The 144179-nt window shown below is 35.5% G+C and overlaps 1 protein-coding gene across 1 annotated transcript; it reads right to left on the bottom strand.

Annotated features, from left to right (window-relative positions):
• Window positions 1-29344: 29344 nt before the first annotated feature.
• Window positions 29345-133197, bottom strand: GUCY2C (guanylate cyclase 2C). The gene is made up of 27 exons (XM_052000837.1): window positions 132935-133197; window positions 128358-128464; window positions 125156-125220; window positions 121204-121419; window positions 113876-113997; window positions 105124-105220; window positions 96882-96990; window positions 95776-95902; window positions 90482-90567; window positions 88335-88446; window positions 86247-86328; window positions 80574-80679; window positions 74833-74895; window positions 74271-74342; window positions 69996-70100; window positions 68746-68832; window positions 64984-65116; window positions 62670-62807; window positions 61369-61457; window positions 53775-53866; window positions 52105-52263; window positions 46297-46489; window positions 43574-43748; window positions 39055-39153; window positions 35660-35754; window positions 32458-32534; window positions 29345-29988 (listed from the first exon to the last, which is right to left on the bottom strand). Exons 1-27 carry the CDS (start codon window positions 133140-133142, stop codon window positions 29814-29816), a joined length of 3189 nt encoding a protein of 1062 aa, XP_051856797.1. The 5' UTR covers window positions 133143-133197; the 3' UTR covers window positions 29345-29813.
• Window positions 133198-144179: the final 10982 nt, after the last annotated feature.

Genomic DNA, 144179 nt, shown 5'->3' with positions numbered 1-144179 from the left:
AAATTACTATGTGCCAGACCTTATGATTAAGCACTGATGATACACAGAAAAGCAAAAAGACAGTTTCTGATTCTCAAGAAATTCAAAGTCTATTGGGAAATAACAAAAACAAGATTTCACCTTAGATCTTCTGACCCCTGATAAGTACTCTTATCTTGGGCATTTAGGGGTTTGAGCTCTATTCTTAATTGGGTTCATGCCCTGGAGGAAGTATTTCTTACTCACCCTCCACCTACTTTCTTAGGTCCCTTGCAGCTCTGTCTCCTTTCTAACTTTGAGGTTCTCTTATCTTCTATTTTGCATTTTCTTGGGATGGGAGGAAAGTGATTTGATCTATTCTTTCACTGAGATTCTAGATATGCAATTTGCTTTTTAAAAAGGAAAAGACATCTGAGAAATGATTGTAAAATAAATTCGCAACATAGCTCTTAGGAAAAATTTCAGATCAAGTATGTACCTCTATGGTGAAAGTCAGAGGACGTTCTTATATCAAAGTCAGGAGGTTGGGGTCGGGGAAAGGGTGAGTGGTGAAAGAAAAAAAATCTGGAGTCATTAGAGTAATCCTACCTGCTCTCCCACCAACAGGAAACTAAAATTGTTTTAGCCTTGTTCTCACCTGCCTGAATGCTTTCCCAAATACTGACCACTCTACTTTTTATCCATTTTCTGTGATCCAGAGGCAGAGAGAGCTTTTGCATTCTGACCACCAGGAAGTGGTGACAAATGGGGAGTGGGGAAGGTATGGGGTGGGGAATGAAGGTAAAGCCATCCAAAATGGTGTATGTTTAAGAAAACACTGGCAAGAAATTGAGTCTGGATCTACTCTAACTGCTATTTGAAACAGTGAGGCTGTAGGGCCAGTCCCATCCTGATTGAGTGGTTTTTGAATACTCAAGACAAACTAATAATAATCAAACTTTTCACCGTCAGCAAGTTGTTATAGAAGAAGGGAAAACAAATAACATTTCTGACATGTCCTGCCTACCCTCCCATTTGAAAACACCAAATATACAGTTGGAGACATATTTCATCAAACAAGAATTACATTTTAAAGTTTATTTGCCTAAAGTATTTGGTATTTTTCCCTTCCCTTTGGGGCGCACTCTCTGCTTGTTAACTCCAAATCACTGCCTCTTCATCAAATTCTTAAATTTGCCCATACTTCTCTCTGAAATGGTGGCCACATACCTGAGTAGAAAGTATGTATCCATTTTCCATATCTGTGCCTTTGCACAGGTTCTCCTGGAAGGCTAATCTATACCTGGAACAATTGCCTTCCTTATTTCTAGTCTCAGAACCCCGGGTTTTCTTCAAAACTCTGCACTTGCACCATCTTTTACATAAGGCTTTTCTGATTGCCCTCTACTCCCCTATTAGTATCTCTTTTATTTAGTGTGAAGATTATATATATAATACATATGTATGTATTATATACTTATTTTCTATGTATGTCTAATTAAGTGTACATATTATACATAAACCGTACCTACAGCTGTTAACTCCTTCAGGGCTAGACTCAGTTTGGTCTTTGAATCCTCAGACACTGGCCCACAGTAGCTTCTTAACAAATGCTTGTTGATTGATTGATCTCTTAAGGTTCTGCCCCACAAAGACTAGGCTACTACATCCCCTAGAGTCTTCTTTCCTACAGCACAATAAGAACACTAAATAGGAAATAAATCATAAAACACCATTTTTAAAATAGCTAACATTTTTGATATCCACAGCTATCTATCTACTCACATATGACTACCTTGAGAGCTTTTCCTTTAAATTATAAAATTAACTTCCATAGCACAAGATGTACAAAACAAGTTTAACAATTATGAAATGGTAACCATGAATCTTGAGCTAAAGAGATTATTCATAAAGAAGGAAGAAGATATCTAGCCTTTGGAATACATAATATCATACATTTAAAACTGAAAATGACCTTCGAGACCATCAAGTCCAGGATCTCTTGTTTTACAGATCAGGAAAGTTGGACCCAGAGAAGTCCTAAACCAAAGTCACGAAGTTGACTGAGACAGGATATGAACTCAGGTCTTCACAAACTTGAGCAGGACCTCCTGCAATAAAACAGGCAGCTCCTGAGTCCCTTATTTTTGTCCTGAGTCCCTCCATTTCACTTTTGGACAGTTAGAAACTATTTCCTTAGAGAGAACTAAAATCTGCCTGTCTTCCACCATATTAATCCTAGTCATGATCTTTGAGTTCAAGAACATCAAGTTTAATCTATCTAACGACAGCTATCTAAATATATGAATACTCATGACTCCTTTAATCTTTCCTTATCCAGACTTAATAGCTTCCTGTGCCTTCTCCCAATTCCTTCATGGCATTGTTTCCAGTCATCTAGATATCACTGTTACTGTCCTTTGGACCCAAATGATTATAAATGGGGTAAGTGCTGAACAAAGTTGGAAAGGAAAATAATATGTGAGAGGTATATGTGGTTACCTGAAGGGTACGTTGATAGATGTCAGAAGATGTGAAAGGTGAAGGTACCTTTGAGATTTCTGGAATTTCTTTGCTATACTACTCACAATCCCTCAGGCTTCAGTTTTCCCATCTGTAAAATGAGGAGTTTGGACCTTATGGTCCCTTCCAGCTCTAAATTTATGATCCTGGTTTCTTTCTTTAAATGTCTATTATCCTTCAAATTATATTAAAGAATAGTTTAATGAGAAGCCCTAGGAAAAAACTTAGAAAACAGTTGTTCAAAATCCTACTTCTTTTACTAACTCTTAGAGATGTTATTCTTTTTCAGTCCATATCAGAATACTAAAATGTGAAAACCTTTGACCTTTGAAAAAGACAAAATCAAAATACATTACAGACTCTTAGCATCGGTTGGTTTCTTTTTTCAACAGAATGAAAGTAAGAAGCAAAAGCTCCAGATGCCATCTCCTGATAGAAACTTATGCTAAATAAAGAAGTGGATGAAAATTATTAATGGCATTTTATTTTGAGAAAAACAAAACAAAAATCTGAATAACTTTCAGAATATTTCTATGGAGATGATTGGACCCATTTTTTTGATGGGAGGTGATGTATTAACTCATGTGGATACGGAGCATCAAAATGATCCATTGTACCCTCCAAATTAGGAAATCCAAATCAGGTTAGCCAAATTATACATGACTATCAAATGAATCTTCCTAAATCATTGTTTTTATTTTTTATCTCATCTGGTAAACAAACAAACAAACAACAACGATTACTTATTACCTGCTCTCTAATTCAGTTTTCAAGGGCCTTCATTCTCTAATTCCATCTATACAAATTTATTTTCTATCACTTGTCAAACTGACTGTTTCATTTACTATCTTCCAGGGAACACCCTGACCATTCCTGCAATTATTTCATTCTCTCTGCTCTCCCCACTCCTCTTTCCCTATCCAAGTCCTACCCATCCTTCAAGACTCAACTCAAGTCCCTAACCATTGTATCCATTGATCTGCGCCTTTTGTGTACTCATAGAATCATGGAACTGAAGAATCTTAGAATGTTAGAGCTGGAAGAGATTGTGGGTTTCTCCCACGGTTCTGTCCTGGATCCTCCTCCCTATATCCTCTTGGTGATTTTATCTGCTCCTATAAATAACTGATAGCTGACAGTACATTGATGTTTTTTGCCTTGCTTCATTTGTTTAGTTTGCATCCTGAAATGCATTACTCTTCAGGGATAAGAAACATAATAATATAATATGTGATGACAGAAGAGGTCAGGTTTGGTGACGAATCTGGTAGCTTAGGTTTGAGATTGGAATGAAATGAGACATTTGTAGTATATCTGCCTGTGAATATAAGGAGTTTTACTTAGCCAGAGCCAGGAAAAGCTCTTTAGAGAAAAAGAAGGATATAACACATTGATTCAGTTGGGTGACTTCTTTGACTATATTGCCCATAATGGCCTGTGGTCTGAGCCTGAGAGAGAGGAGCCAGGTCTTTCCATGTCCTTGTACTTAGGATACCCGGAAACTATATCAATGTCTTGAGCTTTTGATTCCCTGAGCCAATTAAGTCTTTTTTTTTTTTTTTTTTTTTTTTGAGGAAAAACTAAAACTAAACTAGCCTAGCCTTTGTGGGGCAGAGCCTTAGGATATTGCCATCCTAGGTGATGATGTAGTCAGAGAACTCAAAACAAAATATTCAGAAAGTGAAAGAATGGCCTCCTTGCTGATACTAGTTTTGTTACAGGCTGCAGCCACTTGGATACAGCCTGGAGCCTTTTTGCCAGTACTTAAGGAGGTTATAGGCATAGGGCCAGCAGAGTTTCAGATCCTAGGCAAGCCGCTTGAGCATATTACATTCAGTGAGGCAGTGGAGACTAAAGCAAGCAAAATAAAACATGAAGAAATGAGAGCCAATATTGCAATGTAGGTGTAAATATGTACACCTCATTCATTAGAAACAGGATAAATAAATTAAGTAGCGGGATAGCATTGCAAATTAAGAAAGCAAACGACATAGTCAATAAATATTATTTATTTTGTAATTGATGATGGGCTAATATAGGTAACAGTGCATAAAAATTCAACATGATCAGCTAGGTGGTACAGTGAATAGAGTATCAGGCTTAGAGTCAGAATTTTCTTCATATAGCCTCAGACACTTGCCAGCTATGTGACTCTGGGCAAGTCCCTTAACTTTGTTTGCCTCAGTTTCCTTATCTGTAAAATGAGCTGGAGAAGAAAATGGCAAATCACTTAGTGTCTTTACCAAGAAAATTCCTAATGAGGTCATGAAGAGTTAGACAACTGAAAAAGATTTTAAAACAACAAAAAGGCCTTCAGCCATACAAAACCTTTTTTCAAAAAAACTGATCTGTAAAGTCACAACTTGCTTACATATACCAGGCACTGTGTTAAGTGCTTAGGATGAAAAAAAAAAAAAAAAGGACAAAAGACAGTACCTTCAAAATGTTCACATTCTAATGGGGAAGAGCCTACTTCTATCTCTCCCTGTATTGGGGTCCTAGTATCAAAATGAGGAGTCCTAGTCCTGATTTGTTATGCAACTGTATGCATTGCTTAATAAATCACTATGTTTAGAAGCTCAAAAAAAAAAAAAGTGTTAGGTGAAATCCTAAAACTAGTCTATTTTATCACAACTCTTATAAAGTCTAAGGGTTCTTATCTCAATTCTTATTTTTATTGACAAGTCCCAGAGTGAAAATTTTTCTTCTTAGAATTCTACAGGTATCTCTGAAGAGCAGTGGATTATTTCTAATGATGATGGCTCAAGCCCCCATTCTGGTGTGTTTCTCCAATACAAATTATCAGTGATCTAATCTAATCAGATTAAAAAACTCCTCAATGTTATAATACCACCCCCAGCTGATAACTGGTCAAAAGATATGAACAGACAATTTTCAGATGAAGAAATTAAAACCATCTGTAATCATGCAAAAATACTTTAAATTACTATTGATTGGAGAAATGCAAATTAAAACAACTCTGAGGTACCATCTCACACTTCTCAGATTGGCTAAGGTGACGGGAAATGATGACGGATAAATGTAGGAGGGAATGTGGGAGTTGGTGGAGTTGTGAAATGATCCAACCATTTTGAAGAGCAATTTGGATCTATGCCCTAAAGGTTATAAAACTATGATACAGCAGGGAAAAGGCCCACATTTGTGAAAAGGTTTGTAGTAGCTCTTTTTGTGGTGGCAAAGAATTGGAAAATGAGTAAATGTCCATTAATTAGGGAATGCCTAAATAAGTTATGGTATATGAAAGTAATAGAACATTATCGTTCTATAAAATTGTTCTAAAAAGTAGGCTGAATTTATAAAGGCCTGGAAAGATTTAAATTTGAAACAAGCAGAACCAGGAAAACGTTATACACAGCAACAGCAAAATTATGTGATGATCAACTATGACAGACTTAATTCTTCTCAATGGTTCTGTGATCCAAGGCAATCCCAATAAACTTTGGATGGAAAACACCATCTTCAAACAGAGAGAGAACTATGGAGGCAATGTAAATCAACACATACTATTTTCACTTTTTTTCTCTCTCATGGTTTTCCCTTTTGTCTGATTTTTCTGTCCCAATATGATTCAGAAAGAAATATGTGAAAAAGATAAATGTCCATGTATAACCAAAAAAAGTGTTGTTTTTACATATAACTAGGGAAAATTAAAATTAAACAATATATATAAATAATATGTATATAAAACAAAGACAAGTAGATCTGGCAGGGTAATTGTGATTAAAGTGACTTGCCTAGGATCATACAGCTAGTAGGTGTTAAATGTCTGAGGACAAATTTGAACTCAGATTCTCCTGACTCCAGGACTAGTACTCTATCCACTGCACCATCTAGCTGCCCCTAAGTTCCTTAATATTATCAATACCATTGATCACTACCCAAATATCATCTAACAAATCAATCAGAGAGGTTTATAAAGTAGTATTTACTAAAAAAGACAAAGCAAGAAAAGAAATCTAATTCTCCCTCCCCACAAAACAAGCCAGAGGCATCTTTTCCCCTATATTACTTAAGTCCTTGGAATAGGGGGATTAAATTTAAAGTGATTACTTAAAGCCTGAATGCCTCCTAAATTCACCTCTGAATGTGATCTAGCCAATGGACACATCTGTTGCCAAAGACTGTCTATTTTATCTCCATAACATTTCTCACATACATCCCTTTTTTTCCCTATGGCAATGTGACCACACTGATGTGTACTCTTAATACCGTCTACTTGGACTATTGCAGTAGCTTTCTGGTGGATCTTCCTGTCTCAAGGTTTTCCCCTTTCCAGTCAATTCTCCACTCAGTCATCAAAGTGATCTTCCTGAAGCACAGCTCTGATCATGTCATCCTCCTATACACTAAACTCCTGTGGTTCCCTATTATCACCTATAAGGTCAAATAAAAAAATCCTCTGGGCATTCAAAGCTTATCATAACACAGTTTCCTCCATCCCTCTACCTTTACTGTTTTTTTTATACCTCTTAAATCTTCTCCCAGGCCATGTTCAGTGGCTCTAATGACCTCCTGATATTCTGATATGGATAGTATAAGAGGAGAGAATTGGAGACCCCCCCCCCATCCAGTTGATAAAATCACAGAAAGTAAGGGACACAGCAGAGAAAAGGGACTAATATATAAAAGCTTACTTGATATAATAGGACTCTGTGACCCCCTGATCTTTGGGGGGGGGGAGTGGGTCTGGGTTGGAAAAATCCTGAATCTTAACCACTCTGGGCTTCTGGGAGCATCCCCACCCTCTTACCAGTTCTCATGGGAAACTCCTGCCTCCAAATGATCTGGGAATAACTTTGGTCATGATTTGGAAATTAGCCCTTCAATTGCTTCCTAACCCCAAACCATATAAGGCTAAATAAAATCAAGACTCTGTATCCCAATCTTTGCTATCTTCCTAATCAGAAAGTGGCCCACTGAGTAGCTGCTCAGTGAAAAAAAAAAACTCATTTTTGCCAAACTGTAAAGTACGGGCTAGCTCCCTGGAAGACCTCAGGGTCAGCCAGAGTCAGGATTCATTAAAGTCTGGAATTTAGGGGGAGAAGTGAAGGAGGCAGGCAAGCTGCCACTTGGCTTGCCAAGAATGTATCCTGGATTCTGGAGTCCAGACTCACCAGCCTCTCTCCTCCTCCTCCTGCCGCCAAGTGCCTCTACTCTCTCTTCCTGTGCCTCCAATCTTTGTCCCTCATTATCTTAAGACCAAACATTCAGCAAGCACCAGGAGTGAGAAGAGCTATTTATCCAAATATATGCTAATAGAGTCAATTGTCTCACATTGAATAGATAATTAGCCTTAAGTGCTCAATTGTCTGATTCAAGCACACCTTTTTGGAGTTTCAGCCCTACATCAAACCTCACTTGGAGCCTGGGATTGCGAATTCTTTCAAAAAATCTGAGACACTGGCCTGGGGATCCCCATAGCTGTTAGGGTAACTCACCCCTCAACATTCCTATGTCCTGTTTTCCCTTTATAAAATTTGACAAATATTTTTCTGATGGAACTGGAAGAGCATTTTACCTTTAGATGTCAAAAGATTGGCCATGATGACCAAAAGGTGGCAGTGATGGAATTACCTGATGTTTCTTGGGTCTTCTCCTTCATTTCAAGCATCTTCTCCATCTCTCTCTAATGGACAAGGTGAATACGGCTCATTGGCACCCATCTGATTTCTTCTCTATCTATAGAGGTACAAGCAAACCCTCTCCCCCAAGCAGTTAACCTATCTGGCCCCTTCCATTCACCACTTTCTGGGTCTCTCCACATCACCTGGCGATTATCTAATGATAGTGGAGCTGCTCACACTGGACACTGCCCTTCCAGTGGGTTATAAAACCTGTCTGCCAGAGTCAGTGCATCTTTGTCAAAAATCAAGAAGTTAATTGTATAAAGAGCTAAATTTATATGTTCTCTAGGGTTACCTGTGGCTTCCCCTTTCTTTTGTTTTTGGAGGAGTGTCTTGATGTCTCTGTTTCTCCTCTCTACTATTGCCTGTCCTTGAGGATTAAAGGGTCTGCCAGTGGTATGTAAAATCTTATACTATGCACAAACGTGTGCAAACTGTTTAGAAGTATATGCAGGTCCATTATCTGTTTTTACTGCTTGTGGCACACCCATAATTGCAAATGCTTGTATAAGGAATTCAATGACCATTCAGGCTGACTCTTTTGCTGCTGGTATTGCAAAAGTGAATCCTGAAAAGGTGCCTACCACAACATGGATAAAAGACAGACGACCAAAAGATTTATAATGGGCCACATCCATTTGCCAAATTTCATTGGGTCTCAAAACATGAAGGTTCTTCCCTGGAGGGAACATAGGAGCGTGGAAAAGAAGACAAAGCTGTACAGGCTTTTACTATGCTCCTAGCTTCCTTTCTTGTTATCCCAAATTGGAAACATAAAGCTCGAGCAGCCTGATGATATTTAGAATGAGATTCTTGGGCTTCCTGAAATAAAGGATCCAACATAGTTAAAAGGCTATCTGCCTTTGAATTACCATCAAAAATAGGACCTGGAAGTCCACTATGAGAGTGGACATGCAAGATATAAATCTTACCTGGATGCTTTCTCACTTGCTCTTGAAGTTCCTTAAAGAGCTGATATATATTAGAGGCTACAAATTTTATTTGGGCTGTGGCAATTCATTGTACCACACCTACTGAATAGGCCACATCAGATATTATATTTATATCTCCTGGATAATAAGTAAGAGCTAGAATGATTGCAAACAATTCATTCTGCTGAGTGGATTGAAAAGGAGTTTTGACTACTCTCTTTTTAGTTAAGTCACGAGAGTATACAGCACAAATGTTATGTTCACATCTTTAAAGATAATTGGTCCTTTAAGAAGAATCTTAGAAACCTTTTCTTCAAGAATCCCTTGCCAATTATGTAATAGTCCAGGTTATATTTAGTGGAGACGCGTGTGTAAAATTTGGAGCTGTGGCCAATAAAATTTGCCACTCTGGGTTTCACAGCACACATTATTTTGTGCATTTTATGCAGATAAAACATGTATATCTTGTCAGGTCTTATCCCAGATAATTGTACTGCTTGCTTAATGGCGTTTAATAAAATTCTAGCCATAAGCACTGGATAAGGAGTAAAGCTTTATTCTGGTTGTGCTGGGAGGTTCACCCACTCTATCAAGGTTCTCCTTGATGAAGGATTGCTGTGGGTGCCTCTTTTGTAGCAAAAACTGATATTTCCAAAAGTTTTCGAGTAACTCTTTCAACCCTATTGGATAAAGCCAGTTTAACTTCTCTCAAAGCCTCTTGAGCTTCTTTTGTAAGCTGGTGTGGTGAGTTTAAAGCCCTGTCTCCTCTTAAAATGTCATATAATAGTTGCAATTGATAGGTAGTCAAGCCTAACACTGGATGTATCCATTGGATATCTCCTAACAATTTCTGAAAGTCATTTAAGGTGTTTAACTTCTCTGTTCTTGAGGAAAGTTTTTATACTGTAAGCAAGCACCTTAGGGTATACTTCATATCCTATATATTGAAAAGGAGCATGCCTTTGAATTTTTTCTGGAGCTATGTGTAATTTGTAGTTCCTTAGTGGTTCCATGGTCTTTTATAGACATGCTTCTAACATTTGTTCCTCAGGTGCACATCCCAATATGTCATCCATGTAATGTAACAACATAACTTTTGGAAATGCTTTTCTTACTGGATTAAGAGCAGCAGCCACCTACATTTGACACATAGTAGAGCTATTTTTCATTCCCTGTGGCAAAACTGTCCATTCATATCTTTTATAAGGCTCAGCTAAATTAATGCTGGGCACTGAAAAAGCAAATCTTTTCATATCCTTCTTATCTAGAGGGATATTATTAATCTTTATTAATTTTTAATGTCTATAACCCAAAGAGGCCATTCTTTATGCAGTTAAGTAGGAGGTGGAAATCCAGGCTGAAGAGTTCCCATAGTTTCCATCTGTTCATTTACTTTTCTCAGATCAGTCAACATCGTCCATTTTCCAGATTTCTTTTTAACAATAAATATAGGATTTACAAGGACTTAGAGAAGGTTGTAAGTGTCCTTGGTCAAGTTGCTCCTGTACTATATATAATAAGGCCTGATTTTTTTCACTAGCCAAGGGCTACTCTTCTACCCACATTGGTGTATCAGTTTTCCATTGAATGAAAACAGGTGAGAGTGTTAGCAGGTCTTCAAGAGCACCCCTACCTAAAAAACCAAAGTACTCATTTGTAATTCTAACTGTTATAAGATGTCTCTTCCCCATAGATTGATGGGGATTTTTTTTTACAACAAAAGGAGTAAAAACTCCTGTTTTACCTTCAAATTTCCATCTCAAAGGGATAGCACTAACTTTAATTGCTATTGATCCTCCTACTCCAGACATGTAGGTGTCTGCCTTAACCTTTGGCCAGTGACTGGGCCAGCTGGCACCTCTAATGACTATATAATCTGCACCAGTGGCAACTAATCCTTCTAATAGTATGCCATTTATATAGATAGTGAGCATAGGTTGGTCAGCTGTAACTGCTGCAGTCCAGAATATTCCTGGACTCTGTTGCTTGGAGTTAGAATCTGGGCAACTATCACCAGATTGCTTATTAAGAATCTGTATCAGTAAACCTGACACTACTACTTGTTCTGGATGATAAGTCATACATTGTCTACTTGTATAAGTACTGGGATATTAGCTACACATCCCCTAGTTTCCTATATCAGTATATGGATGAACACTGTTTTGTACGTATTCTCAGGAGGTGAAATGGTCAAGCCTACTGTGCCTGGAGGCAAGGGATCCATAGGCTGGAGAGGAACAGATTTCACCTCTCCTGGGGATATCTCAGTAGTCCCAGCTGCATATAATTCTATTTTCCCCAATTGTAATCCCTTTCTCCCATCAGGTTGCTTCTCAGCTGATTGACCATGTCGGAATACTGAACTTCTAAAGATTCTCTGGGTGTAACTTGGCTGCCATCATGCACCAAGTGTTTTTTGCCTGGGGTCCTGGAGCTGGGCCCTGCTTCCCATTTCTCTGAGTCGGTCTACATTCTACATTGCCCAGTGAAAGCCTTTGTTGCATTTTGGACCTGGGATTTTGAGTCTTATTTTCCCACCCCGTCTTCTCACTCTTCAGATACCCTACTTTACCACATTGAAAGCATTGAGTCTCTCTGGAAGTTTCTTGCCAAAAGAGACCCTGTCTTCCCATATTCAGATCTTGGGAAGTCTGCATTATAGCCTGGCTATAGAATACATTTGTGCCCACTGTGGCACAGTGTCTTATGATCCCCTCTAAAGGAGCATCCTCATGTAATGCTAGTATAATTCTTCTACAAACTTCATTAGCATTTTCTTTAGCAAGTTGTCTTATCATAATTTCTGTTGCTTCATTTTCGCCAATAGTTCATATGACAGCTATCTGCAGACGTCCCGCAAAATCAGCAAAAGGTTCATTTGGACTTTGCTCTATTTTCATGAAAGCTTCCCCTCCATCTTGTCTTACTGGGAGGGTACCCCATGCTTTGGTAGCAGCAGAAGGAATTTGCTCATATGCTGTTACAGGATAATTAATCTGCTCTAAAGATTTTGCATAAGGATCTACACCTGTTAGTTATTCAGCAATGACTGATATATTAACTCCAGGTTGTCTATTTCATTGAGCTTATATTCTACAGAGTTTATTATATTCAGAAAGCCATTTTGTCCAGGTTGTAAACATGTCCTTGCTATAGATTTCCAATCATTAGGGGTTAAAATTTCATAAGCCAAATTCTCTAATAATATCTTAACATAAGATGATGTAGACCCATAAAGAGTGCACAGATTATCTTTGATAATTTCCAGATTAAAAGGAGTGTATCTTCTTCTTTCTTGACCTGAAGAGTCAAACTCTTCAATCACAGGGTATGCGTCTATTCTCAAATCAGATGTATCCTGTCCTTCATCTTTAGCTTTAACTAATATCTTTTGTAATCATGTCATAGCAGGTGGACAAAGCTGATGCATGGGTAGTGCTTATGGTGTTACTGCCCTTCCCCTCCTCCTCCTTCCACCCACAAAGGTGAAATTGAGGAGGAAGGGTCAGGAGATGGGGAATGCCCTAAGAGTGCTTGCTGAGAAGCATCACACTCCTTAAGTTCATCAGCACTGTACTTAATTCCTTTTTTCCAACTCTCCATGTTTTTCAGCTGCTTTGTCAGTACCATATCCATCCTGCTCTTTCTCCTCATACTTCCTTGTCTGGCTGTTCACATTAAAATTTTCCCTTGTTTTAGAACTTGTAGGCTTCTTTAAAGCCAATTGTATTATATGTACATAAGGAATTGAATCAGGACCCATAGCTTCATAATATTCAATTAGTTGCTCTCCCACTATTTTCCACATATCTAGCTCTAATGTTTCTTCCTTAGATAGCCAAGGGGATGTGCATTATAATATATTTAAGAGTCCAGTGATCTGCTCCCAAGTTACTAACAAACCTTGCTTCTTAATTAACCTAACTATGCATGCTACACACTCCCCTTAGGGTTGGGGAGGCTCTTTTCTTAGTATTTGTCCCATTTCAGCTGAAAGTGACTAGTTTAGCCCTTACCAAAGTTTCCCACTTGTCTATTTTTGGACTCAGCCTATTTCTAGGTCACAGGGACATCTCCATTGAGCTTACAATCATGTCAGTTGATGATTAAGCTGCTGAGTGTTGGTCCTTACATACAGAGCCTCACATCTACAGCCTCACATTTAGTGCCCCACATTCAGACACCAAAATGTAATGTCCGGGTTAGCTTTCTCTGGATGGGCCTTGGTCTTAGTGGAGAAGTGATGAAGGCAGGAGAGCCACCAGGCAGATGGTCAAGGATAGAGTCTGGAGTCTACAGTCTGGAGTCTGGAGTCTGGAGTCTGAGCTTGAGCTCACACACTCTCACTCACTCTCTCTCACTCTCACACTGTCTCCAGTCCTCTTAGCCCTTAAATACCTTAGTACAATTATATCACTACAGCATACTGAGCATGTGCCAGCTGTAGAACCATTACATTACCATATCACACTGAGTATATGCCAACTAGAATGATTACATCATTACATCACAGTAAGTATATGTTAACTAGAGAACCATTATATCATCATTCACATTGAGTAAACACCCTGTGTAAGTATCCTTGTTTCAAGTATATTTTTCCAGAGTTCCAGCCCTCTACATCTCCTGCTTTCTTTTGTTTTAGAACACAAGTGGTCACACCCTCCCTGACTTCTCAAGAAGGGAGATGAAAACACCAAAAAAGATAGGCTGCTTTGATTCATTCTCTTCTAGGCATGAGAAAAGTATGTTTCTTAGAAGTATATTTACCTTTATTCTATATTTACTTAATATTTTTTGGTTAACAGTTGCAATAAAACATGTTAAATGCAGACATTTCTTAAGTTGGGTATATTTCTTAGGTATAGAGGTGGGGGAACATGATTTTGGAAAGTATGAGGAAAGGAGAGAGAGATGACTTTAAAATGAGGGAGAGAGAATGGTAGAGAGAATGTGGATAAAACTCAATGTATGGAGAAATAAAAACAATTCTTCATTAGAGCATATCATAGATCATCTGAACATACAAAGGAAAAATTGAGTTCAGGAAATGACACAAACCTGCCTCAGAGTTATGATATATTAGGGTAAAAGGACTTTACTTATCCAATAATCTTTTGGAGTTCTTTCTGCCAAAACCAGAGCAACTAATAACTTTTTGAATTATTTTAATAATAATTGCATCCTTCAACAGGTGAATGAACAAACTAAGGGGAAAGAATTCTTTTCTTAATATGACTCTATTATGAAGAAAAAGCCTAATAGACAAAGTTTCTGGGTGATTAATAATTAATAGCAAATAATCAATAAATTCATGGTCAGTGGTCTTTCTTAGTAACCAAAATTGCCTGAATATTTAAATACTTTTAGAAAATAGAGTGCCTCTGACAGGTAAAAAGTCAGTACTGATTGGTAAGCAATTAAGGAGAGGTAGGCCAAAAATATTCAGGTCATCCCATGAAGAATATGGTTTTATCATGAGACTCAACTGCCTCCAGCAATTTGGACCAAAAAAATCTTCGTCCAAATCACTCTGGTTTTTTTCTCCTTCGTAAGCTGGGTCCCCCAGACTCTAATGGAGTAATACAATCACAAAAGATCAATTCTTTAGGACTGGAATGTAACGAATCCAAGTTCTAATTGGATTGGATCTGCCCAAACATGTACCCTGAAGCTTAGGCCAATCTTATTTATCAGTCCTTCAGAGATTGGCTGAATAACCTGCAAGGTTGGTTCCTGAACCAAGAAATACAAAGGAAAAAACCCTAATTTTAATTGGTTATTAAAATAATAAAAATAATCATTTCTCTCCATTTTTATCATTAGGAAGGAACTCATTTCTAGGATGGAAATTATGGTTATCCTGGGAGAAGAATCAGCTACAGTACTCCTTCTTAGAGTTTGTAATAGAAAAATAGGGGAAAGCTGAGTACAGTCTTCAAGTCCTAGATTTTTAGAGAACAAATTTTAAAAGATTCAGAGGAAGACTAAACATAATAACATTCTTTCTATCTGCAAAGTGACTAGTACATAGTAGGAGTTTAATAACCGTGTGTCAATTGATTGGACTAAAATTTTACAAGGGAAGTCAGCTCAAGGGGATAGGAAATTCTGGAGACTAGAAGGGAAATAGTTCAGGAAAAAAATGAGGAATGAGATAAAGTAGAAAAATTCTCTTAAGAATTAAACATGAATAATGAAGAAGATTCACTAACCAATTTAAATTTCCAAAAGATATTTGCAGAAGATAAAAAGAAGTAATGACAAGCATCTGAGGATAAATAAAAAATATTCATGTCATAATCCTATAAGAATAGTCCCACAAGTGCTCAATAAATAAGTATTGTTTCTAAAGCTCATCATGGGCAGCTAGGTGGCGCAGTAGATAGTACCCCAGCCCTGAAGTCAGGGGGACATGAGTTCAAATTTGACCTCAGACACTTAACACTTCCTAGCTGTGTGACCCTGGGCAAGTTACTTAACTCCAATTGCCTCAGGGGGAAAAAAAAGAAAGAAAGAAAAGTTCAGAATGAGCTGAATTTACATGAAGAGGCTAAGGACCACAAAAGAGTTGTTTCGTTTTTAATGATGTGGGTGAAAAAGGAGAATCCAAAAAATAAGAATAGAAATATTGGTTGACCAAGACAACACTGATAACAGAGAAGGAACAAAGCTGCTAAATTTTTAATTTGCTCCTGTTTGGTCTATATGAAGAATGATGATATAGTTTCAGAAAAGGAAATTGAACTAACTCTAATGGAACTAGAAAATGGGAAGAAACACTAGTTCAACTGGACTTACAGATGAATTCTATGAAATTTTCAAAGAACAATTAATATCTGTACTATTTATACAAAGAGTGAGAAAGAAAACATTTTACCAAACTTTTTATGTGCCAAGTAAAGTTTTAATACTTGACCAGAGAAAAACAAAGTGAAGAAAGCCCTATTGACTAGTATCATTAATGAATATTGATTTTAAAAATTTAAATAAACACCTGTTAAAAAGATGATAGCATTTAAAAAATTATTTACTGTGATCAAGTTGGATTTATGCTGTGAATGCAAGGATGACTATTAGAAAAATAATAATTAATATAATTATTTATAAAAACCCCAAAATACCTAAAACCATAATGTCAATGGATTCAAGAAAATCCTTTGGCAAAGTATTAGTCATTTATGCTTAAATCACTTCAAAACATGGCAAAGAAGGACTCTTTTTTAAGATGATAAAAAATTTATATTGAAAAACAAAAGCTAACAATGTATGCAATAAGGAAACACTAGGAGCTTTTGCAATGAATGCCAAAATGAACCAAGGATGCACTGTTTCTCTGATGTTATTTGACATAATTGTGGAAATTCTAGCAATAAAAAAAGACAAAATAAAATTAAAAGCATATACATAGACAAAGTGGAGACAAAACTATCCTTATTGTTGCTACCACTTCTATAAGCTCCTAATGGGTGATTGATTCAGTGATCCAAACTAAACCACAAAAAATAAGCAATAGCATTTCTACATAGCAGTTACATGCTTCAGTTACAAATAGTAGACATTCCATTCAGAATAACTATAGAAAGCATACAATATCTACAAGTTACTCTACTAAGGCATACTTATAACCCATATAGATGCAATTACAAAACACTCTTTAAAGACATAAAGAACAATTTAAAAACTGAAATTGTTCAATTAGTGTTAACAGGATCATTCTAACATAATTTAAAAGTTGATAAAATAGATTGCAGATTTAATGTAATACCACATAAACTACCAAAGGGATACTTTATAAAGCTAGTTAGAATAACTAAAGTCATTTGGAGAGGCAAAAGATATAAGATTTCAAGGAGAAAAAAAAATTTTAAGGAGGAATTAAGGGATAGAAACACATCCAAACTTCAAATTATGCTATAGAATAGTAATTCTCAATATTGGTACTGAATAAAGAAAATAGAAATGCAAGTCAAATTAGCTAAGGAAAATTCACAATTAAACTCAATAACCCAGTGTTTGATAAACCTAAAAACATAAATTACTTGAATAAGAATTCTATGTTTGACAAGAACTACTGCGAAAATGGGAAAAATGTTTGGCACAAATTAGATTTAAACCAACAGCTTACACCATAAGTTACAATAGGCTCAAAAAGAAAGTGGTCTGAAAATTAAGGATCAACCTTTAAAAAACAACAATAGAGTTCAGGGATCCTTGGCTGTTCATCCAGATCACAGCACAATTTAGACTCTAGAAGATGTGGCCAATCTGAAGTAAATCAGAAAAAACCATTGGGCTGATAATGTATTTTTGAGATTTTAAGGTTAGAGAACCCAAGGGGAGCTTCTCTTCCTGTCTCTGAGAGATCATTGCTGAATGTGTGTGGGACTCAATATCTCAGTCTTTTCCAGGCTGTGCTTTAGAGATGTAGGGGGAAAAAATAGAACACTGTATCTGCTGTGCCCTGAGAACTTTTGAGCCATTTGAGATACCCTTACTGACCTCAGAGGGGCTTGCCTGGACTGTGAACCATAGGGATCATTGTGAATTGGTCCCTGATCCTCTGCTAATGGGGCTTTTCTTTGTGGGAATAGGGTGAGGTTTAAGGTTTTAAAATTATTAACTTTTTCCTTTACTTTCTTAAGTCCAGACAATCAACAAAACAATAAAATAAGCCCTAAATTGTAGAGCTTGCTATTTTCTGAGGTGTAAATGCTCACTGAAAAGCCAGTTTGAGCTTGCACCAGCACGTGCTAGATGTGGGATCATTACCCGAATTCCACCAAGAGTCTTCAAGGGGGAGCAAAATAGAAAATGGGAGCAAGAGAAAAGAAGGTGGGGGGAAATGAATGAAGGCTATGCTTATAGGCAAATTTTTGAAGAATTTAACATCCCAGTAGTGATGTTGAGGTTAAGGGGTTCAGACATTTCCTGTAAATGATAGCCCCCAAATGATGAGATATGGGGTGATACCCCAAAAAGATATTGTGATTATGGGCCAGTGTTATGAGATGTCTCAAAATAAGTTGTAGGCAAAGACTTCCAAATCAAGGGACAAAGATTTTATTACACTGCTAAATTCATAGAGAAATTAACAAGGAAAAGGGTTTTAGCAATTAACACGGGAAAGACAAGTTTCCTAGTAAAACTCATAATCAATCAAGAGGAAGACACCATTAAGTGAGGGATTATGGAGCTATTCCTAAAAGGAGTTTAAGTTCCTAATAGGTGCAAGCTATTGTTAAATTTAGCAAGTTATACTTAGCAAGCTGACTAACTTGAAAGAGATGTCAGCTATAAAAAGGAGAAAGGATATACCACTGAGGGGTGGGCTAACCCTAAAAAAAAAGTTAGTGAATTGGTTAGGATCTTTTATTGGGGAAATATAACTTGGGAATTTGATATCATAACTTGGCTTTCTGATTGAATACAGTAAAGAAAGGGTTTCCAGAGACCTCTACCTGGGGTGGGATTGTAATCCAAAATCTACCTGAACAACAGGTTCAAAGACCTCTTGAGAATAAAAGACGGAAATGATCCTATTAGTGCTCCTCCCTCTGCCTCAAGGGGTAGCTTGGCTTCCAGAGTATTTATGTGATTCAGGCTTTCTCTACAGTTTGTCAGTGGGAAGGGTTGGGGGAAATCAATAAATATATATTAAGTATTTAAAATTTACCATGTACTCTGTTAAATGTTTTACAAATATTATCTCATTTGATCCTCACAACAACCCTGGGATATAGATGTTATTATTAACCCCATTTTATAGTTGAGGAAATTGAGGCAGGCAGAGGTTATGTGACTTGTTTAGGATCACTAAGCTAGGAACAATAAAAATAACAATAATAAAAAGAATAACTAACATTTATATAGTACCTACTATATACCAGCCATTTACAAATATTATATCATGCTGATCTTCAAAATCACCTCAGGAAAGAGGTATCATTATTATTCCTGTTTTACAGAATTCTTTGAGGCTGTACTTGAAGTCAGATCTTTCTACAAAGACCAGTGTCCCATCCACCTTTCCAATTGGCTGACTAGGGATTATCTGTGACCAGTCTTCTCACCCTCACTGACATTTTGTCTCTTACTTGGTCCTGTGATATCAACCACATGACTTTCTATCATATCCTTTCTTTCTTATTGCAAAGATATTTTAAAATGGCAAATTGACATTCCACCAGCCTAAACCTGAAATCCATTTTAAAGGCCCCACCTCATTCCTCCCTATAGGACCAAAATTATCTCTTCCCTTTATCTATGCCATAGAAAACCCTCCAGGCAACAGAATATTTGATAGAGCCTTTGATAGAGCCTAAAACATTCCTGAGCTATGAATTAATTCTTTCTAGGGTTCAATGGATTCAGTTTTTAGCTATTATTATGTTTGGGTTTCTGGACCATTTGGGAATAAAGTGAAGAATAACATATAAAGACAAAGAAGAGACTTTTGGATTGTTATCTGCTATAAATGGAATTGAGCAGAATTGTATTGCATTGCATGTGATTCCTTTTGGCTTAATCTGAAAAACTGGTACTAAAGTTTTCAGATCAGGTACTTAGGGGAATGACAATTCCTTGGATCAAAGAAAGAAATTCTGGGGTGGGGGTGAGGGTGTGAAGCCAAGATGGCGGAGATGACACACATTTCTCTCTGATCTTCTCTACATCCCTCAGACTAATTAAGCAAATTCAGCCTCTGAATTAGCTCTGGATCAGCAGAACCCACGGATATTAGAAGTACCACAAATTACCAGCAGAAGATACTTTTGAAAATCCCCAGAAAAAGTCTGTTTTAATCAGAAATGGGAGGGAAGCAGCAAAACACAAGCAGTTGAGTACAAACGCCAGTGCAGCCAATGCAGAGTCCCAGGTTAGTGAGGACTCCACAAGCAGTGTGGACTCTGTGGGGTGCTGTGGACTCCATGTGGTGGAGAATCTATAGGGAGGAATTCACAAGAATCTACAGCAGTGTTGGCTACTCTGCCCTGATTGCAAGCCACTAAATCAGCAGAGAAGTTATAAAATATCCAACACAAACACAAAAGGCAAATTGTGAATCCCGAAACACCAGAATCTCTTGGGACCTGAACATGCCCACCCAGCACCGGGAGCAAGTCAGCACTGACCCAGTGCAGCAACAGCTGCTTCTAGAGGAAACTGCTGCTTGTAGAGGAAGCTTGGAAAACCTCTCCCACCCTAAAGGCAGACTTTAACTTAAAAAAAAAATGAGTAAAAAAGTAAAGGAAACTCAGACCATAGACAGCTTTTATAGTGAAAAAGGACAATTATCAAACCTGGAGGAGACTAAAGGTAGATTGTCTCCAGATGAAGCCCCAAAAGGTGATATATAAATTAGTCTCCATAACACAAGGCTCTCATAGAAGAACTTAAAAAGGATCTTAAAAGAGAGCTAGAAGAAAAAATGGGGAAAGGAAATAAAAACTTTGCAAGAGAGTTTGGAAAAGGCATATAACTCATTAAAAGAAAGATTTGATAAAATGGAAAAAGAAAACCATTCCCAGAAAGACAGACTTTGTGAAACAGAAAAAGGAAATAACTCCTTAAAAAACAATTTTTGAAATAGAAAAAAATTCCATAGAACAAAACACCTCGTTTAAAAATTAAATTGGACAAATACAAAAAGAAGTAAAAAGAGTAAAAAAAGAAAATAATTCACTAAAATTCAGAACTGAACAAATGGAAATGAATGACTCAATGAGACAATAAGAATCAGTCAAATAAAACAACAAAAAAAATGAAAAATAGAAAAAAATGTAAAATACCTAATTGGGAAAACAGCTGACATGGAAAACAGATGTAGAAGAGACAATCTAAGGATTATTGAACTCCCTGAAATCCATTATGAAAAAAGAGCCTAGACATTATTTTTCAGGAAATCGTCAAAGAGAACTGTCCAGATGTCATAGAAGGTAAAATGACCATTGAAAGAATTCACTAAACACCTCCTGAAAGAGACCCCAAAATTAAAAGTCCAAGGAATATCATGGTTAAATTTGAGAACTATCAGACCAAGGAAAAAATATTATAAACAGCCAGAAAGAAGCAATTCAAATACTGAGAAGCCACAATAAGGATTACTCAGGATCTAGCAGCTTCCACTTTAAAGGACTGAAGGGCCTGGAATCTGATATTCCAAAAAGTGAGGGAACTTGGAATGCAGACAAGAATAAATTACCCTGCTAAACTGAGAATTTTCTTTCAGAGAAGAAGATGGACATTCAATGAAACTGGTGAATTCCATTTATTTTTGGTAAACACCAGAGCTAAACAAAAAATTTGACCTCCAAATATAAAACCCAAGAGAAGCATAGAAAGAGAAAAAGAAAAAAAAGACTCTTGAGAACTATTTCTGTTATGGGTACACATAGAGAATATATATATATATATATTAAAATCTGATTTTACTGTTATAATATAAAAAAGAAACTAGAGGTGGAAAGGGGATTGTAACAGGAAAAAAGGGGAAAGTGGAAGCAAAATGAGGGAAATTACATCTCAGGAAGAGGCAAAGAAAACCTATAACAATTAAGGGAAAGAAGGGAAGTGATGTATATTGTATGAATCTTACTCTCGTCAGATTTGGCTAAAAGAAAGAATAATAGATAAATTTGGTTTTACTGAGAAACTTCTTTCACCTTATAGGAAAATGGGAGGGAAAAGAGGAAAAGTAAAGGAGTAAGCTAAATAGAAGGGAAAATAGAAATAGTAGGGGAAAGGTATAAGAAAGGGGGAGGGTCTCTAAAGGGGGAGGACTGCTTGAGGCAAGTTGTGCTCATCAGTAAAATACTAGAGAGGAGGAAAGGGGAAAAGGAAAGAGAAAAGAAAAATACTCTGTGCATCCACTGTCCTAAAACTTCATAACTCACAAGCCCTCATCAGTGACCTTAGCTTTAACAGTTCATTCAGTAAACACATATAGCTTTTCTACAAGTATGGCCAACAAATTAATCAGCAAGAATTTATAGAGCACTTACTATAGTCCTAGGGAATAAAAAGAAAAATTAAGAATAGCCACTGATCTTTAGAGGTGGGACAATATAGACATACATGGTAACATATGATAAAAAAAAAATGTTAAGTTTCCCTTGGAGGAGAAGGCAGTAAAAGTTGTAGTGACCAAGAAGACTCAATCTCAGCTTCCTATTGTTCTTTCTAAATTTCAGGCTGCTGTAATTTTCCTTAATCTATTCAAAGTCCTTAAACCTTAGATCTCCATGGTCAAGCGGGGGCTACACAAAAAGTTAGCTAATTAAAATTAAAATAACATCTTAGTAGATTCTCAAAAATTTGAAAGCAATGATTAAGAAATTTAGCAATTAGTCATTTTAAAATTGCAAGATAAATTCCTGAAATATTGGGGATAATCTGGGAATTTACCCCATTCTGGAAAAAAAGAAAAAGGAAAAACAAATCAGGTAAAGAGTAACTTTTTGCTAACCCTTTTTTGACTCTTAGCTTGTCTGGAGTCTCCTTTCTGTTTCTTTGGGAAAGTATTAAGGGAACCTCTCCATTCTGCTCCCCAGAGTGGTGTTAAGTGTATCTCAGCTGTGGGGATTGCTAACAAGATCAATACACTCCAAGTCCCTCTGTTTGCTGGTTAGCAAACCTCTTATCTCAGATCAGATTAAAACTCAAATTTTGCCTCTCCTGTAGAAATAGGGGAAGCAACCATGTGGATCCCACACAACCTTGCTCAAATACCTCCCAACCCAGCTTGGGGGAAATAAGATTGTGTACAAAGTAATTTGAAAATTTGTCTGAGATATGATCGTAAAAGCCTTTCCTTGTAAGAATGAAAAGGCTCAGAGGTTTTTGCTAAAGTAGATCAAACCCATTTAAGATTATTATCTCCATTCTGCATGTCATCCTCTCTGCCCATTCTTAATACCTTTTAAACATTATGGAGCTATGGAAGACATCCCTTCAAGGAGATAAAAGTGGGGATTTGGGAGAAAACATTCTTTGGTATTTATCCTAAGGAAAGCTGTTTGGATAAGAGGCATTCATGATAGCCTCACCTCCCCCCAAGCCTTCTTCTGGGTGGGGTTCCTGGCTATTGTCCCTACTAATCCCTATACTGATTCCACTTTTATTTTTTGCTTATATTTGGCCCCTGAATTTTTAATCTACTTTTGAGATTTGTTCCCTCCGGGATCCAAGCTACAAACTTCCAATATTTGTTCATCCTGAATATCACTGGCTAACTGACTCTGACCCCCAGTACCCCTCTGAATGCTGCTGCCACCATCTTGCCTCTCCTCCCCAGTCTGGACCCCACTAGGCAGGGACAGCTCTATGCTGTTTATCTGCCTGAAGCAGCTCCAGAAGATGAGATCTCTATCCTTTTGTCCCAAATGAATCTGGGGATGACTGCTTGAGAGGGAAAATGATGTAACATGATTTTGTGGTCCCCGATTTTAAGGATGCTTCTGTTAAGTCAATAATCCTAAATCTTCTGCCTTTGGAGTCTGCCTCAGGAAACTCCCACACCCAATCTGACTGACTCTGAATAGACCATTCCTCCACAGATAGTCTCAGAATAGTCCCACAAAGTCTATGGGACAAAGAGGAGTTTGCCTCAAACTCCTGAAACAATTGTTATAAACCACTTCTCAGTCAAATAGCTTCTGGGCTCAGGATAGTCCCACAGACTAAACTCCTGAGACTATAGTGAACAGATCACTCTTCAGTTCATTGTGACTGTCAGATAGATAATTTGTTGGTCAGTGATAACCAAATTCTGGAGATCATTCTTCTGGGCCATAGAATTAGCATGTCAGTGATAGAAAGCTGGATAAAGGGGTCTCCTCTCTTTTAGGACTTGGCTAGATTCTTTTGGAACTTAGCCCTTTTGTAATTGTGTTACAATTATAAATTAAATTATTACCAAAAATTTTGTCCCATTGACTATGAAATGGGTTCAAGCCTGTAAATTCTTTTGAGACAGTTTGTGACATCAGTCTGTGACTCCAAACTTTTGGGGTCCCTTCCCAACCTCTACCAATAGTTCATGAACATACCTAGTTCTTCACAATTCTTCCAGAATTTGTCATTTAAAAAAAAAAAAAGCTTGTCAATAATATGAATGTGAGAGAGACCTCAGAGTTGTTTTAATTTGCATTCTTTTAAATATTTCTGATTTAAAGCATTTTTCATATGATTACTGACAGTTTTGATTTCTTCCTCTAAAAAGTATCTATTCATATTCTTTGACCATTATCAGTTAGGCAATAACTCTTATTTTTATAAACTTGAATAAGTTCCTTATATATCTGAGAAATGAGGAATTGCTGTAAAGTGGTTTTTCCCAATTTATTTCTCTTTCTTCTCATTTTAACTGCCTTGGTTTTGTGTGTACAAATACTTTTTAATCATATGTAATCAAAATTTTCCATTTTTATCTTCTATGTTCTTTTCCACCTTTTGTTTTATTATGAACTTATTACCTAGTGATAGTTTTGCTTGCTCCTCTCTTCCTTGCTCCTCTATTCTGCTTATGATGTCACCTTTTATGTCTAAATTTTTAGTCAAATACTGAATCTTGCCAAAAGAATTAAGATCATTGCATTTATCAAACCTAACTACTATACTTCTTTGATTCTGTATATTGTATATCTAATTTGTTTTACTAGTCCATTTTTTTAAACTAGTACCAATTGTTCTGATGATTACTTTGAGATCTGCTATTGCTAGTTTCCTTCCTTTCTATATTTTCATTAATTCCCTTGAGACTCTTGAACTTCTGTTCCTCCCAGATGAATTTTTTTATAGTTCTATAAGGCAATTCTTTGGGATTTGTATGTCAGTGAATAAATTAATTTAGACAGTCATTTTCATTATGGATTGACCTACCCAAGAGCAGATAATATTTCTTCACAATTCACAAGATCTGAATTTACTTGTGAAGAAAGTTGTGACTGTATTCATATAATTTCTGTGTATGTCTTGTTAGGTAGATTTCCAAGTATTTTATACTTTTTAAAATGGAATTTCTCTATCTCATGTCCCACAACTTTGCTGAAGTTAATTGTTTTGATTAGTTTTTTTTAGTTAATTTTCTAAAATTCTCTAAATACTTTATCACATACAAAAAGTGAAGCTTTTTTTTCCTCCTGTGATAATTCTTTCAATTTCTTTTTTTAATCTTATTTGATATAGCTAGCATTTCTAGTAAAATATTGAAAGTAATTATGGTAATGAATATCCTTGCTTTACCCAATCTTATTGGAAAGGTTTCTAGCTTATTCCCATTACAAATACAGCTTGCTCTTTGTTTTAAAGATATACTATTTATCATTTTAAGGAAAGCTCCAAATATTCTTATGCTTTCTGTTGTTTTTTAACAAGAACAGGTATTTTATTTTGTTAAGTATTTTTTTCCAAACCTATTAAAATATTTATATGACTTTTTTTATTTTGTTATTTAAAATGGTCAGTTATTTTTCCAGTTTTACTCAAACTGAACCAACCCTGCATTCCTAGCATAAATCCATCCTGATCATATTATGTGAACTTTCTAATATCTAGTTCTATAATCTTTTTGCCATTATTTTATTTAATTTTTTGCATTAATATTCATGATAGAAATTGGCCTATAGTTTTCTTTTTAGGTTTTGACTCTCTTTGGTTTAGTTATCAAGATCATATTGTATAACAGAAGGAATATGGTAGGACACCTTCTTAATCAATTTTTTCAGAAAGTTTATATAGCATTACAAATTAAATTTTCTCTAAATGTTTGGTGGAATTAACTTACAAATCCATCTAATCCTAGTTTTATTGCTACTGCTTGTTGTTGTTAGGGAGTTTATAATTTGTTCAAGTTAGATATTATTTAAATATTCTATTTCCTATTTTATTAATCAGCACAATTTGCATTTTTTGTAAATATTCACCCATTTCATCTAGATTGTCAATTTATTGGCATGTAACTAGGTGAAATAGCTCATAATAATTACTTTTATTTCTTGCTCATTATTTATGGAAGGAAGGAAGGAAGGAAGGAAGGAAGGAAGGAAGGAAGGAAGGAAGGAAGGAAGGAAGGAAGGAAGGAAGGAAGAAAGGAAGGAAGGAAAGAAGGAAGAAAGGAAGGAAGGAAGGAAGGAAGGAAGGAAGGAAGGAAAGAAGGAAGGAAGGAAGAAAAGTGTAGTATTCTGGTTGGTTTTCTGAAAGTCTCTGGAACAGCCTTCGTTTCAGTTGAGTAATCATCACAAGTATAGCCAGGGATAAAGTCCAAATTCTTTATTGTCTCCTTGCCTGAGGCCCAGTTAGTTTTCTTGAGTCCCTTCAGATAGGCCTTGGTCTCAGTTGGGGGAGCAGGAGGACAGGCCAGCCACCATGAGGCTGATGAAGATAGAATGAATCTGGCTGAGTTTGTCCCAGTTTATATGCTCTATTACAGTTAAATCCATTCATCACACTGAGTATAAGCCAATCATTATATCACTAGGGAACCATTATTTGTTGTAGGATTAAATCAATCATACTGAACTTAGAGAACTATTAATCACCATGCTAAACTAGATAACCATTGTCTCATCAATTCCACTTAGCACATTGTAAGAATCCTTGTTTCAAATACAGAATTCTGGCCTATAACAGAAAAAAGAAAGAAAGAAAAAGAAAGAGGAAGGGAAGAGTAGAGGGAGGGAAAGAAGAAAGAAAGGAAGAACGAAGGAGGAAAGAATGGAGAGAGAAATGGAAGGAGAAAGAAAGAAAGAAAAAGAAAGAAAGAAAGAAAGAAAGAAAGAAAGAAGAAAGAAAGAAAGAAAGAAAGAAAGAAAGAAAGAAAGAAAGAGAAGAAAGAAAGAAAGAGAAGAAAGAAAGAGAAGAAAGAAAGAAAGAAGAAAGAAAGAGAAAGAGATCAAGAAAGAAAAAGAAAAAGAAAGAAAGTAATGGAGAGAGGGACAAAGGAAGGAAGAAAAGATGGAGGAAGGGAGAGAGAGAGGGATGGAGGAAGCAGCTGGGTAGCCCAATTTGTACTTTAAGAAGATGAATTTGACAGCTGAGTAGATGCCAAACTCCGATAAGGAGAGAATTAAAGCAGAGAGACCAACTATCAGGTTATTGCAAAAGCACAGATGAAAGAGGTAATGAGGGCCTTCAACAAAGCGTTGGCAAGAGCAGAGTGTGAAAAGTGGGATATATGAAATAAAATTGAAAAGATTTGGCAACAGATTAGATACGAGGGCTGGAAGAAGGTGGGGAATTAAGGCTTATGCCTAGGTTGCATAAGTCACCGAGAAGGATGGTGGTCCTCTCAATAATAATGAAATTCAGAAGAGAAGAGGGTTTGGGGGGAAAGAGAAAGGCTTCAGTTTGTAATCTGTGTGATCACCAAAGAAGAGAGTATAGAAAAAGAAGTGAGGAGGCACCAGGATGGAATCCTTGGTAATAGTCCATTTGAAGGGAGAATCATCAAAGAAGACAGAGACAGAATGGTCAGAGAGGTAGGAGGAGAAGTAAAAAGGAGTAACATGAAAACCAGGAGAAAAAATAGACAATAGTATTTTTGCACTGGATTTGAGGTTCTAGTTTAAGTGGAACTAACAGTAATGCATTTATGTTTCTGTCCCCAAAGTAAAACAGAGATTGTTGAGCATTACTGCACATTCATAGTATTGAGATGACAGTGACTTCTTTCCCTAGATCCTCCATCCTGGGACTTTGTTCCCAAATCTGTTACCTATGTACTAGGTAACTCTTCTCTCACAAATGACTCCAATTCTGGATATAAATGGACTAGGGAATTCCAACCCCAAAGAGAGTGGATTAGGAAACTGAGGCAACCACAGGTTAAGTGGTTGCACAGCTAATGAGCGTTTTAGTCCATATTGGCACTGGGGCTCCAACTATGACTTAGTGCTCTATCCAATGAGCCATCTAATTGCCTAATATTTACATCCTAAATTTCTAGCCTCACTAATTACTACTTTTCCTCCCATATTCCACTAGCCAGCCAAATTGGTCTTCTTTATTCCTCCTATTATATTTTATCTCCCATAGTCATGGGAATATTATATATTCCCTACCTTCTCACTTCTGCCTCATAGATGTCCTCTTGTCCTTCAAGAGGCAGGTCCAATGCCACTTTCTACATGAAGCCTTTCCTTATCTCCCTCCTTCCCTAATTAACCTGAATTTAATTTGTGTTTATTTCCCATCTTTATATTTACTCTATATATGTAGTTGCTATCTTTCCCATTTTTCTGTCTATTCTTTGTGAGTAGAGATTGTTTCATTCTTTTTCTTTGTCCTTGGTGCTTAGGAGAGTGTCCAAAAGGTGCATAATAAATGCTGGTTAATTTATTAATAGATAGATGGTCACTCAGCTCCAGATCTGTGAGCTTTTGATCTGTAAAATCAGGCAACTAATGTTTTGAATGTAACTTGGGCAAAATAGTAAATAAAAAAATAAAATATATCTAAAACAAAAAAAAGAGAGACAGCCAGGTGACTCAGTGGATAGAAAGATTATGCTATTTTTATCCCCATTTTACAGATGAGGAAATTAGGTTCAGAAAAATTAATTCACTTGACCCTATTAATTTACACAGCTAAGAGGCTGAGAGCTAAGGTTAAAATTCATATCTTTTGTGGTCAAAAGTGTTTCCAATACAGATACCAAGTCTCCATCTATACCAAAATTAAGCAAATAAATAAATAAATAAAATTCTGACAGCGTGGTAGTTAGAAGCAAATGTTTAGTCATCATTATGATGAATGAGTTTTCCACTCCAACTATAATTATGTGTTTGTTTTTTCTCTGTTGTTATCGTCAATTTTATGTGTCCAATAAAGGTAATATATAAATGTGTAACTTCTGGGATGCTAATTTTATAGCCAACTAGATTTTGTTTGACAAAGTCAGCCTCAAATAGAGTCAGTGATGTGGTGCAGTGGTTAGCACTGGATTTGGAGTCAAGAAGATTTGGGGTTCAAATTAGCCTCAAACAATTAATTACTACCTCTGTGTGACCACAGACAAGTCATTTTGTTAGCTGTTCCATGACCTGCCTCATTTCATAGCAACATGGAACTTGAACTAATAGGGTGTTAACCTGAGGAACCTGTCCCGACAAGGAACCCACAAATCATCTCCTCAAATCCCCTCACTTTATAAATGACAAGATCAAGACCCGGAGACTTGAAATGACTTGCTTGAAGGTCATACATTTCAACATCAGTTTTGAGTTGCTGAGGATAATTGAATTGGTTCTTTTAGGAAAATGGATCAAATATATGGAAGCCCATACATAGAACCAAAAAAGTTCTTTATTTCATTCCTATCAAAAAGAATAAAACATTTCTTCCAAAAATTACAAGTCAAAGATAATCTTACAGAGATAACATATTTAAAATAAAATCATGACAATTAAAAAAAAATATCAAAATGGAAACAGTAAGAAAAAGAGCCAGTAAACAAAGAAGCCTGGAATTTCCTTGAGTTCAAGAATAAAGTTATCTTTTCTTCCTATCAGGATATAAATCAGTGAGAAACTGTTAAGATAAGGCCAGATAGCAACATATAGTTATGTCAACTAAGGAAATGAATCTCACCTATAGAAGAAAACATGTTCCAAGAGGATGACCAAAAAGATATAGAAAGGTTCTACGTCTTTTCTATTTCTTTAAAGTCTTCCTGATAAGACAGACTTCTAAGATAAACAAGATCTCCTGCACACGTGGATTCTAATTTGATAGTGGTCTTAGCACCTGCTTAGATTTAAAAATAGGTGTTGTTATCATCTGTGGTGTTCAGCTGTAAGTACTCCAGGGTGCCTTTTTTATAGCTGGCCACACGCCTTGGTTTCTGGTTTGATAAACCTTGGGCCTGCCTCTTCTGCAAAGCTTCAGTGATCATATTGGAAAATTCTGCTTGTAAATGCTGCTGATTCTCCCTGGAAAGAAGAAAAAGATTGAAATATTAAAGGGCACTCAGCTGCTTTCCATCATATGTAGTAGTAGTTGCTGTTCTTGTGAGGGTTTTTTAATTATGTCTGACTCTGTGACCTCAGGTATTTCTTGGCCAAAATACGAGAGTGGTTTACTATTTCCTTCTCCAATACATTTTAGAGATGAGAAAACTGAGGCAATCTTCATACAGAAAATTATTCCACTCCAGGGTTGTCTTAAGTGGTTCTGCCTCTAACTCTTGTAAAATAAATTTTACAGTCAATAAGAGTGACCACCCTTGAGTGTAAAATATAAATTACTTTATGTTTCTATAGTATTTTGCTATTTATAAGGAACTTCCCCAGACATTGTTTCATTTGAATAGAATCAACTCCAGGTAGAAATCGGTTTGATTTGCAGAAACAAAACAAAGCAAAAACTATCGATTTTTACCAGGAATAAAAAACAAACTGAACTATTTTTGTATATGCTGAAAGGGGAAGGGCTAAAACCCTAACCTTTCCTAACTCTGCTCCTCACTCTGTGGAATTCTCCACTATTCCCAATAACCTTTTCACCTTGGAAGTGTCCTCTACTATAAGAACCCCCTCTTCCATCTGACTAGTTCTTCCTTGAACCTCCATTCTGAGAAGGTGCCATTTCTCAACATTCACCTTTCACTCCCCTCTCAGCTCTACTCTTGAATTTTCTGATTTCTCTATCATACCCCCACCACACTGGTACCTTATCATCCTTGATTTGTTTGTTCGTTTTTATTTCTATTCCCAGTGCTTGACATATGGTAAACACTCAATAAATGCTTATTTGCTTGGAAAAAGGTAAATAAATATCAAGGACTCTCATTAAAAACCTGGCCCCCTTACTACCTTTTCAGTCTTCCTATATATTTCTCGCTGTCACAGCACTCTATCTCCTGACTCTGGGACTTTTCATTGGCTGTTCTCTATGCTTGAGATTTTTATTTTCTTCACTCCTGACTTCTGGACTCTCTGGCTTTCTCCAAGTCCCATAAAATCTAATCTTTCATAGGAAGTCTCTCCCATCCTCTTTTATAGTTACCACTTTGTTTATCCCCATGAGTTTGAACCGGTCCTATGGCTATCTTGTTCACAGATCACATAGATATTCTCAGAAGAACAAAAGTCTGACTTAATTTGAGGCTTTTGGTCACTCTCCTAGATTTGACTGGGTGTTCAGAAGTTTAGAAATTAATTTCTTGTCTTTGTCAAAAGCCAAGGAAAAGGCTATAACCTCTGCCACTATCCAAACTGTTAAGAAAATGGCCTTGGTTACTGTGTATTTGAATTATAGAAATTGTCATCTCAATTCTGGACATATTTGAAAATAATTCCTGAAACCTTGATGTCTAGGATCTGCTCACAATTACTAGAGGGATGGGCTCTCTAAGTAACTTAGAAAGTCCCCAGTGTATCCAAGGCCTGAAAACCTGCTGCTCTCCCAAGTAATCTTATTGTATTGTAGTTATAAAAATGTATTACCATAAATGATCCCAGCCTAGGGTCGATTGGACCTGAACATTCAAGAATGGAAATGATGGGATCAGAGCTTAATCCTTAATTAGTTGGATTTTTCTCCAGAAAGAAAAATAGTTAACTAGTCTCATGACTCTCATGGCAAGCCAGAAATTGTCATCTTTCTCTCTCTCTTTTGCTTTTAAGTTTTCTTAGGAAGAAATACAGTACACTTTTAAAATTTTAAACAGGTCACCAAGAAGCCCCAGAAGTGAAATTTCATAATCTATTCATTTCTGATATATTATTTCCATGCACACAAAATCTGTAAAAGATTAAATTTCTTATACAAAGTAAAGTCTAGAAGAATACTTCTCAAAGTGTGATTGAAGGCCCCTTGAAGGTCTCCAAGAACCTTGTACTTGTGACTTGTAAGGGCACAACTTTTTTTTCATAATAATACTAAGATATTATTTGTTTTTTAAAATATTCCTCCACTTTCTAACTACTTATATGTGTGAAGCTAGACTTTCTTCAATCAAAATAACATGTAGCAAAAGATTGACTGCAGAAGCAGATAGGAGTATTCAATTATCTTCTATGAAGCCAGACATTAAGGAAATTTGCAAAAATATGTTAAACAGTACCACTCTTCTCATAAATATTTTTCCTATTTTGGAAAATATAGATATTTTTCATTTAAAAGTTATTTATTAATGTACAGCAGGATTTATTATTACTATTTTTAATGATTTAAGAAATCTTTTTCAAATTTATTAGTTTTAGTTTCTAATATCATAAATATTGTTAGATACAACTTTCATAAATAAAAGATCTTTGGGATCTTCAATAACTTTAAAGATTGTAAATGGTTTCTGAAACCAAAAAGTTTGAGTATTTGAAAACTGCTACTCTAGACAACAGAACTAAGACAACTAATTTCCCTTTCTTTCTGTCTTTACTCCCCATTCTATAACTTACGCAGAAGGAGGTGTTGGTAACGTATACTCTTGGTCCTTAACTCCTGTGAGCCAATAGGTGGTCTCTGTCCCCTTGCCCTAATGAGACAGAAAAGAGACACATTGCTAGTGGTGAAATAATGCAATTCATATGCCTCCCTAGATTTCTCTGAACCTGTCCCTTTGGTCATTTCTTATAGCACAATAGCTCTTATCCAACAATTGCTCATTTGATTCCTACCCCTCTTAATTTCTATTTCTTGGAAATTACAAAAAGAACTGCTATAAATATCTTTTGTACACAGGAATCCTTTTCCTCTTTGGGTTTTAGGTATAGTAGAGGGATATGCACAGTTGAATGACTTTGAGGTCAGATTTCCAAACTACTTTCTAGGATGGCTAGTCCAATTCCCGGCTCCATCAACCATGTTTTAATGTGCTCCAAAGATTACTTTTTAAAAGTAAACAATAACAAAATTTATTTAGAAGAACAATAAATAGAATTTCAAGGGAAATAATGAAAAAAAGAGGAAGGAAGGGACAGCAACACTTATAGAACTCAAACTATATCAAAACACAGTAATCATTAAAATTATCTGGTACTGACAAACAAAAAGATCAGTGGAACAGACTAGATAAGTAAGAACTAAAAATGAGTAGGTCAGTGTTTGATAAACCCACTGGGGAAGAAGCTCCCTGTTTAATGGGAACTTCTGAAAAGACTAGAAAACGGATTGCCAATAATAAGCTCATTGATTGGTAGATTTAAAGTTGGACAAGATTTTAGTGATTGTTGAATACAACCTTCCCCCACCACCCAATTTACAGATAATAAAACTGGAGCCCAGAGCAGCAAAGTAAAATTCCTAAAATTACACAAAGCGTAGGTAGCAGAGCTGGGATTTGAATTCATATCCCTTAACTCTGAATTCAATTCTCTTTCCACTGTACTATATTGCCCATTTGTTATCATCTTAGAATAGCATTTTACACTATACAAGGAATCCCAAAAGTCCTAGTCCTGTTTTAAGTTTTAATAGTTTAAATCCATTAGAGCAAATAATAAAATATTATTGGTTAGCACCTCAAGGAGGTTAAAAACCGAAGAAAAAGGAATTTTCTCTCTGTCTCTTTGTCTTGTCTTTGTCTCTGTCTCTCTGTCTCTCTCTGTCTTTATCTCCCCCTTATCACCTCCTCTCACATCTATCACAATATTCATAAAAGCACTTTTTGTGGAAAGAAATGGAAACAGGGAGATATATATCAATTGAGCTGCATTAAGAATCTGGAATTTGCTAGAGTCAATTCATGCCCTTGGGAAAGCCAGTTGTTAAATTTTCAGTATATATATTTACACATCAGAAACCTATAAACATTACAAATCAGGGATCGAATTGTTTTGATGATTGTCTAGAATTATGAAAGTAATGGAGAAAATGTTAATAATACATCTACACTTTAAAGTGTGTCATGTATACTTTTTTTTTGAGAGCTGATTGTGAAACATTTACCAGCACATCCCTGAGTAACTTTCAGGAATAAAGTGGGAGCTCTTCAGTATGCTATCCTGGTAAAATCATTTCTGAAGTAGTGTGTTTAGTTTGGGGCATCATGTTTTTTTTTTAAAAAAAATTGATAAGCTAGAGAATAACCAGAAAAAAAAGTGATTAGGCTGATAGAGGGTGAAAAATGTCTTGAGTCCATAATATATTATTGTTTGTCCTTTGATCTCGAAGATAGAGATGTAAAATCAGGAAGATTGATTTGCAAGTAAATTAGATTTAAGTGAGGCAAGGCTATGCAAAATTATTAACCATATTTTCTCTTTCAACAACAATATTGCTGTTACTGTATACAGTGTTCTATTGGTCTTTCTCATTTTTCTTTTCATTATTTCATACAAATCTTTCCATGTTTTTTTAAGATCACTGAGCTCATCATTTCTTATAGCACATTCCATCATAATCATACACAACAACTTGTACAAAATTCTAAAATTCTATGGTTCTAATTCTGTAATTGATGATTTATGTGCACATTATAGTACATAAATGAAATAGAATATTATTGTACCCCAAGAAATGATAAATGTGAGAAATGCAGAGAAATTTAGGAAAACATAAATCAATGAAGAATAAAATAAATGCAACAGGGAAAACAATAAGCACAATAGCTACTACAACATAAAAGGAAAAAATGAAATGAAGTAGAACATTGTGTGATTCTAATAACCAAGTCTGAATCCTGAGAAGCAATAAGAAAAGATACCTTCTCTCCTTTGGTTGGAATGTTGTATATGTATTTTATATTGTATATGTATTTTATATGTACAGATATGCTGTCAAATGTATTGATTGGTTTTATAAAATTATTTTCTTTTTAAAGATCTTTTTTTATTGGGAAAGAATCACTGACTGAGTGTCAAGGAGAAAAGGATGTTCAGAAATTAATGTAATATAAAAACATAAGGTATCAATTTAATTTTTTAGAAGATAGATAATATCAACAGCAAAATACTGACATAATTTTATGTAAAAGGCAGGAAGAGAGGAAATAAGAGTGTATAACTAAGGTGAATCACTAACCACACTAATGTAACCCCCCTCCCTTATCCTAGGAAATCTTCCAGGCATGTGCTGGAGATAATATATTATGAGAACAGGCTGTTAAGTTTTCAGTGTGAACATTTACACCTTACAAATCCACAAACAAATCAGGATTTTATTTATGTGGTGTTGATTATTTAGACTTTAAAAAAAATGATGGATAAAATGTTAATAATGAACATTAAACAATTTTTGGACAGCTGGTTGTTAAATATTTATCAGTATATTCCTATATCTCTCTCATTCCTATATGGGAAGGAGATATCTCTTCTGGTTGAAAAGGTTTTAAAGAAAAAGGTATCATACATATGTGAAGGAAATAATAGAACCTTTTCATCAGCTTCTGAATATAGACCAAACAAACAAATAAAAAAAGGAACCACGTGGTATCAAGACCAAATCTGAGACCACTTAATTCAAACAAAAGTAAAATGTTGATATTTCTCATATTGATCACTAATCTGTGAGGAGAAGATAGAAAAGATAATTGGGAGAAAGTTGTAAGAGTCTATCTTTATCTTTCTCAACTCTGGGGCTTGAAAGGTGTCTGATGAAAATATTTCAAAATATATTTAAGATAACTAAAAGTAGTGGCCAGGCTTTCTATAGATCTGTTACCTTTAAATAAGTTTCTCCTCTCACTTCATATAAGAACTGACATTCAGTCCTCTTCAGAATAGCTATAGTAGATCCACTCACATGAATCCTCAAAGCTGAAAAGGAAAAAAGCAAAATTAAATTACTTCCATTCAGAATCCAGTTTCATAGCCACATGTGTTCTCACTTATTCTAGCAATCTGTTTCAACTGTTCTTATTATCTTAGATATCCTCTTAAAAAGAGACTTTGTGACCTACTTAAAGCATATCCTTTCACATGGGATTGCAAATGATTTTCAATATTCTGCAGAATGTTTCCTAATCACTGTTTCATAGGTTCATGCACGTCTTTCCACAGTTGCAATAAATGTGTCCTAGCTTGGGGCAGGGAACTTGGGATTTTGGCTTGTTTGCATTATGATGCAATGTCAAGAAACAACATTAAGGTAGTGGCCATGTGAGTGAAGAGGACAAGTATGAGAAATATAATGGATGTAAGATTTAGTGATTATTGGCTATGTGGGATGAGAGAAAAGGAAGCGTCAAGGGTGATTCTAAATTTACAAACTTAAGTGACTGGGATGATGATGAACAGCAAATACACAATAAAAAAGGGACATTTGAAATAAAAGCAAGTGCAGGAAAAAAAGATAAACATTTCAGTTTTAGACATTATTTGAGATGTTTATAGGACATACATGAGGAAATACTTGGCAGTCAATTAATAATGCGGGATTAGGGGAAGGTCAGTTCTCTCTAGTGCTGCTTTCTTGCTCTTACCCAGATGAAAAACTAACAATGAGAAGCCATTGTCCCAAATGAATTGGAAACCATTGCTATATAATTACCACTTCCTTTACAAATCTCAGCAAAAGCTTAAAATCAATATCTCCCAAACCAACCTTATAAGTAATTCACAAAAAAATTGTTGGCAGAAGTCTAACCTGGCATATCCAATTTTAGAAGTCCCATCTACATTCATCAATATAATTTAACCCTTTTATTTTACAGATAAAACAATTGAAACCCAGACAAAATTAAGGGATTTAATCAAAGTTACCTCCACATTAAATAGCAGACTTGTATTTTAAATGTAGGTCCTCTGATTTCAAACTCAGTCATTTTACTATACCATGACTTTCTCTCATAATCATCAATAACAAATATTTGTTGGGTCTCTACCCTGTATAAGTGACAGATCCAAAACTTTTCTCATTACTAGTTGTTCAGAGGGTTCTGACTCTTTGTGATATCATTTGGGGTTCTTGATAAATATACTAAAGTAATTTTCCATTTCCTTCTCCAGCACATTTTACAGATGAAGAAATTGAAGCAAACGGGATTAACAGGGATACACAGCTAGTAAGTGTCTGAGGCTAGAATTTAACTCAGGAGGGTAAATCTTCCTGGTTCCAGCCCCAGTGCTCTATCCACTGGGCCACTTAGCTGCCCCACTTCTCATTATCTGCCTAAAACAAGATAGACTCCTTCAGTATGAAGGATACTTGACTTGTAAATTCTAGGTTGTATATCCAAGTCACTATTCCTAGCTCCTATTAACACCGATGTTCCACAAATCCAGAGTCCTGCAGCCAGTGGCTGCTATGAAAGCTTCCTGGAGGCACTATGCCCTCATAGCCCCTTCTCCTTCAGTTAAGGAGACCTTGGTCTTTTTGGGGACCATACTAGCTAGAGGATCAAGTGTTCAGCTGGAGACTTATTTGTGAGAGTCGGTTTTTCAGTGTGAGCATATAACCTCAGAAATAGACAAACATTCTCATTCAGGACTTGACTTATTTTGTTTATTGATTTAATTAATTAAGGCTTAAGAAAGTGATGGAAAAAAATTCAATAATGTAACTTAAAAGTATGTCATGCATATATATTTTTTTTTCAGGAGAATTAATGGTTTACCAATTAACATTTACCACCTATGCAACACTGGGAGGATCCCACATACTCCTTCTTCCTAAATTTTTACTTCATCTCTATCAGATTCCCTGAGAAAAACTGATACCAAAGCTTCAATTCTCTTACTCCCTTTGCCCCTGGAGCACCACCTTCCTTCCCAAGAAACCTCTAGAACTCTCACGCCTATCCACAGCTTCCAGATAGCCATGTATCCTTCATGACCAAGCATCTCTATGACTCCAAAAGGCCATCTCTTATCCACAAAGGTCTTGAAAAACCAAGATCAATGAAAATAGGGGAGAAGAGTAGGATTATTATGAAAGGTGTATGTATGGGAAAGGGAAAGAGAGAATGGGAGCAGTATGTGTCTTTGGGAGTGGGAAACAGTAGATATGTTCCTTGTATTCCTAGTGGTAATCTGGAAAATGTTTCTCCTTAACAACAAAGTTATAAATAGCAGAATAATTCCACAGAACTATTGGTTCTGCATAGTTCAGGAACTTCATCAGCTTCAAAGATCTATCATTTCATCCTGGAATACTCCCTACTTGATATTATTGTGGTTGGAAAAAGTTTCAGCCTACACGTAGGCAACCCAGTAATGAGCCTTGCTCGTAAGACAGACATCCCAACAGTCCTTCACTAGGTCTATATTATAAGCCTGTCTAGCTTGTTAGAGTCTATGCTCTTGTGACATTCATTGCCTTAAAGAACCTAGGGTTACTTCCGTAACACAAAGAGGCATCAGAGTAGGACTTCAGCACAATATTTCCTATAAGTGTGTGTAAAATACTTTGTGGCCACAAAGTGATGTAGTAGATAGTGTCAGGCTTACAGTTAGGAAGATTCAAGTTCAAATCTGGCCTTGACAGTTACTAGCTGTGTGATCCTGGGCAAGCCCTTAACCTTGTTTGCCTCAGTTTCCTTATCTGCAAAATGAGCTGGAGTAAGAAATGGGAAACCACTCCAGAATCTGCCAAGAAAACTTAAAATGGGGTCACAAAGAGTCAGACAACACTGATAGGTTTAGGGAATCTTTATAACATCATTTCTAGAAGAAAATGTTTCCCAAATTGCAAGCAATTGAATTTTTGGAACACAGTGTGTTTATGAGTTAGGGATTCCTATATAAGCACCTGCCTATAGTAAATAGACTTATATTTCCCTCACTAGTGTGAATTTCCATGATAATCAAACAAAATGGAGATAGGAAGACAAGATGGAACACATTCTGTTTCTCTTTGGGCCTCCTTACCATCAAGCTTTCTCTGATCCTATGGATCATGCTCATTTTCATGGCTATCTCATTACACATGGGCCAGGATGAAAATCATGACTCATGTCCGGGGGAAAAATCCTTACATATAATAGTACAATTTCAGTCCAAGAAAAGGATACTCGTCTCACTGTCTTATTTATCTCTACTGATATTTTTCAGCTCTTTCCACTATGCTACTCTGTAGGTGAATTCTCAACCACGAAGAAAGCCTGTTTCTTTTCTTACGGAGGCCTGTGGATTCCATCCTAGAGGCTGTGTTCACGGAATCTCCAAACAGACAGTAACGAGGCATTTTGATTCCAACAACTCCAGCAGCACATGGGCCTGAAAAGGGAGAGGAGAAAGAAGAGAACTTGTAGCTTTTAACATGGTGCAACTTAAATCTGGATGTAATACATTGATTACAGGGCTAGATACTCTATCACTGGAAAGTGGCAAAGGAGTTTGCAGAATGCTAAATAGGCTTGCATCCAATGGGTGTTTAGCAAGGGAAAAATAATTAGCAAATCTATGTGTTAGGTTTCTGCTAAGATTTTGTCCTGAAAGTTTATATCTATATCTATATCTATGTATATGTATACACACACACACACACACACACACACACACACACACACACACATTTTTTTTTTCCCTGAGGCAATTGGGATTAAGTGACTTGCCCAGGGTCATACAGCAAGGAAGTATTAAGTGTCTGAGACTAGGTTTGAACTCAGGTCCTCCTGACTTCTAGTGCTTTACCCACTGTATCATCTAGCTGCCTTTATATTTTTCCAATGAGGGAAGTTAGAGTGCATAACGGATAGAATACTAGTTTTAAGAGTAAGAAAATATGAGTTCAAATCCTGCTTTAGACTCTTTTTTAACTGTTTGATCCTGAGCAAATCACTTAATCTCTCTCAAACTCAGTCTTCTCATTTATAAAAAGAATTGGACTTGGTAGTCTTGTAGTTTCTTACAGATATGAATTCTATCCTTGAATTACCTATCATGCAGACATTTTTATCCTTTAGAAGTCTTACATTCTGTACCAGGGTCAAGGATTTCAAGCCCATTCTCATGTGTCCATTGCTCATGTGTCCAACCTCAACTTTAACAATTAACTTGGAAAATACAAGGTTACATGAAAGCCTAAATCCATGATTTTTTGTTTTCCTCTCTGTAGATATGAACCAGCATTTGGTTTTTAGCAATATTTAGCATACATTTTTGTATCTTTGAAAGTAAGACCTCACACTTAAGTCAGCATTCTAAACTTGAGAAGCAAAAAAGAAGCTTTTGCAATGAAGGATTCACAATTGTTATGATACAGTGGTACCCTCAGGAGGTCACCTAAGCATCTGACCCCATGTCCTCTGAATCCAGCGCCCTTTCCTTTGTACCATGTTGAAAGCCTACATTCCTCCCGCCATCTTTCTTCTGTCTCTGTATTGCCCTTCTAGGATGACCATATGGGGAGGATTTAAGGACAGACGTCATTCCTGTATGGGAAGATAGGACTCCTCTGTGCATGGGTCTCTGTTTAGGAGCATTAGACCATAAGATCAATAGGGATGGGATGAGGTACTTCTGACCTAAGTCATTGGGGTTTGGGAGTTACATCTATAGCAACTACCCCCACTCTCTGTTTCCAAAGTCTAAATGCTCCATTCCAGTTGCCAAAGACAAAAATATTCAGTCAGAGAGCCAGATGGAGGAAAAACAGTGGCTCAGTCAAATATTTGGTTGGAATATTTGAGGGTAAGGAGTTTTAAAAGTTAAAAATTAACTCAGGAATAGCAAAATCAGGTATTCATTAAGCAATAACAGTTGAAAAAAATACCAAATCCAATTAACTTTGTGGGTTTCTCATGTTTCTATTTTCTATTTTCTGGTTGATTTTCTCAGTGGTTTTGGATTTTAATGTTGTTTGCATAGTCTTATCCTGGAAAGAATATGCTCTTATGTAGATTAAAAAAAAACAACAATCACCAGCATCCCCTACCAAGAAAAAAAAATCTACCCTCAAACACCAGGCAAATTCTTTCTTCCATTGGTAAGGAACTTTATTTCAGAATAAAATTTAATTTCACCTAAGTAAGATGCTGCTTTTTAAAGAAGATAATTTTAGGTTTCTTCTCATCTTGCCTTCTTTTCCAGAAACTGCATCTGTTCCTAGGTATATACAAAGGTCAAATCTCTCTCAATTGAAAAATGGGGCAAACAAACTTGAAGCTAGAATAAAGTGGAAAGTTCCCAGCACAGCAACCAGTAGATATGGAGCCTCTAGTCTCCGTCCTGCCCATAATTATCTGTGTAACCAGTGTCCCAGAGTCCTTGGATATAAAATGGGTATAATAATACCAGTCACATATACCTCATAGGGTTGTTTCGAGATTCAGAGGAGCTCACATATATGAAAAAGCTTTGAAAAAAATGTTATACAAATGCAAATTCTTGTTACTAATAATAATAGCAGTGATTAAGATAAATAATGCCCATAAGGAAAATCCCACTTCTGTGAAAGTGTGGATATGAAGTAATTCATATTTTCACTTTCACTGTGGGATAGATATGGAGAAATAAAAGCAGGATACTATGTCCCCATCGCATCCCAAATGAGAACTCTCAGCATGGTCAAGGCTGGAGGGATGTCACTTCTGATCTACAAATCAAGAGCTCCCATTGGGACACATGTTCTGCTGGCCAAGTGTTCCTGTGATCCATATTCATGTGATCTAAAGCAGGGTTTCTTAAATTTTTGCACTTGATCACAACATAATATTTTCACTCTTTTTGTTATTTACTTTCTTATTTTTTCCCTTTTTGATCTGATTTTCCTTGTGCAACAAGATAATTGTATAAATATGTATATTTATTGGATTTAACACATATTTTAACATGTTTAACATACATTATATATATGGATTACTTGCCATCTAGGGGAGGGAGTAGGGGGAAAGGGAGGAAAATTTGAAACATAAGGTTTTGCAAGTGTCAATGTTGAAAAATTATTCATGCACATGTTTTGAAAATAAAAAGCTTTAATAAAAAAATTTTCCCACTCATGACTCCTTTTTGCCTGAGAAATTTTATGCAACTCCAAGTGTATAGGTATGTAAAATGGAAATATAAATGAAACATTTACTGATAATAAATCATCATTTCATGACCCTTATATTCAGTTATGAAACCCTATATGGGATTATGACCCACAGTTGAAGAAGCTTTAATCTAAAGCATCCCATCATTCTACACAGACACACACACACACACACACACACACACACACACACAAAAACTTTTTTTTAACAAGTATAATGTAGTTAAAATGAATACCAAAAGCACCCTTAATCAAAATAACAGTGGGGTAAACAATTAGTAATAGGTAAGTAGGTAAAAATATTGCGAGGCAAAATAGCAACCAAAGTGGGAAAGACCTTAGAGTAGCAATTTGCAGACTGAATTGTGTGTTTATGCAAGTGAAGAAAAGGAAAGGTATTTTCCCCAGAAACCTGGTCTTGTCCCTTCTCTGGGCTGCACTGATATCGGAGGAAGGATGAAGGCAGCATTTTCACGATGATTGTGCACCTGGGATACGGTCTGTGTTAGCCCTGTCTAGAAGTCCCTCCTTCTTCCTTTCTCCTTCTTACAGCCTCCCTCAGCTCCAGCTGCTGGTTCATCAGAGCACTACAGAGCCATCATTTTGTGGTTTTCTAGGGACCACCCTAGCTACATGTATTTGGCTGCCATTTCCTATACCTAGGGATTATGGTGCTTCCTTTAATCCCTTTTGCTGAACCTAAGTCATATATCTAGGCTTCTAGATAAGGGCTTGGATTTTGTGAACTTAAAAAAAAACCAGTAACTATTTCAACATACTAAGTTTCCTTTGTAATTCTGTATATTTTACTTTGTGCATTGAAAAACATTATTCTAAGAAATGGTTCATAGGCTTTACCAGACTGCCAAAGGGATTTTAAAAAAACACAAAAAAGGTGAAAAACCCTGTTTTGGGTTGACCTACATTTTTCTGAGAAGATTATTGTGGGGAAGAGGAACAAAAATGCCTTTTCAGCATGGGAATTTGCCCAGCTTGTCTTGTTTAGATAATCCAATTTAATCAAAAATATTTTGATGATATTACTATAAAGAATACATGGAGAAATGGAGAAAAAAAAAGACAATAGAATCCCAAATTGCTTGATGAGGTTGAAGCATGGAGTAGCTTGTCTTAAAAGCTGTCTCCTCTCACTTGATGATCAAAAAGATTCAAATGAGAAAAACTAAAACTTGCTCAGGAGTTTTTATGCTCAGAAGACACATCTGACAGTTCCTGGAAATCTAAGAGATAACATAAAATATTCATGACAGACTGGTACAGAAGTCACATTTGGAAACTTTTTCTCCTTACTGACTTAGGTCATGCAAAAAAGTAAGCCTTATGCCTAGTTAACATAACTCTTTCAAAACAATTTATTTTCTTATTACAGCTTTTTATTTTCAAAACATATGCATGGATAATTTTTCAACAGTGACCCTTACAAAACCTTGTGTTCCAAATTTTTCCCTCCCTTTCCCCCTAGATGGAAAGAAACCCAATATATATTAAACATGTTAAAAATATATATGTTAAATTCAATATATATATACATATTTATATAATTATCATGCTGCACAAGAAAAATCAGATCAAAAAGAAAAAATGAGAAAGAAAACAAAATACAAGCAAACAAAAAGAGTGAAAATGCTATGGTTTACATACCAGAATGTACTCCAATGCGGATCCACACAGGGAGACCTGGAAGATGCTGGAGTTCAAAGGATCCCATGAAACTAAGGATGTCCAAGGCCATTTTGGCAATGTCTACTGCATGTCGATTGCCATTCCTCTTTGGCAATCCACTAGCAACCATGTAGGCATCTCCAATAGTCTCCACCTGTGAAAACAATTTTATAGAAATTTATGCAACATTAGTCATTTTACATCCTCAGTGATATGAACAAAGTATACACCATGAGCATGGCACTGCACTATTAGTGGGAATTACCTCTAAGAAAGTTCAGTTTGTATTACTTGCAATCTGATTAAGAATATTCTTACAATAACTTTTCTAAGATGTCATTTAATCTAATTAGATGAAAAATAAAACAGTTACCATGGGCTTTAGCTGCACAATGAATTTATTAACAAACATAAATCACCAATGTACTCTGATGATGAGCATCATATAAATACTGAATTGGGTGGAATAATTTTATGTGACTCCAGCAATTGGCCTTTTCCCACTTCTTTCAGCAGAGAAAAATTAGGAAATATTTCAAAAATGCCTGTGTTTTCTTCATTGAAAATTATCTATTTTCTATTTTTTACCTCACCCCACTTGGTAGAAGAATATACTAAAAGCATATTTTTTAGCAATGACCATTTTTCAAATGCCAGTTCATGGGTGGGAACCATTTCCTTATTGACAGTTCTTATTATGATATAATATAATTTATATAAAGTTCTTTGTAGACTTTAAAATGCTATGTAAACAGTTATCATCAATATTATTGTCACACACATTAGTCTAGTACTGAGATTCTAAATCTTTTTCTAAAAATTAACTCAAAATTGATATTATTATCAATTGCATGCATTCTTTTATCTTATTTTTTTAATTCAACCTGGGACACAATAAAGTAGTGATGTCCTTCACAAAATAGGGAAATTGGGGGTGGGGGGAGGAAATGATTATGAACATGTTGAATTTCAGATGCTATAGGAAGTACAAATATAGATGTCTAGTACACAATTAGTGATAAGGGACCAGAGCTTGGGAGAGATATGAAGGCAAAATAATTCGATTTATATAGGAACAATAATTGAATCCTTTGTAACTATTGAGATTTCCAAGATAGAATATGTAAAGAAAAAAGAGGAGAGCACCCAGAACAGTTATAGGTTATATCAAAGTGTAATGTTCGGGCTAGCTTTCTAGAGGATCTCAGGACCAGCCCGAGTCCTTGGTTTTAGTGCAGGAGAGCCACCAAGATGGTCAAAGATAGACTGTCTCTCTTCCAGTCTTTCTTAGTCTTTATATACCTTAGTATAATTACATCATTACAGCAAAATGAATATGTGTGAACTAGAGAACATTACAACAACACCATACTAAATACTAAATATATATGTGAGCTAGAGAACCATTATCTCATCAATTCCACTGAGTTAACACCTTGTTTCAAGCATACTTCTCTACATCAAAGGATGGAAGAGATGACATGGAAGATGTTCTAGAAAAGGAGACTGGGGGCAGCTAGATGATGCAGTGGATAGAGCATTGGCCCTGAAGTCAGGAGGACCTGAGTTCAAGTTTGACCTCAAACACTTAACACTTAGTAGCTTTGTGATGCTAGGCAATTACCCCTAATTGTCCTGCAAAGAAAATTAATTAAATAAATAAATGTTTAAAAAAGAAGAAGAAGAAGACCAAAGAGCAATGGATCAGATTGATAAGAAGAGAAGCTGAAAGCAGCAACTTTTCAATTGCTTCAGTAGTTAAGAAGTTATTTCCTTAAATCAAGATCTCTTTGTACCTTCAACTCACTGTCCCTACTTCTGTCCTCTGGGATCAGGCAAAAAATTACTGATTCTTTTTTTTGAAAGAAGGAAATGAAGCTCATAATATTCAGGACTTTTTGGGGTTATCATGTTACACTGTTGACTCATGTTGACTTTGCAATTTAAGAAAATCCCAGATCTTTTTTTCAGATGACCTGATTTCTTAGCCATACTTTCCTCATCTTGTGAAACTGATATATTGGTCCCATTTGTAAGACTTTCTTTTACCATTATTAGAGAACTTTTTGCATGTAGCATGTAAGCTGACACTCCTTCCAATTTTATACTATGTAAAACTTTAATAAGCATTCCATCTATACTTTTATGTATCATGGATAAAAATATCAAAAAACAATTGGCCAAGTACAGATTTCTTGCATTCCATGACAGATTTCAAGTTGCTATAAGCCTACTTTTTGGTTCTGATCATTTCACCATTGTTGAATCCACCCAATTATACTATTGTCTAGACTACATCTTTCCATTTTGTCCACAGGAGTAATGGTCCTTTAATGACACATTTCAAGTTCATTTCTATTCAGGAATAAAAGTCAAGTTCATTAGTTTATAGTCTATAGACTCTATTTTCCTGCATCCTCCCACTTCTTTTTTAAAAATTGAGAAAATTCTTTCTTTTTTTCCTCAATAGTATTTTATCTTTTCCAAATACACATAAAGATAGCTTTCCAATATTCATTTTTGTAAGATTTTGTATTCCAAATTTTTCTCCCTTCTCTCTTACTTCTCTCCTTCCAAGACAGCAAGCAATAAAAATTCCTTCTTCTGAGGAGGAAAAATACTACAATTAAGAAGACAACTAGTTTTTACCATACATATTGATCATCTTTCAATCATTGTTAAAAGGATTTTAACACTGTTACCTTGTAGACATCATGGTGATCCAGAATGTGGTCGAAGCTCTTGTAGACATCATTGAGCATATCGACCACCTCCATAGGGGTGCTATACTTGCAGATGGTGGTAAAGCCTACAATGTCACTGAAGTAAATAGTGACCTCCTCATACAGTTCAGGTTCCACAAAACCTTTCTCTTTCAAAGACTTTACCACTAGCCTGAAGAAGGGAAAGAACACAAAGAAAAGAGCTTCAGATTTCAGCCATTTATTCTTTTCTCCCAGAAATCATTGCCTTGCAGCAGCAACAAATCTATAATATGTATCAATAAACCTAGATTATTGGACTCCTAATGAACCCAACTGCCTCATTACTCACAATGAGAAATCAAAGAAAAATGACAAACATGTGCATGTATATGTACATGCATGGAACATGTGTAAGGTGTGTATGACAATAGCTTGATATTTGAACATTACAATTAATATGTGCACATTTTCTCAAATACACAATACTCTCATGCACCTCTACATCAAGGAATGGTTTATGCAAACTTTAAATATAATGAAAATCATGAATGATTTACTAAATAATAATAATAATAAAAATAATAGCTAGAGTTATTATAGCTGGTTAAAGTTTCCAAAGTGCTTTATATATGGTTTCTCATTTGATTCTTAGAACAACCCTATAGGTAAAGCTATTATTATCCTCATTTTCAGATGAGGAAACTAAGGCAAAGGAATGACTTGCTCATACAGCTAATATGTGTCTGAAGAAAGTTTCAAACTCAAGTTTTCCTGACTTCAAATTTAGTATTTTAGCCTCTATTTCACTAAGCTGACTCATTAGCAAAACACTGTCCAAAAGGATACTCACTGCCCAAGAATTAGAAAACATTCAAAGCCATAATGTCTTTTATGAGATTATGGGGGGTGGGAGGGATTCCTAAATTTGCTAATAAGATCTAGATCAAATTAAAAATCCTCTCCAGTTTTACTAGTGTTTTTTTAAAAAAAACACATCTGACTTCCTAAGCAGTTTCATTTGTGACATATTTAAGTTATAAATATTAAATAGCTTGAGATAATTGTTTTTCTCTTCTTTAAAAATCAGCTTTGAATGTCATGAATATTTGAAAGAAAAAATATCTAATTTCTTTAAATTGTAAATTCAGTCACTGGGAGAACCCAAACTGTAATGATAAATTGAAACATGGTACCTTTTACATACCAAGTCAAATGGTCCTTACTATATCTAAGCAGTAGAGATGAGAGTAGGAAAATAGGAGACTAATAATGTAATAGGCCATACAAGCTCTTATAATGGCCATGTCCAGACATATGTTTCTTTCCACATCTTGAATCTATCACTTCTCTGTTAGGTGGTGGGTAGATGGTTCATCATTTGTTGAGCTGGCCTTGAGGAAACTGGACCAGATACCCTAAGTCACAGAGTCCTTTATTGGCAGTGCAGTGGTGGATCAGAACTTTGGCATGTTTGTCCCCCTCACTGGTACAAAAAAAGCAACCTATCCATACCTTTGCATTAATTTAATAAAATTCTATTAGATCCCTAATGCGTATAAAGAATGTGAGGTTATATTCTCCACTTTTACATAAATCTCCCATGACAGAGTAAGCTATTGTCCTTTACCTTTTTTAAAAAAAAATTGCATGGATATATAGTATAGCACTTGCACATTCCTTCTCTTATATCTCACTTTATATTTCCTGTTCACCTCATTTTCTAGTCAAGAACAACACAAGCTATTAGCATTAATATTAAAAAAGTGTATATCTCATGGATTGGTGTGGTATATCTAGTTCTGTTGTTTACTAGTCCCCATTTAGTGCTCTTCCCATTTATTATTAATTAGGCAGCATGCTTAATTAGCTTTTTAAAAAGGAGTATTTACTAAGGGATATGACATGGACAATTTTTATTGAATAACCCCCCAAAAGTCTTGAGTATTTTTCCCCACAATTACACATAAGATTTAGGGGGAGAATGGGTGCAAATTTAGAGAATATATGTGACCAAAGGGTTAACTTATAATTCCTTTTTGGAGGCCTCATGAAGTTCTTCTTTCTGGGTCTACCTTTGTTGAGTTCTGAAACTGCTTTTTTTCAATGTGTTTAGTTTGTCCTTGGACTGCCTCTCTGCAGATACTATCATCACCCACTGCTAATGCCAATAACTATGGGAAGTCTTATGATCTTAAAAAGAACCTCAATCATCCTCATCTCTTTGCTGTTTATAAGTTTGCTTCTGAAAATTTATTCCTCAGTGTTACAATCTTTTCTTTGTCTTATATAGGTCAAAAGATATGTCAATCTTTCCACCATTCCTAGTACATTTCTTCTGCAGTGTAAACTGATTTTATCCTATCTCTTGAGGCATTTCATGCTTCCCAAATTAATCCAGAGCTTATTCATACTCAGTTATGCCTTTTATTAACTGATTTCTTAGAGGTGTCTAAACTTGTACACATTTAGTTTAAAAGTATTTTTAATGTATTTCATATTTTAATTGACAAGCATTAAAGAACTGGAAAATGAGTAAATGCCCATCAATTGAGGAATGACTGAACAAGTTGTGGTATATGAAGGTAATGGAATATTATTGTTCTATAAAAAATAATGAATAAGCTTATTTTAGAAAGGCCTGGAATGATTTATATGAACTGATGCTGAGCAAAACAAGAACTAGAAATGTATTGTACACAATAACAGCAAGAATGGGCAATAATCAACTATGAAATACTTGGTTCTTCTCAGTAGTTCAGATATTCAAAGCAACCCCAATAGACTTTGGACAGAAAATGCCATTTGCATCCAGAAAAAGAACTAAAGAGACTGAATGTAAATCAACACGTGTTTTATTCACTTATTTTTCTGTCTTTTTAAAAAATCTCTCCCTTGGTTTTTTCCCTTTTGCTCTAATTTTTCTCTCCCAACATGATTTATAAAGTAATCTGTATTAAAAATAAATAAATTTATTAGAAAAAATGGACAAGCATTTATTTTCTTTCCCTTCCATTTTAACTCATTTCCAATTTAAAAGGAAAAGAAAACCCTTCTAACAAACATACATAATAAGAAAGACAAATTCCTACAATGGTCATATTCAGAAATATATGTCTCTTTCTTTATCTTGAATCCATCATTTCTCTGTTAGGTGGTAGATAGCATGGTTCATCATCAGTTTTCTTATACCATGGCTCATCATTGCCTTGATCAGAGTTCTTCACTCCTTCAAAATTCTTGGTCTTTCTAATATTGTTGATATTGTTCTACTGTTTCTGCTCATTTTGCTCTGCCTTAGTTCATAAAAGTGTTTCCAGATTTCTTTGAACCTATCCTTTTCATGATTTCTTATGGCACAATCATGTTCCGTTCCATTCACGTATCATAATAAGTTCTTCTAGTATGGAGATGTGACCCTGCTCAGGCCCAACCCTGAAAACTATTGGCAGTCTAACAGACAGTCCAAGGCATCTTAAATTTGCAATATGTATACTAATCTTTATTAGATCTTTTATTCAAGGTTCAATAAATTATGTATGGCATGATCTTTTCAGATCTTTTTCAGAATTACCAAAAGTAGAAGGCATAAAGAGTATGGAACATCATGATGATACAGTTAATGGTTTTTTTTTTTTTTTATTGTTCCTGAGGTTTTCCATTTTTAAAAATGGAAATTTTCTGCCACCATTCTTGAAAAATTTGTACAAAAAATTGTGTGTGCTGCTTCACAGATGTTCCCCATATTTCCTATCAATTCTGGAAGAACATTATGAGTCATCATACTGAATGGTCTATTCTTATGATCCTTTAGATTACTCAATCACTGAAGAATTACAAAGTCAAACATTTTTGGATCTACATTTGACACACGTGAGGTGCAGAGTAGGTGGGAAACCAGATGGAAGAGAATCAATGCTTTTTTTGTTGCTCTTATCACAAAAAGACTGTTTTAAGCTTCTAAATGCAGTGTCAGTGTGGTTCAGGTATTGATCACTCATTCACTGCTTGCAATGATTGAGATATTACTTTTGAACAGAGTATATAGTTGGTTTTACTCAGTACTAATACTCTGTCCTACAGGACATTGTTTACAAGCAATGGGACTACTCTGTATATTGGTGATAAAATTCAGAAATGAATTTGGCTTTGTAAATTTTTTGTTTCTTTTGAAAATTTAACTTTTTTTCTAATTAATATGCACTTATCTCTCCCTTCCTTCCCCTCTTCTAGCTGAATAACAACAACCAAAAAAACCCAAAAAACAAGTCAAGTAAAACACATTTCCACCTTGGCCATGTTCAAAAATGTGGTTCTCAATCTGTATTTTAAATACAATAATTCTCTAGTAGGAAGTACTTCATCTTTTGAAATTCGGATTTGTCACTGCATTAATCAGAATCCTAAAGTCTTTCAAAGTTGTTTTTCTTTATAATTTTTTCATATATTGTTCTCCCTAGTTCTACTCAATTCATTTTGCATCAGTTCATAGAAACCTTCCCAGTTTCCTCTGAGATTGTCCATTTTGCCATGTCATATGAAATGCAATATGCAATGTTCCATTGCATTCATAAATCATAATTTGTTTAGCTAATCCCTACCTAATATGTGGGCACTTCTTAGGTTTCCAGTCTTGTATTACTATGAAAAAAAGATACATTTTTGTACATATTTATTCCTTTTCCTCTTCTTTAAATTCTTTGGGGTCTATGCTTGGCCATATATGGTATCATTATATGTCTTTGTAAAACTTATCTGATATTTGATTGGATGAAATAGAGCAACAATCACTGAGGCTGACATTAGGATAGATAAACACACACCAGAACTGGGGCTTAAACCAATAGCATTAGAAAAATACTTGTAACCCTTCTAGGTATCCCTAGGATCTTAAAATAGTTGAGGATGTAATTGTCCGATATGGCTGTCCTTTGGGGACTCACTTTGCCAGTCCATGTGGGTATGGGGATAAAGATCCACAGAATTTACCTGGATTATATAGGTTAACAAAGAGTATTCTCAGCAGTAATCTGTTGGCAAATGTTCTCCCTCTCCTCTAGAGGTTGCTTAAGGCTTATATACAGTTCTTAGCACTTCTGCCCCAGACTTTATCTGTTAGTGTAAATATTTTAAATAATTAACTTATTAAAAAACCACTTATCAGTTTCTATCTAGATAGTAACTGCTTTATAATTTTTTAATAGTGAATTCCTAGTTCACCATCTGGAACACTCAACCTTTAATCCTATCTCTTATTGTATGGTTATAAAACTACTTTATAAAACAAAGGGCATCAGCTGGTTGTCTGCAGTCAGGAGGAGAAAAAGGAGGAAGAGAAGAAGGAGGAGGAGGAAGAAGATGGGGAGAGAGGGGGAGGGAGGGAGGGAAAGAAGGAGAGAGGGAGAAAGAAAGAGAGAGAGAGAGAAGGAGGAGGAGGAGGAAGAGGAGAAGGAGAAGAAGATGAAGAAAACGAAGAAGAAGGAGGAGGAGGAGGAGGAGGAAGAAGGAGAAGAAGGAGAAGAATGAGAAGAAGGAGGAGGAGGAGGAGATGAAGAAGAGAAAAAGAAGGAGGAGGAAGAGGAGGAGGAGATGAAGAAAATGAAGAAGAAGAAGGAGGAGGAGGAAGAGGAGACGAAGAAGGAGGAGGAGGAGGAGGAAAAGGAGGAGGAGAAGGAGAAGAAGAAGAAACAGAGCTAAAGAGAAAGAACCAGAAAAAACCCCTAGAAAGCATGCTGGAGCACAGCTCGAGTCTATGAAGCACGGCTATGGAATGCTGGGAAACCACACCAGCAGGAAGCCTCCTTTCACCTGGGCAGCAGCATGAAGTTAAGCCTGTCCGCTCTGTCCCGCTCGGCCTTGTACAGCTTGGTCCTTTCCTCCACCAGATGTTCCAGGTTTCGGGAGTAGAGTTGAAGGCGTCGGATTAAGGTGTCCATGTAGCTCTCACTGTTTTGACTGTGAAAATTACTGTAGGAAAGATAGAGAAAAGTTATCCCAGGTGGGGAGGTGGGAATCGTCGGAAAGCTCTGCCTGCCGTGCACATTGGCCCGGGCCCACAGGGCCAGAGTCTTTAAAGGAACGTCCTGATGAGGAGGAAAGCGGTTTTAAATCTCGTTGGATTAAATCTGAGCCACGGTGGGCCTTTTTAGGCTGCTAATGCAGACCCTGGATTTAATATTTCTATTTTCCTGAAAAGCACAGAAAGGTTGGGGAGGTTTGTTTTCTGTGTTTGTGAGCAAATCCTAAGGGCCTTAGAGTCAGCTTGACAGCATTTGCTGAATGTGGGCAGGGCATTAGGTAGGATGGGACAGGAGATTAAAAAGTGCAAGAAATAGTCTCTGCACTCAATCTTCAGCCTGGTTGGTGAGAGAGGTGTCACAAGGGGATGAATCCCTTTAAAAGATCTATGCAAGAGGAGGAGAAGCAGATCATACATTTCTCGCAGCTATGGGCAGGAGACGTGTTCTTAACCAAACAAGAGAGGGGAAATTTCAAAAAATAAAACAGATTACTTTAATTACATGAAATTAAAAAGCTTCTGCACAAACAGTATTAATACACATAGAATAAAAAAGAGAAATGGTCAAATGGGAAAATAATCTTTGTAACAAATTTCTTTCATAAGAGTTTGGTATCCAAGATACATAAACTACATATATATATTTATACACACACACACAGAGACACATGTAGATATATAAACAAGAATACATTCTTCTCTGAGATCATGTGAAATCTGGTGTTTTGCATAACTTTTGCATAATATCCTATTCCTGGTGTTGTACCAACATGCATTCTGATTAGTGACACTGATCTCAGAATAGCCGAGAAAGATGATGTAAAACTGACTGATTAAGACTCCTTGAAATCCATTCTAAATATACTTTGGTCATGCTTAAAGCGTCATTATTTTTATATAGTACCTTAAAGTTTGCAAAAGTAGTAGGCAGAGAAACTGTGTTTTTATGCTCTCAGAGTCCAATCCTCTGAAATATATTTGTCATTTTTACAAAATAGATAAGAATTCCCATTCAGAAAAGTAGATCATTTTTCTCTGACTAAACCAGAGTAATATTTGTTTAAGTATAGAGTTGTATTCAACTCTGCTTATTTATTTGAAGACCTGATTGTTAAATTTTTAGAGCCTTCAGAAATTGACAATTACTATTTGATTTATTTGGCTTAATTTACTGTTCGGTAGATTGTCGAGACTTAAGTGATGGGAATAAGTTAAATAAAGTTAAAAAAAACATATATCATGCATATATTTCCCCCTCTACCGCCTTCTAACAGCCAGTTTTATACATTTACCAGCAACCTTCTGGTAAGAGCCTATGCTATTTATAACACTTGAAAATTTGCAAGGGACTTTCCTTATGACAACCCATGTAGAGAGGCAGGGTAAGTATGAGCCCCATTTTACAGATGAGGAATCAGTCTGAATTTCTTGCAAGGAAAACAAGGAATACCACTCATACCTAAATAGCTTAGCCAGGGTGCTCTCGATTTTCTTGAAGTCTGGTCTCTTCTCTGGGTCTTCTTCCCAACAACTCTTAACAAGCAGATATACCTATTAGCAAGCAGGAGAAAGATGAGAAAGATAAACCAAGAGAGCAGTTATGTCAAGGCAGCAAGAGGAATCAAGATGGAATCCTGTTTATCTTCCTTTCCACAGTAGATTAAAAGCAATCCAATGAGTGTTTCAAATTAGTGCTACAATTCTAATTCTAATATGAGGAGTCCAATTTACTAACTAATCTTTAAATTTCTGCTCCAGCCACTGCCACGGCCTTCACTTGCCCCACTACCACCCTATACATCAAGAGGAACAATGGGGCCTTAAAATCTAAGGTGAAATTTAACCTATTGCTTTAACTTGTACTCACTGCCTTGTTCTCTGGAGTAGCTCAGGGATAAAATAGGAGAAAACATTAGGGAGTATGTGTAATATTAAGAAATTTAACAGGTCATAGGAGTTTATAGACTTGGAGCTTAGAGATCATTTAGTCCAACACTATAATTTTATAGATGAAGAAACTGAAATCTAAGGAATTTAAATGTTGGAGTCCAGAATCATAGTTAGTAAGTGTTTGAGGTAGGATTAAAACTCAGCTCTTTGTAACTTTAAATCTAATACTCTATCCACAGAGGACTATGTATGTGAGACATTAAGGACAGAAATAAATTATAAGAGTACCTTAGCTTAAATCGCTATTAGATAATAAATAATATATTATATCATATATATTATATATCATATATAAATAATATACAATTATTTATATAATAATTTAATAATATAATAACATTTATTAATATAATACTGTATATAATATTATGTATAAATTATATGTATTATATAGGTAATATATATATATAATTTTTAAAATAAATATTAAATAATAAATAGAGAGAAGGAAGTTTGTACACAAATAACTATGATATAAGGCAGATTGTGGAAAGGAAAAGTGAAAGTTCAAAGTCCCATAAGAAATTTGAGAAAAGAGAAATTATTTTTTTTTGTGTGTGTATGTGTGTGTGTGTGTAAGGTTGTTGGGACAGGAGGCAAGAAAAGGGAAAGCTTCATAAGGATGGTAACAATACTTGAATTAAACCGTCATGTAAGGGAATGGTTTCAACAGTGCCAGATGGCGGTAAGAGGAATCTCTTCCAGGCACAAATGAACAAAGGAGCAGAATGATAATGATAAATGCATCTAGTTTAATTAGGACATTCTTTACAAGAAAGGGAGTGTCACGCATTCAAAAATATTATGAGCCAAAAGAAACATCACAGGGGCCATTTTGTCCAACCCAAATTTGAAAAGGAATTCATTTTACAACATATCAAACTGCAGCACGGAACCAAACAGTAGTCCTCCAGCCTTTGACTGAAGGCCTTTATTGAGAAGAACCCACCAGCTCTGGAGCCAGCCCATTCCACTTTTGGAAAACTCATCCTTAACAAATCTTTCCATCTACCCTCAGTTTGTCTCTTTGCAATTTTCAGTCTTACATCTACCCTTAATTTATCTCTTTGCATTTCAACTCCAGATATGTTTTCTGGAGGAAAACAGAACAAATCTAACCTCTCACACCACAACCCTTGCATATATACAGCTATTTTGCTTCCTCCCATCCCTTGACCCCATCCCCACATCCCCATCATGCCTTCTCTTTTCCAAGCTAAACAGCTCAACCTTTATGCCATGAACTCAAGGCCTTTCACTAGCCTACTGATCCTTCTCTAGACATTCTCCAGTTTATTAGTTTGTATTCTTCCTATATGGTACCCAGAATTAACACAATAATCTGGTCTGACCAGGTTGCAATAGAGTAGGACTATCACCAACGTGTTCCTGAGTGATTTACACATCTGAATGCAGCCTGTGCATCTTATTAGCTTTCTTGTAGTCTATACCATGTTACTGATTCTTATCAAACTGTAGTTTACTATAATCTACAGATCTTTTTCAAACTGCTATCTAATGACATACCTCTCCCATCTTTTATATGAAATGTCAATTTTTTAAAATTACCCTTGATTGAATTTCATTGTATTTCATTTAGGTAAAGGTCCCAACTTGTTAAGTTCTTTTAAAACACTCATTCTGGCATTGATCTGATGTATATTATGTCACTGATAAAAATGTTAAACAGCACAAGATTAAGAACTCTACTACTGTTCTCTTTTCAAACTACATCATATTAGTCCAAATTCTTTCAAATTAATAAACCCAATTAATCCAAATTAACCCAAACTCTTCATATTAACATCTGCTCTTTGGAGCCAGTCATGCAAATAATTCCAAATATGTCTAATTACACTCTTATTTAGCCTACATCTCTCTTGCCCCAAGAAGAGACTGAGGGTTTTCTTTTTATCAAACACCATGATAAAACCTATATAAACTATTATATATCTATCACATTTCCCTAATCTTCCAGTTTATTAACTCTGCTAAAAAGCCAACAAACATTTGTTGCTGTTATTTAGTCTTTTTGTGTCCAATTCTGCATGACACTATTTTGCATTTTCTTGGCAAAAATACTGGAGTGGTGTGCCATTTCCTTCTCCAACTCCTTTTATAGATGAGGAAACTGAGGCAAAAAAGTTAAGTGATTTGCTCAGTCACATAGCTAGTCAATGTCTGAAGTCAGATTTGATCTAGGCCCAGTGCTCTATTTACTCATAACACGTAGCTGCCCTCAACAAGCATTTACTAAGCTTAAAAAAAAAAAAAAAAAAAAAGCAGTTAAGTGGAAAGAGATAGAACACTGTGAATCTGGAAGCCTCATCTTTGTGAGTCTAAATCCAACTTCAGACACAGTGGCTGTGTTATTCTGGACAAGTCATTTAACCCTGTCTGCCTCAGTTCCCTCATCTGTAAAATGAATTGGAGAAGAAAATGGCACACCACTCCAGTATCTTTGCCAAGAAATCCCCAAAATGGGGTCATGAAGAATTGGACACAATTGAAAAACAACTGAACAACAACAAAAAGCTTTAAAAAACAAATAAACAAAAAAATACCTTAAGTCTATTACTTGAAAAAGCCACACTGGCCTTTTGGGGTCATTGGATCTTAGATTCAGAGTTGGAATTAACCAACTTTTTCATTATGAGGAACTAAGGTCCAGAGAGGTGTGATTGTGCTCAAGGTCTCATAGGGTAGTAGGTGAGCAGTGAAACTGAGATTCAAACCCAAGTCCTCTGGCTCCAAATACAACCTTCTTCCCACTGCACCAAGTTACTCTTTGTCACCACCTCCCTTTCTACCTGTTTCCCTATCATTCTTTCATGTAATATATTTCAGAATTTTCTTCCAGGAATTTAAGACAATATGCTGGCTTAGAGTCTGCAGATTCCATTCTCCTCCTCCTCCTCCTCCTTCTTCTCATGACCACATCTGCCTTTTCTTAATCTCTATAATCTTTCACTGAGAGTGACTCAACAATCACATCTGCTGGTTCTCTCAGGAACTGAAATGCTGTTTATTAGGGTCAGATCACATATTCATCAAGGTCAGCTACAAGCCTTCAGTACTATCTTACTTCACTTGATTACGAATTCCTATTTGTTTTGTCCCTTCTTATCCAATATTAACAAAATTAGGACTGAGCATCTTTGTCTTCTCACTTTCATCTGCCATTATCATCCCATCCACCTGAAACAGCAGTTCTACACTCCTTTTACTTTTTCTCTTCCCTCTCATGTAATTTTCAAAAATAGTCCCCGGACTTCTTTCTGTTGATTTTTCTCTTTCTAGTCATTGTAAAGTGACTGGGAACATTCTACTAAGCTAAATATTAGAGGATCTTTAATAGGTACAGAAATTATTTAGCCTCAGTAGTACCTTAATTGATAATAGGAACTAATCAAAGTTTTTTTGAGTAGAGTAGTGAAATAATAAATATTACAAATATGCATTTTGTACTTATACAAATATATCTATATGCATATATTTCAGGGATGTATTACAACTAGCTCAAACCAACTTTACAAGAGTCAACTGTTCATTTTTCAGTGTGAACAAATCAACAAGTATTACAAATCAGGGATTTAGTTATTGTTTTGTTGATTGACTAGACTGAATAAAATGATGGAGAAAATGTTTATACAGATTAAATTTAAAAGTGTGTTATATGTTTTCAGAAAGCTGGTTTATCTGAATGTCCATATATACACACATATATACTCACAAAACACACATACATATGTGTGTACATACATGTATATATGTGTGTAAATCATTATGTGTTTACATGTATATATAACTTAGTAACTCTGGAATAGTAGATGAAGAGCTTCTCTTGGATCCATGAAACACTGGGTCCAATCTTGTCCCTGATGCACCCTGGTCAGTGATCCAGGAAATCTCTAAGACTTCTAAGATCTCTAAGACCATACATTGCACAGAAGGTGCCCACCTGCATTGATAGAGAGGGAGTTTTATATCACATATATATGTGTGTATATATGTATATGTGTGTGTATATATAATATTTAAAGATTTACAAAGCACTTCACAAATATTCTCATGTTTATCCTTACAACAACTTGAGGACTTGAGTATTATTTTTATCTATATTTTACAAATAAGAAAAATAAGGGGAAAAGAGGTTAAATCACATAGTTTAGTCAGTGTCTAAGGCTGGATTTGAATTCAGGTCTTCCTGACTGAGGGCCCCAATGCTCTATCCACTGTGCCATCCAGATGCCTATGTCTATCATCTATCACTATATAGAGACATTTTCCACTAAGCCTCAACATGTGATCTTAGGTGCTTGAAGACATTGTGAATGGGGCCCAAGTTCTAATAGGTCCTATCAAGCTGGACAGTATGCTCCAGGTAACAGATGCTAAGTTTGTTATTGGAGCACTGATTTTAGAGGATCATCAGTTGGTTGTCCACATGATAATGGAATTTTCAGCTGCATCAAGTCTCAACAATGATGCTTGAGGGATTACAATAAGGATCAATGAAAAGTATACTCACACTGACAAGATTATAAATCTCTGAATAATTGAATTGTCTCTCACTTTGTGTCATATAGATTTTGAGATAGAAAAGACCTTATGAGTCCAAGAACTTCATTTTACATTTGAGAAAACTGAGGCCTAGTGGGGTTAATTGAGTTGTTCAAGATCATACAGAAAGTGAATGGCAGATCCATTGAATTCAGGTCCTTAAGCTACAAAATCAACATTCTTTCCACTATACCAAATTGCCTCTTATATTGGGAATATAAAAATATGTTTATATTATTGGATCAGACCTATGATTTCATTAATGTAAGATACTCTTGATGAGGAAATACTCTACCCAATCAGACTGAAATCTGTTCTGCAAATTATTGTCTTTGAAAGTTGTTGGACAGAAATCTGGGAAGCAATTCTTATAGCCTGTGTTTCTGATAAAGGCCTCATTTCTAAAATATAGAGAGAATGGAGCCAAATTTATAAAAATACAAATCATTCTCTACTTGATAAATGGTCAAAGGATATGAATAGACGATTTTTAGATGAAGAAACTAAAGCCATCTATAATTACATAAAAATACTCTATAAGGGAGGGAGGAATAAAAATTTGGAACTCAGAATCTTACAAAAACGAATGTTGCAAGGTTTTGTAAAGATGATTATTGAAAACTATCTTTAGCTGCAATTAAGTGCAAATTGAAACATACATGTATACATACAAAGGCAACTGGGGTTAAATGACCTGCTTAAACTACACAGCTAGTAAATGTCTGAGGTCACATTTGAATTTAGGTTCTCCAGCCTCCAGGCTAGTGTTCTATCCACTGCACCACCTAGCTGTTCCTATTCATACCTTTTTTTGTTCTTGCTTTCCCCACTCTACAAAATGGCTTGGATGGCAATATGATTTGCATGACTTCATATCCATGTGTAATGGATATCATATTTCTTATCTTCTTAATGTATGGAGAAGGGAAGAAAAGGATAAAAAAAGTGGAACTGAAAATATTTTTTTTAAATTAAGAAAGTTGCCTAGAGGATCAAGAAATTAAGTAATTTGCCTAGATTTACAGTGGGAATCCTTCCATCACAAGGAGAACCTGAACCCAGGGCTTATTTCTATCTTTTATGTTCCAGGTGCTCTAATTGATTGGCCAACAATCAGTCCCATATCAACCCCAATTTGATCATTGTTGGGATCCTGATTGGCTCAGAGTGAACGTAAATAGCAATTGTTTCTGTTTTGTCCAGAAACCAGAGGTTCTTTCTTCCCCTACGAGATTGATCTTTTTATTATTATTATTTGACGAGGTAAAAAAGACCATTCTTTGCATTAATTCTTACCTAGCTTTAATCACTGACAGGTCATTGCCTCGTCAAACTGAAACTTGTTAAAGACCTTAGTTTAAAAAAGTCAAGGTCTCCTCCTGCATCCAGAGCCATCTCCATTTGTCATCTTGCCACTGGCTCCAGATGGCTCTGGAGCAGAAAGTAAGGCTGGTGATTTTGCACATACCTCCCTCCCTCAAATCCAATTTACTTACATGTCATGGCTTCACTTCCCTGATTTCTTGGTTCTTTTTGAGAATGACAGACAGAAAAACCAACAACAATATGCTGTGTTGCCTTACATGGCAATATATAAATGCATACATGCATGTGTGCAGTGTGAATACCTATATTAAAATATATAGAAGTTTAGATTTATTGTGCTTTACAATTTACAGGCAACTAGTGGTTCAGTAGATAGAGCACTGGGCCTGGAGTCAGGAAAATCTGAATTAAAATCTGGCCTCAGATACTTACTAGCTGTGTTATCTGAGCACATCACCTGGTTGCCTTCCTCTGTTTGCCTCAGTTTCTTCAGCTATAAAATGAGGATCATAATAGTCTGTAGCTTCCAGGATTGCTGTGAGAATCAAGTGTGATAATATTTGTAAAGTCACGTAGCACAATATCTGGCCCGTAGTGGGGCTATATAAATGATAGTTCTCTTCCCTAATAAGTATTTATATGTATTCTATCATTTGATCCTTACAATACCTCTTACAAGGTAGGATTGACATTTTGTTGTATTATCAAATGAGATAATACTTGCAAAGCATTTAGTACAGTCCCTGACACTAGTAGGTAGGCATTATGTAAATGTTTATTCCTTTTCCTTCCTTCTTCTCTTCCCTTTCTTTTTATAAACAAAGAAACAGACCCAGAAAAGTTAAATGACTTACCAAATGTCATAGCGCAAGTAAATGGGATCAGGATAGGTCTTCTGAATTCATGTGTTAGTCTTTTTCTACAACATTAAGAGTCTCCCTGAGTCAAGGAAGAGCATGGAATGGGCTGGTGTATTCATGATCGTGCATGTGAACCAAGTGACTACAAGTAAGATGGTGAATTGATGAATTAATGTGACAGCAAGTGAATAGTGAATGGAGAAAAAAAGAGTAGGAAGGTAAGTAAAATAGGAGATTCTTGCTCCACTTCTTAACATTTTTGGACACTATCATCTGGTGAACAGATGTGGCTGATGTAGGTAGAATAATATGCTCTGGAAGTAGGAGAAGGGTTTTCTGGAGGATATGCCTTACTTCCAATTCTTTTTCATCAGTTGTCTCCAGATAGAGGTCGGGGCGGAATGGTTTTGAATCCTTGCAATTTTCCACTCTGTAAATTTTTTCTAAGGAGGCAATACACAGTAGTTAGACATTTCAATAGCAGCCCGGATATTGGTTTTCAGCAAACTTTACCTATTTTACAATATTATATTACCTATGTTACCTATATTACAAATAGCACTATTTGTTTCCTTGTCAGCCACATCAAGCAAAACCACCAGGTGAAAGGGAAAGGAAGATAAGATTATCCCTTGTGGCAGTGACATCATAGGAGCCAGGGATGAGGTATGTTTGGAGCTAGCCAATGTAAGAACTGCCAGTATTCTGTGATTAAGAACATGACCCACATCATCTAGCTAGAGTAAATGATTGAGCACAAGTATCGAACAAAGATGTCTCTTCTATTGGGATCATTAGAGAAAGGAAATAAAACTGGGATCATGAGAAGGTTTTCCAATCCACAATAATAATTGTAATTATGATACTCCATATTGTTTCTAATAAATAAAATTTGATTCTATCATTTGATTTTTACAACCCCCTTCATGAGATAGGAATGACATTTTGTCATTTTAGCAAATGAACCTCATCTAATTCTCATAAAAATTCTGTAAAGTTGATAGGATTAATGATTTTTTTTTTGGACTAGACTGATCTTATCACAATGCCTGGAATTTTATTGTCATTGTTAGTTGGTTGTACCCAATTCTTTGAGGGTTTTTTTGGGCAAGGATACTGGAGTGGAGCTTATTTTACAAATGTGGAACCTGGCAAACAGGGTTAAGGGGCAGCTCATAAGTATCTGAATTTGAACTCAAGAGGAGTCTTCCTGACTCCAGACCTGATATTTTATCCACTGTACTTCCTAGCTGCACTTAATACACACTTAATAAATTTTCATCGACTGGCAAAGCTAAATTTACTAAGGCAGAACAGCAATTCCTCTGCCACTTAACCTTCATAGAGATTTTCCTGGGTCAAATAGGTTTAATAATTTTGGCCAAACACTGAGAGGTTTAATAATTTTGGCCAAAATCATACAGCTGGGATGTGTCAGAGACAAGATGATTTCAATCTGGATTTCGTTGCCTCTGAGATCTACCATACCACATTACTTCTCTGAACAGAGGTCGTTGTGCCAATTTTATAGAAAAGGAAAACTGGAGCTTAGTGTGCTTCATTACCGAAGGATGTAAAGAATTTCCTTGTGTCAGAGTTAGTAGCAGAACATGTCCTAACATCTAGCTTAGTGTTCTTTTCTGTGAGACCCTTACCTTTCTGATCCCGACACCTCAGTGTGTAAAAGGTTTCTCTTCGAAGTATAATTTCTTGTGTGATGATGCCATAGCTGTACACGTCACCTTTCTGAGACACATTTGCTGCTCTGAGGTGCTCAGGAGCCATCCACAGATCTGAGATGCCAAAAACAGTTGAGGGTAGTCAGCATCTTTTATTCATCCATCCCCCCAAAACCCTTTTCTCTTTTAGAGTTCTTTGCTTGCATAATCTGACCTGACTAAAAGAAAGTTTACCTTGAATTTAGAGGAAGAATGCTTTTTTCCTTTCTTTTTTTGAGATATTCAAAGCTGAATAAAAGTTTATTGTAATGCAGGTATAAGGGAAAGATTTAGCATTTACCTTACTGCTTCTATTAAAATTAGATTTTTTTCATTTCTTTAAAAATTTTTTTATTGATTTCTTTTAACATCACCTTCATTTCCTAACATATTCCTTTTATGCCCATCAAGTTCTTATTTGTAACAAAGATTTAAAAAGGTAGATTGGGAGAAAAGAATTCAGCAAAAGTGTCCAGCCCATGAACTAAGTCTGACATTGATCTATGCCATTCTCTACTCCCATAGATCTCATTCTCTAAAAAATAAAGACAGGTATCATTTTCCAATGCTTTCCTAAATTCTTCATTTTCATAAATTTCATAAAGGGTATTGATAGAGATGATACAATCAAATATTACTTTGCTATAAGAAGTGATGAATGTGAATCAGACATGGCCTAGAACATTTGATAAAGGTGAAAATATTGAATTGAAATGACCACACGGCTGACTTTCTAGTCCACTCTGGGGAAGAGCAATGTGGAGGAAGGGGAAGTCTAGGTGAATGAAGGTTCCGACATGGGAGTCTAGTACTCTGGAAGTACTGTGCTTCTGGCCACATACTAGGACTCCTCTCAAAGGGTCAGGGAAAGGGCCTTTAAGGATCCAGGAGGATGAAAAAGTCAGCAAGCTATCCATGAACGTTCAGCAACTAGAGATAGATGGGAATACATTCTGAATCTTTGAGAATAATGCTCTGAACATGGTAAGAGCAGTAAAGTTTCAGTTGTTGAATTTGAATAACTGTGTTTGGGAATGATGGGCATATCTAGCTTGGACTAGAAAATCAGCCATGGGATCATTTGATAGATCTGGTTCCTCCCTAAAGACTTAATTCAGTGACAATCTAAGAACTGAGCTGAATGGGACTTTTTCACGTGGCACCAATGCCATTGAAAACTGTTCCATGTGGAGTTTGTGTAGACTTCTTAGTATAAAGCATTGGGAGAAGTACTTTAAAAGGCTATGTTTGACCTGCCCTATCTTCTCACTCCACTCTGACCCCAAGACCTTGATAATTTTCTGAACAAATGAGTCCTGAGTACCCAACATGATTTACTGAGAAGGGATGATGAAGCATTTGATAACGAGAGAATTTCTTGCCCTCTGGAACATGGAATTCTCTCTTAGGGACTTCCTATGAAGGGTAAATGATGATCTGCAGCAGAACAGGTCTCAGCACAGGCTCCCAGGAATCCTTCACCCCATGAAGGTGCCTGCTTGCACATAGCAGCAAAACAGTATAATTGATAATGTAATGTATATATGTATATATACACATAAATAGTATATATGTAGATATATACATCTATATGTGTGTGTGTATATAATTAAACCATATGTGTATTTTACATATGCGTGCATTGTGTATATATGTATATATACACACTTAATTAGTATACATGTATATATGTACATATGTGTATATATAATATATGTATATTTATATACATATATACATGTATATGCAGATATATAAATATACACACACATACACAGATATATGTTGTTGTTTGGTTGTTTTCAGTCAAGCCAACTCTCTGTAAACCCATTTTTCTTGGCAAAGATATTAGAATAGTTTGCCATTTCTTTCTCTATATCATTTACAGATGAGGAAACTGGTAAACAAGGTTGAATGACTTGCTGACTCCAGACCCGATGCTCTCTCTATCCACTTCACCACCTAGGATAGGATTTACTTTATTATTTTATTTATTTATTTTTTGGCTGAGGCAATTGGGGTTAAGTGACTTGCAAGTCACAGCCAGGAAGTATTAAGTGTCTGAGGCTAGATTTGAATTCAGGTCCTCCTGACTTCAGGGCTGGTGCTCTATCCACTGCACCACCTAGCTGCCCCCATTACTCTATTCTGTGATACAAATGGCTCAGCTGTAATTATTAAAAAAGTTCAAACCCAGAGATAAAGCCAACAATAAGTATGGAAATTATACTTAAATAGGATAATTACTGACCTTTCTTTGAAGGTAAAATGGAATTGCAACCAAAATCCGTGATCTTCACCACCATTCTGCTGTCCACCACACAGTTAGTAGACTTCAGACGGCCGTGTACTTCAGTTTTACTGGAGTGCAGATAGGACATGCCCTATCATTTTTCCAATTTCAAACAGGAAAAAAAAAGAAGAAAAGAAATGAAATGGCTGATAGCCTTAAAAATAACTGAGAATTCACAGATATTTTGTTTTTAGATATGATTTTCTTTTAAAATAGTGTCCCCAAGTTAGGGGACATACTAAATACAGCAATCCACCAGCTCAGTTAATTAAACTTTTCAGTTCATTTAATTCAATTAAAATCGGAAAATATTTATTGAGGACTTGCTAGGCACCAACTATTGCACACATATTTTTCTCAGCATATGAGGCCTAAGTGATATGCTAACAATGCAATAAAACTTGGTTATCTTCAAGATAAATAGTTTAGCTTAAATTTCCCATCAACAAAAGGGCAGTAAATTCCCATAATGAAAAGGGAATTGCTCTAGGAGAGAGGTGACAAGGATATTTATAATTTCCTCTACCACTTCCTTCCTATGTGACCTTTGAGTTGTTTCATTACTCTGCACCTCAGTTCTTTAATCTGTAAAGGGGCATAATAATACTTAGGTAGCATGGATTTGGACCAAATCATTTTTTGTGGTCCTTTCTGATTCTAGGATCTATGATTCTATACTTCCCAGTCTATGTTTCATTTTGTATGGAGATCTTATGTTTTTCATCCCCTGGTGACCAGGGATCTTGCAGTTGGTTTTCTGTGCCATAAAACATGAAATTATCTTCTTATTCTAGCCTGGCAGAGTTCTGGCCATCCACCCTGCTTCTTACTTTTTGTACCACTGGACCTCCAGAAACCATGCCTTATAGGGAAGGAAGGAGACCTTAACTCATTCATCTTTGGCATTCCCACTCTAAGGTACACGATGTTCTAATTGATAAGTAAATGAGAACAAAATCACATGACTAAATGGACTATAAATATTTGACAGTCCCAGCCGTGCTTCATATTTTACCCCAGTCACCTTGCCATCTGCTCTGCTATAGGCCCTTCTGAAACATAGGATTTCTAAACTATTCCACTTTAATCCATTCAGTTTTGGAACCCCTGCCTTGTCCATACTGTCCTTATTGTAAATGCAAATTCACATAACTAAGTGCACCTCCATATTTAATCATGCTTCACATTCTACCCTAACCATCTTCTTGCCATGTAAAGAGTACTTCCCATCCTCCCTTTCCTTTCTTCTTTGTCTCCCAGCAGTTAGCATAGTGCCTGGCACATAGAAGACAATTAATAAATGCTGACTGATTGAGGAAATATAATCAAATCAGTACTTCCATAGATAGTAGAAGGAACCTGTCAATGAGTCCACTCACTCCTGTGACTTACCAAACCAAAGCATCCTTTCCTAGCTTCTACTTCTCTAAAGGTATTGCCTCTCCAATCAGAATGTAAGCTCCTTGAGGGCAGGGAGAATCTCTAGCACTTAGGTCAATGTTTGGCATATAAAATGTGCTTAATCAATGCTTCCCATTCTTTTTTCATTATTGTATCAGAAAGAATTGGAAAAGAATTAGAATTTAGACAGGGTAGTATATTTACTTTCCAATTGGTGATCTGGTATTTTATTATTTTTTTAATCCCTTGTTCTGATTCTGTTAAAGGAGAAAGTGTAATATTGGGGAAAGAATTGTAAATGTTGGAATCAGAGCACCTGACTTCACATAAGAGGTCTATCACTTTTTAGTTAATGGCCTTGGGCTAATCGTAGAATCACAGCATCTTGGAATTGGAAGAACTTTGGATCTATCTTGTCTGAACTATATCTGGAGAGAAGCCCTTTCAACAACATGCTGGACAAGTTGTCCAATAAAGACTTGCTCAAAGACTTCCAATGAGAAGAAACAAACTACCTTCTGAGATAGCCCATTTGATTTAATTGTTAGCAAATTTACTTTTAGGCTAAACTTACCATTCTACAACTCAGTCATTGCTCACAATTCTGGCCAAACTGAACAAGTATAATTGATGTTTTCCATCTCAGCCTTTCAATTTCTTGAAGATGGTTACCTTTTGCTCTCAACTTACTAAATCTTCTCTTGACAAAACATTCCTGGGTCCCATAAATCAGACTCATAGCACATGATTTCAAGGCCCTTTACTATCCTGGTCATCATTTTCTGAACCTTTTTCAGCTTATTAATGCAGTTGTTCAAATGTAGCATTCAGAATTAAACATAAAACAAAGTCATGTTTTGATCAAAGGAGAGTACAATGGATTTTGTTATAGATGTAGTTAGGTGGTGTAGTGGATAGAATGATAGGCCTGGATTCAGGAAGATTTATTTTCCTGAATTCAAATCCAACCTAAGGCATTTACTAATTATGATACTGGACAAGTCACTTAACCCTGTTTGCCTCAGTTTTCTCAACTGTAAAATGAGCTGGAGAAAGAAATGGCAAACCACTCCAGAGTCTTTGCCAAGAAAACTACAAATGGGATTGTAAAGAATCAGACACAACCGAAATGAGTGGACACAATAATGAGGTCAAACAACTGGTATTCTAATTCACATTTCAGTGCTTTCTCTACTAAATGATTTTCTCTTTTCAAAGATCAGGATACAAGATTGAAGAAAGCATTTTGCTTTTAAGTTAACTGTGCTGGAACATAAACATAGACTTTCTGAATCACTGTCCAATAGGTTCCTCATTATACTATAAACAGAAAAATTTTCTTTCTTTTTCAAGCCTCTGTTGTCATTTCCTTCAAGAAATTTATCTGAACTTGTAGGGACTTTCTCTCCCTCAATTTACAAACATTCCATTAAACCAAACATTTACTAAAAATCAACTATGTGCAAAGCACTGTTAATTATTTATTCCTTTATTCAACATACATTTATTAATCACTTACTCTGCACTAGGTGAAGGGCAGGTTCTGAGATGCAAAGACAAAAATGAAAGTTTTCGTCCTCAAGAAGCTTATACTCTCTAGTGGAGGAACAACTTTATCCAGAGAAGTAAATATAAAATACATAAAATTTAAATACACCATAATTTATGTAGAGGAGTTCACTACCCATTGCAGGGATCAGAAAGGTCTTCGTAGGAGGTCATGATAGTCCACTATGAAGATATTAGAGAAGTAATTTGGAAAACCCAGTGCAGAAGGACTGGACTATTGTGTATAGAATATCATGCTAGGCACAGGGGAGAACCAGAATTTAACTCAGACTAGACCCGGTGACTGTTCTGATAAAGCCATCATTTTATTGCATATGCAGATTTTCCCTCAAATCTTCTTTATGCCAAAATGATTTTTCTCACTGCAATATTTTCCATTTGCTTAAAGGTACTACTCTCTGCCTAATTTGTTACATGTCATCAGTTTATCATTTGTATACCACTTACTATCATATTCAGAAATTATACCACCAATCACTCCTTAAAAGGCAGAAAAACATAGCAAATTTTAGAGAACTACAAAGGGGGCCCTTCTTACTAATTAAACTTAATAGTTTATTAGGAAAGTATAAACTTTATTTGGTATGTATTAGGAATTTTTTATACTCATTTAATATAAGGATAAGAAATGAATGACTTTCATCTAACTTACATTTGGCTGAAAAGTATAATGCCTTGAATATAGAGTAGATATGACAACATGATACATTTTTCTCTAGGTAACTTAGTGTTAGCAAGCCTTCTACTTACCTTGGCAATGTCATACATAACGGAGATTTTAAATTCCCAATCCATGAAAGTGCCATCAGGATAAGAGATTGTATCATTTAAAACTTCCTAAGTGAAATAAAAAAGAAAGAAGAATGTTATTGGGCACGGAAGGATGTTACTCTTACATTATTAATAATAATAAAAAACCTCCAGATGAAGATCCTTGAATAGCAAAGATTAAAATGGGACAATATAACTAAGAATTTCCTTGAAAATTTTAAATAAGTTGTCAAAGTATATTTGATCACTAGGAAGACATACAAGGTCTACAATAGAGCTTTATTTTTTCATTTTTTGTCCAAAGTAAAATGTTCGAGCACAACCCACTCTTATGAAAGAGTTGGCATTTCATCAGCATGTGGTTCCTTGGTGAATTTTTCATCACATATTTACCTAAAATTCCCAAACAGTAAAAACAAAACAAAATAAAACTATTGTAAAATTCATCCATTAAGTGCTACAAAAATTATTCCTAAAAATATTGAGAAAAAAATTCCACCATTCTCCTTTAATTATATATAGAGAGATATATAATTCTACTACTTAAACCAAAGAAGAATAAAGCAAAAAAAAAAAAAAAAAAAAAAAAAAAAAAAAAACAACTATAGACCATTATCCCTAATGAATGTGTTAAGTCTTTCAGGTTCTTCTTTTATAGGGCCGATATATGACCCTTTAACTATATGCCTTCTTATGTTTTTGTGGTTTTTTTCCTGCTTATAAAATAAAAGAATATTGAAAATATTGTAAATCCAGTGATAGGAGTCCAAATCAGGATTTTCTATGAGCCAACTCACCAGCATAGTTTGAAGGAATGGGAGCCAAGCCCAGCAGTAGCTAAAAAGCTGACTTATCCAACCATAATGATAAATTTGAAAATGAACTTGGTGGAATGAATGCTCAAGGTAACTACTTTAAATTCTAATCTCTCATTTTAGATAAAATATATAGAAAACCCACAAACTTCCCTTCACTGTTCTTTTGTAAGCCCCATCTATTTTTTTTCTTGTTAAAGTGACCCAATAAGACCGATTATTCAAATTCTGAGTTGACTGCTCCATGATCAACTGAATGATCAAGGCTCCAGTCTCCAAAAGCCATAAAATTCAGAGTTAGAAGATCTCCAATCCTAGCTTTCCCTGGATTCCATTAATAGATAAGCTTACCCCCTCTTTCAGAACAAAAGTAAAGTATTGAAATTGAATAAAACTGAAAGTCTGGTTACTTACCCTAAGGGATCCCCTCTCACAGTATTCAATCACTCCAAAGATCATGGCATCAATCTTCACTGTACCATAGAATTTGGTTAGATTGTAATAGTCAATCTGCAGTAACTAGGATAACACGTTTTATAGTTAGTAACACAGTCAGAGAATGCTGATAGAGCAGTAACATGTTTTTATGTTTTTATGTTGACATAAAAAATGTTTTTTATTTCTTAGAGGTTTCTTAAGATTAAGCCTTCTAACAAAGGAACGCTAATCATCAAAATGACTAACCACAGTTTTTCAGGACTCACTCATAATGAAACTTATTCTTCATTCCCAGATAGAAAGATGCTGGACTCAGAGTACAGATTGATACTTTTTAAAAAATATATATATAGCCAGTGGAGGAATGTGTTTTGCTTGTATGTCTGCTTTATCAATGGATATGAGAGATAAGGAGTTGAGAGAGAAAATGTGAATTCGAAACTGAAATAAAATTGAATTTTAAAATAAGCCTTTACTAGGGGACCAAATGTGCAAAAAATGTTTGTGGAAGCCCTTTTTATAGTAGTAAGAAACTGAAAACTGAATGGATGTTCATCAATTGGAGAATGACTGAATAAATTATGTTATATGAATGTTATGGAATATTATTGTTCTATAAGAAATGACCAACAGATGATTTCAGAGAGGCTGGAGAGACTTACATGAACTGATGCTAAGTGAAATGACCAGAACCAGGAGATCATTGTACACAGCAATATCAAGATTATATGAAGATCATTTCTGATGGACATGGCTCTCTTCAACAATGAGATGTTTCAGACCAATTCAGGAGGAATTGAAATCATAGTTCCAATGATCTTGTGATGAAGAGAGCCATCTACACCCAGAGAGAGAACTGTGGGAACTGAGTGTGGATCACAACCTAGCATTTTCATTTTTTGTTGTTGTTTTTCCTTGCATTTTATTTTTTCTCATTTTTTTCCTGTTTGATTTGATTTTTCTTGTGCAGCAAGATAATTGTATAAATACGTATGCATATGTTGGATTGAACATATATTTCTACTATGCTTAACATATATTGGATTATTTGCCATCCAGGAGAGTGGGTCGGGAAAGGGTAGGAGGAATTGGAACACAAGATTTTGTAAGAGTTAATATTGAGAAATTATCCATGCATATTATTGTTCTGTAAGAAATGACCAACAGGATGAATACAGACAGGCTTGGAGAGACTTACATGAACTGATCCTAAGTGAAATGAGCAGAACCAGGAGATCATTATACACTTCAACAACAATACTGTATGAGGATGTATTCTGATGGAAGTGGATGTCTTTGACAAAGAGACCTAACTCAGTTTCAATTTGATCAATGATGGACAGAAGCAGCTACACCCAAAGAAAGAACACTGGGAAATGAATGTAAACTATTTGCATTTTTGTTTTTCTTTCCGGGTTATTTATACCTTCTGAATCCAATTCTCCCTGTGCAACAAGAGAACTGTTCGATTCTGCATACATATATTGTATTTAGGATATACTGCAACATATTTAACATATATAGGACTGCTTGCCATCTAAGGGAGGGGGTGGAGGGAGGGAGGGAAAAATTGGAACAGAAGTGAGTGCAAGGAATAATGTAAAAAATTACCCTGGCATGGATTCTGTCAATAAAAAGTTATTATTAAAAACAATTATCCATGCATATGTTTTGAAAATAAAGAGGTTTAATAAAAAATAAAATAAAATAAGTCTTTACTAAAATAAAATATTCACTCCTTATCCCTAATTCGTCAGTTTGTTGATATGAAACATGATAATGAAATTAAATATCATTAAGTATGATATGAATATCTGTTCATAGGATTCAAAGCTCGAAGGAACCTTAGAGATCTCAGAGTTAAACCCTTTTTATTTGCAGATAAGGTAATAACATAAAATGAAACAACAGAGACAAATATAAATTCTTATACTTGGATTCAAAAATCAACTGCACAAATAAGGAGGCAGGAGAGATATGATTAGACAATAGTTTTGTTTTGTTTTGTTTTTAAGCTCTAAGGCATTAGTGAAGAGCAAACACATTATTAATCAATAGAATGATATGGTACCCAAGAAAGGCAATGCAATTTTAGCCTGCATTAATAGAATCATGGTATCCACAACAAGGATCCTGATTGTCTTTGTATACACTTACCCTGACCAGACCAAATCTGGAATACTGTGTTAAGTTCTGAAAGCCATATTTTATTTTTTAAGTTACATTTTATTATTTCCCCCATGTATATATAAAAGCAAAAGCAATTTTAGCATTCTTTTCTTTTAATTTTGAGCTCCACGTCATCTCCCTTCTTTCCTCTCTTCTCCCCACCTGAGAGGGTAAGCAATTTAAAATAGATTATACATGTATGATTTTGCAAAGCATATTTCCATATTAGTAATGTTGTAAAAAAAAAAAAACAGTTCCCCCCAAACACTCACATCCAAATAAAGAAAGTGAAAAATAGTATGCTTTGATCTACATTCAGACTCCATCAGTTCTTTCTCTGGAGGCAGTTAACATTTTTCATCATGAGTTCTTTGAAATTGTTTTGAATATTGCATTACTGAGAACAGCTAAGTTATTCACTGGTTGTTATAGTGTACAATGTTCTCCTGGTTCTGTTCATTTCACTTTAAATCAGTTCATCTAAATCTTTCCAGGTTTTCTGGAAATGATCCTGTTCAAATTTTTCATAGGACAATAGGACAATGATTACAATCATATTTTACATTTCTTCAACAATTCCTCAAGTGACAGACATCTTCTCAATTTCCAATTCCACCACAAAAAGAGCTACTCTAAATGTTTTGTACATGCAGGTCTTTCCCCATTTTTAATGATCTCTTTGGAATACAGACCTAGAAGTGATATTGTTGAGTCAAAGGATATGCCCAATTGTGTGGCACTTTGGGCACAGTTCCAAATTGCTTTCCAGAATGGTTCACAAGTCCACCAACAATGCATTAGTATTTCAATTTTTTCACATTCCCTCCAACATTTATCATTTTTTTCTTGTCATATTAGCCAACCTAAGAGGTATAGGGTAGGATCTCAGAGTTGCTTTTAATTTCTCTACTTAGTATCAACTTAGAGCATTTTGTCATATGGCTATAGATAGCTTTGATTTATGAAAACTACCTGTTCATATCCTTTAACTATTTATCAATTAGAGATTCTTCTTATATATATATATGTGTGTGTATATATATAAATTATATTCTTATAAGCTTCACTCAGTTCTCTATATATTTGAGAAAGGAAGTCATTTTTAGAAAAATTTGTAGTAAAAAAAAATTCCCTCCAGCTTTCAGCTTTTCTCCTAATCTTGGCTATTTTTAAAAGGCTTTCAAGCCAAGGCTAGCATATACTCAGAGAAGGGTAACCAGAATGGTAAAAGGACCCAGAATAATGCCATGTGAAAATTAGTTGAAGGAAATGGGAATGTTTGGCCTATAGAAGAGAAAATAAATAGGGGAGACATGATGTGGCTTCAAATATTTCAAGGACTGTACTGTGGAAGAGGAATTAGATTTGTTTTGTTTGGCTCCAGAAGACAGAACTGGAAGCAATAAGAGTACATTACAAGAAGACAGATGTGGGGTCACTATGAGGGAACAATATCTAAAGTGGAAGAGGTTGCCTTAAGTAGGTGATGAGATCTCCATCTCTGGAGACTGTCCATCTGAAACTTGTTGGAAATTCTTTTAATACAGGGTTTAAGATTTTGGCCTGGGTCGGGACTGTGTAATATCTGAGGTGCTTTCCCACTCTGGGATTCTGTGGTTCTAAAACACAAATAGGGCTGGGTTTCCAATCTGGCTCTTCTGAGCTCATTGGTTTTTTGCCTATCACACGACTGTACGCTCACATGTCACATATAACATCTGGATCAGGTTAGACCCCAATTTATATCACATGTAACATCTGGATCAGGTTAGCCCCCAAACTGGCAGTCTGAGATCCAGGAGAAGACCTTGAATGCTGAACTGGTCTGCAAATTAAGCAGTGTGTTTCAGCCACCCACACCCCTCACCTCTTTTACTCCTGACTCCCTTCTATGCCAGGTAGGAATATCTACAAGGAATTCCCAGTAAGAAGAGCATTGTGGGCAGTGACCCTGATCTCTTCTTCCCACCCTTGACCACTCCCCACAGTGACCTTAAGGATTTAGGAAAATAAATGGAGTTACTCTTAACAAAAATGATAGGAAATACAGAATTTGGTTTTGAGAAGGGAATAATCACATACCTTATTCAGGTCTATCTTCTGCCTTTCAGTGAAATTGTCATCATTGTGCTTGAGATCTTTGAGGATCACCACCTGCCAAGTATAGATCAGGAAAAGTCAGGAGGCTTGCCAAGACTGGCCCCGACCTCGGACTATATACTCCAGTTTAATAAGATTTAAGTGTCTGTGTCTATATTGGAACTGATCTAGGTGCTCAGTACTAGCTGGAACTTTTTTTTCTCCCTCCCATCCCTCATAAACAGGGACACACACACACACACACACACACACACACACACACACACACAGTGTCTTGGAAAGGAGTCTAAGTGATTGTAGCTCTCTAACTCGTGTAACAGAGTTCTTAACTTTTCCATTCTCATCCACCCCCCAGGAATAACCCATTGGAACATCTTCAGGAACCCCCAGCCCCAGGCTACTGGCTCTAAAGGCTCAGCACTGGGCTTCAGCTAAGGTTTGGAAGAGCTAGTTAGAAACATAATGATTCTCTTCTCGATTATCATTTAAACACGCATGTTCCCTAATAAAAAGTCAGAGAAAAGAAAGGATGAGGTCCAACTACCTTTTTGTCATATTTTCCTTGACGTAGCCTTGTAACGGTATCACGTCTCTTATCTTCATCAATCTGGTACCAGAGGAAAAGGTTATTCATTCCAGAGACATAACATCATGTCCCAATGCTACAAGCTCATCTAGCATTAAATGGATTGTGGGCATTCCTTTCTTATATTGGTTAGACTAGATTAGTACTGAGATTCTTTCCACTAGATTGTGAGCTTTTGAGAGTAGTAACTGGATTCGTTGTTATTGGTGGTGGTGGTAGTGATACTATTAACTTTTTTCCTATTTTTGCATCCCCAATGTTTAGCAAAATGCCTGGCACATAATAGGAAGGAAGGAAACAAGCATTTATCAAGTGCCTGCTATTTACCAGGCACTGTGCTAATTGCATACTTATTTCTCACAATAACCCTAGAAGATAGGTATTATTATTGTTATTTATACTTGAGGAAACTGAGGCAGAGAAAAAGTGAAGGGGCTCGCCCATCTAGTAAGTGTCTAAAGGCACATTTGAACTCATGTGTTCCTGACTCCAGCTCCAGAACTCTACTCACTGCATCACAATGCACCCTAGCAGGCACTCCTTAAATTCTTGTTCGTGACTGACTTGCAATTTTCAAATTGTTTTTCTGTGACTACCAAAGATGCATAACTTTGCCTAAAATGATACACCTATCATTCAGGGTAGCCAGTACGATAGCTCAGCTTTGAGAGGGTCTGGCCTTCCCTGGACCAAGGTCAAGCACTCTCTGCTTAATCACCACTCCCATTTCCACCCGGGGCCATCTCCAGCCCAGAGCTATCTCTGGCCACTGGACCCGGATGGCTCAGGAGGAGAAAGTGAGGCTGGTGATTTAGCACAGCCCTCCCTCACTGAAATCCAGTAGACTTGCATGTCCTGTGTGTAGAGGAGGTCCTGAATGATGGGTGTAGTAGACAGAGAAACTGAAACATTGATAAAAATGATTCCCTGGGGCAGGCAGGGAGAAGTCTCTGATAATCAAGATAGGTTTAGTTCTATGGTCTCACCCTCTGGAGAAGTCATCCAGTGGAAATCCAAGTCATGTCAAACACCTGCGGCTCCCCCTCTGTAGGGATCATGGGCAGCCTTACCTTGCCAAGTCCTGTCAGAAATCCCAGGCATGTCCCTATAAATCTACTCAGGGCCCATGCCATACCTGCTACCCTGTCCACCATGACTCTCCATCTAGTAGTGTCTTTCCCTTTATCCCTCCCCCATGCCACGTGGTACCATCATGCCTTATGATATCTCTCTTCTCCTGACCCTGCTTCTCCTCCTTCCAGTTCTTTTAGGACCACTAACTAAAGACATATCTCAACCTCATGGAATGCTTCCTTTTTCCAGGCAAATGGTAAGTTCCACTAGAGAACTTGCCCTTTCCATAAATACCCTTTCTATGCTCTTCTAACTCTATTTCATATTTACTATTCCTAGAGTCTATTGTATTTCTTCATTTTGTCTGCAACCTCTTTTACTAAAACAAAACAAAACAAAACAAAATAAAAGCAAAAAACCCTACTTTTTGCCAAAGATTCTGGCCACTGTGAATTCTTCATATGACCGAAGCCTACCATTTGGTGCTTCTCCCAAAGCATGTCCCCTGATGCCTACCATCGTCTGGTATCTACATCAGCCACATTACATGTCACCTCCCTGATGTCATGGCCTTCTTTGAGAACAAAGGACAATCAATAACCTCAATGAGTTGCTATTTGGGCAACATAGTTCCTCTTCTATTTTGTTTTTTCTTTTTCCTTTTCTCTTTTTTTCTTTTCTTTTCTTTTACTTCTTCCTTCCCTTTCTTTCACTTCCCTTCCCTCTATCCACATGGGGTATTATACCCATTACCCACCAGAGATGTGCCCAAAAGAATGTAAATTTTGACAACTTAAACCTTGCAAGATATCTTGGGGTTTGGAGGATAGATTTCTTTCTTAAGAACCATACTTTAAACCCCAATCTCTCTCACTCTCATTGATTGGCCAACAATAAGTACCAGCCCAAACCCCAGTTGATCACTGTTTGGGCCCTGATTTTCTCAGAGTAAATAAATAGTAAATAAATAGCAGTTGTTTCTGTTTTGTTCAGAAACCCTTCTAGTAGATAAGGATTGATTTTTTTTTTTTTTTGGACTGGGTAAAAGAGGCCATTCTCTGCCTCATTTTTTATCTAGCCTTAATCATAGATTGGGCTTTGGCTCAGTCAAACTAAGACCTGTTACAGACCTCAGCTTAAAAAGACCAAGGTGATCCATTGCATCTAAGGTCATCTCCAGTCATCCTGATTTATATTTTGCCACTGGACACAGATGGCGCTGGAGGAAAAACAGCTCTCCCTCATTTAAATCCAATTCAGTCACGTGGCATGACATTATCTCCCTGATGCCATGGTCTTCTTCAAGGGAACAAAGAGCTACCAGTAACAAGAACCATTTCAAGCAGATGCATGTAATTCTCTCTACTTGCATAGGATGAAGCAGATTATACAATATTAAATAAATAAGGTAAAACCCTAAATTACTAGGTCAATTCTGCTCCTCACAAAATTGGATATCCTCAAAATAGACACTTTTGCCTTCATTGTCTAAGGGTGGACTGGATATAGAGATAGTCTCTTTGTCCAAAAAGTGCCATAATGTCACTCTCAGACCTTCATTATAATATTCATTCTCATTATTTGTTAACTAGTCAAGGCTGATTACCACCATAGAGAATACATAATCTTGGAAGGGTATATAGACTATGAGCCTGCCACCATGATTGCCTTTGTTCTAAGAGAGAGACAACTAAGTGACTATCCTTTTATTAAAATACTGGCATTATTACTAAAATTATTAAATTACCTCAAAATATTAAATAATATGATTCTATCATTTCTATCATACCTGTCTGTTTTTGCATAGAACCTATAGAATTTGCATAGAATATAAACATAAACATAGGTTTAGCTTCCCTTTTTTTCCTTAGTCTCTTAGCCTGGGTTACTTGTCTTGTTTGATCCTATTAGTCTTGACCTGCTGCATGCCTAGACAGGTAGTAACTATCTTTTTCTTCCTGTCCCAGCTGATTGCTTTGAATTTTACCTCTGAAATACCTAAGATATCTATCAACTTCTCTTCTTTCCAGGTAAAATTCCAGATTCTGGATCTTCAAATCTTACTGCCACTCAAGTCACAATGTGATATGAATGCCCTGTATGTTCTTTACTGTTGCTTCCTTATTCTATTCTGTAAAATTATCTACCCAGGGTCTCATTCCTCTCTCATAAGAAATAAAATGACTTGGGTAAGGTATTTTGTAGACTTTGAATTGCTATATAAATACTATCTATTTTTATTCTTGGTATAGCTATTGTTATTGGTCCCATAAATAGTTAGGAGAGCCAGTGGATAAAATGTCGGCTCTAGAACCAATAAGACCTGAGTTCAAATACAGTTTCAGATAATTGCTAGTTGTATGACCATGAACATGTCACTCAACTTCTATCTGACTCAGTTTCCTCATCTGTAAAATGGCAATAAAAATAACACCTGCCTTCCAGGGTTCTTTCAAGCATCAAATGAGATATTTGTTAAGACTTTATAACATATAATAGTATATAATAACATCGTAATGTATAGATATATATATTATACATATGATAATATTTGCATACCTTAAAGTGCTACATAAATCTTTTTATTATTGTTCCTTCCAAGGTAATTGTTATTATAGTTTAATGTGTTACACATTTTAATGCTAATTATGAAATTTATAATAACTAGCATTTATACAGTGCTTTTAGGCTTTCAAAACACTTGACATGTCTTGACTGCTGTTAAAATAAGGCCTATCCTCAAGGAGCTCAAAGTCTTATAACAGCTTAGCCCACAGTAACGAACTATAGGAATTTCAAATAGTATCACAGGTAGTTGAGGAAATTTTGGGGTTAAAAATAGAATTGACTTTATGCAGGTATATTAGGGTTGGCCTACAATGGAAGTATCAAGCACACAATCTCAAGGCAGAATGAGATCCACAATATTTCTTAGTGAGGTGGGAAACACATTAAAATGTGATGGTGATATATGTGACAAAATAAATTAAAATACAAAAAAAAGACATGCTGTTAATATGTGATTTTCTAAGTTAATATGTCTCCAAAGAGATGCTTATATATATTTTACTGGCCCTTTTAAAATTTGAATTAGACACATTGGCCTACAAATTATGGTTAAGTGGCTTTGTAAGATTTCCACTCACATCCCACTACCATTCCAAAATCTCTCTTGCTGTTGCTCAGTAATGTCTGAATCTTCATGATCCCATTTAGGGTTTTCTTGGCAAAGATACTGGAGTGTTTTTGCCATTTCCTTCTCCAAGTCATTTTACAGATGAGAAAACTGAGGCAAATAAGGTTAAGGGATTTGCCTAGGGTTACATACCTACTATGTATCAGATGCTAATTTCGAACTCAAGGAGAGGGCCTGCCTGACTCTAGACCTCGTTCTCTAGTCACTTTGCCACGGGCTAAATTTCTCTTTCTCTTCATCTAAAATTTCTCTTATGCCCTATTTAAACCACTCTGTTTGAAGCACTTATACTGTCACATATTTGCTTTGGTTCCTGCTGTAAAAATGTCAACATTTCTGGAGAAATTAAGGGGACAAGCTCATTCATTTACACCTCAGTGTGAGTTAGTTTGTTCAATCAGCTCATTTTCTTTTTAGTACCTAGGTGAGATTAGTCAGTTTTGATGGTGGAGGTCAGGGAAGAGGAGATTTCATTTGGAACAAGAAACACTGTTGAGAAGTGAGTGCAAGGGATAATGCTGTAAAAAAATTACCCTGGCATGGGTTCTGTCAATAAAAAGTTATTTAAAAAAAAAAAAGAAACACTCTTGAGAGTAGGGCACACCTGGGTGGAGCTGGCAATGGGAGGTTTTGAGCACTTGGAAGGCAACATGAGAAGAATGAGGTCTAACAACACTGATCACGTAGTTAGGGACATCTTTTGGCTATCAAAAAGTATTGATCAGTCATCAATTGCCATTGCTAAGCAGGTTAGGTCTGCTGGAATAGGTGATTTGGGGGTGGGGGTATAGTGTTTGGTTTTTTGGCTTGCTTTTAAGAGAAACAAATGCCCCAGTGTGGCAGAATTGTAAAGCACTGATTTTCCACAAAGAATGACCCAAGGATACACTAGAGCCAGTTCACACTGTCTCCTAAGAACCAAATTTTCAGTATGAATAATTATACCTTGGAAATATGCAAATACTACAAATAAATGCTTGATTTATTGTATTATCAATTGTCTAGTCTTAAGAAAGTGATGGAGAATATGTTAATAACAGATTAAACTTTAAGTATATTTCTGACAGTTGGCTTTTAAACTTTTACCAACATACCTCTGAATGAAATTCTCACCTCAGAATTTACAGAAAGTTACTATTAAAATGCAAATATATTACCAGAAAAAACATAATACACTAATCTTTGAGTAGCTATTAACACAGCACCAGCACCAATGAGTTTATCAAATTAATTAGCTTCCATCCAGAAAAACAAAAAGTAGGGTCCTGAGGGATTAGAAGCAAATATCAAAAATATTATATTAGTGAGTGACAAGGTAATTCATCTATCTAAAACTGGTCATAGTCTTAGAAGATTATACACAAAAAAATTTTTTACCCATTCTTGATGTACTTAAAGAGAAAGGGGTTGGGAAGGATTTGGGCCTTACCTTCAGGCTCACAGGGCTAGTCTCATTAGTCTCCAGAAGTAAAATCTCTTCTGTTGGAATATGGGACCACTTCTTCTGACGAAGTTCATTATTCTTTCTATTTTTCCTTTACATAAATAAAATTGATTAGCCAGTGGCTATCAGCAATATGTCATATATCCTCAGAGTATTCAGAGAAAATTGAAACACACTGACTCTCTCAGGTAATTAAATTATTATTTGGTATGGTGAATGGACAAATGATTTACCTCTATATTCACCAAAATGTGGCCTGAGGATCTTACTGTAAAGCTTTCTGTTGAACCTTTATATCTCCTTATTAACTCTGGCTCTGAGCTCTTCTTGTTCCTTTTGATAGAATTATAGATCTGTAGAGTAATAGTGGAGCTTAGAGATTATCTTATTCAACCTCCTGACCATTTTACAGATGAAGGAATTGAAAGCTAAAAAAAGGACAAATTTTTGTTTTGGTTTGTTTTGCTTATTTTCCCCTCACACTCATATAGTGAACTAAAGAAAGATATAGGACTAAAATCTAAATCTTCTGACCATCAGGTCCAGAGCCCTCTTCACTCTACCATTCTGAAAAGTAAAAGGCAAAGATCAAGAAATTAGAGCCTTAAAGATAAATTTTAATTTGAAAATTGTCCAAGAAGATGAACCAGCTTGTATAGATACATTCAATTTATGTAAGAACAGTATTGCCCTTAAAATTGTTTCATATACTTGAATTAGTTTACCTCTGAGACTCCTTGTTAATTATTCATCCACCATGCAGAAAACTGGCTCTTTCAGCAGGAGTACCAAAATCTCTTAACATTTTATAAAGGAGTCTAGTGGAAAGAGCACTGAACTTGTAGTTAGAAAACTTGTGCCTAAATCAAAGTTTCTGCCATTAAACAGCATGAACTTAGACAAGTCACAAATTCATGGGGTTTTAGCTTCTTGCATTTATAAAATGAAGGGATTGGACTAGAAAATCTTTAAGGCCCCCTCTAGCTCTGACATTCTTAGAATTTCACTCCAATCACAACTAAGAGCATTCCAGCTTCTCACCCCAGCAGTGCCAAATGATTTTCAAGCTGGGCAACAGGGCCCCACAAATAATTAACTTTTTTTCTTATAGAGAACACTTCAATGGAAATCAGTAGGAGTTAATCTCCCTTCTGGGAGTTTTTTTGTTCATCAATAATCTTCATGTCTGATACTTAGTTTTTAGGCAAATTCTGTTATTTTTCTACAACTAGTGACTTCTTTGAGATGCATCTTCATCTTGTTAGTTTCTCTTATTTGGAAGTTTCTCTTATCTACTATGTTATGAAGGAAAGGTTTTTACAACCTTATTCCAGAGTAATTTCTTTTCCCAAGATCCTCATTTTGGGAACTTTTAAGAGGTCATTGATTCTCCTTCTTAACCTACCCATAAACAAACATTGAATTTTCTCTTATCCAATGGTGAAATAGCACAATGTTCTCCATCATATTGGGGAGAACATTATTGTCCACTTCCCTGTATAAACCTGCAAATAAAAAACTAGAGAAGTGGGATCCTCAGCTTAGAGACTATTGATTGGTTAATTAAAGAATGTATACTTTATACAAAGTAGACTAAAGTTGAGGTAACTAGGTGGCAAAGTGGATAGAGTATCATGAAGACTCATCTTCCTGAATTAAAATGTGGTTTCATATGTTTACTAGCTGTGTGACCTTGGGCAAGTCACTTAACCATTTTTGCCTCAATTTCCTCAATTGTAAAATGATCTGGAGGAGAAAATGGCAAACTATTCCAGTATCTTTGCCAAGAAAATCCTAAATGAGGTGACAGAGAGTGAAATGACTGAACAACCAACATCCTAAGCAGAATTACATAAAGAGAAATACCCTAAGCCCTCTCTACAAGTAAATAAAGCCAGTTTTTACTAAAAGCTACTCACCCTTTCCTCAAGACTCGGTTAGCTGAGGAAACTAAAGGCTTGGCCTGTTGTCATCCCTTCCTGGTTTCTGAGTATGAAGCATTCTTAAGGAGTACTAGATGCCCTCTCTAATCACTAGAGATACCTCAATCTAGGGAGCTTCTTTTAGTTAAATCAACCTGAGATGCCCTAGCTACAGCTAAGTAAATCTCCTTTGGTTAACTGTCAAATGATCTACAAATGCCTTATTTTTGTTCTAATATTAAAACTAATGTGCCAAAGAACAGCCTTAGTCAATTCTATACCAGAACAAAGGTTCTTAATTAAATATTCTGGTTAAAAGAAAATTATTCATAGGATATAGAAAGATAACTAATCTTAAAATCACTTCTCTATTAAATAAAAATTAATTTTAAAATCATACATACATGCAAATATACACATATAAATATATAGTTATCTCATGATGCCTTTTCTCACTTGCAGATTCAATATGTCATAGGATACCATAAGAAATTAAATGGGAATTTTGAGGGGAGTTTTGCAGAAGACATGCAAAGGCCATTAGAATATACAGAAAAAAATTTAGAAACTCAGAAATTCATAAAATATATTTATATTATATAATATCAACATATTTTTCTTTTTTATATCATAATAATTCAGACATCCTCTCTAATACAAAGAGAGGATCAAAATATTTTATGCAGATTTTCCAGATCACATTTCTAACCCCATTGATGTAGAATGAATAAATAAATATTTCTATTTATATGTATATATATACATACATATACACACATAGATATGTATAATATATACATATATAGATATATGCAATATATATGTACATATAATATACACACATATAAATATATGCTTCAATAGATAGCATGATGGTTCCAGAATTGAGTAGAAAAAAGAGAACTGGACTTCATTTGTGAAATAGCACAGAGATTTCAATGATCTCAAGATAATCCTAACAAAAAAAAAATTATATCTTTTAAACCTCAGTAACCTCCCAGAAAGGTAACATGATTTAGTAGCTAGAGAGCTGCCCTTGGACTCAAGAGGACTTGATTTTCAATTCTGCCTTTGACACCCACTGCCAGGATGGCCCTGAGTTAAATCCTATTTCCTCTCTGTCTCAGTCTCTAAATTGACAAGAAAATGCCCATCTGCTTTGGTAGGAGGAAACTGCTCATCCCTAGCTCCTTGTGGTAAAGAAATCACAGGTCTGGTTAAAAAAAAATCTTCTTGGTAATGCTATATGGTCATGAGTCATGGAAAAACCACAGCATTTAAAGAATCAGAATTATGGGTAACTCAAGGAGAATGCAAAGGTATAAATTGACTGTGGCATTTTACTAATGGCAGCTTGCATACAAGAAATAGAACAAAAAATATCATCCAAGAAATGTATAATTTGAAAAGACATTGCAGAAATAGGCTGATCCATAAATGAGGGAGAGGTATGACCAATGGAGAGTTAAAACACACTGCTCCTTATATAGAGACAGAGGTACCAGATATGAATTGAATATGAAGGGATAATACCTTTTTTTAAAAATCATGAAATTAAGGATTGAGAGAGGAATATTTGGAAGAAAGGGGAAAGGAGAAGTGGAAAAGAGGCAAGAAAAAGCTTTTACAGTGGAAGGGAAGAAAAGGAGAAAAGGGTGAATGAGTGAACTTTATTCTCTTTAGAATTGATTCAAAGAGGAAATATCATGCATATTCAATAGAAATCTATCTTACCTTGCAAGAAAATGGGCAGGGAATGGGATGGGAATGAGGGAGGGTGATAAAAGAGAGAGCATATTAGGGGAGGAAGTGGTCAGTACTAAAACACTTTTGAGGAGGAACAGGGTAAAAGGAGAGAGAATAAATAGGGGGAATTATAGTTAGAAATAATAATTATAAAAACAAATTTCAAAGTAAGTTTCTCTGACAAGACCTCATTTCTCAAACATAGAGGAAACTGAGTCAAATATATAAAAAATAAGAGCCATGTCTCAATTGATAAATGATCAAAAGATATGATCTGGGCCCAAAGGGCTATCAATTCATATATATCTTTTGATCTAACAAAACCACTATTAGTCATGAATACCAAAAGAGATTTTTTTTCAAGAAAAGAAAATAACATATATAAATGGATATATAGATATATATAATATTCATAGCAACTCTTCTCAGGGTTAAAAAAAATGGAAACTGAGGGTGTGCCCATCATTTGGGAAATGGTTCAATAAACTGTGGTGTTTGTTTGTAAACGAAAATTTTTGTTCTTTGGGAAATGATGAACAGGATGCTCTCAGAAAAACAAAACCTCAAACCTGGAAAGTCCTCTGTGAACTCAAGCAAAGTGAAATATATTGTGTACAGAGTAACAGCCATGTTCTGAGATGACCAGCTATGAATAACTTTGCTATTCTCAGTAGTACAATCATCTGCAACTACTCTGAAGGATTTATGATAAAAAATTCCATCCATATTGATTATATCTGAATACAGATTGAAACATTCTCTTTCCCTCTCTATCTCTCTCCCTTTTTTAAACTTAATTTTTCCTGAGGGTTTTTATTTTCATTAGGATGGGAGATTTATGTTTTCTTTTACAATTTAACTTTTATGGAAATGTTTTGTATAACTTCACATGTGGTTTCTTAATTGTGGGTGGGGATAAGGGAGAAAACCTAGAACTCAAAAAATTTAAAAACAATTGTAAAAAAGAATTTGTTTTGAATGTAACTGGGAGAGAAATATAAAATAAAATAAAATAGAAAACACTGCTCCTTGGTTTTGATTACCCCATATATACACCACAGCAGTGATGGTGGTAGCTCTCTTGCCTTCAAAAGGCAATTTTGTGAATTTATGCCCACATCTTTACTTTCTGTCATAGCTATTTATGGAAAAGCTTTGCTTCAGTCCAGTCCATACTCTTAGGTGTTTGCAAAGAATAGGGCAAATTTGTTGATTAGTATGACTACATTAGTTCTTAAAGAGAGTAATTTCCCTGAGAATAGAGAAGAAAAATGTTGGGAGCTTCCATGCTGGCCATTAGGGATTTTATACCTCCTTGCTAATTAGAAATGGAGTTACACAGACATACATACAAATATATTATATAATACAGCTATAGATAAATAGATTCATGTAGAAATCTATGTAACAGGACCCTGGTCAATGAGGATTCTGCCCTTAGAGCGTGTACAATGTGCCTTCCTGATTCTGATCCAAGTTGAGACTTGATGGACCTGTTTCTAGGCATACAGGATTGGGAGTTCCCACACTGGTAATTTCCTATACTGACAAAATCATAAGTAGATCCAGATATCCCCTCAAAATGATTAATAAACCAACAGATTAAATAGATAAACCTCTGTTGAGTTTTTTAGAACATAATAAATATCAATTGCAATTATAATCAAGAATAATACTACTGCCATTTCTATTATACTTCAAAATTTTGTACAAAGTTTTACATACATTAGTTCATATGAACCCCCTAATTTAGAGTAATTAGTTTATTAAATGATTTATGAAGTCCCTTCCATGTTTAGATCTAATTATTAGACTTTATGAAATCCTGTCTTCTTGACTCCCAGTCTTGGTACTCCATCCACTACACCATGCTCCCTTCTTTAAGTATGGATTAAGATGATTCTGAATAGGAGAAGGGGTGTGTGTGTGTGTGTGTGTGTGTGTGTGTGTGTTTGTGTGTATCCTACCCCCTAATAAGGGAGGGAGGTACCTGAGCACCAGTAGAGAGATGAGTAGTATAAATATAACAGTTCCTGTTAGGGCAAAGACAGCAATCATCAGGATTTCAGGGTCTGTGGTAGAGGAGACAAAGAATAACACATTACCACAAATCAATGAGAATAAGTCTTTAAAAGCATTTGTTTTAAAAATCACAGTTGTCAAATGCTACCTAGAGAGGAAACAAAAAAATCTAGGTTTTTTTCTAAACTTTTCTCTGCAATTAGTTTCATTCTCCTTGACCTGTACATATACTCTACTCCCTACCCTTACTATGCCAGAAGAAAAAAAAAACCTAACATTTATATAGCTGTATGTTCTAAGCATTGTGCTGAGGATTTCATAATTATCATTTCATTTGATCCTCATAACAACTCTAGAAGGCAAGTGATATTATTATCCCCATTTTACAGATGAGGAAATTGAGGCAAACAGAGATTAAGTGACTTGCCTGAGGTTGCACAGCTAGTGTCTGAGGCTGAATTAGAATTCAGTTATTCCTAACTCCAGGGCCCAGTATTCTGTCCACTGAGCCACCTAATTTCAATAGATAGAAACCACTATGTCAAAGCAATGTTAAAAGAGGAAGATGGAAAAGTATTGGGAATGAGTTTTTAAAAGTAACTAGTAGTTCTGGACAGCTTAGAAAAATAATTTTCTGTGTTTTCTCAAAGATATTGACTACCTAGAATATGTCTAAAAACAGACAATCAGGTGAGGGAACTAGAAGCCATATTATACAAAGAATGAAAATAGACAGGGGAGGTCAGTGATATCCTATTCAAATTAAAACAGATCCCTACCGGCTACATATTGACTTAGAAAACCACAATATTAACATTACCTAAATTGCAGTATTATTTATTTATTTATTAAACATTTCCCAATTACATTCTAATCTAAATCAGTAAGCACTCAGGAGTTTTGGTTTTGTGGGCTTCTGGGCTAGATGATTATATGGTTACCAGATTGAATGACTATATCTAAAGATTATCATTATTAGGTAAATAGAATGATTCAGGTTGGTCTCTAATGCAATGCTTCATGAATCAGTCCTTGATACTATATTGCTTATTTTTTCCATGAATAACTTAGATAAAGGTACTGATGACATGCTTATTGAAATTGCAGACAACATGCATGAAACTAGATAGGATAGCTAACCCGTTGTACATAAAGAAATCAGAATCCAATAATATCTTGGTAGGACAGAATAATGGGCCAAATCTGATAAGATGAAATTTAATAGGGACAAATTTGAAGTCCTTTATTTGGGTTCAACAATCACCTTCACAAGACAGGGAAGGTTTGGTAGACAAACAATTATCTGGAAAAGCTCTGGTGGAGCTCAATTTAGATCAATAGCTCAATATGACAGTTAGATAGATTAATAAAGGAAGTAGAAATGCTTAACCTGAAGAAAGATCTGTAGGGAGATTCTAAGATTTCTAAATTTAAAAGATTTATCTTATTCCCAAACAGCAATATGATCATAGTCCAAAGTAAGGTAACAGCTGTCAACATTTTATTCACAAACAATATTTGTCTAAAATTATTATCCTAAAATTAATTCATTGAAAACCTTCTAAAAAATCAAATGTATTTTGTAGGCAAACCATCCATTAGTAGGTATTTAATCCTTTAAGAACCATGCTAAAATTTCTCTCCATTTCTTCTAAGTCTTTACAATAAACCAGGTACCATCAGCCTGTATCTGTTCAGACTGGGAACTCCCAATGCCCATATAAGTAATTTCTTAGTTTCTTTTCTCCCAAAATTCATGGGCTTTTAGCTAAAGCTCTAGATAAGAGAATCAAAGATGAAGACTAATTTGGGTCTGATTCTATGTCATTCTTAAATAGAGTTTCAGTCAAAGCACTGGTATTTGAAAGTAAAAAGGAAGGAAGTTATTTTGTCTCAAGCCATATTACAGCTACATAGCAAATTGGCAAATATATTTAAGATGATATGTTTCAGATTAAAACAGTAGAAACAAAGGCTACATTAAACAATGGGATCTATTCCTTGCTATCAGAAACAACTTTAATAAGTGAAAATTCATCAAAAATGCCTTACTTACTTTTTCCTGGTTCACCATGGGGAAGTTTTTGATTCTTCCAGGTGAGACTAGGTTTTTCCTCAAAGTGAACAGTCTTATTTAGATGGGTGTCGTAGCGCAAAAGATATTTATACTGTGGCAATAAATGAGGGAAAAAAAGCCAGTAAAAAGAAAGAAGCATTTTGTTAAACCATTATGAAACTTGTATGAACTAATGCAGAGTGAAACCAGTGGATGCAGGGGGACAATTTTCATAATTAAGATTTCGGAGTTCTGGGACTGCTAGTGGTACAGTGGATAGAGCACCAGCTCTGAAGTCAGGAGATCCTGAGTTCAAATCTGGTTTCAGACACTTAACACTTCCTAGCTGTGTGACCCTGGGCAAGTCACTTACCCCCAAATGCCTCAGCAAAAAAACAATAACAACAACAACAATAAAATAAAAACTTCATAGTTCTGATTAATGCAATGACCAACAGCAACTCTGGAAGACTGATAAAGATTAAGTATGTATCTAAAATGTGCTGGTAAATGTTTAACTATTGGTTCTCTAAAAAAAAAAAGAAAAGAAAAGAAATGTGTATATAGGATATATACTTTTAACTTTAATTTGCATTTTCTCCATCTCTTTCTTGTTTAGACAATCGAAATGACTATAAATCAAGCCCTGATTTTTAGTATTTGCAGATTTCTGAGGTGTGAATACTCACACTTAAAATTACACAATTATCTCTCTGACCAACTTGAGAAGCCTACACCATCCCTTTGTCTGTTTCCCACCTCTTCTCAGAGAGACAATGGATGAAAGATGATGAAGAAGGCATGTCATTTCAGACAGGGTCAAAAGGCAGATTTATTTCCTTATTTATACATGCTGGTTACAATTTGGGAGGCTGGAGTGGGCAGGGAGTTGATAGATATTGAGAGTGATGAAAAACATAAACCATTAATTAAATGTTAAAGACAAGAAAGAAATCCACAGGGGGATTTAGATGATCAGTTTTATAACAATTGTGTTATATTTCAGGTGCATTTTACCTTTTTAATGTATGTAACAAAGTTTTTAATACTCTTTCCTACTCTTTGTTTATTGAAATATTCATGTTTGTTGAGTTCATAATTTAAGACAATTTAAAAAATAAACCCTTTCTTGTGATTTATTTTTTTCCCCTTCAACTATACTAGAATCTCCTTTTGACACTTTGCAGTACAGTGATGTTTTGAAAGAGTGCTTCTCCATTCTATAGCCTATCCATGGTAATTAAATTACTATAGAACCTATAACTTGGTTAACTCAGACACAGTTCTCCTTTGGCCAAGGAGCTTTCCTCTGTGGCAGAAACTCAAACTGCACCTATAGTCCAAATCTGATACTATATACAAGCATATATGTTGATCTAGCTGTGCCCACTTGGGAAAAGAGGAAGGGAGGGAGAGAAGGGAAGAAGGGAGGGAGGAAAAATAAGGAGGGAAGGAGGGAGGGAGGGAGAGAATGGCAAGAAGATAGTTCTTGCTTTTACTAAGTTTAGGATGTGGATAGAAAGTCCATATGGTACAGATTAAGATAAGTAAATAACGACATGAAGTAATAATAAAGTGGCATGATGTATTTCATTGTTTATTGGGAAAAAATCCCTTTTAATGCAAGCAAGCACCTTTCAGCACACTAGGCAGCTCCCTAAAACAATAAATTTAAGAGAAGGTGCTCCCCTGCATTGGTAGAAGAATCTTCTTCAAAGAAGAGTTCCCAATAAGCAATGAAATCACAGATATAGCACCTCTCTCTAGAGTAACAAAATAACTGCCAAATGAATGGGAGGAGTTCAGTGATGTTGAAATTTATAGAAAGACAAGGTTACTATAAGCTAATGTATATCCTTTGCCCTCTGGAATAATTTAATTTATTGAGGAGAAGAAGGTAGTTCATTGAAGAAAATTCCTCTACCAAAGAAAGTAGATACTGCTATCATATACATTTTGCAGACAAAGAAGGTAAAATAAAAGTTGTTAAATAGCTTGCCCATGATCACTTAGCTAGCAATTGTCTGAAGTTCAAATCTAGTTCTTTCAGACATTGAGTATAGAACTCTATTCACTCTGCCATATTCCCACAATATTCTTACAATTCTAATAATCCTTCCTTATCCAGCTTTTAAAAGCCAACATACCTCACATGTATCTGCTGAAGTATACAGAAGAGTCACATTATTGTCAATATCCCCCCATTCATCCAGAGTCACAGGACCTAGAGTTCCTAAGGGGAAAATCAATCAGGATTAGTAGTCAATATTCACATTCAACCTTAGAGACATTAAGACGACACAATATGCAAGGGACAGGTCCAAAATCTCAAAACTTCAAGACCAATGCTCTTTTTGTTGCACCATTCCATTTTTATGTGGCTGGAGAGTTTCTAGAAAAGGCCTCAAGGGAAAGATATGGGGAATAGAGAGAATGACTTTTTGTTTCAAAGTCTGGACTTTAAATTACACCTTTGATGGTCCACAAGATTATTTCTTTTATAAAAGAAATTATCCCAAGCTTGTAATATCAGCCCCATAATATGAAAACAAATGGCACCACCAAATTTCTTATACTTTCAGGCTATAGAGATGCTATGCTGCAATGAAACTGAATGAATATCCATTTATTATCAGTAGCTAATTAAGGATGTGCTGAATTAATTCTCCCTGGAAATCTCTGAGGAACACTTCTTCTTTGAGGGAAACTCTAAATACTGTCTCAATAAATTAGACAGAAAGGTAAGTTCTTACTCAAGAGAAAAACTCTCTTCACAGAGCATCCAGGTTGGGATAACAGATATCTAGACACTCAGAGATGGTTTCCTATTAATTAGCAATGACTTTTCCTAAGAATGTGTAAAATTCAAGTCAAGTTGCTCATTTTTGCCACTTGCAACAGGACAACCATTAAGCAATGGATTCCACCAGCTGAAGTTTGTGCAATTTGGGTTGAGAGTCCAGTGGAAATAGCAGGATCACAGTGTTTTTCAGCTTATTTTAGCCAGTGATGAATTGGAACAGCCTTAGGCAGACACAGCCATTGATACTTCTTAAATGATTGTTAAGAGTGGATGAAAAAACTGAAAAAAAACCCCATTTTTCTTTCTCTCTCCAATCTACCACTTTAGCACTCGCGCTCATATATCCCAAAATACCGGAAGAAAAAGCTTTTGGTCGTTCTTCACCAGCCAATACACCATGCATTCTGTCTCCCTCACCCCATTCACATACATTGTGTGGGACTATGCTGCCATCTAAAGGTGAGAAAAGAGGTTTCTTTATCTCATGGCTAATAGCTATCTCTGAGGGTGCTGAGGAGACTCATCTTGGGGGGATGTCTCCTCTTCTAGACTGTATTATAGCATCATAAATTTAGAGTTAGAAGAAATCCTTGAGAACATCCAGTACACTTCTCAGATTTTATAGATGAGGAACTAAAAAGATCATAAAACTAGTAAGTATAAGTAGAACTCAATTCTTTTGACTGTGAATTGCTCTATCAGCTGATCAAAAGAGAAAATATTTTTCAAAGAACTTAACACAGTTCTTGGCACATAATAGGTGCTATAGAAGTGTTTATTCCCTTCCCTTTTCAATGTGCCAGCTTGACTTTCTGGAAATTCTTCAAGAATTCAATGCAGGAGAAATTAGTGAAGGGATGATGGACTATAGTATCATAGATTTGGGAAGGAGATTTTCAGATTTTTCCTTGCATTATAAATGAGGATCAGAGGTGCAGAGATATCAAGTTACTTGTCCATAGAATGACAAAGGATGGAAGTGGTAGAGTCAGGTCTTGAACTGAGGTCTCAAACTTCAAAACCCTGGCTCCTTTCACTGAACCATTCTGCTTTTGATGGCAAGAAAGTTCCTAGGGAAAATCTCATGGGAGAGGTATGGGGAACACAGAGAGTAGTTTTTTGTTTCAGAGTCTGGGCTTTTAATTTACAGCTCTACTTTTTCTGTATCTCATAGCTAATAGCCATCTCTGTAGTCCACACTATTTTTTTATGAAAAAGGAATTATCCCGAGTGTGAAATATCTCTCACTCAAAAAAAATTCAGGATGAGTAGAGTATGTAGTGCTTCACATAAAAGAATTTCTGGCAGGTTCATCTGTTGTAATATTCATAGCAAGAAAATAAAAGATCACAAAGAGGATTCTAAGGTGAAGGAGACAGAGGTAGAATGAAGGAACAACAATAGTCACTGAAGAGGTGTAAGATAGAAGGCATGCCTTCAGCATCACTATAGAACTGGCAACAAAAACACTTGATAAGTATCACTGATCTAGAACCTCTACCAATGTATTGCTCTAATGGGATGGATGCAACCCAAGATGTATGAAGATTATGCTAAAGGAGAAGTCCTTCAGAGGTAGAAAAGCTTAAAGTACAAGCTTGTGGGGGGGGGGGCTGTATGTGTGTGTGGTGTCCACAATTCAGCTTGACTAAGTTTAGGAAGACTACCTATATTTCCAAACTAGTACTAGGGTGATATAAGTTATAACATCACTTACACAGTTATGATTTACAGATCTCTGAAGTCTTGAAATATAGAATATGGAAAAATAGAAAAGTTTATATTTTCTGGATAGCTAATTAGAACTCATGAGGAAGAAAAGAGTTTTAGAGATATTGTCTCATTTTTTCTCCTGCCTCTTTTATTTGCCTTTTAAAGTCTTTTATGAGCATTTCCAAGAAGCCTCTTTAGACTTGAGACCAATTCATATCACTCTTTGAAATTTCTTCTATGGACATTTTGTCCTTGTCTGAGGTGGTGTTTTGGTCTGCCCTGTCACTGTAGTAGCTTTCTATGGTCAAGATTCTTTTCTGTTTCTTGCTCATCTTCTTTCCTTTTCTTTTGGTATATTGTCTTTTTTTACTTTTATGGTTGAGCTCTGCTTCTGGGGTAAAGAGGACACTGTCCCAAGCTTCCTATGCAGTTCTGAGACGTGGCTTTGAGCACAAGGGCCCCTTGTGTTTGCAGGAGGTAGTTTTGCCTACTCTTTTCAGGAAACAGCCTGGTTTCCCAGAATTTGCCTTCTGAACTGGTACTGGAAACTGCCCCACTGATTTGCTCCTCTGCTGAAGCAGGACTGAGGGTCTTAGTTGCTGATTTGCTGTGATTAAAACCCTTTTCCAAAGTCTATCTGAGTTGGACCAAAAACTCTTTTCACCTCAGTTAAGACTGACCTTTCTTGAAGTTTTTCCAGTCTATCTTGAGCTGGAGAGAAATTTTATTCCTTTAGACTCTGTTCAGAGACTTGGTTTCATGTGGTTTTTGAGGGATACTCTAGGGATACTGTTTCAATAAATTAGACAATTCTAGAATTCCTGTGGTGTGGCTCTTTCCTTTTTTAACATCCTTCTTTTTAGTCTTCCATCTGCCAACATAAATCCAACATAAATCTTTGAAAGTTGAATTATGGGAGTGGGGGGAGAAAGGGCAAAGCCAAGATGGCAGAGAGTAGATAGGACTACCTGAGCTCTTCCTGGTTTCCCTCAGAATCAACACTAGATCAAACCTCTGGATGGATTTTGGAGTGACCGAACCCACAAATATTTGGAGTATAATAATTTTCCATCATAAATTATTTTGGAAGGACTTCAGGAAAGCTCTGTCTCAATTGAGCAGGGAAAACACAAAAGATGCAATCTAGGGAGGCTCAGAGAGGAAGGCCTGGCACAGGGAATCTAGTGAGAAGCTGTTAACCAAAATGTAGCAGCACTGAGACTCTTTCCTGGTTCAGAAAGCCAGTGGATTAGCAAATTAGCTGTGAGACCTCTAGTGCAACTATGGAAGGCAAAAAGTGAACCCATAAACCCCAGCATAACAGGCAGGGCATAGCTAGGTTTACCCAGCACAATGGGGAAACCTGTAGCATCACTGGCCCCAGCACAGACAATTAAAAAGCCCTAGGAGCAAAATGAGCAAAAAAGCAAAAAGACCTTCAACCATAGAGAACTACTATGGAGACAAAAAGACCAGAACACAAGCCCAGAAGAGAACACCAAAGTCAAAATGCCTCCAGATGAAGCCTCAAAGGGAATATGAATTTGTCTCAAGCACAAAAGGCTCTCTTGGAAGAGCACAAAAAGGCTCTTAAAAGAGAGTTGGAAGAAAAATGGAGGAAAGAAATGAGAACTTTGGACCAGCTAAGTGGTGTAGTGGATAGAGCACCAGCCCTGAAGTCAAGAGGACCTCACTTCAAATCTGGTCTCAGACACTTAATACTTCCTAGCTGTGTGATCCTGGGCAAGTCACTCAATCCCAACTGCCTCAGGAAAAAAAATAAGAAAGAAAGAAATGGGAGCTTTGTAGGAGAGTTTGAAAAAGGGAACATAGAAATTGGCTGAAGAAAACAACTCCTTAAAAATTCATTTGATGAAATGGAAAAAAATACTACAGAAAAAAAACTAAAAAAAAATTTTTTTTGGCAAAATAGAGAAAGAACCCAGCTCCTTGAAAAATAGAATTGGTGAAATGGGGAGGGAGGGCAGAAATCCAATGAACAAAACAAATCCTGTAAAAGTACAATTGGACAAATGCAAAAGGAGATTTTTAAAAATCTAACTAAAGAAAATAATTTACTAAAAATTAGAATTGGACAAATGAAAGTGGATGAGTCAATGAGACATCAAGAATCAGTCAAACAACCCCCACCAAAAAAATTGAAAAAATAGAAGAAAATGTAAAATGCCTCATTGGAAAAACTGACCTAGAAAATAGATCCAAGAGAGACAATTTAAGAATTACTGGACTACATGAAAGCCATGATGAAAAAAAGAACCTGGACAACATCTTTCAAGAAATCATTAATGAAAACTACTCTGATATCCTAGAAGCAGAGGGTAAAATAGTCATTGAAAGAATCCACTGATCATCTCCTGAAAGAGACCCCAAAATGAAAACTCTAAGGAATATTGTAGCTAAATTCCATAATTATCAGATCAAAGAGAAAAAAAAACTGCAAGCAGTCAGAAAGAAACAATTTAAATATCAAGGAGTCACAATCAGGATTACCCAGCACCTTGCAGCTTCCACTTAAAAGGATCAAAGGACCTGGAATATGATATTCCAGAAAGCAAAGAATCTTGCACAATTATCCGGCAAAAAACTAAGCATTATCTTTCAGGGGAAAAGATGGACATTCAATGAAATAGGGCTGAACAGAAAATTTGATCTTCAAATACAAGACTCAAGAGAAGCATAAGAATGTTTTTTTTTTTTAAAAAAAAAAAGGGGTGGGGAGGAAGGAAAAAAAGAAAGAAAGTTGAATTGTGGTTCTCTACACAATAGATATGGGATAATATTTTGAGTGACCATCCTAGCAAATCTTTCCCATTGCTGCCTATGATCAATTTAAACATCAAAACCCATCTTCAACTTTCTTTAAAAGGTGTTGATTTCATACACATGAATTTTATACTTAAGTACCTTGGAAAGTGAGGTTTCGGAAACCATGGGAAAAATGGTCATTTGATGTATTTTGAAGTGCTTGCTGAACCATGTGTCCAAATAGCATGATTCCATCCATGTGGGCAAGAACAAAGTCATCTTTCACCTAAAAGGAAAGGATTGTGGGGAGAACCCCACAAAAATTTGAGTCTAAACCAATATTCTAATTTTAAGTTCATATCAAAAGGCTATGTAGCTCAGTTCAGTGCAAAACTAATGGGAGGGAAATTAGTCTGCATTTACATATTATTTCATTTGATCCTCACCAATAGCACTATGAAGTAGATACTACAAGTAGCTTTCTCCCCCTTTTATGGACAAAAAAACTGAAGCTTAGAAAGCTTAAATGCCCAATCACCCAGCTAGTAAGTCAGAGTGAGATTTTAAACTAGGCCTCTCGGTTTCCCAAAGAGCACTCTTTCCACTCTAAGATAGGACATTAGCAGAGATATGTAGAAAGGTCTCAAACTATAGAATGAGAGATGATAGCTCTTGATCAAATTATATAATCCCACCTCTTTGTGTGCCTCACTTCAACCTAGACCCTTGACCCTCCAAGTTCCCAAGGCCCTCAGAATGCCCACTAGATATCTAAGATCCCCTACAGAAGGTTTCACCTTTCCAAATTTAGCCTTCTCAAAATTCTAGACTAAAAAAGTTCAAATAAACGTTTTCACATTAAGTTAGTGATTGGTAACAATTATTTTGCTACCCACCCTTCCTGGTGATACTTTAACAAAGGACAATAATCTAACCCAAGAATGAATCTCTAATGGTGACAGACTTGTCTAAGAGTTACTTATTAGGGGGCGGGGAAGGAAGATAGAATGAGAAGAAGCTTTTCATCCCTCATCAAATGCTATTACATATCAATGCCTACCAGAGAGGCAAAACTAGGGGGCTTTTATCGTTCTACTTGAATGTGACAGATGCTTCTTTCAATATGAAGCTGTCATGACAATAGAGTAGTTCAAGTCTAATCCTTGTGATGATAATAGTCTGTGAGAAGGAAACAAATTGTTGTCAAGTCTAGCATATGGGGCCCCATTGCCAAAACAAAGAAAATTGCACTAAATGTGGATTACCAATGAAATATTTAGTAGGTTGGATAAGCTGGATTTCGTAGAGTTCAATGTCACCACAAGGACGTTTTTCATGTAAGGAGCTGATGTGGTGTTCTCAAAATACTGGTTACTGAAATAAAAAGCATAGGTTCCCTTTTGAAAATATATCCAAAAACAGCTTTCTTAAAACATAAAGAGGTCTAAATCAGCCTCAAGATAATTTCCTCATGCATTTTGACCTCAAAAAAAGTTGTGTATGTCACAAAATGTTCTATGACTCTGCTGCTCCTTTTTTTTTAAAAAAAAATCATTTTCCCTGGTTACATGTTAAGAAATATTTTTTTTGTTACACATGTACATTCTTTTTTTACGCATTTCCTTATGAATCATGTTGGGAAAAATATTAGAACAAAAGGGAAAAATTACAAGAGGGAAAAACTATAGGAAAAAAAAATGAACATGGTATGTGTTGATTTACATTCAGTCTCCATAGTTCTCTCTCTGTATGCCATTTTTTAATCCAAAGTTTAAGGATTGCTTTGGATCACTGAACTGCTGACAAGAACCAAGTCTTGTCTTAGTTGATCATCACACAATCTTGCTGTTGCCATGTGCAATGGTATACAATGTTTTCTGGTTCTGTTTGTTTAATAGGCAAATCTTTCTAGGTCTTTCTAAAAATCAGCCTTTTCATCATTTTTCATAGAATGACAGACCTACATCTCACACTCCATACTAAAATAAAGTCAAAATGGATAAATGATTTAAACATAAAGGTTGATAGTATAAGCAAATTAGGAGAGCAAGGGATAGTTTATCTATCAGATCTTTAGAGAAGGGAGGAATTTATGGCTAAAGAAAAAACTAGAAAACATTATGAAATGCAAAATGATCAATTTTGATTACATTAAACTAAAAAGATTTTGCACAAACAAAACCTAGACTGCCAAGATTAAAGAGAAGCAGAAAGATGGGAAATAAGTTTTACAACCAGTATTTCTGATAAAAGTCTCATTTCTAAAAAATATAAAGAACTGAGTCAAAAGAATACAAGTCATTTCTTCAATAGATAAATGATCATATATCAATGGTCAAAAGATATGAACAATTTTAGATGAAGAAATAAAAGCTATCCATAGTCAAATGAAAAAAAATCTAAATCACTCTTGGTTAGAGAAAGGCAAATTAAAAAAACTCTGAGGTGACACCTCACATCTCTCAGATTTTCTAAAATGATAGGAAAAGATAAAAATAAATGTTGGAGGGGATATGGGAAAACTGCAACATTAATGCATTGTTGGTGGGATCATGAAATGATCCGACCATTCTGGAAAGCAATTTAGAACTATGCCCAAAGGATTATAAAACTGTGCATACCCTTTGATCCAGCTTCCCACTACTGGGTCTGTATCCCAAAGAAATCATAAAAGAAGGAAAAGGACCCATATGTGCAAAAATGTTTGTAGCAACTTTTTTTGTGGTAGCAAAAAGAAGGAAAATTAGTAAATGCCCATTGATTGAGGAATGACTGAATAAATTATGATATATGAAAAGTAATAGAAAGTTATTGTTCTATAAAAAAATTAATGAACAGGCTGATTTTAGAAAGGTCTGAAAAGATTTACATGAACTAATGTTGAGTAAAACAAGCAGAACCAGGAAAACATTGTAGGTCATTTTTATTATATATTAGCTCAGCCTACTCATGAGCAATTGATATTTTTCCAATTGTTTAGATCTGACTTTATTTGTATGTAAAGCATTTGGTAATTGTGTTCATATAGTTCATATATCTTGGCAGGTGGACACTCAGATATTCTATTTTCCTACAGTTATTTTAAATGGAATTTCTCTTTCTATCTCTTGCTGCTGGATTTTATTAGTAACATGTAGAAATGCTAATGTTTTGTGTGAGCTTATTTTATATTCTGCAATTTTGTTAAAGCTGTTAATTATTTCAAGTAAGTTTTTGGATGATTCTTTAGGATCATTTAAGTATACATCCTATCATCTGCAAAGAGTGATAGTTTTATCTCCTCATCGTTTATTCTAATTCCTTTAATTTCTTTTTCTTTTCTATGGCTAAAGCAAACATTTCTAGTACAATATTTAATATTAGTGATGATAATGGGTATTCTTGTTTCACCCTTGATCTTATTGGAAATGTACCTAACTTCTCCCCCTTACAAATAATGCTTGCTGGTGGTTTTAGATAGATGTTGCTTATCACTTTGAGGAAAAATCCATTTATTCCTATGCTTTCTAGTGTTTTTAATAGGAATGGGTTCTGTATTTTGTCAAAAGCTTTTTCTGAATTTGAAATTGTTGTATGATTTCTGTTAATTTTGCTACTGATATAGTCGATTATACCTATAGTTTTCCTTATATTGAATCAGCCCTGCATTCCTGGTATAAATCCCACTTGGTCACAGTGTATTATCTTGCTGATAAGTTATTGTAATCTCTTTGCTAATATTTTATTTAATTTTTTTGCATCAATATTCATTAGGGAGATTGGTCTGTAATTTTCTTTCTCTGTTTTGGCTCTTCCTGGTTTAGATATCAGCAGTATATTTGTGTCATGAAACAAATTTGGCAGAACTCCTTCTTTGCTTATTTTCCCAAATAGTTTATATAGCTTTGGAATTAATTTGCTCTTTAAATGTTTGGTAAAATTCACTTGTAAATTCATGTTCTCTTAGAGATTTTTTTTTTTAGTGAGTTCATCAAAAAGGTTTGTTCAATGTCTTTTTCTAAAATTGAGTTATTTAAGTAATTTATTTCCTCTTCTGATAATCTTGGCAATTTATATTTTTGTAAATATTCATCCATTTCAATTAGATTATTAAGTTTGCTGGCATACAGTTGGGCAAAATAGCTCCTAATCATTGTTTTAATTTCTCCTTTGTTGGTGGTAAGTTCACCCTTTTCATTTTCGATGATGGAAATTTGTTTTTTTCTTTCCTTTTTCTAATCAAATTAACCCAAAGTTTATCTGTTTTGTTGGTTTTTTAATAAAATCAACTCAATTTCTAAGCTTCTGTTGAGTCCTGTGTTTGAAAGTCAAATTTTATGTTTAGTTCTGATCTTTTCAATAGAAATGATTGAAAGATCCTGTTTCATTGAAGATCAACCTCCTCCTCAGAAAGATAATGCTCAGTCTCATTAGATAGTGGATTCTTGGTTGTCCAGTCCCAGATCCTTTGCCTTCCAGAATATGGTATTCTAGGCCCTCTGATCCTCTATTGTAGAAGCTGCCAGATCCTGGGTAATATTGACTGGTGCTCCTTGATCCTTGAAATTGTTTTGATCTAGCAGGTTGCAGTATTTTTCCCTTGAGATTAGAATTCTGTAGTTTTGTAACAATGTTTCTTTGGGTTTTCTCTTTCCAGAGGTGATTCTTTCAATGATTATTTCCCCTTCTGATTCTAGTATGTCAGGGCAGATTTCCTTGATGATCTCAAGAAAAAAATCTCTTGAAAAATAGAAAGTTCAATAATTTTTTAAACTGTCTCTCCTGGATCTATTTTCCAGATTGGCTGTTTTCCCAATGAGTCATTTTACATTTTCTTCCATTTTTTCATTCTTTTTAGTTTGACTGATTCTTGATGTCTCATAGAGTCATTAGCTTCCATTTGCTCAGTTCTAGTTTTTAAGGTGGGATTTTTTTCTTTTTTTAATTATAACTTTTTATTGACAGAACATATACCTGGGTAATTTTTTACAACATTATCCCTTGCACTCACTTCTGTTCCGACTTCTCCCTTCCCTCCTTCCAACCCTTCCCCTAGATGGCAGGCAGTCTTATACGTGTTAAATATGTCATAGTATATCCTAGATACAATATATGTGTGCAGAACCATACAGTTCTCTTGTTGCACAGGAAGAATTGGATTCAGAAGGTAAAAATAACCTGAGAAAAAAACAAAAATACAAATTCACACTCATTTCCCAATGTTCCTTCTCTGGGTGTAGCTGATTCTGTCCATCATTGATCAATTGGAGCTGAATTAGATCTTCTCTTTGTCGAAGATATCCACTTCCATCAGAATACACCCTCATACAGTATCGTTGTTGAAGTATATAATGATCTGGTTCTGCTCATTTCATTCAGCATTAGTTCATGTAAGTCTCTCCAAGCTTTTCTATATTCCTCCTGCTGGTCATTTCTTACAGAACAATAATATTCCATAACATTCATATAAGGGTGGGATTTTTTTCAATTAGCTTTTGTATTGCTTTCCCCCTTTCATTAATTCTATTTTTCAAGGTGTTGTTTTCTTCAGTGGATTTTTTTTTTTTTTTTTGCATTTGGTCAATTATACTTAAGGAATTGTTTTCTTCAGTCAGTTTTTGTTCTTTCTTTTCCAAGCTGACTCTCTCTTACATACCTCTAATTTCTTTTCCCATTTTTTCCCTAACTTTCTTATTTGCCTTTTAAAATCTTTTATTAGACCTTCCAAGAAGCCTCTTTGGACTTGAGACCAATTCATATCACCATTTGAGATTTCCCATGTGGCCATTTTGTGCTCTTTTGAGTTGGTGTTTTGGTCTTCCCTGTCACCATAGTAGCTTTCTGTGATTAAGGTTCTTTTCTATTTCTTGCTCATTTTCCTTCTTTCTTTTTTTTCTTATTTTGTGACTTTTAAGATCAGGATTGCTCCTGAAGTACAGGGGGTGCTCTTCCAAGATTTTTGTGTCACTCTGTATCTTTCTTTTTGAGCACAGGTATTCTTTGCTCACAGCAGGGGAGCCCTACCTAATCTTTCCAGGCAATAACCTGATTTCCCAGGCTGTCAATTTGCCTTCTGAGCTAGAACTGGAGGTGTGCACTACTGTTGAGCCAGGACCAAAGATCTCAGTTGCTGAATCTTCTCAGGTTTTCTTGGATACCATCTGAGCAGGGCTGAACAATCCTTTTATCTCAGTGAGACTGACCTTTCTTGAAGTCCTTTTAATCTATCTTGAACTGAAGAGTAGTTTCATTCCATCAGACTCTGTTCAGAGGCTTGGTTTCATGTGGTTGTCAAGGGAAACTGAGAAAGCTCAAGCAGCTTGCTGACTTCACTCTTGTGAAGTCTTTGCCCCTCTTAGAGCTGACTCCACTGTTCTTAATACTTTTTCCCCACACTGGAATGTGAGCTCTTTGAGAATAGAGATTGTTTTTTGTCTATATGTCTGTGATGATTACCCCAAAGAAGGGGCTTAAGAAATACATGTTGACTGACACAAATTTACTTTTTCTTACTCCTCTTTTGGTTAATTTTGGCCATGAAAATATCAAGATTCTCCTAGACAATAAGCCAACATTTTCTTTAGACTTTTTGTATGTAAACTAGTATGTTTGAGGCTAAATTACACTGATATATTTGACAATTCTTTTTAATTTTTACAGATATTGGTATCTGAGTAAAAATCAAGACTGGACATTCAAGCTTATTTAACAGATGAGGAAGGAGAAGCAAAAATAAGTTTTTGGATTTTTCTGATGTTGTTCCTGTAAATATGCACGGGATCCAAGTTTTCTAATTAATAATAGTTAGCATTTGTTAAGAGCTTTTAGATTTTCAAGGTATTTTACAGATATTATCTGTTTCATCCTCAAAATTGCCCTGGAAAGAAGGTGCTCTTACTTTATTTACATTTTACAGATGGGAAAACTAAGGCTACATGGCAGAATAACAAAGCTAGTAAGAGTGTAAAGATTTTTGAATTCAGATCTTCCTCATTCCAGTCCTATCACTATCCACTGTGCTACCTACCTGCTTCTTAATTACTATGTTTCTTGAATACCTTTTATAAATCTGACAAAAAGTTCAACATTTCTTCTCATACTTTATTATAAAGTCCAATTAATTGAGAATGGGGTTCAACCTGAAGGACCCCAAAGGAGATTGAAAATTAAATAAATTTTAAAAGAACATTCTTAGAATTTATCAACAAGACTTTCCAGAGAGAGTATGATGACAATAATGAGGAGTTCCCTCAGGAAGGATTCCAGGAAATAAAGGAATACAAGAATTAGAAATTTAAATATGGTCTACTTCAGGATTTTTACAAACATATTAATTGGAGATAGTGTAAACAGCAGAAAGAGCACGGTCCTGGAATCAGAGGATCTGAGTTCAAATTTATCCTCTAATGCATGCTGCCTATAGAATGAGAGGTACTTCTCTGGACCATAGATTCTTCATCTATAAAGTGAGAAGTTTGGACCAGATGTTCTTGGCTAAATATACAAGATCACTGAAGCATTCCAACCCTTGTGATTGGCCTGATTCTTTCTGACTACTGAACATTCAGCTCAAACAAAAAGAGCATGTTTCTCTCATGTGAAGATACAAACAACCAAATGTATTCAGTGTGGATGATAAGACGAGGAAAATATGGCCCATAGTAAATAAAGTAATAAAGCCTTTGGTTTGAACTTTTAAAATTTGAACTTAAATGATTGATAATTAATCATTCCCTTAGACAAGGAAATAGTCATGTGACTCAAACTAAAATAAGTAGGCAAATGGCCAAAGAACTACTACTTACTAAGTTTCAATTGGCTCTTCTCCAAAACTGAGTCTATTCTAAATTAAATTATGGTAGCTAAAAGGAGGAGGAAAATTTAAAAATAAATAAAGGTGGGGAAGAGAAGAGGATCCTCATCCAGAATTCATCTTCCCTGATTTTAGTAAGGAGAGAATTAAAAAAAAAAAACCCTCTACATATTTTATAGCTTATATTTCCCTAAGGACAAAGATCAGCTATACAAGTCAGGTCTTTTTATCTAAAGCTTATCAAAACAGGCATAATGAAAGTAGACTGGGAGCAAAGGCTGTTTATAATGGAAAGAATGATTACATTCTTGGATGTACAGAACTAATAGACTTGGCTAGGCAGGTGAGTGAGAGTTCAGGGTAATGGAGCTTTCAAATTCCTATTCTATTTCATCTCACAATGAATTCTAGTCTGATGATTGCTAGCAGAGATACTGAGTATAATCAGATGGAATTTCCAGCTGTCCCCAGACATCACTTTAAATTCAACATGTGCAAAAATAAACTCATTATCTTCCTCCTACTCCACTCCCACCTGCTAAACTTTTTTCTTCTTCTTCCCACCTTTTTTATTTTCTGCTCATGATTCTACCATCCTCTAACTAATGTAGACTTTAAACCTTGGAATCATTTATGATTCTTCCTCATCTCTCTCCCTATCTTCTCTACCTCTAAAATATCTTTCATATTCCTTTATTTCTTTCCACTCTCAGTGCCTGTATCACTTCTGCCGAAAGTATTGCATTAACCTCCAGACTGATTTCCTTTTAATTCATCCTACAAATAATTATCTTATGAATCTTCTGAATACACAGTTCTCATGCCATTATGGCCCCATTCAAATCTTCTCACGGGTTTCCATCATGTCATCTACTTAGTAGAGTTCATTTTACTTACTCTGGTATTCAAGATCTTCAGTAATTGGGTTCCAGCTTTATCTTTTGCTACTTTTTTTCACTTACTTTACACTATGGCCAAATTGAACTACTCATCATTTTCCCATACTTACCATTCTCTCCTGTCTCCATGCCTTTGCTTATGCCATTCCTAATGCTTGAAATTCCCTTTCATGGAGCTCTTCCTGTTGAAATACTAAATTCTAAATTATTTCATTTTGAAACTCCCATTTATTTACTATATTCTGCTTTTTATAATATTTAGCTACATATATCTTATCTCCCTTTAACAGACTGAAATCTCTTTGAGGTTAGAAATCATGTCATATATTTTTTGTATCTCTTCAGTCTAGTAGAATGCCTTATGAATTTCAGGCATCCAATAAATGTTTATTGAAAATCACTCTCTGGCTCTCAGTACTCTCATTTGCAAAATAAGGAAATTAGACTAGATCATTTCTAATGTCTCCTGCAGTCCTGTGATTTTTAATTTAATGGAATTTAAAGAAGAAATAAAGCTATAGTTCAAAAACAGTATTTATCTTTGGCACATCATCCACAGATGCCATGAAAAATGTATCAAGAGAGTATGTTTCATAGGAAAGAATATTTGAGATCATAGCTTAAGAGTCACAAAGGATCTTAGAAGCTATTTAGCACAACTCCATCATTTTATAGGGGGGAAAACTGGGGCCCAGGTAATGAGCTTCATAGTGGTATTTGAACCTAGACTTCTCAGCCTAGACCCAGTGCTCTACTCCCTGTACCATTTTCCTTCATCACAGTCTCAAAAGTTGGAGTGCTCAGAGCAATACTCACTTGAAAAGATCCACCAGAACAATGATGATGTCTTCATCAGATTCATAATTATGCTTGAGGGCATTAACAGAATTTGGAGTGCCACACATGATAATCACTGTGAGGAGAAGAAAAAGAGATAAAAGTAGACATAAAGAAAATACAGAAACTCAGAGAAGGAGTCGACCCCAGAGGTCATCTAGTCTAATTCACACCCAGTCTCTCTATAGTAACACAAGCAATGGTGATTCAATCTCTATCTGAAAATCTCCAGAAGGAAGACACTCCATACCTCCTAAGACAGCTATTTTCATATATATGTGTACATATACACACATGTATGTACATATATGTATCTTTATATACATACATATGAATAATGTGCATATGTATATATGAGTGTGAATATAATCAGTAAACATTTATTAAGTTCCTCCTATGTGCCGAGCTTTTGTTCTAAGTGCTGAGAATATAAAAAAAGGAAAAAGAGAATCCTTGTCTTCAAGTAGTTTAAAAATCTAATGTGAGGGACAACACACAAATATATATAAAGCAAACTATATATAGGATAAATAGGAAGGAATTAAAAGTGGGAAATCACTGGAATTAAAAGGAATTGGAGAAGCCTTCCTGTGAAGGTAGGATTTTAGTTGGGACTCAGGAAACCAGGAAAGTTAGTATCTGGAGCAGAGGAATGTTCCAGTCATAGAGGACAGCAAAAGAAAATGCCTAGAGCTGGCATGTCTTAGCTAGAGATGTCTTATCTTGTTTCTATAAAATCCATAAGGCCAGTGTCATTGAATTGAAGAGTATGTTCTGGGGAGTAAGGTGCAAGAAGACTGGAAAAGTTAAAAAAAAAAAAAAAAGAGATTAGGCTATGAAGATCTTTGAATACCAAACAGAGCACTTTGCACACGTTCCTGGAGACGATAGGATGCCACTGGAATTTGAGTAGGAGGATGACATGATTGGACATATATTTTAGGAAAATTACTTTAGTGACTGAAGAATGAATTAGAGTGGACAGAGACTTTGACAGGAACACCCACTAGCAGGCTGTTGCAATCTTCTAGATGTGAGATGATAAGGGCATGCACTAGAGTGATAGCAGCATCAGAGGAGAGAAGGGAAAATGACAGTTGGAAGCAAATACTTCTGAGTAGGGACAACAAAGAGAGAATAAGATAAACAAGGGGAAGGGAGAATAAAATGGAAGGAATTATACAGAAAGAATAACTGAAATTTTAATGCAATTTTCTCTAATAAAAGCCTCATTTTTCAAATATATGCAGAACTGAGTCAACTTTATAAAAATACAAGTCATTCTCCAAGTGATAAATGATCAAAGGATATGAATAGGAAGTTGTCAGATGAAGAAATCAAAGATATCTGTATTAATAAGAAAAAATGCTCTGAATCGCTATTGATTATAGAATGCAAAATAAAATAGTTTTAAAGTACATATTAGCCATAGATTGGATAATGTGACAAAAAAGAGAAAATAACAAATATTGGAAGGGATGTGGGAAAATTGAGACACTAATACATTTTTGATGGAGTTGTAAACTAATCCAACTATTCTAGATAGCAATTTGGAGCTCTGTCCAAAGGTACTAGGAATTGTGCATACTCTTTGACCCAAAAATATTACTACTAGATCTACATCTTAAAGGGAGTAAAAACAAAAAGAAGGACATATATGTATAAAAATATTTATAAAAGCACTTTTTGTGGTGGCAAAGAATTGTAAATTGAGAAGATATTTATCAATTGGGGAAAGCTGAGCAAGTGGTGGTATATGATTGCAATGGAAGACTGTTATACTATAAGAAATAATATCAGAGTAGTATGCTCTCAGAAAAACCTAGAAAAAATTACATGAACTGATTTAAAATGAAATGAACAGAACCAGGAATATATTGTACACAATATCAGCAACTGTGAATGATTTAGTTTTTCTCAACAATAGAATGTTCTAAGATCAAAGGAACCTTTTTTCAAACTTTATTTTTCTTCATTGTATTGGAAGGTTTTCAGTTTGTTTTCTTTCACAACATGATGTATATGGAAATATGTTTTGCATTACTGCACATTTATAAATTTCTTGTCATCTCAAGAAGTGAGGAGGGCAAGTAGGAAGAGAACTTAGAATTCAAAATTTTAAAAAACAAACTTAAAAATTGTTTTTATAGAAGTTCCAGGGGTAGAGTCAAGATGGCAGAGTAATGCCTGGAAACTGCTCGAGCTTTCCCAGTTTCCCTCAAAAACCACATGAAACCAAGCCTCTGAACAAAGTCTGATGGAATGAAAACACTCTCAAGCTCAAGATAGATTGGAAGGACTTCAAGAAAGATCAATCTCACTGGGGTGAAAAGAGTCCTCTGCCCAATTCAGATGTTATCTAGGAAAGCCAGTGAGAGGATCTAGCAGATCAGTAACTGAGATCCTGGGTCCTGACTTAGTAGTAGAATAAATTAGTGGAGTAGCCTCCATTTCAGCTCAGAAAGCAAATTGACTGCCTGGGAAATCAGGCTGTTGCCTAGAGAGAGGAGGTAGGGCTACCCCATGCTATGAGCAAGACATCAAACATGAGGGGCTCCTGCTCAAAGCCAAGGTTTAGAGATGCACAAGAAACTTACAATAGCACCCATGTACCCCAGGATCACAGCTCTACCATAAAAGTCATAAAATGGGGAGGGGAAGAAAAAGAAAATGAGCAAGAGACAGAAAAGAACTTTAATCATAGAAAGTTACTCTGGTGACAGGGAACACAAAAGCACCAACTCAAAAAAGGACAAAATTTCCACATGAGGTATTTCAAAAGGTGATATCAATTGGTCTTAAGCCCCAAAAGGCTTCTTGGAAGCACTCATAAAAGATTTTAAAAGGCAAATAAGAGAAGAAAAAAATTGGGGAAAAGGAGAGATATGTAAAAGATAGTCAAGAACTTGGAAAAGAAAGAATTCCTTAAAAATATAATTAGTCAAATGCAAAAAAAAAAAAAAATCCACTGAAGAAATCAATTCACAAATGACCAAATTTTTTAAATCCACTGGAAAAAAACCCAACATCTTGAAAAATAGAGTTAATCAAATGGAAAAAGAGATACAAAAGCTAACTGAAGAAAATCGCACATTAAAAACTAGAAGCAGACAAATGGAAGCTAATGATTCCATGAGATATCAAGAATCAGTCAAACCAAGTAAAAAGGATGAAAAAATGGAAGAAAATATAAAATATGTTTCTGGAAAAACAGCTGACCTGGAAAATAGATATAGGAGAGACAATTTAAAAATTATTGGTCTACCCTACACACGTCTCAGATTGGCTAAGATGATAGGAAAAGATAATACTGTTGGAAGGGATGTGGGAAAAGTGGGACACTAATATATTGTTGGTGGAGCTGTGAACTGATTCAACCATCCTGGAGAGCAATGTGGAACTATGCCTAAAGGGCTATCAAACTGTGCAAACCCTTTTATCTAGCAGTGTTTCTACCGGGCTTGTAACCCAAAGAGATCATAAAATGCATATGCACATATATGCAAAAATGTTTGTGGCAGCCCTCTTTGTAGTGGCAAAAAAACTGGAAACTGAGTGGATGTCTATCAGTTGGAGAATGGCTGAATAAGTTGTGGTATATTAATGTTATAGAATATTATTGTTCTATAAGAAACAATCAGCAGGATGATTTCAGAGACACTTGGAGAGACTTACATGAACTGATGCTAAGTGGAATGAACAGAACTAGGAGATCACTGTCCAGGGCAACAACAAATTATATGATGATCATTTATGATGGAGTTGGCTCTTTTCAACAATGAGATGATTCTGATCAGTTCCAATGGTCTTGTAATGGAGAGAGCCATCTACATTCAGAGAGAGGACTATGGGAAATGAGTGTGGATCACAACATAGTATTTTCACTTTTTTGTTGTTTGCTTGCTTGCATTTTGTTTTCTTTCTCATTTTTTTTTCCTTTTTGAGCTGATACTTCTTTTTTTTTTATTAAGGCCTTTTATTTTCAAAACATATGCATAGATGATTTTCAACATTCAACCTCATATAACAACTAAAAGATCATTAGTAACTTTAGAGAGAGTAATTTTAGTGGAATGATAGTGTCGAAAGCCAAATTGTAAGGGGTTAAGAAAAGAGTAAGAGAAGAGAAAGAGTAGGTTCTTACTCAATAGGTTCCTATTGAAAACTGTCTTTTCAAGGAGTTTAGCTACAAAGGGTAAAAGAGACATAGGTTGACAGTTAGCAGTTACAGAAGGATCAAATGAAACTTTACATTTATCTCTAATTTTAAATCTATTTTACTCAACTTAATCCATTGCTCTAGCCTGTCAAAATCCTTTTGGACCCTGACTGTGTCATGCATTGTGTGAGCTACCCCTCCCATCTTCATAGCAATTGCTAAATTGACAGGAATGCTTTCTATGTCTTCATCCAAGTTAATTATTAAAGTATTCAACAACACAGGATTGAGGACAGATCTCTGGAGCATTCCACTGGACACCTCTTTACAAGCCAATATTATAACACTTCTAATGTTTATGTACCTGCTTAAGCTGCTTCACAGACCTAGAGTATATTCCTTTATCACCACTATCTTTTAGAATCCTCATCTTGTTTCAAGAATCAAGTCAAGTGCCACTTTCTCCATGATTCTAATCCATAATATGTCTAACTTTTTAGTTTTTTCTCCCTCCTAAAGTAACTTAGCATTGAACAATATGTGTAGATATTATAACTACCTATTGACACAGTGGAATTTAAACTTCTTGAAGACAAAATCTTCTCCATTTTTGTCTTAGGACAGCTAGATGGTTTAATGGATAGAGTGCCAGGTCTGGAGTCAGGAAGACCTAAATTCAAATCCAGCCTCAGTTATTTATTAGCTATGTGAACGTAGGCAAGTCATTCAATTTATTTGCCTCCGTTTCTTCTGTACAAAAAGCTGGAGAAGGAAAAGACAAACTACTCCAGTATCTTAGTCTAGAAAAATGGGGTCAGGAAGAGTTGGACTAAACTAAACAACAATGTTTTTGTCTTAGTATTCCCAGCATCTATTACAGAGATGGGAAAGTTTTTTCTGCCAAGGGCCATTTGAATATTTACAAAATCATTTGTAAGCCATACAAAATGATCAATTTATAAACTTAAACAGTGAGAGGCTATTGTACCTAGCTTTAAGCTCAACATCACCAGCTGTTACTTTGGCAAGGCTGGACTAAATGATTTCACAGAGCTTATATGGCCCATAGGCTGGAAATTCCCACCCCTGCTCTATTACATAGTAGGCACAGAATAAATATTTGCTGAATTGGACCATAATGACTCCAAATGTGTGCTATCATCTAGTCCTCTATGGATCATGTTAATCAGGGTAACATGGGAGACTTTATCAAGTACTTTACAATGTTTATCTAATATTAACTGTCAAAAAGAAAAATTAAGTTATTCTAGTATAACTTGTTTTTTATAAAATTACTGTGCTAACTTTCCACTTTCTAAGTTGTCACAAAGTGTTACTTCAATAGGGAGTTCAATGATTTTTCCAGTAATAAAAGTCAAACCCCATTAGCCTATAGTTTACAGATTCCATGCTCTTGCATTTTTTAGGTCTTTCAATTGTCCTAATCTTGCACTCTGGATAACACTCCTTCCTACACAATTTGGCATCTAGACCTGAGCAAAATATTTCATATGTGCTTTGGCCACAGCAGAGAAACTACACACAAAAAGATAGTTGTATGAACCAAATATCCCCCTGAAACTCTCTCACCCTTAAACTCAATGTTCAATAATTAATATATTCCCATTCATCATACTTTTCTTATCACAGGAATTATGAAACCTCCAGCTGTTAGTGTTCATTCTCCATCCCCCACTGCCCACTGTCTTATTCTCATCCTCCTCAACTCAACCCCCCCATTTCACAAATGAACTTGTTTTCATCTTAAATCTTTTCCTTTCTCACTTATTTTTATTTTCTTGCTCTCACTGAGACCTGATTTCTTGCTGAAGAAGGAATCAGCTTCCTTTGCCACCTTTTCCAATACTGGTTACAGTTTTACTCATAGCCTTTCTTACTCACTGATCAAAATACTCCTTGCTCTCCATTACCACTTCCAGGCTATCTCGCTCTACCACTGTCATTCAATAGCCTCTTCTTTAAGCTTCATTCAATCCATATTTAATACACAATCAAGATTCTGGTACCTGTTATCTACTAGCTTCCAGGACATTCACTTTTCCTCAACAAATTTAGTTCCTGGCTCACTTTTTTTTCCTTTCTAACTTCTGCTCCCATATTATGGAGCTTCAACATATGTGTTGATATTTCCACAAACAGCTTAATCTGTCAATTGTTAAACTTACTTATTTCCCATCACCTATACTTTCATCCCACTTCAGGTCTTACACAGCATTGTTCTTAGCCAAGATTTTGCTATTATTTACAGATGTTCCACTTTCACATTCATGAATGCTGAAATTTCCTCATCTAATCACAATCTGTTGTCATTCTACTTCTCTTTCTGCCTTACAAACTAAGACTGCTCCTCATCTTTACTGTAACCTCAAATCCCTCAGTTCTTCAGTAGGCCGTCATCACTGCACCAGGGCTGCATTGTACTCTCTCCCCCCTTCCCTATCTCAATCCTAGCATGAACCAGTTCAACTGTACATCATCTTCTTATATAGCATCTCTTGTCCCCTTATCTTATCACCAATCTTTTCCTATCCAGCCTCAGTCTAGGATTTGCTTGCACCATTTGCTATATGCCTTTGAATGAAGCTGGAGAAAAACCACAAAACTGCTGATTAGACTTACAACAAATACAAATTACATAATCTTAACTAGGCCCTTATGATAGTAGCAAGGCAATGTTTTCCTATCTTCTTAATTGATTTGCTTTCTCACTCATCAAATCAGCAATTCTAAATCTTTCATTTCTCCTCCAACCTGCCATGGATTCCCCTATCCAAACCTTCTCAGTCAAAAACTTTAGCTCATTTTTCACTGAAAAATTGAAGCCATTTGTAGAGCTCCCTCTTCTATTCTTTTCCTTGTTTCACATCACATCAGACTTCCTTTTACTATCTCCTCTTTTACCTCATCTTACATAAGAAGGTGAGCCTTCACTTTTTCAAGGCTAACCCCTCTACATGCACAAGTGACCCCATTCTATTCTGTCTTCTTCAACAGATTGTTCCCTCTTTCATCCCCCCTCACTAATTTTCAATTTCTCTCTATCTGGTCACTGCTTCTACTGCCTACAAACACACAAATATCTTCCCCATCTTCAAAAAACCTTCATTGGATCCATTCATCCCTACTAGTTGTTATTCTTTCTCTCTGCTTCCTCTAATGACTCAAGTCCTTGAGAAAAACATCTATAATAGGTAAGTCTACTTCCTTTTCCTCTCATTCACTTTTTATTTATTTGTTTGTTTTTTGCTGAGGCAATTGGGGTTAAGTGACTTGCCCAGGATCATATAGCTAGAAGGTGCTAAGTGTCTGAAACCAGGTTTGAACTCAGGTCCTCCTGACTTCGGGGATGGTACTCTATCCACTGTGCCACCTAGCTACCCACCTCTCACTCACTTTTTAACATTCTATAATCTGGCTTCCCACCTCATCATTCAAACTGAAACTGCTCTCTCCAAAGTTACCAGTGATCTCTTAATCAACAGATCTAATGGCCTTTTTTAATCCTCATCTTTCTTGAGCTTTCTGGAGCCTTTGACAATGTTGAGAATCCTTTTCTCCTTGATACTCTTTTTTTCTCTAGATTTTCTTTCCTGAACCTTGTCCTACCTGTCTGACTACTCCTTCTCAGTCTGTTTTTGTTAGATCTTCATCAAGATTGTGCTCATTAACTTTGGGTGCCTGCCAAGACTGTTCTGAACCTTCCTTTCTCTATACCATTTCATTTGGTGAAAGTTTCCAAGATCCAGTATCATCTCTAGATGATTCTCAAAACTATTTCTATACTCCTAAACTTCAATATCACATCTCAAGCTCAACATATACAAAACTGAATCTATTATCTTTTTCTCAAAACTATCCTCTCTTTCTAACTTCCCTATTGCTGTCCTACTCACCAAACAGCACCATAATCCTACCACTCAACCTGGTTCACAATCCTCAGTTTCTCTCATCCACTTTATTCAATATTTTACCAAGCCTTTGTAATATCTCTTTGCTACATTTCTTTCTCTCTTCTCTGATACTGTGACCACCCCAGAATATACCTTTATCATCTCATGTGTATAATATTGCATAGCTTTCTAGCTGGTCTCCCAGATCAATTACTCCTCACTCTAATCCATCCATCATTCAGCTATCAAAGTGATCTTTCTAAAACAGTCCCACTAACCTCCTATCCCCATTCAAAAACTCTAGTGATGTCCCATTATCTCTAACATCAAATATAAAACCTTCTATTTGGCTTTTAAAGCCCTTCATATTCTGGACCTTTCTTATATTTCCAATATTCTTACAATTTATTCCACACCCACCACTGAATTGAACACTGAAAATTCTATTTTCTTATTTCAGCACAGGTTTTGGAATTTCACTCAATAATTTATATAAGCAAATAAAGTGGGGGCAATACCACAAATTGTACAAAATGGCAGAAAATCTAAAAATACAAACTTGAAAAAGGTAGCAAGAATGACTATACTTGATTTGAAGGAAGACAAATAATAGATTTTAGAAGAGGCTGTTGTGATGAAATAAGTTGAAAAGGTTTCTTACCATTGCTTTTCCTGTTTTTATTCTTCAAGACACGGTGAAACTCTTCATCACTTCTCAACACATCCTTGAACTGAAGTTTCTGTGAGAAATAGGAAACTCCAGCTTCCAGAGCATTGAGATACCTAGAAGACAATAGAAATACTGACAAACCAATTTGCAATTCTCTGTAACTTTCTTACACTCTCATATTAATTGAATTGTTTTTATTAGATTGCTTTCAAGAATTTGTCTTATTTATCACTATAATGATAAACAAATGTCATGGTAAATGTAGTTGTTCACACTAATAGGATCTTGTTATACACAGAAGACACAGAAAAAAACTAAAAACGTCAATTATTTCTCCAGGAGAATGAAGTATATATCTTTAAAATATAAATTTTTAAAATTTCTTTAAAAATAAAAAAAAATGAAAGAAGGGCCAAAGATTGTGTGTTATAAAAGAGGGAAAATCTTGGAATCCAGTATTCCAAAAGACAAAAGATAGCTTCTTGCAATAATGAATAATTTAATTCTGTAAGACAGTATAATCATGAGGGTTAATGAGAGTTTGGGAAAGAATTTTCATCTTCTATCTTTCAGATCTGAGCAAAGATAAATGTGATTCTAGAATCTCTTCAAAGAAAGGTACCTAGAGGGAGAGAAAGATTTCTGGAAGAAGTCACTGTGGGGAAGAACTGGTAGCTAGGAGGAAAATGGATTCTTAATAGAACAGAGAACTTTTAAGCATTTCTAATTTTAAAAAAAAAATGGAACTTGAAGCACAAATACAGGGAAAAAATAGAAACCTTTTAGAAAGGTAAATGAATTTAAGTGATAATAGAGAAAAAAAAGAGAGGACAATAATCCTTTCAAAAGTCCAATATCTTTAAGGGTCACAGAGAAAGCTAAGAAAGAAACACATCTGGGTGGGATTTTGTTGTTTTGTTTGTTTTTTAAAAGTGAGAAAGGGAAGGTAAAAGAAATACAGTAAGGGAGAGAGGAACTTACTATTTCTCACAAGTAGAGTAAATAAAAAGGAAAGTATACAAACATTGAGGAGGTTAACAACCAGTTCTCTGTGGATGTTTTAAGAGACAAACTTAAAAGTTTAAACATTTTCTCTATCATTTTCTTAAGTCTAGACAAGCAACAAAACAATGAACCAAGTTCTGATGTGTAATGTTTTCTCATTTCTAAGTTTCTTCCAAATGCCAATTTCACAAAGACCATTACAATAGTGACTAACAAACAAATCCATTTATACAAGATGATAGTAAACAGAAATCAGGAAGTTTATGAAGGTTAAAATATAATAGATGGTACAAACAATAAGGAACTCTCCCTCTGAAAGAAAGATATCTTAATTCAACAGAAAGTTCCTCAACTCACACAGGAAGAAATTATACAAAGATAATGTGAGACACCTAGAAATAGGAATGTCCTCAAGGTGCCAGTTTTTCTACACAATGACTTTTTTATGAAATCTTTCTCTCCCTCAAGGAATATTTTCCTGAAGAGATCCTAGAATTATATTTGTCTTTGCTCAGATCTGAAAGCTAGAAGATGAGAATATTCTTTTCCCAAACTAATTTTCCCAAAACTAACTCTATGCTTCAGGCAATCACAGTATCAAGAAATCATTCTTTCAACTCATGAAGAAAGTTTTATACTAAGGGTTTAAACTCAGGGTTCTATATGTAGGTAGATAGATAGGTAGGTAGGTAGGTAGGTGGGTAGGTGGATAGATGGGTAAGTAGATAGATTAGCATCTTTTTAAAAACATGTGCTAGGATACAAAATCTTCACAAAGAGGAGAAAAATTAAAATATCAAATATATATTTTATTGACCACAGTGTCATAACAATGCCATTCGAATAAATGACCTTTAAAAAATGGATCTAAAGTTAAACAAAGACTAGAGATTTAATCCTAAAAAACATGTGGATCAGTGAAAAGATCATAGAAATTATGGAAAATTTCATCAAAAATACCATTAATTAGAAAATATAATAAAACCTTTAAGATTCAGCCAACATGGCCCTTTTTAGAAAGTCTATATATCTAATTATCTGAATCAACAAAGGAAAGAAAAGGTAAATCAATGAATGCAGCAAGTGTGAGGGGAGAACTATGAAAGAATCAGATGAAGGAAGAAAGACAGTAGTGGTTGGTGAAGTAAGAGACAGGAAACCTAATTAATGAAAAAAAAACAAGAAAATTCACAATCAATTCAAAAGAATTAAATTATTAGAAACTATTTGCCCAACTACATACCAACAAAAATGATAGTTTAAATGAAATGGATGAATACTTTTAAAAATATATTATTTCAAGATAAACAAAAAAAGAAATAAGGTTTAATAAGTCAATTTCATAAAAAGAAATTGGACAAGGTATAAATGAAATTCCAAAGAAATAATGAATTCACCCAACCCTAAGGACCACTTAATTCTATCAAATATCCAAAGGACAAACATTTCTAATATTATATAAATTGCTTGCAAAAGTAGAGTGAAAAATGATCCTACCAAACTTGTCTTCTGAAATAAATATGGTTTTTATACTTAATTCAGGTAAATAAGTAGTGGAGGTGAGGGGAAAATATGCAACAATATTTCTAGTGTATATGGAAACCAAGTACTGAATACATGTTAGCAAAGAAGCTACAACGATACAGCAAAAAGATTATGTGCTATGACTAGATTCAGTTTATACCAGGAAAACAGGATTGGTTCAGCAACATTGAGAAAATTCTAAAAACAATTGTCCAACTAGATAGTGCAGTGAAAAGAGTGTCACTCCTGGAATCAAGGAAGACTTATCTCCCTGAGTTCAAATCTTGTTTCAGACACACTTACTAAGTGTGGGACACCCTGGGCAAGTCACTTAATCCTGTTTGGTTCAGTTACTTCATCTGCAAAATGAGCTGAAGAAGGGAAAGGCAAACCAGTCTTGTATCATTGCCAAGAAAAACCTGTAATGTCTGCACTAGCTCTCTGGAGGATCCTGGGGCCAGCCTTGACCTTAGTGGAGGAATGCAGGAGGCAGGAGAGCCACCAGAAGGATGTTCAAAAATGGAACATCTCTATTTCCAGGCCTCTCAGCCCTTAAATACTTCAGTATGATTACATCATTACAGCACACTAAATATGTGTGAACTAGAGAACCATTACATCACCATCCTAAGTACTAAATATATGTAAACTAGAGAACCATCATCTCATCAATCACACTGAGCTAATATTCTGCTGTAAGTATACTTTGCTTCAAGTATATTTTCCTCAGAATTTCCCAATATCTTCAGTCTTCTACAAAAACCCCAAATGGGGTTACAAAGAGTCAGACATAACTGAAATTACTGAACATACAAAAATACAATAGAGTATATTAGTAACAAAAATGATAAAAATCAGTTCCTCCTCTTCCTAGGTACTGGTTGCTGATTTTGTATATGCCCAAATCTTCATTATGCTTTTTTAAAAAAAAATCTTTACTAGACCCTGCCTGCCATTTTCTTAAGACATTATCCACTATTTCTCATCGCTTTCTTGACCAAACTTTAGTGGGAGGAGGAGTCATTATTTCCAGTCATTACCTCAACTTCCTCTCCTTTCACTCATTCCTCACCCCGTTGTAATCTGGCTTTCAGTCTTATTAGTCAACAACTCCTTCAAGCTATCAATTATTTATTAATTATCCGTTCATATGGTCTTTCATTCTTTGTAATGGTCATCTTCCATGCTTGCAATGCACTTCTTTGTTTAACTATTTACTAGTAACTGTTTTTATTTAAGTATTAACATTTATTCTCTTTATTTATTTGTATTTATTCTCTTTATATTTGTACATACAACAAAACAATAATTAGTAAATGACTGTTGATTAAATTGTTATAATTATTAATAACAATAATAGCTTGCATTTGTAAAGCACCTATTATGTGCCATGGACTGTGCCAAGTGCTTTGCAAATATTATCTCATTTGATCCTCACAACAATCCTGGAAGGGAGATGCTATTATTATGCCCATTTTATAATTGAGGAAACTGAGGGAAACAGTAGTTAAGTAGCTTTCCTGGGGTCACATATCTAATAAGTGTCTGATAGTTGTTATCTTCTACATTAAGGTTTAAGCAAGTAAAGATTGTTTCATTCTTTGTATTTGTAACCTCCCTCACTTAGAACAGTGTCTGGAACATTATAGGTGCTTAATCAATGCTTAATAATGATTGATAGATATAAAAAATTTTTGACAAAAATAAAACACCCTTTTATGGTTTTAAAAAACATACATGAAAATGTATAGAAATAAACAAACTGTTCTTTAATATGACAAATAATATCTATCTAAAACCCCAAACTAATGTCATATCAAGGGTGTTAGGTGATATAGTAGACAGAGAGCTAGATCTGAGTTCAAATGTGAATTTCACACACTTATTGGTTGTATAACCTTGAATAAGTCATTTAACTTGTTTGCCTCAGTTTTCTCAACTGTATAATGAGGATAATAATTATATCTGCTTCCCAGGGTTGTTGTAATGATCAGATGAGATAATATTTGTAGATAGTCTGCATAATGCACAGCACATAGTTGACCCTATATAAATGCTAGCTATTATTGCGATCATCATTATCACTTATCATGGAGAAATACTAAAGACCTTTCCAGGATAAAAGATCAGATGTAAAGCAGGCATGTCCATTTCCACCGTTATTATTTGACATAGTTGTAGAAATTCTAGATATAACCACAGAACATAAATTAAGGGAATAAGCAGAGACAAAGATGGAAAAGTTACTTTTTTGCATATGACATCATGGTTTATTTAACCTAGAGATTCAAGTAAAATCAATTTAGATAATAACTTGAATAAAGTATTAGTTTATGCAACACAAATTCTTAAAAATCATTGTCCTCCCTAATCATGAGTCTTTTCATTCAGCTACCCTAGAATTTCCCTCCGTTTTTGGAGTCTTTTTACTCTGATATATCATTCTATCATGGTCTCAGGACATCCATGCTTCATTCTCTCCTGCTATACTTCTGACTTCTTCATGTCCCATTTCAACCCACTATTTAGCTCTCTTATTTCAGTGATGTTCAAGTCTTTGTGACCCCATTTGGAATTTTCTTAGCAAGATACTAGAATGGCTTGCCAGTTCCTTTTCCAGCTCATTTTACAGATGATGAAACTGAGGCAGACAGAGTTAAGTACTTGTCCAGGGTCATACAGTTAGCAAGTGTATGAAACTAGATTTGAATTCAGGAAGATAACTCTGACCTTGGGCCCAGGATTCCGTCCATTGCTTTTGACCTCCAGGCTCACATTTCTGACTGCCTTTCAGACATCTCAAATGAGCGTCCAACAGACGTCTTACATTCAATATATCCAAAACAGAACTCATTATCTTCCCCTTTAGCCTTCTCTACCTCCAATCTTCCCTATGATTGTAGGGAACAACATCATCTTCCCAATCCCTCAGGCTCACAATTTAAGAGTAAGCTTGTATTTTTTCATGCCCCTTCCACGCATCCAATCTGTTGTGTAGTGAATAAAAGATGCAATAACTGAGGAAACAAAGATTTGTGCTTCTAAACATATCAATTTATTAAGCAATATTCCTTATTTGTTAGGCCAATTGTCTAACAAATTGGGACCAGACCTCCTCAGTTTAAGGCTGAGCCAAGAATACCAGAGGAGACAGACTTTTATGAAATAAAAATAATTAATCAAATAAGTCCAATAAATTTTTTAAAGTGGAAGTAAAGTAAAAGTAAAAGCAGTCAGTTTTTTTTTTTTAAGTAAGACCTATAAATTTAAAAAAAAAAACAATTAGTCAGCACATAAAATTTGATTTCTAATTAAGGGAAAGATTAGAGACTTTCCAAGATAGGAGGGAAAAAGCAAATAGTTACAATTCTCTACAACTATTTCTTCCAAGTATCTACATTAAATCAAAGAAACATGGAAAGAATAACTGATTGGCAGGTGTGATTAGCAAGTTTTCTGATAATATAAAATGAGACATACAATTATGAGAAAACTTTTTGCATCAATCTTTAGATCTGATTGGTTCCCCATCAGCATAACCTAGGTCCCTAATCAAGGACCTCTAAGCAGCAGGTAGAGGTGGTTCAGTCTTCCAGCTTTTCAGGGTTATGTTCAAACAATACAATAAAGTTTCCTCACAATTCCCATAATTGTATAAAGTTTCCTCATAAGACAGAAATTGAACTAGACCTATAAGTATATATTGAGCTAAATCCAGAATTGAGTAACATGATAGTATGATTCATTAATTCCCACTACCACTTGGCATTCTGATTTCTTTAGTTGCCAAGGCCTTTTGATTTCACCTTTACAATAAATGAGCCCCTTTCTCTCCTGTAGTATAATGCCACTAGTCTAATGCAGGCCCTGATCATATCTCACACTTGGACTATTCCAATAGCCTGCTGGTGAGTCCATATGCCCCAAGTCTCTTTTCTTTTCAATCAGTGCTCCATTCAACCACTAAAGTGTTTTTCCTAAAGGGAAGTCTAATCATGTCTCACTCCTCTATTCAATAACCTACAGTGGCTCCCTAATTCTTCCAGGATCAAATACAAAATGCTTTGTTTGGCATTCATAGCCCGGCCCTCTCCTACCTTGCCAGTCTTCTTACCCCTTGCTCTTCCAAATATATCCTTAAATCTAGTGACACTGTCCTGACTATTCCACAATCAAAGCAATTCATTTCTTGGTTCCAGTTATTTTCTCTGGTTGTGTCCCAGACCTGGAAAATTCTTCCTCCTCAGTTCTGACAAATGGAAATCTTCTATAACCTCTTTTAATTGTAGTGCCTTCTCTCTACTAATCATTTCCTGTTTGTTTTTATAGAGCTTGCTTAATATATTTTTGATTCCTTGAGTTCAGGTATTGACCTTTGACTCTTTTTGTATACTGTAGGCTTAATGCAGTGCCTGCCCATAGTGGACATTTAATAAATATTGACTGATTGAAATTGAGAAATATTTATTTTTGGACATGGAGAATGAAGGAATTTGTTTTGGTTGAGATTCTTGACCTTTTGTTCCTCCAGATGAATTATACTATTTTTTTCTAGCTCTATCTGTTGATTTGATTGGTATGACACTGAATAATTGCTTGGGAAGAAAAACAAGCTCTACATGGTGGAGATTCATAGTTCTAGTTCATGGGTAAGGGGAAGGAGAAGTGATGTTTATCAAATTCAGAATAAAATTTCAATGAAAAGGAGACCTAGAAGTGTCTAGGCAGTCTGCTTCAAACCTAGAGATATTTTTTCAGAAGCCAGCATAATGTTACAAAAAACTTCTTACCAGAAACATTCCTCTGAATAAGTAGTGTTCTTAAAAATGTAGGCCGTTTTCCATGAAACAGTTTTGAATGGCAAGTTATTAGTCTTCCAGAAATCGACTAAGAAATATGTCAGCTTCCTAGCTGGAAACATCAATCTGGTTAAATTTTCTTTGTGGTCACATGATAATCCAAAACTTCCCGATGAAATCATGGGGAAGTCCAAAACTGTGTCAAGGCTAAAAGGGGCAGGGGAGGAGGAGTGAGAATAAGAAGAGAGATAAGCAGTATTAATATCAATTTTATAAAAAATTAATTATCAATCATTTTTAAACCTTTTAGGGGATATGTGCATAAATGTTAAAGGATTAAATGAGGCAATTTAGGCAAGGGTTCTAACTTTTCAAAATGTCCTTCTCACTTGTTCTAATATAGATAAATAGGAATTAGGAAGTGGGTCAAATCCCATGCACCACCACAATTGTTCCTTTTGTTCACGGAATTTATGATAGACAAATATTTGTGGTTTATCTCTTTAATCTTAGAATCCTCCCTTTTTTTGTCCTGCCCTGACACATACTATCCTTCCTAGATCTCCTTTCTCAAGTTCTCCAGATATTCCTTTCTTTCTTGAAGTGGTCAGGTGTGAGGAGGATAGGAAAATAGAGAGAAAAGAAGAATGAAATTATACTTGTCTGTACTATGGAGTAAGACCAGCCTTATTGTGCATCTGAAAAATTTCTGTGACCCAGAAGTACTCTGGTGACTAGCTGTCTTACAGAACTCTGCATTAGAAAAATTTGGTTGGTAATTGTGTGAATGTGTGAAGACTTTTCCTATGAAATTTTAGTTGTCAAATCTTTCTCCTCCCCTACCAAAAAAAGTATTTAAAACTTAAATGAGGATAATCAATATCCCCCCAAAAATTTCTTTTGTTTTATTTTGTTTTGTTGATTGTATAGACTTAAGTCATAGAACAGAACAAAATGCAGTTTTAATTTCAAAGTGTGGCTATGTACACATCCATGTCCTGCATCCTCACCCTTTAACTTTAATAAGGATGAACATTAAAAAGCAAATAAATAATAAGGGAAAACTTGATTGGCACTTTAGCTGAAAAATAAAACTACAAGTTGCAAGATATATGTGTGTTATATACATATATTTTTATGTATATGTATATACATACACATATTTGTTTTATTTTATATTTAAGCTTAAGTTATCTCTAAAACTATGAGTTATATCTTAGAATGAACAAAGAATTAATCAAGAGTTGATGAGGGGGCAGTATTTTTTCTGACACAATTGTATGAGAGAATGATATAGTATCTTTCATTTCATATTTGACACTTCATAAAAAGTTATTGTAGGGAACAGCTAAGTGATACAGTGATTAGAGCAGCTGACTGGAGTCAGGAGAGCTTGCAATTCTGGTCCCAAACATTTACTAGCTGTATGACCCTTAGCAAGTCATTTAATTCCAATTGCCTCAAAAAAAAAAAAAGCTATTTTCAGAAAAAATATTTAAGACCTTTATTAATTTTCCCAAGGGCCTTTGATAACACTTCGATATTCAAATCATTCTCTTTTGAATTGCCTACCAACAATCAGTGAAACAGACACCCAAAGACATTAATGGAATGATACTATTGGATAGGAATTAAGTCTCCTGTTGGGGGGGGGGGGAAGAGAGGAATATTTGAATAGGGATTAATATTATATATAAGTCAATTCATTCGTAATTACAAAGAAAGGTAGTAGTTCAGGGATATACTGGAGCCTGTTTTTACTTCAGAGAGCTTATTGTTAAATTTTTAAAGTGAACATTTATACTTTGGAAACCAGCACACCCTACAAATAAATTAGGGCTTGATTTTTGTTTTGTTTTGTTTTGTTGGTTGTATACACTTAATAAAGTTATGGAACAGACATTAATAATGCAGTGTAAACTTGAAATTGTGACTATACACACATTTATTTCCCCTATCCCCACCCACATAAGCCTACCTAGTAGAGACCTAAGAGGGTAAGTTATTTTCCAAGAGTAATATAGTTCATCAATATACATCTACTGAGTAACTTTAAGTGCTGGGAATTCAAACAAAGCATTTTAGCTAGAATTTGAAGAAAGTCAGAAAACCAGGAGTCAGAAGGAGGAGGGCTAGGATTCCAGGCACAGGGCATAGAGAGTGAAAATGCCAAGAACAGGGAGGCACCAGGGAGTTTTGTTTGAGGAACTTCAAGGAAGCCAGTGTCAATGACTTTTAGAGAGCAAGCAGGTAAGTCAGGTATAAGAAATTCAGAAAGGTAGGAGGGAGCTAGGTTATAGTGTTTGCAACATTTAGAAAGAAACTTTTGATGATAAGCTATGAATGACTTAACTACTCTCAGCAGCAGATCCAAGACAACTCTAAAGATCATCATCATTTATGATGAAAAATGCTATCTATACCCAGAGAAAGAACTAATTGTGTCTGAATACAGTTTGAGGCATACTTTTTTAAACTTTCTTTTTTTTTAATTCAGAGGATTTTGGTGGGAGGGGGAGAGAAATGTTTATGTTTCGGGTCACAAACATAACTTTTATGGAAATGTTTTTATTAACTTCACATGTATAACCTATATTGAATTGCTTGCCTTCTCAGTGAGAAGGAGGGAGAAAATCTGGAACTCAGTGTTTTAAAAACAAATGTTAAAAATTGTTTTACACGTAACCAGGGGAAATAGAGTACTAAATTAAAAAAAAGAAGAAGAAAATGTTATATTATATATATATATACATATCCTGGAGGTGATGAGAAATTCCTAGAGATTACTGGCAGCTGGGTACAGTAGTAGATAGACTGCCAGGTTTAGAGTAAAGTAGACTCATCTTCCTGAGTTTAAATCTGGCCTCAGACCTTATGCAAGTCACTTAACTCTGTTTGCCTCAGTTGATTCATTTATAAAATAACCTGGAGAAAGAAAAGGCAAACCATTCCAGGATCTTTTCTTTACCAAGAAAATCCCAAATGGGGTCATGAAGAGTCAGAAATGATTGAGAAAAAAAAGAGTTCATTGAATGGAGGGGTAGGACAAGGGGTGAGGGTTTGGGGAAGATTATTTTGACAACTGGAGGATGGAACAGAGTAGGGAGAGACTTGTGGCAGATAGACCAACTCAGTAGTCTATTACAACACCCAGGTGTAAAGTGATGAGGGATTACACCATGGTAGCCAAGGTAGAGAAGATAAGGAGACATGTATGAACTAGTATGTGTCAAGAAACTTAAACCCATGTCTTCTTGGCTCCAAAACCAGTCCTGTATCCACTATGCCACACTATGCACAAAAGAGCAAGGAGGACTAATTTAAATAAAAAGAATTATGAAAAAGAATTCTAAGTTAGGCTAAACACTTGGAAGAAATGACCTTACAAGAAATAGCTGAGAGATATTTGGTACTAGGTTGAATCCCACTATTAAGGATGACAGAAATTAAGTGTTCTGAGATACAAGAGTCCAAATTGCCCCTTAACTTCTCTAGTTAAGATTCAAGTTGGGAGAAGAGCTTTCCTGGCAAATCAGATAAAGTCAAGGTCAAAGACTTTGGATCCCAATTATGAAGGGAAGAGAAGCTCACAAATGTCCTGAGAGAGGGGAAAATTAAGGGAAAAAAGAAGGAAATAAGGGAGAGATGAAGGAAAAAGGAAACAAGGAAGGAAAGAAGGGATAAGGAAGAAAAGGAAGGAAGGAAAAGGTAAGAAGAGAGGGAGGAAGGAGGGAAGAGAAAGAAGGAAGGAAGGGAGAAGGAAGGAATGAAGAAAAGAAGGAAGGGAGAAAGGAAGGGAAGAAGGAAAGAAAGAAGGAAGGGAGGGAGGGAAGGAAGGAGGGAGGGAGAAGAAAAAGGAAGGGAGGGAGGAAAGGGGAAAGGAACCAAGAAGGAAGAATGGATGAAAGGAAGGTTGAAGAGAAAAAGGAAGGAAACTACTTACTACATCTGATAGGTGGAATAGGTACAGGAAGGTCCCAAGAGAGCACATCCCACGGTGTTGTTTTCCTGTAAAAGATAAGAATGCATCAATAGATCCTTGCTTCAACAGCACATATACTGAAATTGACACAATGCAGTGGAGAATTAGCACTTTCATGAAATGATTCATAATTTTGAACTTTATAAAAGACAAAAGAATACATCAATGGGGAAGGAAGTATTATGGGATAGACTGGCACAAAATACATAGCTTGGAAATGCTAGAGATGACAGATCCACAAGGCACTTGTATTGACGTACTAGACTGGAGCTGCCTAGTGGAATGGAAGTATTATTCATATAGACTAATCCTTCTGCAAGGTAGTATCAAGGAGATATGTAGGGCAAGATAGAAAACAGACTATGAGGAGAAGTCAAGATTAAGTCGACAGAGAATTTCAAAGCAGCATTGAAATGCACAAAATATGATGAAGGAACAATGTATTTTTACTGAGTTTGAACCCAATTATGGTAATAATTAGAACATTAAATTTTGGAAAGACTAAATGGTGTGATTTTTGTTTACCAAAAATCCAATATAAAAGTACCAAATGACAGTTTTTCTTTTTGTTCCAACCCTTTCCACTCTGAGCTCCTCAGATAACAGCACTGTCATTTATTAAATTGGGTTTCAAATCTACCATTTAAAAAGCTATTTGCTTCTTCTTCAGTAATTTGCCTGAAATTAAAGGAGCACCTGTTAGGTGATAGTGGTTCTTCAATTATAGCCTCAAACTCAAACAACTGATTTTCCCATAACTCTACTTTTATATGCTACAATATAGCTTTACTCTAATCAATGAACACTCTCTTTGTTTCTGATACTTTGTTACCATAAATAAAAAGTACTGCTATAAAAACTTCAGTATATATAGGACCTTATTGTATTTTGCCTTCTTGAGGTGTATGCTTATTAGTGAAAGGGAATTTTAATCATTATTTTTTTACCATGACTCTAAACTGCTTACCAAATTTGTTTGGCCAATTCACAACCCCAATAATAGTGTCTGTCTTCCTACATCTCTTATAATAGTGACTCTTTTCATCTTTTTTTCATTTTTTTCCAATATGGTATAGCTTGAAATTTCAGAGTTGTTTCATTTTCATTAGAACATTATAATTTATTTTAAGTTCAGTTCTTCTATGGCTTTAGTTGCCTCTCCAGAGATTATCCAAAATCTCTGAGATTTTAGGACACCTTGAATTAAAAATTCATTAGGTTGCTCCTAGAATTGAAAATTGAATCATACAATTCAAACCCCTCTTTCTATATATGAGGAAACTGAGACCCAGAAAAGTTAGGTCATCTCTCCAGGATCACACAGTAAAGTGGTAGGGATGGAATTTGAATTCAGCTTGTCTGATTCCAAATCTAGCGCTATTATAATTACACCATGCCACCCTGTCTTGCTTTTCTTATAGCTATAAATGACCCAATTTGCCTTGCATGCCGTTAGGGCAAAGAGTTGGTTTTGTTGTTTTGTTTGGTATTTTTACTATGTTCTCTTGCTTCTTTCTCCACAAGAATAGATATTTCAGTCTACTAATAAATCTCTATGCAAAATGAATAAACCATTTGATGTTTGCTTCTTAAAAAAAAAAAAGAAAGAAAGAAAAAGAAAAGAAGCAGTTTTCCCAATATTCCTTCTCCTGACTCCACTTTCATACCTGGAATTAACTCCTTTCCTCACTTCCATCTCTTAGGCTCCCACGCTTCCTCAAAAGCTTATCTTAAGTGCTTTTATTCAGTCATTTTTTTCAGTTGTGTATGACTCTTTGTGACATCATTTGGAGTTTTCTTGACAAAGATACTGGAGTGGTTTGTCAATTCCTTCTCCAGTTCATTTTACAGATGAAGAAACTGAGGCAAATAGTGTTGTCACCTGCTAAGGTCATACAACTAGTCAGTGCTGGAAACCAGACTTGATCATCAGGAAGATGAATATTCTTGATTTCTAACCCAGTGCTCTATCCACTTAGCCATCTAGCTGCCCCATATTAAATAATTCTACCTACATAAAGCCTTTTCTGACTCCCTAATCTGCTAGTACTTCCCTATCCCAAATTACCTTGTATTGACTTTATACATATTTTATATGTATTTATATGTACACATGTTGTCCCTCGATAGGAGGGAAGTGACTAATATAACTAAACATAGTTAGACATAATAAAAAGCATCCTATTCATATCTGAAATAGCAAGACACTGAAACTAAATTTTCTGTAGACTCATCCTCTCCTGTAGTCAGCACTTTTGTATTTGTATCATCAGTTCCTGGCACATAGTAGGTGCCTTTAAAATGTTTCTTAATTGAGGAATTAATTTACACCACTACACCAAATGTGATCAGATGCCAACAGGAATTTGGTTGTTAACTATGGGATGTACTACCCTATTAATGGAGACTATAATCCTTCCATGTCTCAGCAGATAGTCTCCATGAGTTGCTATGTCCAAAAAAAAAATTCATTATCAAGTAGCCAGTCTTCTGGGAATGAACTATTGCTCTTAGTTTAGCTGGGTTTTTTTGTTTTGTTTTGTTTTGTTTCGTTTGATGACAGTAAACAGTTTTGGAACCTTGATTGGATTTTCCAGAGCTAACACTGAGTTAGCCTAACCTTTGAGAACATTCTCACCTCCAATTAAGATGAAAAACTGAAATAGGGCCTTAGTGGAACACTGTGTTTATTTAATATAATGGTTGCCTTTATCAGCTCAAATATAAACTTAGAGGTTCAAAAATCTCAGTTTGTGTTATCCCAGAAACTCTCCCAAAAGGTCAGTAGCTTATCCAGAACAAATCTTCTTAAACCAATGTTTAAAGAGAAAACTTAACAAGTGTTTAAACAGAGATTATAAAATGATTTCACTACACATCTAAAACGGAGTAGAGGTATTGAACACCTGGTATTCTCCCCTAGACTTTGACTAAACATAGTTAGACATAGTAAAAAGGATCCTATTCATATCTGAAATAGCAAGACACTGAAACTAAATTTACTGTAGACTCATCCTCTCCTGTAGTCAGTAAGGTACATTAAGAAAGATGTATATAAGGAAAATGTGAGCCAAATATATTTTCCCTATGCTATGGAAATTTACTGTTTATTGGAAGATAAGCAAGTCATTTCTATCAAAATACAATAAGTTTTCATACTTACTTTGATAGTTTTAAGAACACTCAAGCCCTCACAGGTACTACTACTGCAGTCATTTATCCTGTAGATTGGAGTTAAGGAGTGTCGATAGTGGATGCTCACATTTATGTCTGTCATTCAGAAATGAGGAGGAAAAAAAAACGCAGAAAACTTAATATAATTTCCATTGACTAATATTAGAAGACAACAAAGTTTTTTGCTGGCCAAACTACAGCACCAGAGCTAGGGAGTTTTATTGTTAAGAGTACCAGCCAGATAGGTAGAGAACAATGACATAACACCTAGAAGGATTAGCAGGAATAGGCAATTTAACAGGAAGCAAACTTAGAGAGAAGAGTATAATGGCATCACCAAAACATATCAGCTGCTCTACAGGGTTAGAGACCCTGCACTGGCCCTCTACACATGTGCCCTGGTCACATGTGATTCCTGTAGATGTACTGTTCCATATGTGTGCCTTGGTCATACATGTGTCCAATCTATTTATGGGAAAGTATGTCTCAGGTTTATCCAGGGAGGAGGTTTCTATTGCCATCTTTTTTACTCAGCTTTTCATCAAATCCATTTTCTTTGAATTAAAATGTCACTTGGTAGGTATAGTTAAAGTAAAAACTTTAGGACTGTGAAGGACGTGACTCTTTTCAATAATGAGGTGATTCAGGCCAATTCCAATAGACTTGTGATGGAGAGAGCCATCTGCATCCGAAAAGAGGACTATGGGGACTGAATGGATTACAACACAGTATTTTCAACTTTTTTGTTGTTGTTTGCTTGCTTTTTTTTTCTTTCTCTTTTTTTTCCCTTTTTGATCTGATTTTTTTTTTTTTTTGGTGAAGCACAATAAATGGGGAAATATGTTTAGAAGAAATGCACATGTTTAACCTATATTAAATTGCTTGCTGTCTAAGGAAAGAAGTGGGAGAACAGGAGGGAGACAAATTTGGAACAAAAGGTTTTGCAAGAGTGAATGTTGAAAACTATCTTTGCTCCAACTATGCATACCCTTTGATGCAGCAGTGTTTCTACTGGGCTTATATCCCAAAGAGATCTTAAAGAAGGGAAAGGGACCTGTGTGTGCCAAAATGTTTGTGGCAGCCCTGTTTGTATGTGAATATTATGGAATATTATTATTCGGTAAGAAATGACCAGCAGGATGATTTCAGAAAGGCCTGGAGAGACTTACATGAACTGATGCTGAGTGAAAATGAGCAGGGCCAGGAGATTATTATATACTTCAACAACGATACTGTATGAAGATGTATTCTGATGGACATGGCCATCTTAACAATGAGATGAACCAAATCAGTTCCAGTAGAGCAGTAACAAACTGAACCAGCTACACCCAGCGAAAGAACTCTGGGAGATGACTAAGAATCATTACATTGAATTCCCAATCCCTATATTTTTGTCCACCTACATTTTTGATTTCCTTCACAGGCTAATAATACACTATTTCAAAGTCTGATTCTTTCTGTACAGCAAAATAACTGTTAAGACATGTATACTTACATGGTATTTAATTTATACTTGAACATTTTTAACATGTATTAGTCAACCTGCCATGGTGGGGGGAGGGAATGGGGAGGAAGGAGAAGAAAAAGTGGAACAAAAGGTTTGGCAATTGTCAATGCTGTAAAATTACCCATACATATATCTTGTAAATAAAAAGCTATTTTTAAAAAATAAAGCATGTGAAAGATCAAAAAAAAAAAAGAAAGAAAACTATCTTTGCATGTATTTTAAAAACAAAAATCTATAATCAAAAGAAAAAAGAAAAAGAAAAAGCTACTATAAAAAAACACTGGTAGGGACTTGTGATCTTTGGTTTTAAGTAAATACCAAATTGTATATAATTTGAAATTGGGGTAATTCTGATGACCCTCAGTGCTACACTGATAATCATCCTAAAATTTCCACTTGTTCAATAATCCTGGGGAGAAATAGGTTATCAGCTACAAAGATTAAGAATCTTTGGGCTCAGAAAAATCCCTGTCCTCCTGAGTTAAAACAGAAACAACAACACAAGCATAGATTGGGGAAATTATGGCTAGATAATCACTTTGGAAAACAATCTGAAGATTTTAATGGATTGAAAACTCAGCATGAGTCAACAATTTAACATGGTGTCCAACTTTTAAAAAAATAGTGTTATCTTAGTTTATGTTTCTGGAAAGACTCATAGTATCTGGAACAAGACAGGTGATAGTCCTTCTGTACTCTGCCCTGGCTGGACTATATCTCATGTAAGTTTTTAAATTTGTAAATTGAGAAGAGTTAAATTCAATGATTTCTAAAATGTCTTATAGTTCTCCCTCTTTAATCTTTCTTTACTGACTTCTTTGTATGTGTGGGCACTTAATAAATACTAATTAAATTCTGGATATACCTGAGATTGAACTTAATAATTACTTAATAATGTTATAGTAAAAAGAATTTTAAAATTGGCATCAGAATACCATTTTGTTAGCTGTGTCACAGCCCTTAGCTATAATAAAAGATGTGAAAATTATGCTTATCAGAAAAAGGTTTTCTAACCACTTCCCCCTAACTACTGGAGCTGAGATAACTAGTTGGAGGGAGGAGGGGAATGAAGACAATATATAGTAGAGGAGAAAAACCCATAAGACCAATACAGTGACAATCCATTACAGGTAACATAGTATAGAACAGAGGCGAAAAAGAAGGAGAAAGGGAGAAAGAAACACATATAAAGAGACAAAGACCTAAAGATAAAGACAGAGAGATAGCTAACAACACTTACTAGCTGCGTGACCTTGCATAAATTATCTCATCTCTCAAGTCACAATTTCCTCATCATAAATCTCCTGTAGAAAATGTGACAAGAGAAAAGGTCTTCCCCATATGTGGCATTTTATCTTTGCAATTCCATTGCCTTTGTGTTTTGGTATAGTCAATTTTCTATATGTTCTCCCTCTGCACTTTTACCTTTTGAAATACTTTTGCTTCTTTCAAGAGCAGATTAAGCTTTTCTAGTGCTCCCATCAGCCCCACAAATTGTTTATTTACTTTGGGAGTATATAGATATATTGATATATGTGCATATTGATGTATTGATATGTATAGTGGAATTGCATGTTAAGCAAGGGTTGTGCTCTAAAGTTTGCTTATAAAACAAAAATTTCATAAAGTCAAAATTGCTGTTCTTTGTAGCAGGATCCCAAGTGAAGAGACCTGTTCATGTCATAACAGTGTGGAAAAGAAATATCAGCGAGTGAAGTTACTTTGACATAAAGATTGCCTCTAAGAGCTGGGTTGGTGGGGATAAAATTTCAGAATAAGGATGCTTGCCCCCATCTTTGCATTCTCTCCCCCCAGAGTTTCCTCCACCACCCACACACATACCTTCCCCTCATTTTGTCCTGGAGGGGAGGGGCAACAAGGATCCTGAGTAAGAGAAAGCTATGTTATGAGCAAAAGGAGACCTGAGGAGAGATTTATTTCTCTTCTTATCTATCTCATATTTATGCCTGCCCACTCAATGGAATGATGGGCACTATTTATATTATTATTATTTTTCTCTGTTTTATTTTTGCTTTTTGCCAAATATCCTGTACTTGAACTGTCTTAAGCTAATTAATGAATATGATGCAATTTAATCCTAATTATCCAAGTATAGATCCTGTTTCCCTCATAGAATCCCATAATTTTGAGGACAGGAAGTATTCTGTTTGTCTTTGTAGCCCCATCTCCTCATATATCTCTGACTCTGGTATATCATGGACACTTAATGAATGCAAATTTTCTGGGTACATCTGAGCTGATTCATAATAATTACACAATAATCAATAATTTAAAATATGCAATTATCTTAAAACTATAGAAAGTAAATGCATTCAATGCTATAAAAATAACACTATAAAATGAATTAAAGTTTCTTTAGATTGGTTGCTCAGCTCCCAAGGATAACAATTACAATATATTTTACCAACAAATATCTAAAAAAAGAGCCCCAAGGGAACCCAAAATGTAAGCATTTTGTGTTCTTAATTGATCTACTAAACTCAATAGACAATCATGTGTGCTTTGATTTCAAAATCAAGTGGTTGAATTTTTTTCACTGAAAGGACAAAACATCTCTACTTTTGCAGAAAAAAAATCTATAAGGCTTTCTTTTCCTCCTCTTCCTCTTTTTGCTTCTTTAAGAAAAATCTTTGTTATATGGAATAGTTCTCTGGGAGAGAATAGGAGAAGAATACTAGAGAAAATGAAGTAATATAAAAGCAAAAGATATCAAAAGAGATTATTTTTTAAAAAGAAAAAAAGGAAAACATCAACTAAGTTAAGCATCCCATGATCATGTCATTAATGTACTATTGCTTGGGGCACCTCATTAGCTAAGGACAGAGCTTTTGTAGATAGAATTTATGTGGCCAGTTTTATAAATTAGCCTTCCCCCTATGGATCTGCTGTCTTGACACAAAAAGATCATCAGAAACTTAGAAAAATTAGAGTAAGAAAAAGAGCAAAAGATCAAACCTGAAACTCTGAAAGTTGCTTAGACCCCACACCATAATGCTAGGAAGGTAAAAATGGAGCAGATCCTTTCACTGTACATTTACCTTTAAGCTGATTTTTCACCATATCCATGCTCTTGTTCATAGCTATTTCCAGATTTTTCAGTGGTTCCGGGAAAGCTGAATTATTCATCATCAATACACTGATCCCATAAAGACCCTTCCCACAGAAATTGTTTTCAGGTAAAACCCACCCCCATCCCTGGAAATAAAAGAGGAGGGGCCATAGTACCAGACCCAGAACTAATCTCATTATGAACCCCTCACCTCAAGCCCATTTCTCTTGTACTCACTACTATTGGACTTGGGATTATAAAGAAAAATGGAAATCTAAAAGGATGATCTCCAGCTAGTTCCCTCAATCAGCTTTACTCCACCCACTACCCTGGCACTGCCCAACACTCACTCCCAGGGCTCAGAGAACACATATATTAACAGTCCATGAACAGGAGCCTCAGAGTGGAAGACAAACCAAAGTCCACACCATGTGTTTGCTCATAAAAAGGTCAGAACCATAAAACAGAAAGATTATTTGGTCCTCGTCCAATAAGCTTGCACCATATCAATAGTAAGTGGGAAAAGGGTGGGGGAAGGAAGGATATGATGAGAGATGCAAAAAAAGGGGGGGAGGGCCTTTACTTTGGAAAGGAAATAAAAGTCAATATATTTGATGAAAGCATAAATACATTAGCTCCTAAGGATTTGGACCCCAGTCTGCTGGCTATGCATTCAAACCTAATCTTAACCTGTTGGAGTTAAAATGGGTTGTTTGTTCTAGAGAATTTTCTTATCAAGATATGAAACATGTTGATCCCTGTCTCTTAACTTATATGACAGCAAAAGGAAAAAATATGATTCAACTAATGTGAAACAAAGAATGATGCAGTCCTAGAGTGACAGGAAAGATTAGAATCCATACCTGAGCAGTATTCTTGACACAGACAATCTTCTTATCCCTTGAAGCATGATCATCCACCCTTAGACAGATTGTTCAAAAAATTTTTTGTAATGTTGCACTAAAATATGCCTTCCTCAAAAATCTATTTATTGGTTCTGCCTTTCACTATAAAGTAAAAATAAAAACTAATATTCTTTTGGGAAAATCCTTCATATACCTATAACCTCACATTTATCAAGAAAAATGCTGGGTCCGGAGTCAGGAAAACTTCAGTTCAAATACAGCCTCAGTGACTAACGTATAACCTGGACTAATCATTTAATCTCTACCTCAGTTTCCTCAATTGTAAAATAATAGTACCTATCCCCCAAGTTGTTATGAGAATCAAATGCAATAGCATCTCTAAAGAACTTAGCACAAAACCTGGAACATGGTAGATATTTAATAAATGATTTTTTCCTTTTTTCTTTCCTCTTCTCAAGCTATATTCTCATGTTTAATGTACTGGTGTGTAAAAATAATAATAATAATAACTCACAGGGCACTTTATAGTTTGTATGATTTTCTTGACCATAATCGCAACCCAGTAATATTAAACTCCTAGCTATTCTTTATCTCTTGTGCCCCAGTATTTTTTCCTCATTTTTACACATTCTCCTTCAGCTCTGCCTCCTAACTTCCCTGGCTTCCACTTCTTTATGGGAAGCCTTTCCCAACCCTCTAAATTATAGTGCCTTCCTTCTGTTGTTTACTTCCCATTCATTATTGTTGTTGTTGTTTATCCTTCTCTCTTAAAGAGGCCCATGACATCAGGGAGGTGATAACCATGACATACAAGTGAATTGGATTTAAGGGACCAAGAGCAATGCAAGGTCACCTGCCTCACTTTCCCCTCAGAGACATCTAGGTCCAGGGGCAAGATGTAGATCAGGATGATTGGAGATAGCCTTGGATGCAATGAGAAATATTGGCCTTTTTAAGCTAAAGTCTTCAACAGGTCCCAGTTTGACTGAAGCAATACCATTCAGTAATTAAGATTGGGTAACAGTTCAATATATCTATAACTTGCTTTGCATATATTTGTTTGCATGTTGTCTTACCCATTAGATTGTAAACTTATTGAGGGCAGGGATTGTCTTTGCTCCTCTTTTTGTATCCTTTTATATCTAGATCATGTATTCATTTTGATCTTCTCTCAGTAAAACATGATTTTATAACCAATTTCTGCCAGAATGTTCAACCAATTTTCTCAACAAATTTTGTCAAATAGCGTATTCTTATCTTTATTTATGTCAAACGCAAGGTTACTATAATCATTTGCTACTGTGTATCGTATGTCTATTCCATTCCACCTTTCTATTTCTTACTCAGAACCAAATAGTTTTGATAATTACTGCCTTATATAATTTAGTAGTTTACACAATTATATGATTTATATGTTATATAGTTTAAGATCAGATTCTGCTAAATCTCTTTCCTTCACAATTATTTCACTAATTCCTTTGGTATTCTTGACCTTTTGTTCTTCCAAATAAATTTTATTATTTTTTTTCCTAGTTTTTTTTAATTTATTTTTATTTTTTTTCCTACTTCAATAAAATAATTTTTTGGTGGTTTAATTAGGATGGTATTGAATAAGTAAATTATTCAATTTAGGTAGAATTCATTCAATAGGTGGAATTGTCATTTTTATTACATTGGTTCTGCCCACTGATGAACAATATTTCTCCAATTGTTTAAATTTGATTTTACTTGTATAAAAAGTATTTTATAATTATGTTCATTTAATTTTGCAGTTTATCTTGGCATATGTACTCCTAAGTATTTTATACAGTCTATAGTTATTTTAACTAAGGTATCCCTTATAACTTCTTGTGTATTTTGTTGGTGGTATATAGAAATGTTGATGATTTGTATGGTTTTCTTTTATATTCTGCTACCTTGCAAAAATTATTCAATGTTTCAATTAATTTTTAGCTGAATCTTTAGGGTTTTCCAAGTATATCATCATATCATTTACAAGGAGAGATCATTTTATTACCTCATTGCCATTTTGATTTTTCTTTTCTTTCTGCTATTGCTAGTTAATACAATATTGAATAATATGGGGCATCTTTGTTCGTTCTTAATCTTATTGGGAAAGCTTCTAACTTATCTCCTTTACAAATGGTTTTAGGTAAATATTTCTTATCATTTTAAGGAAAAAATCTACTTGTTCCTATGTTTTTTTTAAGTGTTATTAGTAGAAATCAGTGTTGTATTTTGTCAAAAAGGGGCTTTTCCTGCATCTACTGATAAAATATTATTTTTATTTAGTTTGTTATTAGTATAATCAATTATGGTAATAGTTTTCCTTCTGTTAAGCCATATCTGCATTCCTAGTATAATTTCAATTTGGTTATTATGTATAATCTTTATGATATATTGTTGTAGTTTCCTAGCTAGTATTTTATTTAGAATTTTTGAATCCATATTTGTTAATGAAATGTGTCTATAATTTTCTATCTCTGTTTTTACTTTTCTTAGTTTAGATATCAGCATCATATTTGTGTTTTTGTCTATCATATTTGTCTATTTTTCTAAGTAACTTATTTAATATTGGAATTAGTTGATCTTTAAATATTTGGTAGAATTCATTTGTAAATCCATCTGGTCTAGATGGTTTAGTCTTTTTTTCCTTAGGAAGCCCATTTCAATTTCCTTTTTAAAAATAGTTTATTTAGATATTCTATTTCCTCTTTTATTAATCTAAGAAGTTTGTAGTTTTGAAAATATTCTTCAATTTCACTAAACTTATTAAATGTATTAGCATATAATTGAGCAAAATAATTCCTTTTTTAATAGTATTTTACTTTTCCAAATACAGGCAAAGATAGTTTCCAACATTCAACTTTATAAGTTTGTGATCCAAATTTTTCTCCCTTTCTTCCCTCCAGCCCTCCCCAAGACAGCAAGAAATCCAATATAAATGAAACATCTGTAATTTTTTTAAACATATTTCCATATTCGTCATGCTGCACAAAAAAAAAAAAGTCAGATCAAAAGGGGGAAAAAATGAGAGAGGAAAAAGAAACCCACAAGCAAATAAAAACAATTAAAAAGGTGAAAATATTTTGCTTTGAACCATATTCAGTCTCCATAGTTCTTTCTCTGGATGTGGATGGTACTTTCCATCATAAGTGTACTGGAATTGTCTTGAATCTCTTCATTGTTGAAAACAGCCAAGTCCATCACAGTTAATCACATAATCTGAATAAAATAACTGCTAATACTTTATTTGATTTCATCATTATTTGTGATATATTCATCCTTTTAATTTTTGTTACTAATAATTTGATTTTCTTCTCTCTTTTTGTAAATCATATTAACCAATGGATGATGCAATTCCCTGAATTCAGAAAGAGGTGCCCCACTCCTCCCAAGAGTCTGTAAACAAAGGAACATGGAAATAATAAACAATTGACCAGTATTAGGCAAGTTTTCAGATAAAACATATGGATTGCTTGACGTGCACAATTGTGAGAAAAAATCCTTACATCAGTCTTCAAATCTGACTGCATTTATGGTCAGCACAAATAAAATCTTTAGTTAAGGATCTCTAATCAACAGGGAGAGATGATCCAACTTCCCAGTCTTGCAGGGCAGGTTAAAACAAAGCCATAAAGTTTTCTCCCAATTCCCACAATTGAATAAGTTTTTTTTTTTGTTTGTTTTTTTGCTTTTTTTTTTTTTTTTTACAAAACAGAAGTTGGACTAACCCCATAATTGGACAGAAAGGGAACTGAGCTAGCTCCAGAATTGTTATATGATGAGTCAGTGTGATTTATTCAGTTACCACAATTAACCACTTGCCCTGATCCCCTCAAATCGTTCAATGTGTAGCAGATAATGAAAGTTATTGTTTCCTCTTTGTAGATGAAGAAATCGAGGTACAAGGAATGAAATGACTTAAAGTCACACACCTGTTAATTGGCAAAAGCAATATTTGAACCCAAAATATTGTCTCCCTATTGAGTATTCTTTATAATTCAGCAGGCCATCAAAGCCCATAAATATAATTTGTTTTCCTTTTCTTTGTGGATCACTGAGTATTCTGTTCAGGAGTTTGCTGGTAAATGTTTACCAAACAGATTTCCAGAAAAAAAAAGAATATTCCCATGGTACACTTGAAATTTAATCTTTATTAATAACATTTTCCCATCACTTTCTTATGATTAGACAATCAACAATAGACAACCATAATTTGTAGCATTTATCAGTTTCCAAGGTGTAAATGCTCACACTGAAAATTTTACAATTGGTTTTAGCAAGCTGGTTTGAGCTAGCTCCATATGCCCCAGCTCTTTTTCCTATGCATTAACAGCTGCCTTCCAGAATTAAAAAATATCTTTGAGTACTTCTGTCACTCTTCTCCTCACCCCATCCTTTTTTTAAAATCAGAGTCCTCTTAACTAGACTCATGAGACTCCAAAACTATAGAATATTCAGTTTTCAACTCTGTCATTTCTACATCATAGTGTACTAGAAACAAAACTGGAATAGAAGTCAGAAAACCTGATCTTCCACTTAATTATTATGTAATCTTGAACAAGTCATAGATCACAAAATCATAGTCCTGGAGGGGTCATTGAGTTCATCTCATTACTTGATGGATCCTTTCTTCAATATCATTGATAGGTGCCCATCCATTCTTTGCCCAAGTCTTTCCAAAGATAAGGAAATTGCCATTTCACATGAGGCACCTCGCTGTCAAGCATGTTGGGTTTAATTGCTTTTCTTCATGACAAACTTTCACATATTTGAGAATAGCTATCATGTCCTCCGTTAGCATTCTCCTTTCTAGCATTTTTTTCACTTTATTTTTCTTGCTTTTTTTTTTTTTTTTTTTTTTGGCAACATGGCTAATACGGAAAGATGTTTTGCATGACTTCACCTGTATAATACGTAACATTGCTTGCCTTCTCAATGAGTAGGAGAGATAATGGACACCTTCAACAAGGATGAAAACAGCATCAAGGTGCTACTTCACTATTTAACTATTTAACTTTAGCTACAAGCTAAGACTAAAATGGAGGGAGAGTTCATATACTACTTTTTGTTTACAAATGTTGTGCCCCAATGCAGTTTCTGAAATTGAGATGTAATAGAGTATGGATCAATTCCCTTCCACTTGTGCTAATTCTGGTCTAACAATCAAATAAAGGTCTTCTATCAGTCAGTACCATATCATCCATAGGTGGAACCATCAGCTCCAGCAAACAGAGAAATTTTGAATGCTGTGGGTTAAGTTCAGTTAACTTGGCAGTATACTTTCCAGGGATGTACACCTAGATGCTGACATCACCATACAGAACACTGGAGCTAACTCAGTATTTGGGAGACTCTGAAAGAAAGTGTGGGAGAGAAAAGATATTAGACTGCCCACTGAACTGACGGTCTACAGAGCCATTGTGCAGCCCTCATTGTTGTATGTCTGAAACCTGTACAGTTTGCCAGCACCATGCCAGGAACTTGAATTGCTTCCATTTGAATGGACTTAGGAAGACTCTGAAGATCACTTGACAAGATAAGGTATCAGACACTGAGGTTCTCTCAGCATTCAAATTATACTTCAGAAAGTGCAGCAGCTCTGATGAGCTGGCCACATAGCTGAAATGTCAAACATATATTTACCTAAAAGTGTTTGCACAAGGCAAACACTCACGTGGAGGTCGAAAGAAGTGGTACAAGGACATTCTCAAGGTCTCTTTAAAGAACTCTGTAACGATTGTGAAAAATGACAATGCTGGTACAGGATCGCCCAGCATGGCATCCCCTCATAAAAGGTGTTATGCTCTATGTTATGCTTCTTAGCTGAAGCCCAAAGTAAAATAGGCAAATCAGTCTTAGTCAAATGTACTGTACCTTGATCCTAACATCATGATGTCATTGGTCCTCTTTGATTACAAAGGATGGACAACAATGCTTCAGTTTATCTACGTCCCACTTAAAATCAAAGACAAATGAAAGAAGTTTGCATACACCGATTGAAGTAAAAGAGAAGAAAGAGAGGGGGGTAGGTGAAGCAAGAATCTATATCTACCGTCATCTTAGAATATAAAAAAGAAAAAAACAAGTGCTTAGCCCAGCACCTAGTATAGTGCCTGACTCAGTAGGTGTTTGTGGTTAACTGATTGATAGGACATACAAATACATTGTAATGACATTGAATGAGAAACTTCAGATCATGGAAATGTTTTTTATGGAACTATTTCAAAAACAGAAACAGAAATCCACATAGCATACCAAATACCAGAATAAATACTAAATCAATAACCTAAAAATAGTTTTTAATTTAATGAGAGCACTGTCCAAGAAGGGCCCAGTCCTTAGAACATGTGCTACCTACCTAGTGCCAATTCAAGTGAAGGCTTGGTGAGCCTATGTCCAGAAACGTGTTATGGAAGATATTCCCCCATCTTCATTAAGAGTATGAAACAGATATCGGGTCACTGATTCCTATCAGCTTACTGTGCAGTGATTTTTTTTTTAAGTCACTTAATTGATTATTTATATAAAAAAGTCTAAACATATAAATTCTTCCCTTGTGTGGCAAGTGAGAAAGAATGGCTATAAGCCTCTGAGTTTGAGAAGTTAAAAGCAGCAGCAGGTGGTCACTGACTATTTTATCTCCCCACCCAACCACTATTTGGCTATAAATGCATGACATCACTACTTCTGCATCTGTTGTACTTATCCTTTCCTAATCTTAAATGAATGAGTATCAGAGATCACAGGTTACAATCTTGTGAGCTTTAAAGGGTTGGAAGTAACTGCAATCCATGACAGAGTTTGCTCACAGCGATAAAAACCAAACCTTATCAGGAGAGGTATAGGATGATAGCTACTAGGGATGGGTAGATCAAGTGAGAATGTGAGGGAGATGGCAAAGACATAGACATGTTTCTAGGCAGTAAAGAAGCAGCTAGAGAGACTAAATATTAGTGGGAGAGTGGTAATTTGCTAGAGAAGATAGGATGGATTGGGATTGCTTGTGCACATAGAGAATTTGCCTTGGCAAAGAAAAGGGCCCCTACTTCATGTGCTAGAGGGATGTAGGAGGAAACGGTGGGAGGTCTCTGAGTGATCCTGTCTCAGGAGCATCGGAATAAGAACAAAGACACGCTGCCTAGAAATAAAGAGGGTATGTAAAGAGCAAAACATATCCCTATTTTGAGGAAGAGATTTTTATACTTCAGTTCTTGCTGTAACTTCTTAGTAAATATCCTTTTATTAAAACTAATTATGGAGCAAGTAGGTGGCACACTGAAGAGAGTGCCAGGTCTGGATTCAAGAAGACTTTTCTTCCTGTGTTCAAATATGGCCTTAGACACTGCCAAATCTCTACAAATACAAATCATTCCCCAGATGATAAATGGTGATAATATACAAGCAGTTTTCCAATGAAGAATAATTTATGGTCATATGAAAATTTGTTCTAAATCATTATTGATTAGAGAAAGGCAAATTAAAACAATCTTGAGATGTCATTTACACCCATCAGTTCAGCTAAAATGATTAAAGAGAAAAGTCACAGATGTTGGAAATGATGTGGAAAAATTGGGACATTAATTCACTGTTGGTGGAACTGTGAACTAATCTACTCTTTTGGAGAGCAATCTCTAATTATACCCAAAGAATTATTAGGTTGTCTATACCTTAGACCCAGAAACACCACCACTACATGTTTCTCAAAATGATTAGGGAAAAAGGAAAAATCCTATATGTTCTTCTTGTTGTTGTTGTCAGTCCTTCATTCTTGAAAAAGACCATGACATCCAGGAGATGAAGCATGACATGCACTTAAATTGGATTTGAGGGAGGGAAGATTGTGTTTCACTTTCCCCTCCAAAGCCATCTGGTCCAGGGGCCAGATAGAAATCAGGATGGCTGGAGATGGTCCTAGATGCAGTGGGAAAACTTACTAGCTGAGTGACCCTGGGTCTCATCAAAAAAAAGAAGGAGGAGGAGGAGAAGGAAGAGGAAGAGAAGAGAGAGGAGGATGAGGAGAAGAAGAAGGAGGATGAGAAAGAAGAGGAAGAGAAGGAGGAGGAGAAGGAGATGGAGGAGGAGGAGGAGAAGATGGAGGAGGAGAAGGAGATGGAGATGGAGAAGGAGGAAACGGAGATGGAGGAGGAGGAGATGGAGATGGAGGAAGAGGAGAAGGAGAAGGAGAAGAAGGAGGAAGAGAAGGGAAAGGAGGAGAAGGAGAAAGAGAAAGAGGAGGAGAAGAAGAAGGTGAAAGAGGAGGAGAAAGAGGAGGAGGAGAAGAAGAGGAGGAGGAGGAAGAAGAGGAGGAGGAGGAGGAAAGAGAAAGAAAAAAAGAAAAAATAAACTTGATCTTAGAAGAACATATTTAAACATGCATGAATGAACAGAATCAAGAGAACATTAAGGACATATGAAAGGAAATGGTATCTACATCCAGAAAAAGAACTGACAAATAGAAATATGTATAGAATGATTTTGCATATATACATATATATATGCACATATTTGCATCTAATAGTAGCCATCTCTAGGGTAGGAGAGGAAAAAATATATTTTTTTAAAAGAAAGTTATAGGATAACCTTATATATTTAAAAGCAACAGCAAGTTATACATAAAAGATTTACAATTTCATATGCAATTATCTTTCTATTCTACATGTTATGGAAATGCTTGTTTTATTTTTTTATTTAAAATCAGTTTTTTTAATTGTAAAAAAAAGGAAAAAGAAAAGGAGAGAAATGACAAACCACTCCTGTATCTTTGCCAAGAAATCTCCAAATGGGGTCACAAAGAGTTAGACACAACTGAAAAACAACAAAGCTAACTGATGTTAACTGGTTGATTAAGAACATTGGGGTGATATTAACTGAGCAGATTGACATTAGAGAAAATATACTGAACTGAAGTCCATGAACAATAGAATTGGAAACCCCTTTCCAGGCCTCTCCAGTGTTACCTTAGTAACACTAAGTAAGGGGATGAAGAGCCTTCTTCTGAGGATGTGACAAACCAATTCAAATTGGGATTCAGGGAGTGAGCCCAGAACCCAACAACAAAAGCAAAACAAAATCATAAAAAATGGAAGGATAAAATACTATATCTGAACATAGAAAAATAGTCCTTTTTGTCAATTGAATGTAAGAAAGATTTGAGAATTGACTAGCATTCTAGGGTTTGTAGTCTGAAGCAACAAGCATGCTCTTTAATACTTGAAAGTGATTTAGATTCTCTCATTTAACCAGGATGTAAACTTGAGCTACCTTTTTTTCTTTTCTTTTCTTTCTTTCTTTTTTTTTGGGGGGGGGGGGGGGTTGCGGGGGGAAGAGAGACACGCACAGAAAGCAAGAGGAAGGAGGATGAACTACATGATTTGAGCAGCAGAGGGCACCCTCAGACCCACTAAGGACTGAACCACAAAGGTGGGAAAACGGCACAGAGGCAATGGACAAATAAAAGAGAGCTGAGCAATATTTTTTTTTTTTAAGGGCATGATCCAGACGGGTTATTGGTTCCCTTTGAGCATCCTGGAACCAAGAACTCAAGACTGAAACTGTGAACTGAAAAGAGTTCCAAAAAGTCTATCTTTTCTCCAACTTCCCTCTCTTGTTCCTGTCCAGGAACAGATATTGTTATATACTCTATTCTCTCTTTTTTTACGTAAGCATCTTTTTAAGTACAGATCTGAGCATGTCATTTCCTCCTGCTCAGTAAACTCAGTGGCTTCCTATTGCCTCTAGAATCGAACATAAACTCTTCTATTTACTTTTTACAGCGCTTTCCAAGCTGTTCCCAAGCTATCTTTCTAATCTCATTGTGTACATTATTTCCCCTCCCATACTCTGTGACACAGCCAACCTGACCTTATCTCTTTTCCTTGCACACAATATCACCTGTTTTTGCCTTTGAACTAGCTGTGCCCCATTTCAGAAACACACTCCCTTCTCATTTCCAACGCAAAGAATCCCTCTCTTCCTTTAAGACATAGCTTTCTATGGAAAGCTTTTCCTGATACCCACTAATTTTTAGTTACTAGTATCCTTCCTCTCAAAATACCTTATATTTAACTACTCTGTATTTTATTTTACATATGTTGATATATAGTTATATTATTAAAATATGTAGATATTGTTTTACTCGTTGTATTTGTACAGTACTTGGCAAATAGGAAATGCTTAATAAATCCTTGTACATTAGTTGATACTCTACCCTTTGACCCAGCAGTGTTACTACTGGGCTTATATTCCAAAGAGATCTTAAAGGAGGGAAAGGGACCTGTATGTGCACGAATGTTTGTGGCAGCCCTTCTTATAGTGGCTAGAAACTGGAAATTGAATGGATGCCCATAAGTGGGAGAATGGTTG

The sequence above is a fragment of the Antechinus flavipes genome, chromosome 5 (genome assembly GCF_016432865.1).
Source record: "Antechinus flavipes isolate AdamAnt ecotype Samford, QLD, Australia chromosome 5, AdamAnt_v2, whole genome shotgun sequence".
Taxonomy (NCBI): Eukaryota; Metazoa; Chordata; class Mammalia; order Dasyuromorphia; family Dasyuridae; genus Antechinus; species Antechinus flavipes.
The sequence above is the reverse complement of the archived record's forward strand: the minus strand, read 5'-3'. Positions and strand labels throughout refer to the sequence as shown.

What these genes read in the sequence shown, in the direction of transcription:
- GUCY2C (XM_052000837.1), bottom strand. Translation starts at nt 133,142, where the DNA reads ATGAGATTAGTTCTGGGTCTGGTACTATGGCCCCTCCTCTTTTATTTC. An exon ending in TAAAAACAGGAAAAGCAATG is followed by an intron (nt 105,221 to 113,875) that starts GTAAGAAACCTT and finishes TTCTCCTCACAG; the next exon opens with TGATTATCATGTGTGGCACT. An exon ending in TTACCAACACCTCCTTCTGC is followed by an intron (nt 29,989 to 32,457) that starts GTAAGTTATAGA and finishes TCTTCTTTCCAG; the next exon opens with GGAGAATCAGCAGCATTTAC.